Source organism: Thunnus albacares, chromosome 12 (genome assembly GCF_914725855.1).
Source record: "Thunnus albacares chromosome 12, fThuAlb1.1, whole genome shotgun sequence".
Lineage (NCBI taxonomy): Eukaryota > Metazoa > Chordata > Actinopteri > Scombriformes > Scombridae > Thunnus > Thunnus albacares.
This window is the reverse complement of record NC_058117.1, coordinates 32143648-32287826: the sequence shown is the minus strand read 5'-3', so window position 1 is coordinate 32287826 and position 144179 is coordinate 32143648. Positions and strand designations below refer to the sequence as shown.

At 35.0% G+C, this 144179-nt stretch overlaps 3 gene segments (V, D, J or C); 2 read left to right on the top strand and 1 right to left on the bottom strand.

Annotated features, from left to right (window-relative positions):
• Positions 1-26: 26 nt before the first annotated feature.
• LOC122993851 lies at positions 27-683 on the top strand (the record flags this gene model as incomplete). The annotated part of the segment is given in 2 exon segments: positions 27-69; positions 361-683. Coding segments are annotated over 2 exon segments (366 nt in total), but the record flags the coding sequence as incomplete, so codon positions are not given.
• A 36062-nt stretch (positions 684-36745) lies between these two features.
• Positions 36746-37648, top strand: LOC122994660. The segment is given in 2 exon segments: positions 36746-36882; positions 37048-37648. Coding segments are annotated over 2 exon segments (384 nt in total).
• Positions 37649-78907: 41259 nt separating this feature from the next.
• LOC122994309 lies at positions 78908-133526 on the bottom strand. The segment is given in 5 exon segments: positions 78908-79301; positions 81422-81529; positions 81626-81676; positions 81879-82076; positions 133472-133526. Coding segments are annotated over 5 exon segments (399 nt in total).
• Positions 133527-144179: the final 10653 nt, after the last annotated feature.

Genomic DNA, 144179 nt, shown 5'->3' with positions numbered 1-144179 from the left:
CTGTTGATTTAAACCTTGTTGTAGAGATGGAACATTGGCTGTGGATTATTCTCGCTGCTCTTTTCTTTGGTAAGACAGAAAGCAGAATGTGTTTCCTTTCTCAACAGTTTTTAACACAGAACTGAACTATAAGTGCTTTTAATGTCCATCATAAAGGAAATAGGTCATTTCTGCCTCCATGTATATTTTTTTAGAAAAAAAAGATGTGGTTCAGTCTGACAGTCAGCAATGATTAAAAAACAGACTATTCTAGATGTGTCAGTGTCTGCTAGGTAACTCTTTAAAGCTGCTGATTGTTCTCCTTTAATCAATCATCTTTATTGATTCATCTCTTCCTCTGCATGTTCTGTTCTTCCCCAGAGTGTAAAGGACAAGACAGCGTGACCCAGCCAACAGGAGATGTCATTGCTGCTGAAGGAGACACAGTTACACTTGCTTGTACATTTAAGACCAGTGGAAATCGCCCTTTGTTCTGGTACAAACAAGAAGTAAATGATTCTCCAAAGTTTATGCTGCGGCGTTACAAGTCTGGTGGAGGAGATAATGCTGCAGAGTTCCAGAAAGACAGATTTGATGCTACAGTTAACGGGACATCAGTTCCTCTGAAGATCCAGAAGCTGCAGCTGTCTGACTCTGCTGTGTACTACTGTGCTCTGCAGCCCACAGTGACAGGAAACACCAAAACTCTGTACAAAAACCTTTGGAGCAAAGACAACAGAATACTCCACAACATCCACTAGAGGGAGTCACACACTGTTAAACTTCAGTGGTTTCTTATCAAACAGTCTGGATTCTTTTCCCTCATGAGACACAGTTGTGATGAAGAGTTTTACAAATGAATGTCATTTGACATATGAGTCTCCTCCTACTGACTGCAGAGGTGGCTGCATGGCAGAGAGCTGTTTGATTCCAGCTGTGAACATCAGACCAAACACAACTCACAAAACCACTCTACACTTATTCAAACTCAGCATTCACTTACAGCACATTTCACTTGTGTAACCATGGAAACACTGGCTGTCATTTCACTGTTTTCAGCTCTTGTAGGTACGTATGTTTTTGTCATTGTGTGATATTTTCCGAATGATGGATATTTGACTCTGGAACAGAACTTTAATACAACATGTTTCCTTCACTAGGTAACACCTTGGAAGATGATTTCTATAGAAATCAGTCAAATGAACAGTTGATCAGTTTGTGTCCACAGAGTAACACTGTACAGTTGACATTTTCCACTGTCTTCTCCTCTCAGCCTCATGAACAATGTTAGTCTAATGGCTTCATTTTCTCTACTTTTTCCAGGACTAATAGCTGGAGACACAATCTCTCCTGAACAAGATGCATGTTCTGTTCTTCCCCAGAGTGTAAAGGACAAGACAGTGTGACCCAGCCAACAGGAGATGTCATTGCTGCTGAAGGAGACACAGTTACACTTGGCTGTACCTTTAAGACCAGTGGAAATCGCCCTTTGTTCTGGTACAAACAAGAAGTAAATGATTTCCCAAAGTTGTTACTTCAACGCTTCTCTGGAACAGCAGGTAATACTGCAGCTGAAGAACGGATTGATGCTAAAATCAATGGGACATCAGTTCCTCTGAAGATCCAGAAGCTGCAGCTGTCTGACTCTGCTGTGTACTACTGTGCTCTGCAGCCCACAGTGACAGGAAACACCAAAACTCTGTACAAAAACCTTTGGAGCAAAGACAACAGAATACTCCACAACATCCACTAGAGGGAGTCACACACTGTTAAACTTCAGTGGTTTCTTATCAAACAGTCTAGATTTCTTGTAGTGGTGATAAAAACAACAGAAAATGAAACACTACAGATAAAGCATGTATTATTTATATAAACAATACCTCATCATAATCAAATTTAACAGCAAATCATCTGATATCTAATAAAGTTCAAATTCAACTCTGTCGATCAGCTACTTTTGTGAGACACTCTTACATTTCCATAACTGCCCAAATGTGAAACAATTTTAAAAATGTGACCAATATATTTAAGTAGAATATTCAGTATATGAATAACATGGTTATCATATATATAATAGTTTCTAAATACATTAACTGGTATATTGAACTCCACTATTGACAGGTCACACACTTTAAATCTGCACCCCCACACCACCAGCCGAGCTTTTAGATCCTCCACCAAGGGCTTTCTAAGTACCTCATACACATTTTAAGACCTGGGGAGATCACGCTAAGCTTTGGAATAGTCTTCCAACAAACTGAAGGTTCTTGGATACTGTAGACTCTTTTAAAAAGCAGCTAAAAACCCATTTGTTCAGACAGGCATTTGGATAGTATGTGCTATTTTATCTTAATTTGTCTATTTTATCTGCTCTTCTCTCACTTTTGATTAATGTTTTTTTTTTTTTTTTTTTTGAACATGGCACCAATTTCCATTGTTTTTCTGATCATATGAGATTATATATTCCATTAAAATCCAGTCATTATGGCAGCTGGTTTATTACGTTAAGTGCTGGTGAGATCCTGTACTTGCCCCTCAAATCCTGTTGATCAAGTGAAATATAATCTTGCTAAACTGTCCATTGAGATTAAGCATTCTTCTCATAGTCTGGGTATAATGTTTGATTTTCATACAAAATACTTAATTTATTATTTAATACAATAAATCAAATGAAAATGTTACAGCCAAAAATATTAGTACCCTTAACTTAATGTTTTGTAGGACAGCCTTTGGAGGCGATAACTGCAGTCAAGTGCTTTCTGTAACTCTGAATAAGGTTTCTATTCTTCTCCACTGGTAGTTCAGACTCTTCTTGAGAAAACTGCTTCAGTTCTTCAGGTTTGATGGGTGTCATCTCCCAACTGCAAGTTTCATCTCTTTCCACAGATGTTCAATGGGATTCAGATCAGGACTCATTGAAGGCCACTTCAGAACAGTCCAACGTTTTCTTCTCATCCACTCTTGGGTGCTTTGATATGTATGTTTGGGGTCATTATCCTGCTCAAAGACCCATGACCTACGATTAAAAAATAGCTTTCTGACACTGGGCTGTATGTTTCGCTCCAAAATGACTTGATGGTCTTCTGTTTTCATTGTGCTGCACTGCACAATGTAAAGTCATCTCAGTGTGTGGTGGGTAATTTTGATTTTCACCTTATATGTTCCTGCGACCGACTGAAAATACTGGTTGTGCATGGGGAGTTCTGTCCTTACAAATATATCAGTATACACTGTCCCCTGCTTGGATGATGTCACAGTGATGTCATTAAGGGAGGAGGGGCTTCCTCTACAGATGGGAGAAGCCCAGCTGTCCCCATCAGAAAGTAAGCAGACTTCAGAAAGTTGACTTTGAGGATTACTGAGCTGTTTATCTTTGAACATGTTGCTTTTAGTGCCAGCTCTGCTCCTCTGTATATTCACTGGCAAGTCACATTTTAATTAATCTCTTGGAGTTAAATTAAATGAGAAGAACATTCATATCTGATAATGTAATTAAAACAGCTACATAGTTACTGAAGCACAGAACAAGAAGCCCAAGAAAATGTACATTTGTTCACTAACTTCTGTATTTAAATATTTTCATATAGGTGTCAGCTGTGAACTCACTGCAGTCAAGAATGAAGAGAACAGTTTGGAGGGCAGCACTGTTACTCTGTCTTATAATTACCCAGAACTTTACCCCAGTGATTATTTCTTCTGGTATCGACAATATCCAGGAAAACCACCAGAGATCCTCATCTCGCACTCAGATTCTGGAAAAGTAACAAATCCAAAACCTGGACTGGAGATTACAGTGGAGGGCAAACAAATCCATCTGCAGATCTCCTCTGCTGCAGTGACAGACTCTGCTCTGTACTACTGTGCTGTGAGGCCCACAGTGACAGGAAACCCACAGTCTCTGTACAAAAACCTGACAGCTCCTCAATGAACATTTACACACTTCAACTACTCTTTGTGTTGAACTTCACTGCCATCAAGTGGACAGAGAGTGCACTTACATGTGCACCAGTATCCTGGTTGTGATGGTGTTTTTAGAGATTCCCATTTAGTATTGCACAAGGAAACATCATATCCTGGTTTTAGAAACCTTGAAATGTTACCTGAAGTAAAACTAGGAAAGTGTAGCATGTAAACATCTGTTCCAGATTTGTTAATTTGTAATTATTTGTTAAATATATGTCACAGATATGTCACAATTAAAAACAAATCATTATATAATGAGGACTGGATGGTGAAAGGCATTTGGTCGGTGATTCACTTAGTTGATAGTAGTGGCTGTGTCATGTCATATGAAAACTCCTGGCTTAGATATGATTTAACTGGCAACTGTAACATATTTAAAGCTACAGCTAAAGCCATCCCCAACTCCATTATATGCTAAATTAAAGGAATTTTATCAAATTCTACTCCCATCACCCCCTGTCTCCCACAACTTCCAGTTGGAGGCTGCAACTTTAATGAAGTCAAAATTCCAAACAAAACAATTACAAATATGTTTAACAGCATCTCATACCCTATCGTATTGTATCTTACAGAAACTCAATTTTGCAAATCTATTTGCAAGGCATTATATCAACATGTTACAAACTAAATATCTAAAATTTCCCATAACTCCCAAGGCAAAAGAAATGCACTTCAAAATTTTAAATGGAGTGTATCCATCCAGTTTCTTCTGCACTCTTCTGACCACCCATCACCTTGCTCCCATTCTCCCAAGCCACAACTCAGTTCGGGTTATGTTGCAGAGTGAGAGTGTGTGAGTTTGGGCCCACAGTACATTGTTGATATACACATTAAAGATGTTGGCATTTGTGATATTAAAACCTAATTAGAGGTAACAGATGAAAATTTAAAAAAAGACCTGATGGATATTAGAGAAACTAATATTTATTTTGTCTTTATTAATATTGGGTATTATTTCTATTTGGATTCACTTTATTAGTCATCTAAAGTGGTTTTGTTTTGTGTACCTTATTGCATTCAAAGTCTACTTGTTGTGTCATAGTTCATCATAGGTAATTCATATTTTGGTATTAACTGTTAAAAAGGGTAGGAAAAATTAACACACAAGATTAAAAAACTAATAGGAGGCATATACACTTAACACCATTCCTTAATTTTATTGGAGGCACCGTCAGCTGTTTTTTAGTAAAAATTTATCATGAAAATGTGGCTTAAAACTGAATAAAAGACAGTTTCTGTTGAAACAACCACAACGCTGATGTATTATCTTGTATGTGTGTAAGTTACTCTTTGGTAGACGCCATTGTAGCGGACAAACATCACGCTGACTCATGCATCTAGTGCACTATACTCTTTCGTAGAGGGATATGAAACCATTGACAGGCAACCAAATGAAACGGTCCATTACCTTGATTAAAATTACAGATCTCTCAGTTTGAAAATATTGGAAACATTTGGGATAATGTAAGTACACAACTCAACAAAATATATAGCATAGGTCTAGTTGTTTTTAGACATTTTAATGCAGAATAGTTACATATTATAGCTTTAAATATGAAACTGTAACCTAGGTCCCGTCCATAGTACTCATAGCAGATTCACATCATACTCTATAGCCACATGGGACGGGTGTTACATTCACATTTAAGGAGCTGCAACCATCAAATATTTGGCATTTCTGCTGAAAAACTGTAGAACAGGACATCTCCTGCTGCTTCCATGACACAGAAATATAACAAACATAATCAGTAACAAGTTTTAGTTCAGGCAAGCTGTTCTCTTTCATGCACACAGAAAGACATTTTCTGACATTTTAAATAGTTGGAGCGAGTGTTTGGCCTGAGATAACTGTCAGGAGCTCCAAGTAAATATGATGAGTTTGTCAGGAGGCTGATGGATCTCAGTGTTCAACTCAAACTTAACAGAACTGAAAGCCGTGTTAAACTGTGATGAAGTTCATGATGTCATTGATGGTTCAACAACCTATGGAGGTGATTTCCTGGCCCCGCCCACTGAGGTTCAACTCAACCAATGAGATTCTTTCTGTCTGCAGAGCACAAATGTTTGAGGAAGTAAAATCCCAATCAGCTTGATGCTGAGGAGAAGGGCTGTGCAGCAGAGAGGCTGTTTAGTTTCTTCATTCTACTGCAGTGGAAGAACATTGATCATCTGCTGTCTGTTTGGTTTCAACAACTCCAAAGACATGTTGCTTTACCTCTTTATACTTTTATCTCACTTTATAGGTGAGTGTTAGAACAGAGATGAAAGTCTCATTTTACCTGATGTATTAACCAGATATCTGTTTTTCATAGCTGGATGCTTTTGTGGAAGTAAATTCACAAACAGAAAGAACATGTTGGGTTTTTAATGTATTTTAAAATGATGAAAGATGACAGTAAAAGTCAAGAACCGCTGTTGAGTCTCTTTTAAAATCTCTTGCAGACTAACTGACATGAATGACTCATTTTGCAGCCATGGGTTCCATGAACAGCATAAAGCCAGAAAATACTGAAGAACGTGTTGCAGAGGGAGGAAACATCAACCTGACCTGTAAATATGAGGGTTCTATCTACAATATCCAGTGGTACCGACAATACCGGAGATCCAGACCAGAGTTCCTGCTCTCCATCACAGAGGACGGATCGATTCATCCAACTGTTTCTGATTTCTCAGCTCACATTAACATAACAGAGAAAGAGAAACGTGTTGATCTGCAGATCTCCTCTGCTGCAGTGTCTGACTCTGCTGTGTACTACTGTGCTCTGCAGCCCACAGTGACAGGAAACACCAAAACTCTGTACAAAAACCTTTGGAGCAAAGACAACAGAATACTCCACAACATCCACTAGAGGGAGTCACACACTGTTAAACTTCAGTGGTTTCTTATCAAACAGTCTAGATTCTTTTCCCTCATGAGACACAGTTGTGATGAAGAGTTTTACAAATGAATGTCATTTGACATATGAGTCTCCTCCTACTGACTGCAGAGGTGGCTGCATGGCAGAGAGCTGTTTGATTCCAGCTGTGAACATCAGACCAAACACAACTCACAAAACCACTCAACACTTATTCAAACTCAACATTCACTTACAGCATTTCACTTGTGTAACCATGGAAACACTGGCTGTCATTTTACTGTTTTCAGCTCTTGTAGGTACGTATGTTTTTGTCATTGTGTGATATTTTCCAAATGATGGATATTTGACTCTGGAACAGAACTTTAATACAACATGTTTCCTTCACTAGGTAACACGTTGGAAGATGATATTACTGCCAGCAGTGCTGAAGTGTTTTCATCAGAGGGCAGTAGTGTTACTCTGTCCTGTAAGTATTCAGGTAATGCTTATAGTCTTCAGTGGTATCGACAAGATCCTGGATCAGCTCCTCAGTTCCTTCTCCTGATCACTGATACAACATCTCCTACTGTGGTGAATGCAAAACCTCCACACCCTCGACTGACTGTTAAACTGAATTATGAGAGAAATCAAGTTGATCTGCAGATCTCCTCTGCTGCAGTGTCAGACACAGCTCTCTACTACTGTGCTTTGAGGCCCACAGTGATAGAAAGTGTAGAAGAGGCTGTACAAAAACCTGAACACAGATATCTGACTACTCTTCAAAGAGGAGGGAAGTGGTATTCAAACCACAGCTTCATATCAGATGGATTCTGCTAATTCCTGTTTTATCAGAGTCACTGTGGTTACAGCTGCTAATGAAACACTGTGGGAGGATTCACATGAGCAGCAAATCCACATCAATGACAAACCAGCTGGATGATGCTTCAAACACAAGACACCATCAAACAAAATAAATGGACACTGAAAACACTGAAAAACAAACTCTTATTACAAATTCAAGGTGTCAGATTAGAATGACATCATATGTAACTGATTCATGGAAATAAATGTTTTGTCTACTAAACAGATTTAAATGATGTATATAAATGACACTTTAGAGGAGTTTCCATTCAACACCATGAAACCAAATCACACAGCAGAAGTCCAGCAATGAAACAAATAACAACAGATCTATTCCAAACACTGAGGGAGTGTTTGCTGTATCGTATAACACTGAGGCCTCTAGTTTCACGGTGGGAAACTGTTTAAACAGAATCTCCCCTTTGTGCTGGTCCAGCACTGCTTTTTCCACACAGTCCTCCTGAACAACAGAACGTCTCCTGCTGCTTCCATGACACAGAAATATAACAAACATAATCAGTAACAAGTTTTAGTTCGGGCAAGCTGTTCTTTTTCATGCACACAGAAAGACATTTTCTGACATTATAAACAGTTGGAGCGAGTGTTTGGCCTGAGATAACTGTCAGGAGCTCCAAGTAAATATGATGAGTTTGTCAGGAGGCTGATGGATCTCAGTGTTCAACTCAAACTTAACAGAACTGAAAGCCGTGTTAAACTGTGATGAAGTTCATGATGTCATTGATGGTTCAACAACCTACGGAGGTGATTTCCTGGTCCCACCCACTGAGTTTCAACTCAACCAATGAGATTCTTTCTGTCTGCGGAGCAGAAATGTTTGACGAAGTAAAATCCCAATCAGCTTGATGCTGAGGAGAAGGGCTGTGCAGCAGAGAGGCTGTTTAGTTTCTTCATTCTACTGCAGTGGAAGAACATTGATCATCTGCTGTCTGTTTGGTTTCAACAACTCCAAAGACATGTTGCTTTACCTCTTTATACTTTTATCTCACTTTATAGGTGAGTGTTAGAACAGAGATGAAAGTCTCATTTTACCTGATGTATTAACCAGATATCTGTTTTTCATAGCTGGATGATTTTGTGGAAGTAAATTCACAAACAGAAAGAACATGTTGGGTTTTTAATGCATTTAAAAATGATGAAAGGTGACAGTAAAAGTCAAGAACCTCTGTTGAGTCTCTTTTAAAATCTCTTGCAGACTAACTGACATGAATGACTCATTTTGCAGCCATGGGTTCCATGAACAGCATAAAGCCAGAAAATACTGAAGAACGTGTTGCAGAGGGAGGAAACATCAACCTGACCTGTAAATATGAGGGTTCTATCATCAATATCCAGTGGTACCGACAATACCAGAGATCCAGACCAGAGTTCCTGCTCTCCATCACAGAGGACGGATCGATTTATCCAACTGTTTCTGATTTCTCAGCTCACATTAACATAACAGAGAAAGAGAGACGTGTTGATCTGCAGATCTCCTCTGCTGCAGTGTCTGACTCTGCTGTGTACTACTGTGCTCTGCAGCCCACAGTGACAGGAAACACCAAAACTCTGTACAAAAACCTGACAGCTCCTCACTGAACATTTACACACTTCAACTACTCTTTGTGTTGAACTTCACTGCCATCAAGTGGACAGAGAGTGCACTTACATGTGCACCAGTATCCTGGTTGTGATGGTGTTTTTAGAGATTCCCATTTAGTATTGCACAAGTAAACATCATATCCTGGTTTTAGAAACCTGGAAATGTTACCTGAAGTAAAACTAGTGAAGTGTAGGATGTAAACATCTGTTCCAGATTTGTTAATATTCTCTGTTGGTAGAGAAATTAGGCTGGGATGTTGAGGAATTAAGACACAACTGGACACACATGATCAGAAATCAGTATCCTGTTAGAATAATGTATATAGGGATATGTATAACCAGGTTTCTAATGTTCCATGTAACCGTCATATCCTGAATATGATCAAAAGCCGGATAAGACTCAGAACTGAATACTAATGTGTGATTAGATACAGCTTCAGTTTACACAGGTGTTTCTCACTGGTGTTGTACTGTAATGAGACACTGATCCAACTACAGCCGACAACCTGGTGGAATCAGGTTATAATTGGAAAATAAATTATATCAGACATTAATTTTAAAGTTCAAGTTTTAACTCATTTAACTGACATAGTCAGCTTTCACAATGTAAAAAGATTATGCGAAAATGACAAGTCTTCTATCTAATTTCTAATTTTAAGAGACTCGTTAGCACCATTTTGGACATCTTTTTAGGACAGGTATGCCTGTTTTTGCTGATCTGTAGAAATATACTCGTTAAACTAGAACAGTGAGAGAAAGAACATGATGGCATTTGTTTGTGTGCGCATGTTCACTCCAAGCTCCTTCTGTCTGCTTCTTCAGGCCACCTGTCCACGACAGACATGAAGTTCAACTGTAATGAATGAATGAAAAGGAGAAATGCAGCGGAGGAAAATGAAACAGAAACTAAGAGCATCTATCTCCACAATAAATCATCACTTGAGTGTTATTAATCATCTGTGTTATTGTTATTTATTTGTGCTTTAAAACCACCACAAAACAATCAGAAAATAAGGTTTTATTTCTCTTATTCACTGGGGGTACAGTGCGGGGTGCGGGCCCGCCCATAAAAACTAAATACCAGTAACTTTCCTCTGCTTGTTAGCCATGAGGCTAGCTGGTGTAACGGTTTATCAGTGGTGTGGACGATAGTTAATGAGTTAACATGATTATGTACTCATTCTGCATAACTAACATAATGGTAAAAATACCTGGGCTTCACATTTCAGTACATGTTCATACAGTTACAGTGGAAACACATCTGTCACTGGAGAGATTCTACTGGTAGTTGATCTAAAACGTTTAAGGCTGAGACACAGCACCATTTCAGGGTTACTGATCCTTTTAGCTAATGATGGATCGTCACATAACAAAACAGCTGGCCAGGGCTGATAATATTAGATTATTAGGTGTAAAAACACTAGAAATAAACATGTGAACTAAACTTTGTGGCAAGTAAATGTCAGTGAAAACTACATTTTGAATCTGTTGACATGAGGTTGGAAATGCTTTTCTGTGGCTTTGTGGATAGAAATAAAGGGTACTGGCAAATGGATGAACTGGAAGATGAAAATGAAACAGTCATTAGTGATAGGCTATTGTAACTAAACACAATAACTTAATCAAAAATAAGCTTAGTCCAATACCCATTATAAGAAGAACCCTTTGCTCACTAGCCAATTATAATTAACAACAGTAATAATTATTCCACTCAAGTTTACTGTTACAGTTGCTGTTAGTTGTGTTTTTAATAATAATAAAGTGTATTTTTCCTCTGTATAATTTCACTGATCACTGTATCTTGATCAAAACTTTATAACTTTATGATACACAGGATTTGAGTTTTTGTCTAAGACATATATATATATTAACTCATATTTCTCTCCACAAGCTATTTGGACTTTTAGGGAGAGATGAACCACTAGGGCCCCTGGCACTCACCCTTCCCGTTTAGTGATGTACAGGGACAGCTGTAGGATCTATAGTCCATTCTGCTAAGGGAATTTAGCTCATCCTATTCAGTCAGTTGTTAACAGGGGGTAATGAAGTTTAATTATGTAAAATGGTGTAATTCTTGTAACTTTGTGTAACATTAATCATGTCATGTTTTTTGTAATATGTACATATTTTTATTGTCACGCCCTTTGTAAAATGTTCACTTTGAAAAAATGAAGACTGTGATAATTAGTCATGTGATTCAGACCTGTCAGTACTCAGCAGTTGTGCTGAGCGAACCTGAAGAAGCTACAGGCGAACCATGTTGTTCGCTCCTAATAAAGTCACAGTAAAGTCATCTCAGTGTGTGGTGGGTAATTTTGATTTTCACCTTATATGTTCCTGCGACCGACTGAAAATACTGGTTGTGCATGGGGAGTTCTGTCCTTACAAATATATCAGTATACACTGTCCCCTGCTGGGATCAGTGATGTCACAGTGATGTCATTAAAGGAGGAGGGGCTTCCTCTACAGATGGGAGAAGCCCAGCTGTCCCCATCAGAAAGTAAGCAGACTTCAGAAAGTTGACTTTGAGGATTACTGAGCTGTTTATCTTTGAACATGTTGCTTTTAGTGCCAGCTCTGCTCCTCTGTATATTCACTGGTAAGTTACATTTTAATTAATCTCTTGGACTTAAATTAAATGAGAAGAACATTCATATCTGATAATGTAATTAAAGCAGCTACATAGTTACTGAAGCACAGAACAAGAAGCCCAAGAAAATGTACATTTGTTCACTAACTTCTGGATTTAAATATTTTCTTATAGGTGTCAGCTGTGAACTCACTGCAGTCAAGAATGAAGAGAACAGTTTGGAGGGCAGCACTGTTACTCTGTCCTATAGATACCCAGAACTTTCATCTAGTAATTATTTCTTCTGGTATCGACAATATCCAGGAAAACCACCAGAGATCCTTATATTACACTCGGCTTCTGGAAAAGTAACAAATCCAATCTCTGGACTGGAGATTACAGTGGAAGACAAACAAATCCATCTGCAGATCTCCTCTGCTGCAGTGACAGACTCTGCTCTGTACTACTGTGCTGTGAGGCCCACAGTGACAGCAAACCCACAGTCTCTGTACAAAAACACAAGCTGACACACTGACAAGCTGCTGGAAGCCTTTTTTCCACACTGTTGTACTGAACTTTTTACCTCCACTAGAGGGCCACATTATCAAGTAGGCGGTGCACTACTTCTGCACTGTGTTCAACCATTCTGTCAATAATAACTGCTGCTGTGAAGAGAACAATTCTCAGACTGAATGTTGAACATCAGATAGTTTCTCCTGTTGATTTAAACCTTGTTGTAGAGATGGAACATTGGCTGTGGATTATTCTCGCTGCTCTTTTCTTTGGTAAGACAGAAAACAGAATGTGTTTCCTTTCTCAACAGTTTTTAAGACACAACTGAGCTATAAGTGCTTTTAATGTCCATCATAATGGAAATAGGTCATTTCTGCCTCCATGTATATTTTTTTAGAAAAAAAGATGTGGTTCAGTCTGACAGTCAGCAATGATTAAAAAACAGACTATTCTAGATGTGTCAGTGTCTGCTAGGTAACTCTTTAAAGCTGCTGATTGTTCTCCTTTAATCAATCATCTTTATTGATTCATCTCTTCCTCTGCATGTTCTTTTCTTCCCCAGAGTGTAAAGGACAAGACAGTGTGACCCAGCCAACAGGAGATGTCATTGCTGCTGAAGGAGACACAGTTACACTTGCTTGTACATTTAAGACCAGTGACACAAGTCCATACTTATTCTGGTACAAACAAGAAGTAAATCATTCCCCAAAGCATGTTTTGCGACGTTTGTCTGGAGGAGGAGATAATGCTGCAGAGTTCCAGAAAAACAGATTTGATGCTACATTGAACAAAACATCAGTTCCTCTGAATATCCAGAAGCTTCAGCTGTCTGACTCTGCTGTGTACTACTGTGCTCTGCAGCCCACAGTGACAGGAAACACCAAAACTCTGTACAAAAACCTTTGGAGCAAAGACAACTGAATACTCCACAACATCCACTAGAGGGAGTCACACACTGTTAAACTTCAGTGGTTTGATATCAAACAGTCTAGATTTCTTGTAGTGGTGATAAAAAAAACAGAAAATGAAACACTACAGATAAAGCATGTATTATTTATATAAACAATACCTCATCATAATCAAATTTAACAGCAAATCATCTGATATCTAATAAAGTTCAAATTCAACTCTGTGGATCAACTATTTCTGTGAGACACTCTTACATTTCCATAACTGCCCAAATGTGAAACAATTTTAAAAATGTGACCAATATATTTAAGTAGAATATTCAGTATATGAATAACATGGTTATCATATATATAATAGTTTCTAAATACATTAACTGGTATATTGAACTCCACTATTGACAGATCACACACTTTAAATCTGCACCCCCACACCACCAGCCGAGCTTTTAGATCCTCCACCAAGGGCTTTCTAAGTACCTCATACACATTTTAAGACCTGGGGAGATCACGCTAAGCTTTGGAATAGTCTTCCAACAAACTGAAGGTTCTTGGATACTGTAGACTCTTTTAAAAAGCAGCTAAAAACCCATTTGTTAAGACAGGCATTTGGATAGTATGTGCTATTTTATATCTTAATTTATCTATTTTATCTGCTCTCCTTGTGTATTTTATCTGGTGTCTTTTGTTTTTATTTATTCGGATTGCACTTGATTTTATTTCTTTGACTGTGAAGCACTTTGTGACTGGTGTTTGTGAAAGGTGCTATATAAATAAACTTTGCTTGCTTATTTTAAATCAAGCATCTCCATGAACCAGTTCACATCACACTCAGCTCTTTCATTCTTACCTTTATAAAAGAAGTTTATCTGTTCTCTCAGGCTGTGATTTCTTGTGGTGTACCACAAGGTTCAATCCTAGGTCCTCTCACTTTTGATTAATGTTTTTTTTTTTGTTTTTTTTTTAAACATGGCACCAATTTCCATTGTTTTTCTGATCATGTGAGATTATATATTCCATTAAAGTCCAGTCATTATGGCAGCTGGTTTATTACGTTAAGTGCTGGTGAGATCCTGTAACTTGCCCCTCAAATCCTGTTGATCAAGTGAAATATAATCTTGCTAAACTGTCCATTGAGATTAAGCATTCTTCTCATAGTCTGGGTATAATGTTTGATTTTCATACAAAATACTTAATTTATTATTTAATACAATAAATCAAGTGAAAATGTCATGGCCAAAAATATTACTACCCTTAACTTAATGTTTTGTAGGACAGCCTTTGGAGGCGATAACTGCAGTCAAGTGCTTTCTGTAACTCTGAATAAGGTTTCTATTCTTCTCCACTAGTAGTTCAGACTCTTCTTGAGAAAACTGCTTCAGTTCTTCAGGTTTGATGGGTGTCATCTCCCAACTGCAAGTTTCATCTCTTTCCACAGATGTTCAATGGGATTCAGATCAGGACTCATTGAAGGCCACTTCAGAACAGTCCAACGTTTTCTTCTCATCCACTCTTGGGTGCTTTGATATGTATGTTTGGGGTCATTATCCTGCTCGAAGACCCATGACCTACGACTAAGACATAGCTTTCTGACACTGAGCTGTATGTTTCGCTCCAAAATGCCTTGATGGTCGTCTGTTTTCATTGTGCTGCACTGCACAATGTAAAGTCATCTCAGTGTGTGGTGGGTAATTTTGATTTTCACCTTATATGTTCCTGCGACCAACTGAAAATACTGGTTGTGCATGGGATGTTCTGTCCTTACAAATATATCAGTATACACTGTCCCCTGCTGGGATCAGTGATGTCACAGTGATGTCATTAAAGGAGGAGGGGCTTCCTCTACAGATGGGAGAAGCCCAGCTGTCCCCATCAGAAAGTAAGCAGACTTCAGTAAGTTGACTTTGAGGATTACTGAGCTGTTTATCTTTGAACATGTTGCTTTTAGTGCCAGCTCTGCTCCTCTGTATATTCACTGGTAAGTCACATTTTAATTAATCTCTTGGAGTTAAATTAAATGAGAAGAACATTCATATCTGATAATGTAATTAAAACAGCTACATAGTTACTGAAGCACAGAACAAGAAGCCCAAGAAAATGTACATTTGTTCACTAACTTCTGGATTTAAATATTTTCATGTAGGTGTTAGCTGTGAACTCACTGCAGTCAAGAATGAAGAGAACAGTTTGGAGGGCAGGACTGTTACTCTGTCCTATAATTACCCAGAACTTTCATCTGGTGATTATTTCTTCTGGTATCAACAATATCCAGGAAAACCACCAGAGATCCTTATCTCACACTCAGATTCTGGAAAAGTAACAAATCCAAAACCTGGACTGGAGATTACAGTGAAAGACAAACAAATCCATCTGCAGATCTCCTCTGCTGCAGTGACAGACTCTGCTCTGTACTACTGTGCTGTGAGGCCCACAGTGACAGCAAACCCACAGTCTCTGTACAAAAACACAAGCTGACACACTGACAAGCTGCTGGAAGCCTTTTTTCCACACTGTTGTACTGAACTTTTTACCTCCACTAGAGGGCCACATTATCAAGTAGGCGGTGCACTACTTCTGCACTGTGTTCAACCATTCTGTCAATAATAACTGCTGCTGTGAAGAGAACAATTCTCAGACTGAATGTTGAACATCAGATAGTTTCTCCTGTTGATTTAATCCTTGTTGTAGAGATGGGACATTGGCTGTGGATTATTCTTGCTGCTCTTTTCTTTGGTAAGACAGAAAACAGAATGTGTTTCCTTTCTCAACAGTTTTTTAACACAGAACTGATATATAAGTGCTTTTAATGTCCTTCATAAAGGAAACAGATCATTTCTGCCTCCATGTATATTTTTTTAGAAAAAAAGATGTGGTTCAGTCTGACAGTCAGCAATGATTAAAAAACAGACTATTCTAGATGTGTCAGTGTCTGCTAGGTAACTCTTTAAAGCTGCTGATTGTTCTCCTTTAATCAATCATCTTTATTGATTCATCTCTTCCTCTGCATGTTCTGTTCTTCCCCAGAGTGTAAAGGACAAGACAGTGTGACCCAGCCATCAGGAGATGTCATTGCTACTGAAGGAGACACAGTTACACTTGGCTGTACATTTAAGACCAGTGGAAATCGCCCTTTGTTCTGGTACAAACAAGAAGTAAATGATTTCCCAAAGTTGTTACTTCAACGCTTCTCTGGAACAGCAGGTAATACTGCAGCTGAAGAACGGATTGATGCTAAAATCAACGGGACATCAGTTCCTCTGCTCATCCCCTGCTTGGATGATGTCACAGTGATGTCATTAAGGGAGGAGGGGCTTCCTCTACAGATGGGAGAAGCCCAGCTGTCCCCATCAGAAAGTAAGCAGACTTCAGTAAGTTGACTTTGAGGATTACTGAGCTGTTTATCTTTGAACATGTTGCTTTTAGTGCCAGCTCTGCTCCTCTGTATATTCACTGGTAAGTCACATTTTAATTAATCTCTTGGAGTTAAATTAAATGAGAAGAACATTCATATCTGATAATGTAATTAAAACAGCAACATAGTTACTGAAGCACAGAACAAGAAGCCCAAGAAAATGTACATTTGTTCACTAACTTCTGGATTTAAATATTTTCATGTAGGTGTCAGCTGTGAACTCACTGCAGTCAAGAATGAAGAGAACAGTTTGGAGGGCAGCACTGTTACTCTGTCCTATAGATACCCAGAACTTTACCCTGGTGATTATTTCTTCTGGTATCGACAATATCCAGGAAAACCACCAGAGATCCTTATCTCACACTCAGCTTCTGGAAAAGTAACAAATCCAAAACCTGGACTGGAGATTACAGTGAAAGACAAACAAATCCATCTGCAGATCTCCTCTGCTGCAGTGACAGACTCTGCTCTGTACTACTGTGCTGTGAGGCCCACAGTGACAGCAAACCCACAGTCTCTGTACAAAAACACAAGCTGACACACTGACAAGCTGCTGGAAGCCTTTTTTCCACACTGTTGTACTGAACTTTTTACCTCCACTAGAGGGCCACATTATCAAGTAGGCGGTGCACTACTTCTGCACTGTGTTCAACCATTCTGTCAATAATAACTGCTGCTGTGAAGAGAACAATTCTCAGACTGAATGTTGAACATCAGATAGTTTCTCCTGTTGATTTAAACCTTGTTGTAGAGATGGGACATTGGCTGTGGATTATTCTCGCTGCTCTTTTCTTTGGTAAGACAGAAAACAGAATGTGTTTCCTTTCTCAACAGTTTTTTAACACAGAACTGATATATAAGTGCTTTTAATGTCCTTCATAAAGGAAACAGATCATTTCTGCCTCCATGTATATTTTTTTAGAAAAAAAGATGTGGTTCAGTCTGACAGTCTTCAATGATTAAAAAACAGACTATTCTAGATGTGTCAGTGTCTGCTAGGTAACTCTTTAAAGCTGCTGATTGTTCTCCTTTAATCAATCATCTTTATTGATTCATCTCTTCCTCTGCATGTTCTGTTCTTCCCCAGAGTGTAAAGGACAAGACAGTGTGACCCAGCCATCAGGAGATGTCATTGCTACTGAAGGAGACACAGTTACACTTGGCTGTACATTTAAGACCAGTGGAAATCGCCCTTTGTTCTGGTACAAACAAGAAGTAAATGATTTCCCAAAGTTGTTACTTCAACGCTTCTCTGGAACAGCAGGTAATACTGCAGCTGAAGAACGGATTGATGCTAAAATCAACGGGACATCAGTTCCTCTGCTCATCCCCTGCTTGGATGATGTCACAGTGATGTCATTAAGGGAGGAGGGGCTTCCTCTACAGATGGGAGAAGCCCAGCTGTCCCCATCAGAAAGTAAGCAGACTTCAGTAAGTTGACTTTGAGGATTACTGAGCTGTTTATCTTTGAACATGTTGCTTTTAGTGCCAGCTCTGCTCCTCTGTATATTCACTGGTAAGTCACATTTTAATTAATCTCTTGGAGTTAAATTAAATGAGAAGAACATTCATATCTGATAATGTAATTAAAACAGCAACATAGTTACTGAAGCACAGAACAAGAAGCCCAAGAAAATGTACATTTGTTCACTAACTTCTGGATTTAAATATTTTCATGTAGGTGTCAGCTGTGAACTCACTGCAGTCAAGAATGAAGAGAACAGTTTGGAGGGCAGCACTGTTACTCTGTCCTATAGATACCCAGAACTTTACCCTGGTGATTATTTCTTCTGGTATCGACAATATCCAGGAAAACCACCAGAGATCCTTATCTCACACTCAGCTTCTGGAAAAGTAACAAATCCAAAACCTGGACTGGAGATTACAGTGAAAGACAAACAAATCCATCTGCAGATCTCCTCTGCTGCAGTGACAGACTCTGCTCTGTACTACTGTGCTGTGAGGCCCACAGTGACAGCAAACCCACAGTCTCTGTACAAAAACACAAGCTGACACACTGACAAGCTGCTGGAAGCCTTTTTTCCACACTGTTGTACTGAACTTTTTACCTCCACTAGAGGGCCACATTATCAAGTAGGCGGTGCACTACTTCTGCACTGTGTTCAACCATTCTGTCAATAATAACTGCTGCTGTGAAGAGAACAATTCTCAGACTGAATGTTGAACATCAGATAGTTTCTCCTGTTGATTTAAACCTTGTTGTAGAGATGGGACATTGGCTGTGGATTATTCTTGCTGCTCTTTTCTTTGGTAAGACAGAAAACAGAATGTGTTTCCTTTCTCAACAGTTTTTTAACACATAACTGATATATAAGTGCTTTTAATGTCCTTCATAAAGGAAACAGATCATTTCTGCCTCCATGTATATTTTTTTAGAAAAAAAGATGTGGTCAGTCTGACAGTCAGCAATGATTAAAAAACAGACTATTCTAGATGTCTCAGTGTCTGCTAGGTAACTCTTTAAAGCTGCTGATTGTTCTCCTTTAATCAATCATCTTTATTGATTCATCTCTTCCTCTGCATGTTCTGTTCTTCCCCAGAGTGTAAAGGACAAGACAGTGTGACCCAGCCAACAGGAGATGCCATTGCTACTGAAGGAGACACAGTTACACTTGCTTGTACATTTAAGACCAGTGGAAATCGCCCTTTGTTCTGGTACAAACAAGAAGTAAATGATTTCCCAAAGTTGTTACTTCAACGCTTCTCTGGAACAGCAGGTAATACTGCAGCTGAAGAACGGATTGATGCTAAAATCAACGGGACATCAGTTCCTCTGAATATCCAGAAGCTGCAGCTGTCTGACTCTGCTGTGTACTACTGTGCTCTGCAGCCCACAGTGACAGGAAACACCAAAACTTTGTACAAAAACCTTTGGAGCAAAGACAACAGAATACTCCACAACATCCACTAGAGGGAGTCACACACTGTTAAACTTCAGTGGTTTCTTATCAAACAGTCTAGATTCTTTTCCCTCATGAGACACAGTTGTGATGAAGAGTTTTACAAATGAATGTCATTTGACATATGAGTCTCCTCCTACTGACTGCAGAGGTGGCTGCATGGCAGAGAGCTGTTTGATTCCAGCTGTGAACATCAGACCAAACACAACTCACAAAACCACTCAACACTTATTCAAACTCAACATTCAAGTACAGCATTTCACTTGTGTAACCATGGAAACACTGGCTGTCATTTTACTGTTTTCAGCTCTTGTAGGTACGTATGTTTTTGTCATTGTGTGATATTTTCCAAATGATGGATATTTGACTCTGGAACAGAACTTTAATACAACATGTTTCCTTCACTAGGTAACACCTTGGAAGATGATATTACTGCCAGCAGTGCTGAAGTGTTTTCATCAGAGGGCCGTAGTGTTATTCTGTCCTGTAACTATTCAGTTAAAGCTTATAGTCTTCAGTGGTATCGACAAGATCCTGGATCAGCTCCTCAGTTCCTTCTCCTGATCATTGAATCAACATCTACTGTGATGAATGCAAAACCTGCAGACCCTCGACTGACTGTTAAACTGAATAATGAGAGAAATCGAGTTCATCTGCAGATCTCCTCTGCTGCAGCGTCAGACTCTGCTGTGTACTACTGTGCTCTGCAGCCCACAGTGACAGGAAACACCAAAACTCTGTACAAAAACCTTTGGAGCAAAGACAACTGAATACTCCACAACATCCACTAGAGGGAGTCACACACTGTTAAACTTCAGTGGTTTGATATCAAACAGTCTAGATTTCTTGTAGTGGTGATAAAAACAACAGAAAATGAAACACTACAGATAAAACATGTATTATTTATATAAACAATACCTCATCATAATCAAATTAAACAGCAAATCATCTGATATCTAATAAAGTTCAAATTCAACTCTGTGGATCAACTATTTTTGTGAGACACTCTTACATTTCCATAACTGCCCAAATGTGGAACAATTTTAAAAATGTGACCAATATATTTAAGTAGAATTTTCAGTATATGAATAACATGGTTATCATATATATAATAGTTTCTAAATACATTAACTGGTATATTGAATTCCACTATTGACAGATCACACACTTTAAATCCGCACCCCACATCACCAGCCGAGCTTTTAGATCCTCCACCGAGGGCTTTCTAAGTACCTCATACACATTTTAAGACCTGGGGAGATCATGCTAAGCTTTGGAATAGTCTTCCAACAAACTGAAGGTTCTTGGATACTGTAGACTCTTTTAAAAAGCAGCTAAAAACCCATTTGTTAAGACAGGCATTTGGATAGTATGTGCTATTTTATATCTTAATTTATCTATTTTATCTGCTCTCCTTGTGTATTTTATCTGGTGTCTTTTGTTTTTATTTATTCGGATTGCACTTGATTTTATTTCTTTGACTGTGAAGCACTTTGTGACTGGTGTTTGTGAAAGGTGCTATCTAAATAAACTTTTCTTGCTTATTTTAAATCAAGCATCTCCATGAACCAGTTCACATCACACTCAGCTCTTTCATTCTTACCTTTATAAAAGAAGTTTATCTGTTCTCTCAGGCTGTGATTTCTTGTGGTGTACCACAAGGTTCAATCCTAGGTCCTCTCACTTTTGATTAATGTTTTGTTTTTTGTTTTTTTTTTAAACATGGCACCAATTTCCATTGTTTTTCTGATCATATGAGATTATATATTCCATTAAAGTCCAGTCATTATGGCAGCTGGTTTATTACGTTAAGTGCTGGTGAGATCCTGTAACTTGCCCCTCAAATCCTGTTGATCAAGTGAAATATAATCTTGCTAAACTGTCCATTGAGATTAAGCATTCTTCTCATAGTCTGGGTATAATGTTTGATTTTCATACAAAATACTTAATTTATTATTTAATACAATAAATCAAGTGAAAATGTCATGGCCAAAAATATTACTACCCTTAACTTAATGTTTTGTAGGACAGCCTTTGGAGGCGATAACTGCAGTCAAGTGCTTTCTGTAACTCTGAATAAGGTTTCTATTCTTCTCCACTAGTAGTTCAGACTCTTCTTGAGAAAACCATTTCAGTTCTTCAGGTTTGATGGGTGTCATCTCCCAACTGCAAGTTTCATCTCTTTCCACAGAGGTTCAATGGGATTCAGATCAGGACTCATTGAAGGCCACTTCAGAACAGTCCAACGTTTTCTTCTCATCCACTCTTGGGTGCTTTGATATGTATGTTTGGGGTCATTATCCTGCTCGAAGACCCATGACCTACGACTAAGACATAGCTTTCTGACACTGAGCTGTATGTTTCGCTCCAAAATGACTTGATGGTCGTCTGTTTTCATTGTGCTGCACTGCACAATGTAAAGTCATCTCAGTGTGTGGTGGGTAATTTTGATTTTCACCTTATATGTTCCTGCGACCGACTGAAAATACTGGCTGTGCATGGGGAGTTCTGTCCTTACAAATATATCAGTATACACTGTCCCTTGCTTGGATGATGTCACAGTGATGTCATTAAGGGAGGAGGGCTTCCTCTACAGATGGGGGAAGCCCAGCTGTCCCCATCAGAAAGTAAGCAGACTTCAGTAAGTTGACTTTGAGGATTACTGAGCTGTTTATCTTTGAACATGTTGCTTTTAGTGCCAGCTCTGCTCCTCTGTATATTCACTGGTAAGTCACATTTTAATTAATCTCTTGGACTTAAATTAAATGAGAAGAACATTCATATCTGACAATGTAATTAAAACAGCTACATAGTTACTGAAGCACAGAACAAGAAGCCCAAGAAAATGTACATTTGTTCACTAACTTCTGGATTTAAATATTTTCATGTAGGTGTTAGCTGTGAACTCACTGCAGTCAAGAATGAAGAGAACAGTTTGGAGGACAGCACTGTTACTCTGTCCTATAAATACCCAGAACTTTACCCTGGTGATTATTTCTTCTGGTATCGACAATATCCAGGAAAACCACCAGAGATCCTCATCTGGCACTCAGATTCTGGAAAAGTAACAAATCCAAAACCTGGACTGGAGATTACAGTGGGGGACAAACAAATCCATTTGCAGATCTCCTCTGCTGCAGTGACAGACTCTGCTCTGTACTACTGTGCTGTGAGGCCCACAGTGACAGGAAACCCACAGTCTCTGTACAAAAACCTGACAGCTCCTCACTGAACATTTACACACTTCAACTACTCTTTGTGTTGAACTTCACTGCCGTCAAGTGGACAGAGAGTGCACTTACATGAGCACCAGTATCCTGGTTGTGATGGTGTTTTTAGAGATTCCCATTTAGTATTGCACAAGTAAACATCATATCTTGGTTTTAGAAACCTTGAAATGTTACCTGAAGTAAAACTAGGAAAGTGTAGCATGTAAACATCTGTTCCAGATTTGTTAATTTGTAATTATTTGTTAAATATATGTCACAGATATGTCACAATTAAAAACAAATCATTATATAATGAGGACTGGATGGTGAAAGGCATTTGGTCGGTGATTCACTTAGTTGATAGTAGTGGCTGTGTCATGTCATATGAAAACTTCTGCCTTACATATGATTTAACTGGCAACTGTAACATATCTAAAGCTACAACTAAAGCCATCCCCAACTCCATAATGTGCTAAATTAAAGGAATTTTATCAAATTCTATTCCCATCACCCCTTGTCTCCCACAACTTTCAGTTGGAGGCTGCAACTTTAATGAAGTCAAAATTCCAAACAAAACAATTACAAATATGTTTAACAGCATCTCATCGTATTGTATCTTACAGAAACTCAATTTTGCAAATCTATTTGCAAGGCATTATATCAACATGTTACAAACTAAATATCTAAAATTTCCCATAACTCCCAAGGCAAAAGAAATGCACTTCAAAATTTTAAATGGAGTGTATCCATCCAGTTTCTTCTGCACTCTTCTGACCACCCATCACCTTGCTCCCATTCTCCCAAGCCACAACTCAGTTCGGGTTATGTTGCAGAGTGAGAGTGTGAGTGAGTTTGGGCCCACAGTACATTGTTGATATACACATTAAAGATGTTGGCATTTGTGATATTAAAACCTAATTAGAGGTAACAGATGAAAATTTAAAAAAAGACCTGATGGATATTAGAGAAACTAATATTTATTTTGTCTTTATTAATATTGGGTATTATTTCTATTTGGATTCACTTTATTAGTGATCTAAAGTGGTTTTGTTTTGTGTACCTTATTGCATTTAAAGTCTACTTGTTGTGTCATAGTTCATCATAGGTAATTCATATTTTGGTATTAACTGTTAAAAAGGGTAGGAAAAATTAACACACAAGATTAAAAAACTAATAGGAGGCATATACACTTAACACCATTCCTTAATTTTATTGGAGGCACCGTCAGCTGTTTTTTAGTAAAAATTTATCATGAAAATGTGGCTTAAAACTGAATAAAAGACAGTTTCTGTTGAACAACCACAACGCTGATGTATTATCTTGTATGTGTGTAAGTTACTCTTTGGTAGACGCCATTGTAGCGGACAAACATTACGCTGACTCATGCATCTTGTGCACTATACTCTTTCGTAGAGGGATATGAAACCATTGACAGGCAACCAAATGAAACGGTCCGTTACCTTGATTAAAATTACAGATCTCTCAGTTTGAAAATATTGGAAACATTTGGGATAATGTAAGTAAACAACTCAACAAAATATATAGCATAGGTCTAGTTGTTTTTAGACATTTTAATGCAGAATAGTTACATATTATAGCTTTAAATATGAAACTATAACCTAGGTCCCGTCCATAGTAATCATAGCAGATTCACATCATACTCTATAGCCACATGGGACGGGTGTTACATTCACATTTAAGAAGCTGCAAACATCAAATATTTGGCATTTCTGCTGAAAAACTGTAGAACAGAACATCTCCTGCTGCTTCCATGACACAGAAATATAACAAACATAATCAGTAACAAGTTTTAGTTCAGGCAAGCTGTTCTTTTTCATGCACACAGAAAGACATTTTCTGACATTATAAACAGTTGGAGCGAGTGTTTGGCCTGAGATAACTGTCAGGAGCTCCAAGTAAATATGATGGGTTTGTCAGGAGGCTGATGGATCTCAGTGTTCAACTCAAACTTGACAGAACTGAAAGCCGTGTTAAACTGTGATGAAGTTCATGATGTCATTGATGGTTCAACAACCTATGGAGGTGATTTCCTGGTCCCGCCCACTGAGTTTCAACTCAACCAATGAGATTCTTTCTGTCTGCAGAGCACAAATGTTTGAGGAAGTAAAATCCCAATCAGCTTGATGCTGAGGAGAAGGGCTGTGCAGCAGAGAGGCTGTTTAGTTTCTTCATTCTACTGCAGTGGAAGAACATTGATCATCTGCTGTCTGTTTGGTTTCAACAACTCCAAAGACATGTTGCTTTACCTCTTTATACTTTTATCTCACTTTATAGGTGAGTGTTAGAACAGAAATGAAAGTCTCATTTTACCTGATGTATTAACCAGATATCTGTTTTTCATAGCTGGATGATTTTGTGGAAGTAAATTCACAAACAGAAAGAACATGTTGGGTTTTTAATGTATTTAAAAATGATGAAAGGTGACAGTAAAAGTCAAGAACCTCTGTTGAGTCTCTTTTAAAATCTCTTGCATGACTCATTTTGCAGCCATGGGTTCCATGAACAGCATAAAGCCAGAAAATACTGAAGAACGTGTTGCAGAGGGAGGAAACATCAACCTGACCTGTAAATATGAGGGTTCTATCATCAATATCCAGTGGTACCGACAATACCAGAGATCCAGACCAGAGTTCCTGCTCTACATCACTGAGGGGGGATTGATTCATCCAACTGTTTCTGAATTCTCAGCTCACATTAACAAAACAGAGAAAGAGAAACGTGTTCATCTGCAGATCTCCTCTGCTGCAGTGACAGACTCTGCTGTGTACTACTGTGCTGTGAGGCCCACAGTGACAGGAAACCCACAGTCTCTGTACAAAAACCTGACAGCTCCCCACTGAACATTTACACACTTCAACTACTCTTTGTGTTGAACTTCACTGCCATCAAGTGGACAGAGAGTGCACTTACATGTGCACCAGTATCCTGCTTGTGATGGTGTTTTTAGAGATTCCCATTTAGTATTGCACAAGTAAACATCATATCCTGGTTTTAGAAACCTGGAAATGTTACCTGAAGTAAAACTAGGGAAGTGTAGCATGTAAACATCTGTTCCAGATTTGTTAATATTCTCTGTTGGTAGAGAAATTAGGCTGGGATGTTGAGGAATTAGGACACAACTGGACACACATGATCAGAAATCAGTATCCTGTTAGAATCATGTATACAGGGATATGTATAACCAGGTTTCTAATGTTCAATGTAACCGTCATATCCCGAATATGATCAAAAGCCGGATAAGACTCAGAACTGAATACTAATGTGTGATTAGATACAGCTTCAGTTCACACAGGTGTTTCTCACTGGTGTTGTACTGTAATGAGACACTGATCCAACCACAGCCGACAACCTGGTGGAATCAGTTTATAATTGGAAAATAAATTATATCAGACTTTAATTTTAAAGTTTTAACTCATTTAACTGACATAGTCAGCTTTCACAATGTAAAAAGATTACGCGAAAATGACAAGTCTTCTATCTAATTTCTAATTTTAAGAGACTCGTTAGCACAATATACCATTTTGGACATCTTTTTTGGACAGGTATGCCTGTTTTTTGCTAATCCAGCTAATTAAAATACCCGACAAATGAAAGCATTTAATTTTAAATCATAAAAATACTATATTACCATGAAGCAGTCCTGCTCACTGCTTTGTAACATTTTCCACAACGGTTAAAAACTATGAACTAGTCTTTGCTATACACCGCTTTCAATTGTTCACTTCTGATGCCGGGTCAAACAAAACTAAAGTAGCTCAGTTATAAAGCAATATTTCAAGTAACGGCCACCCAAAACAGTTTGAGTGACAAACATATGGTCAAGCGTGGTCCTGCATCAAGTACAGGTGTGCCGCTCCTGAGCAAATCAACAGTGTCTGGCCCACTTGGCCAGTAGATCAGAGTTTTACTGGCCCTTCTATATTTTCCTTTCTATATTTTCTTTAACTCTTTTTTGAATTTGGTGAGTTATTCATTCTATACATAATTCGTACAACAGTTAACTTCCCATTAAATTTGGTTGTTTTCCTTCAGTTGTGGATACGTAATGTAGATATATTACACAAATATGCAAAATATCAAATCAGGCACATAATTGGTAGATGAATGATGTATATATGTAGATTTCTCCATGTTTAGTGTAAAGTCAGAGAGTATGGAATACATAGAGAGAAGAGAAAAGATATTCATGATAATAACAATTCAGCGAGTATTGATGACCTTGATAATAAAGATCTGCAGAAATATACTCGTTAAGATAGAACAGTGAGAGAAAGAACATGATGGCATTTGTTTGTGTGCGCATGTTCACTCCAAGCTCCTTCTGTCTGCTTCTTCAGGCCACCTGTCCACCACAGACATGAAGTTCAACTGTAATGAATGAATGAAAAGGAGAAATGCAGTGGGGGAAAATGAAACAGAAACTAAGAGCATCTATCTCCACAGTGAATCATCAATTGAGTGTTATTAATCATCTGTGTTATGGTTTTTTATTTGTGCTTTAAAACCACCACAAAACAATCAGAAAATAAGGTTTTATTTCTCTTATTCACTGGGGGTACAGTGCGGGGTGTGGGCCCGCCCATAAAAACTAAATACCAGTAACTTTCCTCTGCTTGTTAGCCATGAGGCTAGCTAATGTAACGGTTTATCAGTGGTGTGGACGATAGTTAATGAGTTAACATGATTATGTACTCATTCTGCATAACTAACATAATGGTAAAAATACCTGGGCTTCACATTTCAGTACATGTTCATACAGTTACAGTGAAAACACATCTGTCACTGGAGAGATTCTACTGGTAGTTGATCTAAAACGTTTAAGGCTGAGACACAGCACCATTTCAAGGTTACTGATCCTTTTAGCTAATGATGGATCGTCACATAACAAAACAGCTGGCCAGGACTGATAATATTAGAGAGATTATTAGGTGTAAAAACACTAGAAATAAACATGTGAACTAAACTTTTTGGCAAGTAAATGTCAGTGAAAACTACATTTTGAATCTGTTGACATGAGGTTGGAAATGCTTTTCTGTGGCTTTGTGGATAGAAATAAAGGGTACTGGCAAATGGATGAACTGGAAGATGAAAATGAAACAGTCATTAGTGATAGGCTATTGTAACTAAACACAATAACTTAATCAAAACTAAGCTTAGTCCAATACCCATTATAAGGAGAACCCTTTGCTCACTAGCCAATTATAATTAACAACAGTAATAATTATTCCACTCAAGTTTACTGTTACAGTTGCTGTTAGTTGTGTTTTTAATAATAATAAAGTGTATTTTTCCTCTGTATACTTTCACTGATCACTGTATCTTGATCAGAACTTTATAATTTTATGATACACAGGATTTGAGTTTTTGTCTGAGACATATATATATATATATATATATATATATATATATATATATATATATATATATATATATATAATATATATATATATATATATATATATATATATATATTAACTCATATTTCTCTCCACAAGCTATTTGGACAGGGACAGCTGTAGGATCTATAGTCCATTCTGCTAAGGGAATTTAGCTCATCCTATTCAGTCAGTTGTTAACAGGGGGTAATGAAGTTTAATAATGTAAAATGGTGTAATTCTTGTAACTTTGTGTAACATTAATCATGTCATGTTTTTTGTAATATGTACATATTTTTATTGTCATGCCCTTTGTAAAATGTTCAAAAAATGAAGACTGTGATAATTAGTCATGTGACTCAGTTGTAATTATTACACCTGTCAGTACTCAGCAGTTGTGCTGAGCGAACCTGAAGAAGCTACAGGCAAAACGTGTTGTTCGCTCCTAATAAAGTCACAGTAAAGTCATCTCAGTGTGTGGTGGGTAATTTTGATTTTCACCTTATATGTTCCTGCGACCGACTGAAAATACTGGTTGTGCATGGGGAGTTCTGTCCTTACAAATATATCAGTATACACTGTCCCCTGCTGGGATGATGTCACAGTGATGTCATTAAGGGAGGAGGGGCTTCCTCTACAGATGGGGGAAGCCCAGCTGTCCCCATCAGAAAGTAAGCAGACTTCAGAAAGTTGACTTTGAGGATTATTGAGCTGTTTATCTTTGAACATGTTGCTTTTAGTGCCAGCTCTGCTCCTCTGTATATTCACTGGTAAGTCACATTTTAATTAATCTCTTGGAGTTAAATTAAATGAGAAGAACATTCATATCTGACAATGTAATTAAAACAGCTACATAGTTACTGAAGCACAGAACAAGAAGCCCAAGAAAATGTACATTTGTTCACTAACTTCTGGATTTAAATATTTTCATGTAGGTGTCAGCTGTGAAGAACTCACTGCAGTCAAGAATGAACAGAACAGTTTGGAGGGCAGCGCTGTTACTCTGTCCTATGAATACCCAAAACTTTCATCTGGTGATTATTTCTTCTGGTATCGACAATATCCAGGAAAACCACCAGAGCTCCTTATCTCACACTCGGCTTCTGGGAAAGTATCAAATCCAATCTCTGGACTGGAGATTACAGTGAAAGACAAACAAATCCATCTGCAGATCTCCTCTGCTGCAGTGACAGACTCTGCTCTGTACTACTGTGCTGTGAGGCCCACAGTGACAGCAAACCCACAGTTTCTGTACAAAAACACAAGCTGACACACTGACAAGCTGCTGGAAGCCTTTTTTCCACACTGTTGTACTGAACTTTTTACCTCCACTAGAGGGCCACATTATCAAGTAGGCGGTGCACTACTTCTGCACTGTGTTCAACCATTCTGTCAATAATAACTGCTGCTGTGAAGAGAACAATTCTCAGACTGAATGTTGAGCATCAGATAGTTTCTCCTGTTGATTTAAACCTTGTTGTAGAGATGGAAAACATCACTGAGCCTCCTCCATGTTTTATGGTAGGTATAGTGTTCTTTTCCTTGAAGGCTCCATCTTTTCTTCTGTAAACATAGGGTTGGTGTGATTTACCAAAAAGCTCGAATTTTGTCTCATCTGTCCAAAGCACATTCTCCCAGAAGGACTGTGGCTTGTCAACATGCATTTTGGCAAAGTCCAGTCTGGCTTTTTTGTGTCTCCCTCTTAGAAGTGGGGTCTTCTTGTGTCTTCTACCATGGAGCCCATTTTCATTCAGACAGCGAAGGCTGGTGAGACTTGAAACTATTGTACCTTCAACTTGAAGATCAGCTTGGATCTGTATTGAAGTTTTCCTCAGTTCTTTCTCGACCATTTGGGCAATCCTTCTGTTCAATCTCGGGCCAATTTTCCTCTTGCGACCACGTCCACAGATGTTGGCTACAGCTCCATGGACCTTAAACTTCCTAATAATATTGGCAACAGTGGTCACTGGAACATCAAGCTCTTTGGAGATGGTCTTGTGACCATTACATTGACCATGCTTGGCTATTACCTTTTTCTAATGCCTTCAGACCTTCTCTAGATTTCCTTCTGTTTTCCATGTTCACTGTGATGCACCCAGTGGCACAAAACAGTAGAGTGAGTCATTTTCTCCTTTAAACTGGCTGCATGAGTGATTATAATATTGAAAACACCTTTGATTAATTAAACACAATAATCTGCTTAAAGTATCAGTACAAATCAATTATTTCTTACAACTTCTAAAGGGTACCAATCATTTTGGCCAGGCTATTTTAGAATGTCTTTGTAGAATAAACATGAATTCAATTGTTTTCACAAGTTTTTTGGTTTGTTCCACTGCAAACCAAACATAGACATGCAGTGATGATAAAATACCTTTTAATTTCAACACTGTTCTGGGCGAATGGTGCATTATTTTAATAAAATGCAAGGGTACCAATAATTTCGGCCACATCTGTTCCTTATTTTGGTTTTCTCATTACAAAACGAAAATCTGTTGGCCACACATGGACAGAAGTGAAAATACAGATCTAAGAGGAGACTGATAGATTCAGTGAGGAGTTCAATACACAAACCATAAACATTACCTTTATTCAACATGCTGTCATAACAGTATTATGTACTTACTTACCATTTCTTGTAATTCCAACAGATATGAAAGTCTCTCCATGAGAAAGTTCAATTCCACTGATTCCTTGATTCCTTTAGGTGTCAGCTGTCAAGAACTCCGTCCAGTCAACAATGAAGAGAACAGTTCAGAAGGCAGCACTGTTACTCTGTCCTACACATGCTACAGACAAGCAACTGCTGCAGATCAACACCACCACAGTTCCTCATCTCTCACACAGGAATGGGAAATCCAATATCAGATCCAGTCTCTAGACTAGTGTCTTTCAAAGTGAGTGAAGATAAAACCTCTGCCTCTTCTGAAGCAGAAACGAGGTCTAGAGGATGACAAATGATTCAAACTTGGGTCACATTCTAGGATTTTCCGATGTTTGTTTATAATCTGTTCCATTTTCATAGATGCCATACAATATTCAGACACAAACGTCACTGTGTTTTCAATGTGTTTAGGGGGAGGATTAAATAATACTTCCCTATCCACACTGTTAGCTTTTTGAACAGCTAAATCAATGAGTGTCTGGTCATATCCCCTTTGTCTAAAACATTGAGACATTTCCTTAGTTTGATAATCATCTTCTTTACTACATATTCTGTTCACTTTGTAAAAATGAAGACTGTGATAATTAGTCATGTGACTCAGTTGTATTTATCACACCTGTCAGTACTCAGCAGTTGTGCTGAGCGAACCTGAAGAAGCTACAGGCGAAACGTGTTGTTCGCTTCTAATAAAGTCACAGTAAAGTCATTTCAGTGTGTGGTGGGTAATTTTGATTTTCACCATATATGTTCCTGCGACCGACTGAAAATACTGGTTGTGCATGGGGAGTTCTGTCCTTACAAATATATCAGTATACACTGTCCCCTGCTGGGATCAGTGATGTCACAGTGATGTCATTAAAGGAGGAGGGGCTTCCTCTACAGATGGGAGAAGCCCAGCTGTCCCCATCAGAAAGTAAGCAGTAAGTTGACTTTGAGGATTACTGAGCTGTTTATCTTTGAACATGTTGCTTTTAGTGCCAGCTCTGCTCCTCTGTATATTCACTGGTAAGTCACATTTTAATTAATCTCTTGGAGTTAAATTAAATGAGAAGAACATTCATATCTGATAATGTAATTAAAGCAGCTACATAGTTACTGAAGCACAGAACAAGAAGCCCAAGAAAATGTACATTTGTTCACTAACTTCTGGATTTAAATATTTTCATGTAGGTGTCAGCTGTGAAGAACTCACTGCAGTCAAGAATGAAGAGAACAGTTTGGAGGGCAACACTGTTACTCTGTCCTATAGATACCCAGAACTTTCATCTAATGATTATTTCTTCTGGTATCGACAATATCCAGGAAAACCACCAGAGCTCCTTATCTCACACTTGGCTTCTGGAAAAGTAATAAATCCAATCTCTGGACTGGAGATTACAGTGAAAGACAAACAAATCCATCTGCAGATTTCCTCTGCTGCAGTGACAGACTCTGCTCTGTACTACTGTGCTGTGAGGCCCACAGTGACAGGAAACCCACAGTCTCTGTACAAAAACACAAGCTGACACACTGACAAGCTGCTGGAAGCCTTTTTTCCACACTGTTGTACTGAACTTTTTACCTCCACTAGAGGGCCACATTATCAAGTAGGCGGTGCACTACTTCTGCACTGTGTTCAACCATTCTGTCAATAATAACTGCTGCTGTGAAGAGAACAATTCTCAGACTGAATGTTGAACATCAGATAGTTTCTCCTGTTGATTTAAACCTTGTTGTAGAGATGGAACATTGGCTGTGGATTATTCTTGCTGCTCTTTTCTTTGGTAAGACAGAAAACAGAATGTGTTTCCTTTCTCAAGTGTTTTTAACACAGAACTGAACTATAAGTGCTTTTAATGTCCATCATAGAGGGAACAGGTCATTTCTGCTGCCATTTATAACTTTTTTAGAAAAAAAGATGTAGTTCAGTCTGACAGACAGCAGTCAGTAAAAAACAGACTATTCTAGATGTCTCAGTGTCTGCTAGGTAACTCTTTAAGGCTGCTGATTGTTCTCCTTTAATCAATCATCTTTATTGATTCATCTCTTCCTCTGCATGTTCTGTTCTTCCCCAGAGTGTAAAGGACAAGACAGCGTGACCCAGCCAACAGGAGATGTCATTGCTACTGAAGGAGACACAGTTACACTTGCTTGTACATTTAAGACCAGTGGAAGTCGCCCTTTGTTCTGGTACAAACAAGAAGTAAATGATTTCCCAAAGTTGTTACTTCAACGCTTCTCTGGAACAGCAGCTAATACTGCAGCTGAAGAACGGATTGATGCTAAAATCAACGGGACATCAGTTCCTCTGAAGATCCAGAAGCTGCAGCTGTCTGACTCTGCTGTGTACTACTGTGCTCTGCAGCCCACAGTGACAGGAAACACCAAAACTCTGTACAAAAACCTTTGGAGCAAAGACAACAGAATACTCCATAACATCCACTAGAGGGAGTCACACACTGTTAAACTTCAGTGGTTTCTTCTCAAACAGTCTAGATTTCTTGTAGTGGTGATAAAAACAACAGAAAATGAAACACTACAGATAAAGCATGTATTATTTATATAAACAATACCTCATCATAATCAAATTTAACAGCAAATCATCTGATATTTAATAAAGTTCAAATTCAACTCTGTCGATCAACTATTTTTGTGAGACACTCTTACATTTCCATAACTGCCCAAATGTGAAACAATTTTAAAAATGTGACCAATATATTTAAGTAGAATTTTCAGTATATGAATAACATGGTTATCATATATATAATAGTTTCTAAATACATTAACTGGTATATTGAATTCCACTATTGACAGATCACACACTTTAAATCTGCACCCCACATCACCAGCCGAGCTTTTAGATCCTCCACCGAGGGCTTTCTAAGTTCCTCATACACATTTTAAGACCCAGGGAGATCACGCTAAGCTTTGGAATAGTCTTCCAACAAACTGAAGGTTCTTGGATAATGTAGACTCTTTTAAAAAGCAGCTAAAAACCCATTTGTTCAGACAGGCATTTGGATAGTATGTGCTATTTTATCTTAATTTGTCTATTTTATCTGCTCTTCTCTCACTTTTGATTAATGTTTTTTTTTTTTTTTTGAACATGGCACCAATTTCCATTGTTTTTCTGATCATATGAGATTATATATTCCATTAAAGTCCAGTCATTATGGCAGCTGGTTTATTACGTTAAGTGCTGGTGAGATCCTGTAACTTGCCCCTAAAATCCTGTTGATCAAGTGAAATATAATCTTGCTAAACTGTCCATTGAGATTAAGCATTCTTCTCATAGTCTGGGTATAATGTTTGATTTTCATACAAAATACTTAATTTATTATTTAATACAATAAATCAAATGAAAATAGTATGGCCAAAAATATTACTACCCTTAACTTAATGTTTTGTAGGACAGCCTTTGGAGGCGATAACTGCAGTCAAGTGCTTTCTGTAACTCTGAATAAGGTTTCTATTCTTCTCCACTAGTAGTTCAGACTCTTCTTGAGAAAACCACTTCAGTTCTTCAGGTTTGATGGGTGTCATCTCCCAACTGCAAGTTTCATCCCTTTCCACAGATGTTCAATGGGATTCAGATCAGGACTCATTGAAGGCCACTTCAGAACAGTCCAACGTTTTCTTCTCATCCACTCTTGGGTGCTTTGATATGTATGTTTGGGGTCATTATCCTGCTCGAAGACCCATGACCTACGACTAATAAATAGCTTTCTGACACTGGGCTGTATGTTTCGCTCCAAAATGCCTTGATGGTCGTCTGTTTTCATTGTGCTGCACTGCACAGATTCAAGGCACCCAGTTCCTGATGCAGCAAAGCAACCCCAAAACATCACTGAGCCTCCTCCATGTTTTATGGTAGGTATGGTGTTCTTTTCTTTGAAGGCTTCATCTTTTCTTCTGTAAACATAGGGTTGGTGTGATTTACCAAAAAGCTTGAATTTTGTTTCATCTGTCAAAAGCACATTCTCCCAGAAGGACTGTGGCTTGTCAACATGCATTTTGGCAAAGTCCAGTCTGGCTTTTTTGTGCCTCCCTCTTAGAAGTGGGGTCTTCTTGTGTCTTCTACTATGGAGCCCATTTTCATTCAGACAGCGAAGGCTGGTGAGACTTGAAACTATTGTACCTTCAACTTGAAGATCAGCTTGGATCTGTACTGAAGTTTTCCTCAGTTCTTTCTCAACCATTTGGGCAATCCTTCTGTTCAATCTCGGGCCAATTTTCCTCTTGCGACCACGTCCAGAGATGTTGGCTACAGCTCCATGGACCTTAAACTTCCTAATAATATTGGCAACAGTGGTCACAGGAACATCAAGCTCTTTGGAGATGGTCTTGTGACCATTACATTGACCATGCTTGGCTATTACCTTTTTCTAATGCCTTCAGACCTTCTCTAGATTTCCTTCTGTTTTCCATGTTCACTGTGATGCACCCAGTGGCACAAAACAGCAGAGTGAGTCATTTTCTCCTTTAAACTGGCTGCATGAGTGATTATAAAATTTAAAACACCTTTGATACTAATTAAACACAATAATCTGCTTAAAGTATCAGTATAAATCAATTATTTCTTACAACTTCTAAAGGGTACCAATCATTTTGGCCAGGCTATTTTAGAATGTCTTTGTAGAATAAACATGAATTCAATTGTTTTCACAAGTTTTTTGTTTTGTTCCACTGAAAACCAAACATAGACATGCAGTGACGATAAAATACCTTTTAATTTCAACACTGTTCTGGGCGAATGGTGCATTATTTTAATAAAATGCAAGGGTACCAATAATTTCGGCCACATCTGTTCCTTATTTTGGTTTTCTCATTACAAAACGAAAATCTGTTGGCCGCACATGGACAGAAGTGAAAATACAGATCTAAGAGGAGACTGATAGATTCAGTGAGGAGTTCAATACACAAACCATAAACATTACCTTTATTCAACATGCTGTCATAACAGTATTATGTACTTACTTACCATTTGTAGTGATTCCAACAGATATGAAAGTCTCTCCATAAGAAAGTTCAATTCCGCTGTGTTTCTGAATGTGATTCCTTGATTGAGACTTTTATGTGTTATAACAGAGTAATTACTTCCTTTACGTGTCAGCTGTGAAGAACTCACTCCAGTCAACAATGAACAGAACAGTTCAGAAGGCAGCACTGTTACTCTGTCCTACACATGCTACAAACAAGCAACTGCTGCAGATCAACACCACCACAGTTCCTCATCTCTCACACAGGAATGGGAAATCCAATATCAGATCCAGTCTCGAGACTAGTGTCTTTCAAAGTGAGTGAAGATAAAACCTCTGCCTCTTCTGAAGCAGAAACGAGGTCTAGAGGATGACAAATGATTCAAACTTGGGTCACATTCTAGGATTTTCCGATGTTTATAATCTGTTCCATTTTCATAGATGCCACACAATATTCAGACACAAACGTTACTGTGTTTTCAATGTGTTTAGGGGGAGGATTAAATAATACTTCCCTATCCACAATGTTAGCTTTTTGAACAGCTAAATCAATGAGTGTCTGGTCATATCCCCTTTGTCTAAAATATTGAGACATTTCTTTAACCTTAGTTTGATAATCATCTTCTTTACTACATATTCTGTTCACTTTGTAAAAATGAAGACTGTGATAATTAGTCATGTGACTCAGATGTATTTATCACACCTGTCAGTACTCAGCAGTTGTGCTGAGCGAACCTGAAGAAGCTACAGGCGAAACGTGTTGTTCGCTCCTAATAAAGTCACAGTAAAGTCATCTCAGTGTGTGGTGGGTAATTTTGATTTTCACCTTATATGTTCCTGCGACCGACTGAAAATACTGGCTGTGCATGGGGAGTTCTGTCCTTACAAATATATCAGTATACACTGTCCCCTGCTGGGATGATGTCACAGTGATGTCATTAAGGGAGGAGGGGCTTCCTCTACAGATGGGAGAAGCCCAGCTGTCCCCATCAGAAAGTAAGCAGACTTCAGAAAGTTGACTTTGAGGATTACTGAGCTGTTTATCTTTGAACATGTTGCTTTTAGTGCCAGCTCTGCTCCTCTGTATATTCACTGGTAAGTCACATTTTAATTAATCTCTTGGAGTTAAATTAAATGAGAAGAACATTCATATCTGATAATGTAATTAAAGCATCTACATAGTTACTGAAGCACAGAACAAGAAGCCCAAGAAAATGTAAATTTGTTCACTAACTTCTGGATTTAAATATTTTCATGTAGGTGTCAGCTGTGAACTCACTGCAGTCAAGAATGAAGAGAACAGTTTGGAGGGCAGCACTGTTACTCTGTCCTATAAATACCCAGAACTTTTCCCTGGTGATTATTTCTTTTGGTATCGACAATATCCAGGAAAACCACCAGAGATCCTCATCTTGCACTCACATTCTGGAAAAGTAACAAATCCAAAACCTGGACTGGAGATTACAGTGGAGGACAAACAAATCCATATGCAGATCTCCTCTGCTGCAGTGACAGACTCTGCTCTGTACTACTGTGCTGTGAGGCCCACAGTGACAGGAAACCCACAGTCTCTGTACAAAAACCTGACAGCTCCTCACTGAACATTTACACACTTCAACTACTCTTTGTGTTGAACTTCACTGCCATCAAGTGGACAGAGAGTGCACTTACATGTGCACCAGTATCCTGGTTGTGATGGTGTTTTTAGAGATTCCCATTTAGTATTGCACAAGTAAACATCATATCCTGGTTTTAGAAACCTTGACATGTTACCTGAAGTAAAAGTAGGAAAGTGTAGCATGTAAACATCTGTTCCAGATTTGTTAATTTGTAATTATTTGTTAAATATATGTCACAGATATGTCACAATTAAAAACAAATCATTATATAATGAGGACTGGATGGTGAAAGGCATTTGGTCGGTGATTCACTTAGTTGATAGTAGTGGCTGTGTCATGTCATATGAAAACTTCTGACTTAGATATGATTTAACTGGCAATTGTAACATATTTAAAGCTACAACTAAAGCTATCCCCAACTCCATAATATGCTAAATTAAAGGAATTTTATCAAATTCTACTCCCATCACCCCTTGTCTCCCACAACTTTCAGTTGGAGGCTGCGACTTTAATGAAGTCAAAATTCCAAACAAAGCAATTACAAATATGTTTAACAGCATCTCATACCCTATCGTATTGTATCTTACAGAAACTCAATTTTGCAAATCTATTTGCAAGGCATTATATCAACATGTTACAATCTAAAAATCTAAAATTTCCCATAACTCCCAAGGCAAAAGAAATGCACTTCAAAATTTTAAATGGAGTGTATCCATCCAGTTTCTTCTGCACTCTTCTGACCACCCATCACCTTGCTCCCATTCTCCCAAGCCACAACTCAGTTTGGGTTATGTTGCAGAGTGAGAGTGTGTGAGTTTGGGCCCACAGTACATTGTTGATATACACATTAAAGATGTTTGCATTTGTGATATTAGAACCTAATTAGAGATAACAGATGAAAATTTTAAAAAAGACCTGATGGATATTAGAGAAACTAATATTTATTTTGTCTTTATTAATATTGGGTATTATTTCTATTTGGATTCACTTTAATAGTGATCTAAAGTGGTTTTGTTTTGTGTACCTTATTGCATTTAAAGTCTACTTGTTGTGTCATAGTTCATCATAGGTAATTCATATTTTGGTAATAACTGTTAAAAAGGGTAGGTAAAATTAACACACAAGATTAAAAAACTACTAGGAGGCATATACACTTAACACCATTCCTTAATTTTATTGGAGGCACCGTCAGCTGTTTTTTAGTAAAAATTTATCATGAAAATGTGGCTTAAAACTGAATAAAAGACAGTTTCTGTTGAACAACCACAACGCTGATGTATTATCTTGTATGTGTGTAAGTTACTCTTTGGTAGACGCCATTGTAGCGGACAAACATTACGCTGACTCATGCATCTTGTGCACTATACTCTTTCGTAGAGGGATATGAAACCATTGACAGGCAACCAAATGAAACAGTCCGTTACCTTGATTAAAAATACAGATCTCTCAGTTTGAAAATGTTGGAAACATTTGGGATAATGTAAGTACACAACTCAACAAAATATATAGCATAGGTCTAGTTGTTTTTAGACATTTTAATGCAGAATAGTTACATATTATAGCTTTAAATATGAAACTGTAACCTAGGTCCCGTCCATAGTACTCATAGCAGATTCACATCATACTCTATAGCCACATGGGACGGGTGTTACATTCACATTTAAGAAGCTGCAACCATCAAATATTTGGCATTTCTGCTGAAAAACTGTAGAATAGAACATCTCCTGCTGCTTCCATGACACAGAAATATAATAAACATAATCTGTAACAAGTTTTAGTTCAGGCAAGCTGTTCTTTTTCATGCACACAGAAAGACATTTTCTGACATTATAAATAGTTGGAGCGAGTGTTTGGCCTGAGATAACTGTCAGGAGCTCCAAGTAAATATGATGAGTTTGTCAGAAGGCTGATGGATCTCAGTGTTCAACTCAAACTTAACAGAACTGAAAGCCGTGTTAAACTGTGATGAAGTTCATAACGTCATTGATGGTTCAACAACCTATAGAGGTGATTTCCTGGCCCCGCCCACTGAGGTTCAACTCAACCAATGAGATTCTTTCTGTCTGCAGAGCAGAAATGTTTGAGGAAGTAAAATCCCAATCAGCTTGATGCTGAGGAGAAGGGCTGTGCAGCAGAGAGGCTGTTTAGTTTCTTCATTCTACTGCAGTGGAAGAACATTGATCATCTGCTGTCTGTTTGGTTTCAACAACTCCAAAGACATGTTGCTTTACCTCTTTATACTTTTATCTCACTTTATAGGTGAGTGTTGGAACAGAGATGAAAGTCTCATTTTACCTGATGTATTAACCAGATATCTGTTTTTCATAGCTGGATGATTTTGTGGAAGTAAATTCACAAACAGAAAGAACATGTTGGGTTTTTAATGTATTTAAAAATGATGAAAGGTGACAGTAAAAGTCAAGAACCTCTGTTGAGTCTCTTTTAAAATCTCTTGCAGACTAACTGACATGAATGACTCATTTTGCAGCCATGGGTTCCATGAACAGCATAAAGCCACAAAATACTGAAGAACGTGTTGCAGAGGGAGGAAACATCAACCTGACCTGTAAATATGAGGGTTCTATCTACAATATCCAGTGGTACCGACAATACCAGAGATCCAGACCAGAGTTCCTGCTCTCCATCACAGAGGACGGATCGATTTATCCAACTGTTTCTGATTTCTCAGCTCACATTAACAAAACAGAGCAACGTGTAGATCTGCAGATCTCCTCTGCTGCAGTGTCTGACTCTGCTGTGTACTACTGTGCTCTGCAGCCCACAGTGACAGGAAACACCAAAACTCTGTACAAAAACCTTTGGAACAAAGACAACAGAATACTCCACAACATCCACTAGAGGGAGTCACACACTGTTAAACTTCAGTGGTTTCTTATCAAACAGTCTAGATTCTTTTCCCTCATGAGACACAGTTGTGATGAAGAGTTTTACAAATGAATGTCATTTGACATATGAGTCTCCTCCTACTGACTGCAGAGGTGGCTGCATGGCAGAGAGCTGTTTGATTCCAGCTGTGAACATCAGACCAAACACAACTCACAAAACCACTCAACACTTATTCAAACTCAACATTCACTTACAGCATTTCACTTGTGTAACCATGGAAACACTGGCTGTCATTTTACTGTTTTCAGCTCTTGTAGGTATGTATGTTTTTGTCATTGTGTGATATTTTCCAAATGATGGATATTTGACTATGGAACAGAACTTTAATACAACATGTTTCCTTCACTAGGTAACACCTTGGAAGATGATTTCTATAGAAATCAGTCAAATGAACAGTTGATCAGTTTGTGTCCACAGAGTAACACTGTACAGTTGACATTTTCCACTGTCTTCTCCTCTCAGCCTCATGAGCAATGTTAGTCTAATGGCTTCATTTTCTCTACTTTTTCCAGGACTAATAGCTGGACAACAAATCTCTCCTGAACAAGATGAAGTCAGTAGAAGAGAAGGAGAATCTGTCACACTCAGATGTACATATAAGACAAGCTATAGCAATCTTTGGCTTTACTGGTACAAACATCATTCTGACCTTCAGGCACCTCAGTTTATACTCAGGAAAGGAGCAAAGGGAGACACAAGTGAATATATTCCTGATAAACGATATAAATCTCAAACATCAGATACATCAACTGAGCTGACCATACAGAGTCTAACCCTGGCAGACACAGCTCTCTACTACTGTGCTCTAGACACACAGTGATAGAAAGTGTAGAAGAGGCTGTACAAAAACCTGAACACAGATATCTGACTACTCTTCATAGAGGAGGGAAGTGGTATTCAAACCACAGCTTCATATCAGATGGATTCTGCTAATTCCTGTTTTATCAGAGTCACTGTGGTTACAGCTGCTAATGAAACACTGTGGGAGGATTCACATGAGCAGCAAATCCACATCAATGACAAACCAGCTGGATGATGCTTCAAACACAAGACACCATCAAACATAATAAATGGACACTGAAAACACTGAAAAACAAACTCTTATTACAAATTCAAGATGTCAGATTAGAATGACATCATATGTAACTGATTCATGGAAATAAATGTTTTGTCTACTAAACAGATTTAAATGATGTATATAAATGACACTTTAGAGGAGTTTTCCATTCAACACCATGAAACCAAATCACACAGCAGAAGTCCAGCAATGAAACAAACAACAACAGATCTATTCCAAACACTGAGGGAGTGTTTGCTGTATCGTATAACACTGAGGCCTCTAGTTTCACGGTGGGAAACTGTTTTAACAGAATCTCCCCTTTGTGCTGGTCCAGCACTGCTTTTTCCACACAGTCCTCCTGAACAACAGAACGTCTCCTGCTGCTTCCATGACACAGAAATATAACAAACATAATCAGTAACAAGTTTTAGTTCAGGCAAGCTGTTCTTTTTCATGCACACAGAAAGACATTTTCTGACATTTTAAATAGTTGGAGCGAGTGTTTGGCCTGAGATAACTGTCAGGAGCTCCAAGTAAATATGATGAGTTTGTCAGGAGGCTGATGGATCTCAGTGTTCAACTCAAACTTAACAGAACTGAAAGCCGTGTTAAACTGTGATGAAGTTCATGATGTCATTGGTGGTTCAACAACCTACAGAGGTGATTTCCTGGCCCCGCCCACTGAGGTTCAACTCAACCAATGAGATTCTTTCTGTCTGCAGAGCACAAATGTTTGAGGAAGTAAAATCCCAATCAGCTTGATGCTGAGGAGAAGGGCTGTGCAGCAGAGAGGCTGTTTAGTTTCTTCATTCTACTGCAGTGGAAGAACATTGATCATCTGCTGTCTGTTTGGTTTCAACAACTCCAAAGACATGTTGCTTTACCTCTTTATACTTTTATCTCACTTTATAGGTGAGTGTTAGAACAGAGATGAAAGTCTCATTTTACCTGATGTATTAACCAGATATCTGTTTTTCATGGCTGGATGATTTTGTGGAAGTAAATTCACAAACAGAAAGAACATGTTGGGTTTTTAATGTATTTAAAAATGATGAAAGGTGACAGTAAAAGTCAAGAACCTCTGTTGAGTCTCTTTTAAAATCTCTTGCAGACTAACTGACATGAATGACTCGTTTTGCAGCCATGGGTTCCATGAACAGCATAAAGCCACAAAATACTGAAGAACGTGTTGCAGAGGGAGGAAACATCAACCTGACCTGTAAATATGAGGGTTCTATCAGAAATATCCAGTGGTACCGACAATACCAGAGATCCAGACCAGAGTTCCTGCTCTACATCACTGAGGGGGGATTGATTCATCCAACTGTTTCTGTTTTCTCAGCTCACATTAACAAAACAGAGAAAGAGAAACGTGTTCATCTGCAGATCTCCTCTGCTGCAGTGTCTGACTCTGCTGTGTACTACTGTGCTCTGCGGCCCACAGTGACAGGAAACACCAAAACTCTGTACAAAAACCTGACAGCTCCTCACTGAACATTTACACACTTCAACTACTCTTTGTGTTGAACTTCACTGCCATCAAGTGGACAGAGAGTGCACTTACATGTGCACCAGTATCCTGGTTGTGATGATGTTTTTAGAGATTCCCATTTAGTATTGCACAAGTAAACATCATATCCTGGTTTTAGAAACCTTGAAATGTTACCTGAAGTAAAACTAGGGAAGTGTAGCATGTAAACATCTGTTCCAGATTTGTTAATATTCTCTGTTGGTAGAGAAATTAGGCTGGGATGTTGAGGAATCAGGACACAACTGGACACACATGATCAGAAATCAGTATCCTGTTAGAATCATGTATACAGGGATATGTATAACCAGGTTTCTAATGTTCCATGTAACCGTCATATCCTGAATATGATCAAAAGCCGGATAAGACTCAGAACTGAATACTAATGTGTGATTAGATACAGCTTTAGTTCACACAGGTGTTTCTCACTGGTGTTGTACTGTAATGAGACACTGATCCAACCACAGCCGACAACCTGGTGGAATCAGGTTATAATTGGAAAATAAATTATATCAGACATTAATTTTAAAGTTCAAGTTTTAACTCCTTTAACTGACATGGTCAGCTTTCACAATGTAAAAAGATTATGCGAAAATGACAAGTCTTCTATCTAATTTCTAATTTTAAGAGACTCGTTAGCACAATATACCATTTTGGACATCTTTTTTGGACAGGTATGCCTGTTTTTTGCTAATCCAGCTAATTAAAATACCCGACAAATGAAAGCATTTAATTTTAAATCATAAAAATACTATATTACCATGAAGCAGTCCTGCTCACTGCTTTGTAACAAATTCCACAACGGTTAAAAACTATGAACTAGTCTTTGCTATACACCGCTTTCAATTGTTCACTTCTGATGCCGGGTCAAACAAAACTAAAGTAACTCAGTTATAAAGCAATATTTCAAGTAACGGCCACCCAAAACAGTTTGAGTGACAAACATATGGTCAAGCATGGTCCTGCATCAAGTACAGGTGTGCCGCTCCTGAGCAAATCAACAGTGTCTGGCCCACTTGGCCAGTAGATCAGAGTTTTACTGGCCCTTCTATATTTTCCTTTCTATATTTTCTTTAACTCTTTTTTCAATTTGGTGAGTTATTAATTCTATACATAATACGTACAACAGTTAACTTCCCATTAAATTTGGTTGTTTTCCTTCAGTTGTGGATACGTAATGTAGATATATTACACAAATATGCAAAATATAAAATCAGGCACATAATTGGTAGATGAATGATGTATATATGTAGGTTTCTCCATGTTTTCGGTCAGAGAGTATGGAATACATAGAGAGAAGAGAAAAGATATTCATGATAATAACATTTCAGCGAGTATTGATGACCTTGATAATAAAGATCTGCAGAAATATACTCGTTAAGATAGAACAGTGAGAGAAAGAACATGATGGTATTTGATTGTGTGCGCATGTTCACTCCAAGCTCCTTCTGTCTGCTTCTTCAGGCCACCTGACCACCACAGACATGAAGTTCAACTGTAATGAATGAATGAAAAGGAGAAATGCAGTGGAGGAAAATGAAACAGAAACTAAGAGCATCTATCTCCACAATAAATCATCTATTGAGTGTTATTAATCATCTGTGTTATGGTTTTTTATTTGTGCTTTAAAACCACCACAAAACAATCAGAAAATAAGGTTTTATTTCTCTTATTCACTGGGGGTACAGTGCGGGGTGCGGGCCCACCCATAAAAACTAAATACCAGTAACTTTCCTCTGCTTGTTAGCCATGAGGCTAGCTAATGTAACGGTTTATCAGTGGTGTGGACGATAGTTAATGAGTTAACATGATTATGTACTCATTCTGCATAACTAACATAATGGTAAAAATACCTGGGCTTCACATTTCAGTACATGTTCATACAGTTACAGTGGAAACACATCTGTCACTGGAGAGATTCTACTGGTAGTTGATCTAAAACGTTTAAGGCTGAGACACAGCACCATTTCAGGGTTACTGATCCTTTTAGCTAATGATGGATCGTCACATAACAAAACAGCTGGCCAGGGCTGATAATATTAGAGAGATTATTAGGTGTAAAAACACTAGAAATAAACATGTGAACTAAACTTTGTGGCAAGTAAATGTCAGTGAAAACTACATTTTGAATCTGTTGACATGAGGTTGGAAATGCTTTTCTGTGGCTTTGTGGATAGAAATAAAGGGTACTGGCAAATGGATGAACTGGAAGATGAAAATGAAACAGTCATTAGTGATAGGCTATTGTAACTAAACACAATAACTTAATCAAAACTAAGCTTAGTCCAATACCCATTATAAGGAGAACCCTTTGCTCACTAGCCAATTATAATTAACAACAGTAATAATTATTCCACTCAAGTTTACTGTTACAGTTGCTGTTAGTTGTGTTTTTAATAATAATAAAGTGTATTTTTCCTCTGTATAATTTCACTGATCACTGTATCTTGATCAAAACTTTATAACTTTATGATACACAGGATTTGAGTTTTTGTCTGAGACATATATATATATTAACTCATATTTCTCTCCACAAGCTATTTGGACTCTTAGGGAGAGATGAACCACTAGGGCCCCTGGCACTCACCCTTCCCGTTTAGTGATGTACAGGGACAGCTGTAGGATCTATAGTCCATTCTGCTAAGGGAATTTAGCTCATCCTATTCAGTCAGTTGTTAACAGGGGGTAATGAAGTTTAATAATGTAAAATGGTGTAATTCTTGTAACTTTGTGTAACATTAATCATGTCATGTCTTTTGTAATATGTACATATTTTTATTGTCATGCCCTTTGTAAAATGTTCACTTTGAAAAAATGAAGACTGTGATAATTAGTCATGTGACTCAGACCTGTCAGTACTCAGCAGTTGTGCTGAGCGAACCTGAAGAAGCTACAGGCGAAACGTGTTGTTTGCTCCTAATAAAGTCACAGTAAAGTCATCTCAGTGTGTGGTGGGTAATTTTGATTTTCACCTTATATGTTCCTGCGACCGACTGAAAATACTGGCTGTGCATGGGGAGTTCTGTCCTTACAAATATATCAGTATACACTGTCCCCTGCTGGGATCAGTGATGTCACAGTGATGTCATTAAGGGAGGAGGGGCTTCCTCTACAGATGGGAGAAGCCCAGCTGTCCCCATCAGAAAGTAAGCAGACTTCAGAAAGTTGACTTTGAGGATTACTGAGCTGTTTATCTTTGAACATGTTGCTTTTAGTGCCAGCTCTGCTCCTCTGTATATTCACTGGTAAGTTACATTTTAATTAATCTCTTGGACTTAAATTAAATGAGAAGAACATTCATATCTGATAATGTAATTAAAGCAGCTACATAGTTACTGAAGCACAGAACAAGAAGCCCAAGAAAATGTACATTTGTTCACTAACTTCTGGATTTAAATATTTTCTTATAGGTGTCAGCTGTGAACTCACTGCAGTCAAGAATGAAGAGAACAGTTTGGAGGGCAGCACTGTTACTCTGTCCTATAGATACCCAGAACTTTCATCTAGTAATTATTTCTTCTGGTATCGACAATATCCAGGAAAACCACCAGAGATCCTTATATTACACTCGGCTTCTGGAAAAGTAACAAATCCAATCTCTGGACTGGAGATTACAGTGAAAGACAAACAAATCCATCTGCAGATCTCCTCTGCTGCAGTGACAGACTCTGCTCTGTACTACTGTGCTGTGAGGCCCACAGTGACAGGAAACCCACAGTCTCTGTACAAAAACACAAGCTGACACACTGACAAGCTGCTGGAAGCCTTTTTTCCACACTGTTGTACTCAACTTTTTACCTCCACTAGAGGGCCACATTATCAAGTAGGCGGTGCACTACTTCTGCACTGTGTTCAAACATTCTGTCAATAATAACTGCTGCTGTGAAGAGAACAATTCTCAGACTGAATGTTGAACATCAGATAGTTTCTCCTGTTGATTTAAACCTTGTTGTAGAGATGGAACATTGGCTGTGGATTATTCTTGCTGCTCTTTTCTTTGGTAAGACAGAAAACAGAATGTGTTTCCTTTCTCAACAGTTTTTAACACAGAACTGATATATAAGTGCTTTTAATGTCCATCATAAAGGAAATAGGTCATTTCTGCCTCCATGTATATTTTTTTATAAAAAAAGATGTGGTTCAGTCTGACAGTCAGCAATGATTAAAAAACAGACTATTCTAGATGTGTCAGTGTCTGCTAGGTAACTCTTTAAAGCTGCTGATTGTTCTCCTTTAATCAATCATCTTTATTGATTCATCTCTTCCTCTGCATGTTCTGTTCTTCCCCAGAGTGTAAAGGACAAGACAGTGTGACCCAGCCATCAGGAGATGTCATTGCTGCTGAAGGAGACACAGTTACACTTGGCTGTACATTTAAGACCAGTGGAAATCGCCCTTTGTTCTGGTACAAACAAGAAGTAAATGATTTCCCAAAGTTGTTACTTCAACGCTTCTCTGGAACAGCAGGTAATACTGCAGCTGAAGAACGGATTGATGCTAAAATCAACGGGACATCAGTTCCTCTGAATATCCAGAAGCTGCAGCTGTCTGACTCTGCTGTGTACTACTGTGCTCTGCAGCCCACAGTGACAGGAAACACCAAAACTCTGTACAAAAACCTTTGGAGCAAAGACAACAGAATACTCCACAACATCCACTAGAGGGAGTCACACACTGTTAAACTTCAGTGGTTTCTTATCAAACAGTCAAGATTCTTTTCCCTCATGAGACACAGTTGTGATGAAGAGTTTTACAAATGAATGTCATTTGACATATGAGTCTCCTCCTACTGACTGCAGAGGTGGCTGCATGGCAGAGAGCTGTTTGATTCCAGCTGTGAACATCAGACCAAACACAACTCACAAAACCACTCAACACTTATTCAAACTCAACATTCAAGTACAGCATTTCACTTGTGTAACCATGGAAACACTGGCTGTCATTTTACTGTTTTCAGCTCTTGTAGGTACGTATGTTTTTGTCATTGTGTGATATTTTCCAAATGATGGATATTTGACTCTGGAACAGAACTTTAATACAACATGTTTCCTTCACTAGGTAACACCTTGGAAGATGATATTACTGCCAGCAGTGCTGAAGTGTTTTCATCAGAGGGCAGTAGTGTTACTCTGTCCTGTAACTATTCAGGTAATGCTTATAGTCTCCTGTGGTATCGACAAGATCCTGGATCAGCTCCTCAGTTCCTTCTCCTGATCATTGAATCAACATCTACTGTGATGAATGCAAAACCTGCAGACCCTCGACTGACTGTTAAACTGAATAATGAGAGAAATCGAGTTCATCTGCAGATCTCCTCTGCTGCAGTGTCTGACTCTGCTGTGTACTACTGTGCTCTGCAGCCCACAGTGACAGGAAACACCAAAACTCTGTACAGAAACCTTTGGAGCAAAGACAACAGAATACTCCACAACATCCACTAGAGGGAGTCACACACTGTTAAACTTCAGTGGTTTCTTATCAAACAGTCTAGATTCTTTTCCCTCATGAGACACAGTTGTGATGAAGAGTTTTACAAATGAATGTCATTTGACATATGAGTCTCCTCCTACTGACTGCAGAGGTGGCTGCATGGCAGAGAGCTGTTTGATTCCAGCTGTGAACATCAGACCAAACACAACTCACAAAACCACTCAACACTTATTCAAACTCAACATTCACTTACAGCACATTTCACTTGTGTAACCATGGAAACACTGGCTGTCATTTTACTGTTTTCAGCTCTTGTAGGTACGTATGTTTGTGTCATTGTGTGATATTTTCCAAATGATGAATATTTGACTCTGGAACAGAACTTTAATACAACATGTTTCCTTCACTAGGTAACACCTTGGAAGATGATTTCTATAGAAATCAGTCAAATGAACAGTTGATCAGTTTGTGTCCACAGAGTAACACTGTACAGTTGACATTTTCCACTGTCTTCTCCTCTCAGCCTCATGAACAATGTTAGTCTAATGGCTTCATTTTCTCTACTTTTTCCAGGACTAATAGCTGGACAACAAATCTCTCCTGTAAAAGAAGAAGTCAGTAGAACAGAGGGAGAATCTGTCACATTCAGATGTACATATGAGACAACTTATGGCAATGTTGACCTTTACTGGTACAAACATCATTCTGACCTTCAGGCACCTCAGTTTATACTCAAGAAAGGAGCAAAATCTCGGAGTGGTTATGATTATATTCCTGATAATAGATATGAATCCCAAACAACAGATACATCAACTGAGCTGACCATACAGAGTCTAACCCTGGCAGACACAGCTCTCTACTACTGTGCTCTATACACACAGTGATAGAAAGTGTAGAAGAGGCTGTACAAAAACCTGAACACAGATATCTAACTACTCTTCAAAGAGGAGGGAAGTGGTTTTCAAACCACAGCTTCATATCAGATGGATTCTGCTAAAGCCTGTTTTATCAGATTCACTGTGGTTACAGATGCTGATGAAACACTGTGGGAGGATTCACATGAGCAGCAAATCCACATCAATGACAAACAAGCTGGATGATGCTTCAAACACAAGACACCATCAAACATAATAAATGGACACTGAAAACACTGAAAAACAAACTCTTATTACAAATTCAAGGTGTCAGATTAGAATGACATCATATGTAACTGATTCATGGAAATAAATGTTTTGTCTATTAAACAGATTTAAATGATGTATATAAATGACACTTTAGAGGAGTTTTCCATTCAACACCATGAAACCAAATCACACAGCAGAAGTCCAGCAACGAAACAAACAACAGATCTATTCCAAACACTGAGGGAGTGTTTGCTGTATCGTATAACACTGAGGCCTCTAGTTTCACGGTGGGAAACTGTTTTAACAGAATCTCCCCTTTGTGCTGGTCCAGCACTGCTTTTTCCACACAGTCCTCCTGAACAACAGAACGTCTCCTGCTGCTTCCATGACACAGAAATATAACAAACATAATCAGTAACAAGTTTTAGTTCAGGCAAGCTGTTCTTTTTCATGCACACAGAAAGACATTTTCTGACATTTTAAATAGTTGGAGCGAGTGTTTGGCCTGAGATAACTGTCAGGAGCTCCAAGTAAATATGATGAGTTTGTCAGGAGGCTGATGGATCTCAGTGTTCAACTCAAACTTAACAGAACTGAAAGCCGTGTTAAACTGTGATGAAGTTCATGATGTCATTGATGGTTCAACAACCTATAGAGGTGATTTCCTGGCCCCGCCCACTGAGGTTTAACTCAACCAATGAGATTCTTTCTGTCTGCAGAGCACAAATGTTTGAGGAAGTAAAATCCCAATCAGCTTGATGCTGAGGAGAAGGGCTGTGCAGCAGAGAGGCTGTTTAGTTTCTTCATTCTACTGCAGTGGAAGAACATTGATCATCTGCTGTCTGTTTGGTTTCAACAACTCCAAAGACATGTTGCTTTACCTCTTTATACTTTTATCTCACTTTATAGGTGAGTGTTAGAACAGAGATGAAAGTCTCATTTTACCTGATGTATTAACCAGATATCTGTTTTTCATAGCTGGATGATTTTGTGGAAGTAAATTCACAAACAGAAAGAACATGTTGGGTTTTTAATGTATTTAAAAATGATGAAAGGTGACAGTAAAAGTCAAGAACCTCTGTTGAGTCTCTTTTAAAATCTCTCTTGTACACTAACTGACATGAATGACTCATTTTGCAGCCATGGGTTCCATGAACAGCATAAAGCCAGAAAATACTGAAGAACGTGTTGCAGAGGGAGGAAACATCAACCTGACCTGTAAATATGAGGGTTCTATCAACAATATCCAGTGGTACCGACAATACCAGAGATCCAGACCAGAGTTCCTGCTCTACATCACAGAGGACGGATCGATTCATCCAACTGTTTCTGTTTTCTCAGCTCACATTAACAAAACAGAGACACGTGTTGATCTGCAGATCTCCTCTGCTGCAGTGACAGACTCTGCTCTGTACTACTGTGCTGTGAGGCCCACAGTGACAGGAAACCCACAGTCTCTGTACAAAAACCTGACAGCTCCTCACTGAACGTTTACACACTTCAACTACTCTTTGTGTTGAACTTCACTGCCATCAAGTGGACAGAGAGTGCACTTACATGTGCACCAGTATCCTGGTTGTGATGGTGTTTTTAGAGATTCCCATTTAGTATTGCACAAGTAAACATCGTATCCTGGTTTTAGAAACCTGGAAATGTTACCTGACGTAAAACTAGGGAAGTGTAGCATGTAAACATCTGTTCCAGATTTGTTAATATTCTCTGTTGGTAGAGAAATTAGGCTGGGATGTTGAGGAATCAGGACACAACTGGACACACATGATCAGAAATCAGTATCCTGTTAGAATCATGTATACAGGGATATGTATAACCAGGTTTCTAATGTTCCATGTAACCATCATATCCTGAATATGATCAAAAGCCGGATAAGACTCAGAACTGAATACTAATGTGTGATTAGATACAGCTTCAGTTCACACAGGTGTTTCTCACTGGTGTTGTACTGTAATGAGACACTGATCCAACCACAGCCGACAACCTGGTGGAATCAGGTTATAATTGGAAAATAAATTATATCAGACATTAATTTTAAAGTTCAAGTTTTAACTCCTTTAACTGACATAGTCAGCTTTCACAATGTAAAAAGATAATGCGAAAATGACAAGTCTTCTATCTAATTTCTAATTTTAAGAGACTCGTTAGCACAATATACCATTTTGGACATCTTTTTTGGACAGGTATGCCTGTTTTTTTGCTGATCCAGCTAATTAAAATACCCGACAAATGAAAGCATTTAATTTTAAATCATAAAAATACTATATTACCATGAAGCAGTCCTGCTCACTGCTTTGTAACATTTTCCACAACGGTTAAAAACTATGAACTAGTCTTTGCTATACACCGCTTTCAATTGTTCGCTTCTGATGCCGGGGCAAACAAAACTAAAGTAACTCAGTTATAAAGCAATATTTCAAGTAACAGCCACCCAAAACAGTTTGAGTGACAAACATCCTCAGGTCAAGCGTGGTCCTGTTAATGAGTTAACATGATTATGTACTCATTCTGCATAACTAACATAATGGTAAAAATACCTGGGCTTCACATTTCAGTACATGTTCATACAGTTACAGTGGAAACACATCTGTCACCGGAGAGATTCTACTGGTAGTTGATCTAAAACGTTTAAGGCTGAGACACAGCACCATTTCAGGGTTACTGATCCTTTTAGCTAATGATGGATCGTCACATAACAAAACAGCTGTCCAGGGCTGATAATATTAGATTATTAGGTGTAAAAACACTAGAAATAAACATGTGAAATAAACTTATCTCAAAGTTTATTTCAGTTTCAGTTTATTTCAGTTAGTAAATGTCAGTGAAAGCTGCGTTTTGAATCTTTTGACATGAGGTTGGAAATGCTTTTCTGTGGCTTCCAGAGATAGAAATAAAGGGTACTGGCAAATGGATGAACTAGAGAATGAAGATGAAACAGTCATTAATGATAGGCTATTGCAACTAAACACAGTAACTTAATCAAAACTTAGCTTAGTCCAACACGCATTATGAAGGAACCCCTTGCTCACTAGCCAATTATAATTAACAGTAATAATTATTCCACTCAAGTTGACTGTTGCAGGTGCTGTTAGTTGTGTTTTTTATGATAATAAAGTGTATTTTTCCTCTGTATAATTCTGCTGATCACTGTATTTTGGTCAGAACTTCAATAACTAAATTTAAGGGATCTTTATCAAAAAGATTTATGTTATGTTTCTGTTTAAAAAAAGAATTTTGGTTGATATATATTGACATATGGAATATTTTTTTAAGTTGAGTTTCAGCATCATTTTCCTACACATTAATTCAATGGGGACGCCACCTTACCTTAGAGTTGAAGTTAAATTGCAGAGATTGCGAGGATCCTATGACTGGCTTAGAATAAGGGAATACAATTTTTCCTTTTGATGGTAATGGCAGGAAGTCTCAGATCATAGAACAACACAATTACAAATGTGACCAAATATTCAGTGCCTGCAATACCCTTCTGCTTAGTTCTGCATCTCCAACAGTATTATCAATAATATACTCAACCAGGTGTTTTACCAGGTGTAGTGGTCACATAACTAATTTTCTCATGTATCAAAAAAACATTGCATTGTGGGACTACTTAGCAAAAAGTAGTACACATGCTATAGACATGATGTTACATATTGTGCCTCATTTTCACTTTTACACTCAAATTGCTAACAGCAGAGAAAAAGAGGTAGCAGCAGATATAGGTAACAGGTAGCAAATAGATAGTGATTCTGTTCTTTTCATGGGATTTACTGACAATAAGAAAACCAATAGCGACCTCGACCTTCATCTTCAACTTAACCAAAAAACTTGAAAAATACCAAATATTACAATATGAGGATTTCACCAGACAGTGTAAGTGAGGGATCTAGTTGGGCCAAGCAAGCAAGCCAGAGGAGATTAAATAGCTTCATCTAATCTGATCGTCATCAGACCCAGCTAACACTATATGACAGGAGGAAGGAAGGAATTATTGCAGGGCTGTTGCATTATACTGCACACATTTTATCTTGGTGTACTTCACTGGAAATTAAGTTTATTACTTATTTCTTAGCAAAAACGATTTTTAATTTCAGTTCAAGTGATCACCAGCAAAAGCACATTTTGAGACAGACCAGCAACACAACAACAGCAGTATTTTATACAAGAAATGTTTCTTATCTTACAGTTGTCTCACAGTTGCCTTTTGGTTGAGGTTGTATGTCGACATGGCTGCAAAACGTCTTTTAAAAACTCGAGGTAGACGCTTTTACAGGGGAAAGTGGTGCTGTCCAAATGTGGAAGGTAAAACCTTGTGTTTCCAGATGCAGCATCCCGCAGGTGTAACTTCCATTTTGAATATGACTGGAATTTGACTGGAAAAATGCAAAAGAAAAAAAAGGCTGTAAAATAATCAACTTTCCAAATCTTCTGACCACTTTTCAGTTAATGTCCAAAAGTGTTACTTCCTGGCAGGCGTCCTGCTTATTCACGCTCTCCGCTCCGGATCATATTTAGCTGTTTGAGCAGAGACAGTTAGCGCCAACAGTTCACATTTTGCACAGGATGTAATTGACAGAGTAGTTGGTGCCAGCTTTAACTCATCTCTGTATCTTAACTAATCATAATCTTTATCATCATCATAAGAACTACATTACAGTAACAGCTTTATTGCTACCATTACACATCACTTCTTACTGCTTCAGTGACAACTAAAAAAAAAAAACTGCAGCAACTTAAAATAAAGTGTAAAGTGCATCTTATAGAAGCCACAAGATCAGCAACACCAGTATTTTTACGATATAAAACAAGAGTAAAGAGTATTTTTCTTGCTTTAATGTTGTCCACAGGGATTAAACAGTCCAATGTTAGTTAACGGAAATTTAAGTTATAGTAACGTTAGCTATATGTGTATCATCTTGGTGGCAAAAAACCTTAAATTCTCTCCAGATGAAAATTAGTTCAAATGTTGAACATGAACAGAACATGTTTGTTGGCAGCAACACGGTCAATAGTCTTTACACTGAACAAAACAGAGCTGGAAAATGCAAAATAACAACTGTATGATGATCAACTTCAGAAATACCTCATCTTCTCACCACTTGTCAGTAAATGTTCGAAAGTATTTCTTCCTACCTGACCCCCATCTACATCATGGTCTCCTCTCTGGTTCATATTTAGCCGTTTGTGTGGCAACGGTTAGCTAACGCTAAACGCTCAGACTTTGAGCAGGTTGTGAGTGACGGCACTTGGTGACAATATTAGATTAAACCGCTTCATCTGATCTCTCTGAACTCAGCATCATCATATCAGACGCTTTTCAGTAACAGCTTTAGTTTTGATATTACGTGAAATTTCAATGCCAACAAAGTACTGTGTAGAGCTGCAATGATCGACTGATTAGTTGCCAAATATTTTTAATCGCCATCTAACCGATTCATTATTTTGAGTCATTTTTAAGACAAAAATTGCCAAATTATCTGATTCCAGCTTCTTAAATGTAAATATTTTCTGGTTTCTTTAGAGATGTTTGCAAACATTTTCCACATCAAGAACTCCTAAACTGACACAAATTAGACCACGGACCCCCATCTGATAAGAATTTTTGCTTTTAGATGTTTTATTACAGAAAGTGTATGAAACCCATGACCAAAATAGTCATTCTGTCATTGTGTTACTTATAGATGGAATTATACTGAAAATAAATTGTACAACTTTTTGCTGGGGACCCCCTGGAACCCCCTCAAGGACCCCCTGGTGGTTCCTGGACCCCACTTTGATAACCACTATTACAGCAAATTGAATATCTTTGGATTGTGGACAAAACAAGACATTTGAGGACGTCATCTTGGGCTTTGAGAAACACTGATCCACATTTTTTTCACCATTTTCTTACATTTAATAGACCAAACAATTAATCGATTAATCTAGAGAATAACTGACAGATTAATATATAATGAAAATAATCAATAGTTGTAGCCCTAGTTGTATGTAATGAGAATATTAAAAGATAGCTCTCTGTTCACCATGAAACCACAACACAAGCCACAAGAACAGTATTTACAGTATGAGTTTCTTACCTTAGTGATGAAGCAAGCCAACAAGCTAGCATCTTTTTGGCGCAGCCTGAGTTAGCATAATGTGTCTTACAGTGACGTCTGCTAACGTTAGCATTCTTGACGAAAAAAACAACCTTGACTTTTCTCCAGACAAAAACGAGCTGAAATGTAAAATGTAAAAAGCCAAATCATGATGTTTCTTGTTGTTTCTCGCAGTGAAACAGCGTATCTCCTTGACAATTCTGTTAAATTAGCAGCTTTACCAACTGAAATACCCAATTTTAAGCTATTTTTCACCACTTCTAGGCAAATTCACAAGGTAGTTCTTCCTCAGCGCCCTTGTCTTCCATAGTTTTGCTCCTTCACAATCTCCCTAACTGTTAAAACTTATTTCATCCTTAGATTTAATCTGTTAAATCCTCAAACTGAGTGCAGGTTCAGTGACCGTTTTTTTTTTTTGTTTGTTTGTTTTGTTTTTTTAAGAGAGAGAGAGAGAGAGAGAAAGAGTGAGACGCAACAATGCGTCCAGTGCATCCTGGTTGAATCAGCCAATCACATCGCGTATAGACCTCTCATAACAGTACATGTAGTGAAATTAACATCAATAGTTTTAGTAGACAGCTGTAAAAATTCACTAAAAATACATCAGTTGACAATCATATGATAATGAATCATTAAAGGTCAGAACTTATAATAGCTACCCTATGATTGTATGGCGATGAAAGGTCACCGTGTCTGATGATTACTCATTAAAGGCCATGTTGCCATTTATTTTTGATATTACAAATCCAGAAATAATTGTATCACAAAAGTCGCCTGTTGAATCATTGACAATCATTTGCAACATCTTGAAGGTCACTGATGACTAAGCATTTATGATATAATTGTGGAAAGAGCCAGGATTTTATAAAGTGAGGTGGAGCCCTAGAAATAAGATTTAAAAAAGGCTCCACAGTAGTAGAATTGGGTATATAAGAGACAGCTTGTGAATTTGTCATTCAGTGTCTGTTTCTTGGACTGTTGATTTTATTCTTCAATCTTTATGGTATACTGTTGTAGAGGACCTGACGATTTTACTGGCCCAGCTGCAGTATTGACATGTTTTAATTTATTATTTTTAATATGTATTTATTTAGATTTAATGTCATTATTTGGCCATTTTTATTTCAGACCATGTTACTCAGTTGTGTTGTAGTGAACTAAGGACACGGTCTTTCTGTATTTATTAGGATCCCCATTAGTACTGGGGTCCACCACACATACAGTCATACATGCACTTATACATAAACACTGCAACCACAGAAACACAACAAACATAACAGCTCATCTCATAGGATTCACAATCAAGCACATACAGAAGAGAAACTAAATTGTCCTCCTTTCACCATATTAACAGGACAGACAACTCCACCTCAATCTAAATGGCGTCTCTCAGTCAGCTCACAGCCACATGTGAGCTCTTTTGTGCTGAACTAATGTTGAATTAACACACAGCTGACCAACAAACATTAAGTGGCCAAGTTCATTCATTTTGAACCTTTAAACTTTGGGTACTATGTGTTAAAAAGGGCGATACCTCCCACACTTTAATCCAGTTTATTACTTCTTTTTTTAAAATTCTTAATATATTTTATATTCTGCCAATTTCTTTTATGTTTATTTTATATATGGCGACACACATGCATAATTTTGTGTTGTCATTTTTCCTGTCCTCTTTTGATGTTGTTCATTGATCTTCTACTACTACGGTTTTTGTCTGTATGACTCTTAAGAAACTCTACACAAAGTTGTGAGGGGTCAATTGATATCAGTAGGATATTTTATATTTGTTATCGAGGGCATTCCCTACTGTTAAATCAGAGAACCCCCAATCTATTTTCTTTTGTAATTTAGTTGAGTTTAACAGATTAATTTGCAGAACTTAATTCACCTAATGGGTTAAATTTTAACTGCATAAAAATTTGTGTCTGCAGGAAATGTAGATAATCCTAAATGTCTTTCCAGGATACAGTGTTTGTGAATGTGCATTTTATTCAATATTGTTTGTAGATGCACTGTCTGGCTCCGACCACCAGGTTATGCTGTTGTGTCTGAAAAAGCGAGTTGTGAAGGAGAAGAAGAAAACTTTGTTGTTGTTGTTGTTGTTGTTGTTGTTGTTGTTGTTGTCTATTGCAGTTGAGAAGAAGAAGATGCTTGGTTTTAGCAGCAGAGAACTGTGAGAGTGAGCATATTCTGCTTTGTTTTTGTTGTTAAAAGCAAAAATAAAGACATTGCTAGTTGCACGACAGTCCTGCAACAGTCCTTGGCTGCGACATCTATATGTGAAGATAATAAACATTTTGTAAATAAAAACAGTCTCTGTGTACACAACAGAAGGAAGACACAGCGTTCCTCTCTGACTCCAGTCATCCAGGCCACAGACTCTGGCAGGAGCATCCAGACCCGAACCAGCAGGTTCAGGGACAGTCGGTACCCACAAGCCATCAGGCTACTGATCTGTTGACACTATCACTTGCACACACAATACACACATACTACAGTAACACAATGGCACACACACACACACACCAATAATTGGACCCTTATTTATAACTACTGTGTACATTGTGTACATTATTTACCACCAGTTGTCACACCCTGAATGGACTTTCGGTTGTTTATTGGACTCTTTGTGTTTATGTTCTTTTGAATTTCTTGGTGGTTGGTTGGTCCATCAGATGCCCTCAGACTCTTTCTGTTTTGTGTTGAACTTTTTGAGGGACTTTCTGGCATTTGGGTTGCCTTTACTGGTCAGACTGTGCTTATTGTGTTTTTTGGTTTTCTGGTTTCCCTGTGTTTTCTCCTCCTGTGTTCATGTGCTACTCCTGCCTTGCATTGCCCTCGTTAGCCCTGCTCCCTGTGTTCACTCCCCTCTCCACCCTGAGTTCTCCACCCGTCTCCCCAGCTGCACCTCATCTCCTCGTTAGTTCAGTTACTTTTTAATTCTTGGTTTGGGAAGCAGTCTTTGTTGCATCATTTGTTCTGTTCTGCTTGTTTCTGTTTTGCTCGGTTCTGTCCTTCTGTCCTCAAGAATAAAGAAGATTTTCTGTCAACTCTGCGTTCCGGTCTCTGCATTTGGGTCCATTCCTGCTACTCCACTTGACACTTTAATTTATATCAGTATTCCACTGCATACCTGTTTTCCCACAACTATTTAAGATACCAGTGTTTAAGTTGACTACCACTATTATTATTCTTATATTTTTATTTTGCTTACTATTTACTATTTGACTTATTTCACTTATTCTGTAAAGTTGAGTTGGCTCTGAGTCAAAGTATCTCATTAGTGGTGATGATGTTGCATTGTTGTCAAGTATATGACAATAAAACTTGAAACAACATGTAGTTATTCTCAATATCCACCCACGTTCTCTGGTGTTAGCTAACTGGCCTCAGAGCAGCTGGATGACTGGCTGCAAAACACACACACACACACACACACACACACACAGAGTAAACAACAAGAAGGCAGTGTCAGACTTCATAACAGAGTATTCAACATTGCCATTGCATGAATATTAGGCTGCAGATGTGCTTAACGTTTAATGGTAATCAATATTTGAAACCTGCAACCTACAAGCTGAATAATCTATTGATTGAATTTTTCTCACACATACAGAGTTTTATATACTTTTGCCTTCTTCCTGCCCCTAAATGAAGAAAACAGGACTAACTTGATCTGTTTTAAGGAATTGTGACTTTTTTGTCTCCAAAAATGGAAATTCAAAGAGCGTTTCTACATTATGGTAAATATTGTATCTGCTTCATTCATGACTTTTTGAGTTGTGTGTAACATTTCCTGGTGTCAGCCACTAGATGGTGCTGGTGTCACATCAAAAAGTAAACAGGAAGCCTGCAGTTACCACCTGAACCTGATCTGAATGTGATGTGACAGCAGAGTAAATTTATAAAGACATCAAAAGGTATTAAGACAAAATATGAAAACAAGGCAACATAAAAAGATATATCAATTAATCTTTTTTAATATATCAATCAATATAATATATCAACCAAATCACAACAGAAGTCATCTCAGGGCTCTTCGTACACAGAGCAGGTCTGGACTGAACTCTTTACATTCCTCCATGAGCAGCAGCAAGGAAAAACTCTTTAAACAGGAAGAAACCTCAAGCAGAACCGGACTCCAGGTGGGTTGAGAGGGAGGGAGGGAGGGAGAGACACAGAGAAGCGTAATAACAACAATAATAACAATAACAACAACAATAATAATAGAGATAAGACTAGTGATACTAATAGCAGGTGTGGGCACCATGAAGCCCACCGTCCATATCAACAGGATTTCAAAATAAAATAACGAAATGAAAGTTATGGAATCAGTGGCAAGCAGAAAAGTTTTGATCCTTGATTTACAAGAACTGAGTAGACCTCGTGTTTTCTGTGATGTGGTGCATAAATACTTATCAGCTTTAGTATTGATCCTGGGGACAGTGAGCAGACTTGTCACATATCACCTGAGAGGTCTGAGGCTGAAAAACCCTGCTGATGCTGATCCACATTCATATTTGGACAAAACACATCTGTTTAAAAAGGAATTCAGCAGCTTATGCAAACAAGACTTCAGGAGTAAGTCTGTCTATTACCAGCAGTCAGGTGTCTATATGAACAGTAAAAGAGGTTTTCCTCTCTGTAATCATTCCTTCTGTTCATACTGGATATTAAAAGATCCTTCAAATGTGCTTTCAATGGAAGTGATGGAGGCCAAAATCCACAGTGTGTCCACACAGTCATTTAAAAGTCTCTGCGAAGCTTATATTGTATATTATTATTATATTATGTAATGTTGAAAGATATCTACTTGATTTGACTCATTTAGACACTGAAGCTTCATATTAGCTTCAAATAAACTTTAAATACATTTTTACACAGAAGGAGGACTGTGGATTTTGTCCTCCATCACTTCCATTGTAAGGTCATTATGAAGGGATCTTCTAATGGTCAGTATGAACAGGAGGAATGATTACAGCAAGAAAAACAGTTTTAATGTTCATTTGGGCTCCTGACTGTTGGTTTAAGACACACTTGAAAAATTGTGAACCTGTCCTTTAAAGTATCTGCTTCATTCAGGACTTGTAGATTTGAGTGTTCTGAGAAAGGCCACAAGATGGCGATGTTGTCACACCAAAAAAACAAACAGAAAGCCTGCAGTACTCCGCCTACAGGACATAAAACAGCTTCAGTCATTTCTCACAACATCAATGAGCTGCTGCTGCTGTACTGTACAGACTCTGTCAAGCTCTTAATGCAGTTGCACTATGAAGTTTGTTGTTCTCCATCATTTAACACGAGTGACATCTGATATTACTATAGAAAATAACTGACAGCACAAATTAAAAACAGTAAGAAATTACTCAGACAAGTTTTACCACCTTTTAACATCCATCTGTTTGTAACTTTACACAGAAAGATCTGGAAGAGCAGACATGGGAGGGGGGGGAGGGCTAAGTTTTGAAGGCATGCATAATGTTTAGATAGGCTGAAAAACACCAAATCTCTGCAGACATTATTTTGTATTTAACTTTTGCTTCTTCACACCTCCATCCTCTGCCTCTTTACATTCCCCCTGTTGCACATATGTATGTAAAACTTGAGTTTCAAAAGGGGGAAACTTTTGCAGATGTATATTTGCACTTCTATTGCAGATTGTTCTTTTAAAAACACTCACATTTTAGAGACCTGCCCACAGTAAGAGAACTGCTGTGATATGCACTGTCAGGTTTATCCCACCGAATCATTCAGGAAGCAGTGTGCATCTGAAACACAGCTAAATTACGCTGCTAAGTCGACCGAATGCACAGTTATCTGTTCAGTTATCTGTTCAGTTAGTTATCTGTGACTCAGCAGCTTCATGACTCTCTGTCCGCCTGCATGTCTCAGCTGAACTCAGCACCACGTGTGATAAACAGGGAGGCTGCAGTTTATGTCGCTTTTCAGCTTTTTTATAAGTGAATATTTTATGGCAAGAATTTTAAAATTATTTGAAGATAGTCTGCAGAAAATGCCCAGAGTTAGTGGAGGGTGCACAGCTGCCTGTGGTAGCAGAAACACTGACTCAAGTGATGAACTTATGTCACAATAATTGAATGTTTTTGAGTTAAAATATCATCTTTTTGCTCTTCATCAGTAGGTCTATACAGGGCTGTGAGCATGGCAAAGATGTGTGAGCTATACAATAGTGTTGATAAATAATAGCTAGTCATTATATGAAGGTAAGCAAAAATCTTTATTTGTGTAGCTCGAAGTGCTGCACAACAAAGAAAAGACCAAATGCTTCACATGAAAAAGGACAAATGTTTTATTTCATGGACATTTAAATATTCTAAAAACAGATTTCTACTAAGACACTGAAATAAACAACAGCTGAGAACCCTGCAGACCTTCAGCATTACTCTGCGCTGAGGCTGCAGAGACTCTTGCTGACCCACATAAGCATCTTCCCTCCTGACATGAGCCTCTAATGGAGCTCATAGTATTGTGAATCAAGCTGCTGGCTATCACACCTACAGTCATGGAGAGTTCGGCTGTGACACTCGGGCACCAGTTACAGTACGGTCGATCACAGCAGGCGTAGCTCATGGTGTAGTTGGTTCCTTTGAGTTGGAAGCACCCGGCTGCAGTTGTTCATCTCCGCCATGCAGCCCCAGGACGACAGGACGCTCTGTCACGATGAGCTTGAATTTCTCCTCCTTCTCCAGGACGAGGCTGAAGTAGCAGAGCAGGTTGTCACAGAGCAGCAACGGCAGGAGCCACAACACGGTGTCCACTGCAGACTTTTAACTCCACTCAAACAGGAAAAAAACTCTAATCTCACTGCTGACTCCAGATCTTCCTGCACAAATAAACACATGCACACATAACAGCCAGATGTTTTCAGAGGCAGCTCTATCCTTTCACAGCTAATCACAAGCAGCCTCGGTCAGCTGATGCCTCAGCTCCTTCCCCTCTATGCATTCAACTAGCGAATCTCATAGAGGGCAGTCTATTTAAACTGCTCTTCCTCTGCATGCAACTGTGTGTGATGTAAACTCAGCTCTGAAAGAACGGTCTGCAATACCTCTGCAAAAGTTTCACCCTTTTGAAACTCAAGTTTAAACATTTCAAAACTTTTTTTTTTTCTAAACATATGTACACCAGTTTTTAGATCACCATTTACAAGGTTTCAGACAAACACACCGAGAGAAAAGTGACTAATTAACGATTGGAATCCCACTTCCTGCATTTCTACATATATTTAGTGACTGCAGTCGGCCTAACCAATCATAATGGTCATAATCCTAACTTATATCGGAATAGTACTAAAAAGCTGTCCATGTTCACTCCTTCCTCTCATTATCAACCAATCAGAATCACAGCACATATAACGTACCTGCAGCTCAGTGCTGCGTCGCCCTCCCTGACGTCCATACACACCAGACGCCAGAGTCCAGTCAACCTGTTGAGCCTGTGTTGTGTAAGTCTAATGTTAACTAGCAGCGAGAGAGACTCTGCTTTTCATACAATGTTAACAGATACTTGCTGCGGTTTAAGGTTTAAGGTGGACTCGTTTTACATAGTTACATAGGTTAATAAATAAATCGTGCTGTTTTACAACCACTTTAAATATTTAGTTTATCAAATCAGTTTTTCCACCTTTGGAAATATGTGACAGGCTGGTGACTATTTTGCTCGATAGCCAACGTTACATAACAAGAGTGTATCAACGTATTGGTGATGTATCGGCTCAGTCAGCATTAGCTTAACATCAACAGGACTAGACGGAAAATATGATTATCGAGGGCTAAATGACTAATCAACCAACTCACATTTCCTTTCTTTCTCTTAAAAAGAAAGACATCAAAGCTGGAGTGCAGGACTTTTGTCTCCCCCTTCTGGCGGTGAGAGTAATTACAAAAACACTGTCGACACTTGCTTACATCAGAGGCCCTGCTATATAGCCTGCTCTGTCGCTACTGTCGCAGCTGTTAGATGGTTGATAAATTGTTTTGAGCGTCACACAAACCCGATGAAATGACTCGTTTCACCATCAGGATTTGATCCATTCGGTCCGATAACATTTGGAAAGTCTAGAAGAGCACAATTAAATTATTTTATCCCCATTCGAGATAGCAGAGAGCTAACGTGAAGTTAGCCGAGTTAGCGCGGGAATGTCGTCACTGTCTAAGATTTTAAAACTCTGTATACTGTGAAATAGATTTCCCTGGTGGTGATTGGCTTAATCATCATCGTCTGACCTCATTCGGCTTAACAGACGTTCATTTATACGTAAAATTGCAGGTTTAAATTTAACCGCTGCTGTCGGCGTTTCATTATTATTATGAACCGCCGCCTGCTCGTTCAGTGATCTGCATCCACACACGCCAAAATGTACCACAGACCCGCGTAAGCAGGCTGTCCGTCCGCTACTCGTCCTCTGTGGTCTTTTTTTTTTTCAGGGCTTTAAAATCAGCAGCTCAGAATCTGACAGCTGGTCAGACAGCAGCGTGTTGAGCATGATGTTCAGGTACTGAAAGTGAGGGGGACACAAATGGGATTTTGAAAAGGTTTGTCTTATAGGCCTTTCCATAAGGGCAGGTCAACATATAGACTGTATTTGTGAAGATGCAGTTTATAAATTGGCCAATAGAAAACTTTTTACCAGTTAATGGATGTTTAAAACTTGTGCAGTTGTGAGTATTATTATGTTTATTATTATGTCTGTATGTAAAGTAGTAGTAAAGAAGTAAACAGATTAGATTTGTCAGGTTTTGACCTTCTGTAAGAGAATAGAGACGCTGTTTTAACATTTATCTTATTATTTTAAGTGTTTTATATTTTCTTAGAGGAAACTCTTTCAGCTGCAGTTTTTTTTTTTTAACCACTAGTGTTGGAAATATTCTGAGGTCGTGTCGTTCTTCTTCTTCTGTCTGCTGTCGGATGTTAGTCAGACTGTGACCCGACCTCAAAGCCTCTCACGCTGCTGCTGCTGCTGCTGCTGCTGCTGCTGCCGCCGCCTCCTCGCTCCGCATCACACGTTCTGCTGCACGTCTTCCTGTCAGCGGTGAAGAAAACAACAAACAAAACCAACAAACAAACAAACGCTTTTCCATCGCTGTCAGTGTGGTTTATGTCACAGCAGGTCACAGATAAGACACACAAAAAAAAAACAAGGTCAGATCCACCTTCATCATGAGAACTGTGATGATGATGATTTTATTTACCTAAATCTTTCTGTAAACTGTCAGATAAAAACCAACAAATATAAACAGTGAATTCATACAAAAAATATGTAATATGTCATAAATACTAAATATAAACACTTTTATCAGAGAAAAGACACAAAAAGAGAAGAGATGCAAGAATGAGAGATGAGGACAATATTTACATTCACACAACAGAAAATACAATATGAAGGTAAACGTGTGAATATCATGACAGAGCTCACTGTCTCTATCACAAACCTTAATGCTGAACCTCCACTGAAAATATGCAGTTTGAAGCCTCACTGTCCTGCTCTGTTATCATTCAGCACTGTGACCTCTGACCTTTGACCCCCTAAATGGAAGCTTATACAACTGTTGACCTCCAATATTTACTCATATAATCATGCACCAAGCTACTGATAAATGTAGTTCCCGCAGTCACATGTTGCCTCACAGGTAAAAGTGCAACTAATTGAAGACGATCAAACACGTCAATATCTATCTGTCTTACATAGTTCTGTTACATGTGTTTCATTTACAGGAACAATTTTTAGTGTGATATAAATAAAGTCATGTAAAACCTGCTGATGATATTAAGGGATCGACGGTAGGAGGAAACCTGGACACACATATCAAAGAAGATTCCTGCACAGAACCAGATATTAAATATAATTTAGAGAGTAAACGAAGGTCCGAATGTGTTTAGTTAAGAGCTGAAACTTGACTCTTTGTGGTTTTTTTTGTTGTGATCTTTGTGTAGTTGACTTTCATTTTGTGTTTCATCCCTCTAGTGACCTGACGAGTTCGCTATTTGAGTAAATGTGGTTGTCGACTTTTAAACACGGACGTTTCTGTTTTTATACAGAAAAGCATAAATATATAAAGACGAAGCATCCTGCAGTTATTTTGTAACCTTTTTCATTTTGAAATACGCAGTTCTGTACATTATGATAAGTTATGTAATCGTCTTGGTTGTTGTTGTTGTTGCTGTTGCTGCTGCTGCTGTTGTCTGGTGTCTTGCAAACAAGATAAAGTAAATGGAGCAATAATTGATCTGCTAACTGCAGCTTTTAGTTACTGTGCAGCACAGAGCTGCTGCAAAGAGCTCAGAGCAGTAAAACAGCCTGAAACGTTGTGACTGTGAATAAACACAAATGGAAATATTTCAACTTTTTTTTTAATGTTTGTGCAGCTGATACACATTTTTATACATGTGGGAAGGTTTTCAGGATTAAATTGGACTCATATGTATTCATGCTGACTATTATGTTTCCTGTCTCAACAGCAGATCATCAGATATGTGTCATCATAAATGTGTAAAACCTAAAGAATAAACTCTCTCTGTTCTCTGGAAGCTTCATTAAGTATTAATAATATTATGTATGAAACATAGATTTATGGTTATTGTTGCCGCCACCTTTACGTCTGTGCTGAATACTGTCGACCGTGGAGGTTTATTACAAATGTCATCATTGCTGTTTGTTTGCTGCGGTTGGATGTTTTTGTCTTGTTCACCTGTACACTCAAACATTGGTTTATTCTTATTAATAAAAGCCATTCTTGGTCTGCTTCCTTCTTACCTGCAGATCATTATTCCGACCATCTGTCCCTAAAGACTGTACTGAACTTCAGTCTCACCGGAAGCATTTAAAGTGATTCTAATTAACATGGAGGCCGCCTTAACATCTGGATGCAGATGTTTTGAATGTTTATGAATGTTTTTTTGATGTTTTATAATTTTGTAATTTGTTCTTTGTTTTCATTTTAAATTGTTTTTTTATGTCTGCTTTGAGCGCGTTGTTTGAATGTATTTCTACAACTTATGTGAAACGCTTTTAAACGTCTATACAAATAAACGTATCTATTATCTTATTACTACCTATACATTATTTATTTCAGTCTAAAGAGGAAAATGTGCAATAACATGTATACATTTCATTCATTACTGTATATTTGAGCAGGCTGTCTATACTGAACAGTATTTATTCTGCCTGCACTCTTGTATCCTGTTTACAGTTTATACTGTATATACAGACATTGTTTGTTGTTGTTCACTTGTTGTTTTTATATTTATGTATCTATTTTTTCAGCCATTTGCTTCTTGTACATAATGGTGATATGTTTATGTTTGATGATTTCTGCTCGGCTTGTTGTCCTTGTGCGTCTTTCTGAAGATTATTGTGCGTTATTGTCACATTCCTTCAATGCAAACATACTTGGTATCCCTACTCTTCTTCTACTATAGAAAAATTATATTATTATGTACATAAACACAGAAAATGAACCTGAACACGCCTGTAATAACTGCAGCATGAGAACAATGAGACAAATAATAAATCAAGAATAAAACACAAAGCTGAATAATGCTGGAATGGAAAAGTCTATGATGTGTTTTCCTTTTTCCTGCTGGTTTTGCGGCGTGTTGGTGTCTTCAGGCGTCTGAGCAGGTGTTCGTCCGTCCACCTGCTTCTGTGACTTTACACCTGAAGATAGAAGATTAATATTTAGTTTCATGTTTATCGCAGCAGCAGATGAGCTGCTTCACTGATGGTTTATATTTAGGGGCGTCTGATCTGTTTTTTCTCACGCAGACACTAGAGGCCACACCTGATGATGCGTCTTCACCTCAGCACCGCCTGACCTCGATTTCCCCGCCCCCCCCCCTCCCCCCACCCCACTCCCCCCACACACACACACACAGACTTAAACACACATCCTGTGCCAGCAGCCTATGAGCCGGAAACCGCCGCCGCCGCCTTCATCTGTGACGCAGTCGTCTTCGTGCAGCTCCTCCACATCGAGCGACCACATCCTGTGGAAACAGTGAGGCAGAAGATTTTCCAGCAGCAGCAGCAGCAGCCGCAGCCAATCAGATCGCAGATACAAACACCCCCACAGAACGACACACAAACAAGTATATCATCATTATATACAATGTGACAAACCATAGAGATGTTTAGATAAATATTACCGTCTATTTAATTATCTGTTAATAAACACTTATTTACTTGTGTTTATTTAAGCTCATCAATTTGCTTAAATGCTCATCTTTCTTAAAGTAATCTCCACTTTCATCACTTTCAATCCTTACACAAGCTTGACGCCCCATTTGACCTTTGATCTTCCTCATATTTTGGTATGAATGTTGATTTTTATGATTTAAACACACATAAATGTCACAAAATGAGTTCAGATACAGACGATTACGTACAGAAACACACGAGTTGTCTTGTTTTAATGATCATAGTGATAATTTGACCTCAGCTGCAGGGTCACAGGGTTTACAGTCGAATTGAGAAAACTTTGACTCTTTAATTTCTGCTGCAGTGTTTGAGGAGGTTTAAATGTATATAATATATATACTGTATACATACAGTATATTTATGTAGGAAACAGGTTACATTTACTACATGTTATGCATCACATCATTTCTCTTCAGCATTTTTGAGTGACACAATAAGAGAAAAGAAATAAGCAACAAATAAGTCAATATCAATATAATAATATATCATCACCACTGCCGACATGCTTATATATGCAAATCGCTGGTAGATGAAGAGCTTCAATGTATTTTAAGTAAATAAACACATAATATCCACATTTCCAAAATCAATAAATCAGTACATTCACTCAAATACTTTACTGATCAGTTTTATGGTGCGTGTACTTTACTTTAGGTATGTTTATTTTATTGAATTACAGCTGTAGTTACTTTGCAGATTAATGCAAACGAGGGGCTTCTAAAATCTCTACATGGCCATAAGTATATAGACGGGGGTTTTGACATATATTTTGGCCACAGTAGACATCAGTGTACTTCAAGCTTTGTGGTTTTAGAGTGTCATGTTCAACTGTTCAGCAGCTTTAAACCATGTATTCATATGTTATAAGACAACACAAAAGGTTAAATGAGAATCCAGCAGCAGACGACTGATTCATTTCTTTAATCACTGATGAGACAGAGCGAGAGCTGGGCGGTCCCACGGCGCATTTTAGATGAAACTAATGATTATTATTGGTCTGAGGAGGGCGCCACAGCAGTCAAACATGGATGCCAAACACAATATCTCAGCATAATGCAGACTGATTGAACTGTATTCAGTTCATTTTTAACAAAATAGTACTCTCTGGATCTCAGAAGTTTCAGTTATTCTGATGAGGATAAAAGAAGACGTATGACACAACGCTTAAAATATGCATCATCAGTCAAAGTTAAACACAACAGTAAAACAGTTAATCACAAATCAATGTTCAAATATTAAAATTAACACACACAAACTTGGGACCCTGCCAGTGGAAAACAGGTGGAGTGGAAGTGGGCGCACACACACACACACACACACACACACACAGCTGTGAGTTTCACTCTGTGGTTTTTATCGTTTCCATTCAGTGTGCTTGTGTAACCTGGAAGTGATGACACACATTCAGTTATCAGACCAACATGTTGAGTGTTTCTGGATTTCTGCCTTCATAACTGTAAAGTTCACCGCAGTCACCAAAGACAAAACATTTACCAGTTACCGCCTCCATATCTCATAATGATCCGTATCTTATTGATGAGTAAATGTTGGAAACTAAAATGTGTGATTTCAACAGTTGGCCCCATTTGAGATGATTGAATTTTCTTTCATTTCCTTCACAGAGTTTCATCATAATAAAGTCAAGACTCAGCTACAAACTTAAACTCAAGTTCTGCTCATTGTCAATATTTGATAATAACTGTTCTCTCATCATGTGCACCGTTAATAACAAACATCTATGAGACTAATTAAAGGAGGGTTCACAGTGTTTCCCAGTGTGTTAAAGCAGCAGTCAGGTGTCTGTAATCATTCCTCCTGTTCATACTGGATATTAAAAGATCCTTCAAATGTGCTTTCAATGGAAGTGATGGAGGTTAAAATCCACAGTGTGTCCACACAGTCATTTAAAAGTCTGTGTGAAGCTTCTATTCAGCTTCATCAGTCTGAGTTAGTCATATCAAGTGGATATCTGACACATTTACAGTCTTTTTAGCATCAAATTCCCTCTTTGTGTTTCCTCGGACAGTGTTTCCCTGTTGAGCTGCAGGTGGAAGTATAGTAACAAAAAGAGGAACTTTGGCACTAAAAAGACTGTAACGTTGAAAGATATCTACTTGATTTGACTCATTTGGACGCTGAAGCTTCATATTAGCTTCAGATAAACTTTTAAATACATTTTTGCACAGAAGGAGGACTGTGGATTTTGTCCTCCATCACTTCCATTGTAAGGTCATTATGAAGGGATCTTCTAATGGTCAGTATGAACAGGAGGAACGATTACAGCAAGAAACACAGCTTTAATGTTCATTTGGGCTCCTGACTGTTGGTTTAAGACACATTTAAGAAATTATAAACTTGTCCTTTAAGAGAAGAGCAGTGACATATAGAATAGTATCATCCGCATAAAAATGTAACATCCAGTTTTATTGACGCTCCCTGTGAGGTTATTGTCCTGTCTGACTGACTATAAGCAAGCTGTTTCTTCAATAACTTTTTTTTTTAACAAAATAGTGAGCAAGAAGTCAGGGGGAAGTAACAGAGAGAAAACAGATAATATCCTGGGGCTACTGTGACTGATTAGTGAGTTAGCAGTTAGCTCACCAGCCCTGCAAGTCATCATTACGTCACCACACTTATTTTGCTTGGACAAGCAAATGTCTCTTTGTGGTGTGACCGCATCTTTAGTATTTTTTTCACTCACAGAGGAAACACAGATGCATAAATGGAAACCGCACTTACAAATACACCAGCTGGAATCATATATAATCATCCTATATTATGGGTTTATGATGTTACATGAGAGCAGCTTGTCTTCTAGATGATCAGCAAAAGTTAGATGATGTTTGCTTCATCCAAAACACTGCGAGCCCTTAACGGTCATTTAGGAGGAAATAATAGAGAGAAATTTCCAAGGTCAACATGCAAAATCCTTATATCTCTACAACACATAAAAGCTAACGAGCTAACCTAGCCTAGAATGTTCAGATGTCACACTGTGACCTTTACGTCTATTCATGGTGATGTTGAACAGTTAATGATTCATTATTATTTTAGGGATTATTAGTTAAAGGACAGTTTATTTTTCCTCGAATCTATCAGTTAGAAATTTCCCTGAAAGTAATTGGTGGTGGTTAAAAGAATACCCTACATGGCCAAAAGTATGTGGACACTACAACATGTCCAAACTCTATCAAACTAACAATGTTATACTACTATTGTCATAGTGTTGTTGTCAGATCCAGAGTCCATCCAGTGAAACCATTTTAAAATAATTTCTCTCTACAATATCTGTGCATGGAAACTATGATATGATTAAAGTTAGGATGGATTGTAGATATAGTTATAGAAATAAATTACATTAATTGCAAGACTGTGACAGGACATGAACTCTGTGAACTATATGAAGATCTGAGATGCATCACGCAGCTACTGCGACTTGAGGCTGAAGCGCCTTAAAGTGCCACTGATGGCTGCTAGATGCTCCAACAGACTCCCATTCAAAAAACTGTCCACTTCTCTTCATAAATACTGAGTCTGTCATTTTTAGAAGTAGAAAAAACGTTGTAAACAGAGCGTTCAGAGCAGGTTGGCTTTTGACTTGCAGGGAGCATTTCTAAACATGTTCACCTCATGTTTTGAGACTTTGACCATGTTTAACATCGACATCAGAACAGGATATAAAACAGAAAACCACAAAAAGCAGAATATGAACCATTTAATGTGCTTTTGGTCTGTTTCTCCTGGTTCGGGCCTTTTGGTACTAATGAAGGGAAATCCTAATAATGTAGCATGCAATGATATTTCAGACAATAATGTTCCTCCAACTTTGTGATCCCAGCTTGTTCCCCTTTGCACAAAGCAGCTCCAGACAGAAATAAATAGTTTTCTCAGTTTGGAAGAACTTGACCTCAGCTCCACACATACTGTACTGTTGGTTGTAGTTTCATTCTGAATTCATAATTTGAATTTATTATTGACATTAAAATGTTCTCACATTTAAGATCTAAAACTCAAGTTGGTCCTCACAAAGACAGAAGTGTACCATCACGCTCACACTCCTGCTGATGCATTTTTGTGCAGCAGAACAAACAGGAAACCGCAGAGAGAATCGCAGCTCATCTGATCGACTCGTTCCAGTTTGAGCAGCTCTGCTGATCACAAACACTGATAACTTCTGTTTGTTTTATTAACATTTACATTTAACACCTACAGCATGTGTTACACTGCTGCTCCAGTTTCAAGACTAAGACCACAACTAATTCAGTTCAATAAACTAAAAAACAGAAAAAAAAATACGGACATGAACCGTCCTGGGTGGAAGGTGAACTGTAAAGAGTTTAATTAAAGAGAAGTTAAGAGTGTTTTTCTCTGAGCGAGTGCATGTTCACTCCATTAAGAGCTTCTTTATGTCAGTTGTCTGTGGTGAAGATGATACATTTTTAAAGTAACTTTGCATAGTTAACTGTCTGTAAGTGATAGAAAAATCTGTACATTGTGTACCATGCATGGTTATATATATATATCAGACTACAGGGCCCCAAAGGTAACAGCAGGACAAAGTCATATGGATATCCTGTGGAAGGGAGAGCTCTGTAAAGCTTTGTCTAGGTCTGGTAGGAATCTGTAAACAGCTAAAGGTGCCTCCCAAAGCCATCAATATATATACCAGTGATTTCCTTTCTTCTTCAGAATACTCCACGGAGACTCTGCGGACTCTACGTGTCTGTAAAATGTGTGTTGTTTAAATTAAACAAACGCTTGACTTCAACCAACCTCAGTCTATTGATAATTTATCTATCAGTAAGCATGTTATATATTAAAAATACATCACAAAGTGTGAGTGAGTATGAAAACGAAGCTTCGTGTGCAGTAAAGAGACTTTATAACTCATGTTTGTGGGTGGAAGTCACAGTTTCAGAAAGTAAACTCTGATTGATTTAGCAGCTGCTGGAGGCAGACGTTACTCTGAACGTCAGATTCAACTGAAAACGAAGCAGTTTCATCAACAACAACAGAAATAAAAAAGAAATAAAATCCCGTTAGGAAAGTTTCAGCCAGAAGAGATGAATAAGAGACGATGAGCAAACAGACCAACACATTCACATAAAATGTCACTTAATAAAGAACATCAATGCTCAAAAATATAAACTTTAAAATAGAAAAACAAAACTTAGTTTTGTGGTTCATTCCGCAGATTCCTGTGTGTTGAGTGTTTAGTCGTCAGTTACGATGCTTTTGGGAAACACATCTTTAGCTTAAGAAGTTCATCATCTTCTTGGGAAACGAGGCTCAGAGCTGCTAAGTGCAGTTATTGTTCTGATAAACTGCCACCTGTCGAAGGAAATATACTTTATGTTAAGTTTTTCTATGACCCCTGCCCTCAAATTGTGTCCTCAGAGGACTCAATGAATTCCTTTAAATTAACGTTAAGACGACTGACATCGGAAGTTTGAATTCATAGCGAGAGGTTTTTTTCACAGCTGACATTAATAATACTAATACCGACTAATAATACTGAATCCTTTTTTAATATTATGAGACAGATGACACAAGAAACAGCACAACATATTTCCGTGATGTAAAGACACATCATACCACCAACAAACCAGCAGAATAAATATCTACATATTCATCTGTAAATCACACCATGTATGAAAATTACAGACAAGTTACGGCTAGAATGATTCAATCACGTTTCCTATAATCAGTAATTTGGCACACACTCTTTGCTTGACTTATGTCGCCTACTTTACGTTTGCTTTTTGATCCTATGGCTGCTTGTTTGTTTATTTTTCTGGATTACATGAATCTTGTATTTTCTCATACTTGCGTGTTAAGGTGAGATTCCTTCTATAAGCCTCTGATGTGTCTCTGTTGCTTTGTTTTACCATGCAAATAAATAAATAATATAGACAGGATTTTATTGGTATTGTGGTTACCTTTTTCTTTTTTAATGTGCAATGGTACATTATTGAAAATATATGTGAGGAAACTTGTTTATAGTGTACAGTTGCTACAACATCAAGTGTGCACACTGTGACTTGCAGAAAACATGACGCAGTGTGGACGGATGTTTTGGGCCGAAGCCTTCTACTAAAGTAGCATCATAATATGACAATGTGCAGGTTTCATTGAACTATTTTAGTTGTTTCCTGGGTCACTTCATTAGAGCAGAGCCATCAAGTCTCTACATGCTGATTTTCATCTTGGACTGAGATATGAAATTAAAGACAAATAAAGAAAAGAAATGGTGATAATAGTAAGTAGTAATAGTAATAGTAGCAATAATAATATCAGTAATGATAACATGTTATATATTTGAAGTGATTTTATTTAACAAGCAGAAACTCTTCATCCTGGTCTTTAACGTCTGATGGTTTATAGAGAGTCACATTAATGTTGTTCTGTATAAGCAGCACCTGCCGTCCTCACTGTTGTGTCCCATCCCCGCCTCTGTTTATTCTCTACACCGATGACTGTTCACAGATAATAAATGAGTCATCACATGGGCCTGTCGACTTCTGCAGGCTTCACTTTCACACTGCGACTGTGCTGAACAACACGCTGCTGTTACACTTTGACTCAAACAGAAAACACATCAACTCACCGGTCGGTCAGACAAACAGCTTTGTAGAAAAACACCATGACTGACATCAGAACTATCTGGTTTACTGATCACAAGACTAATTCTGAGGTACTGATGGTAAAACATGCTAATCTCTAAGAGTAATCTTGTTTCCACAGAGTCACATAGAGTTTCATAAAGTGGTGGAAGAAGTACTCAGTTCCTTTACTGCAGTAAAAGTACCAATAGAGTGATGTAAAAATACTAATTTACTCTTACAAGTAAAAATCCTGCATGAAAAATCCTATTTCATCATACTTGATGTAGTTAAAGTATTGCAGTAAAAGTACATAAGTATTATGAGCTTGATGTAGTTAAAGTATTGCAGTAAAAGTACATAAGTATTATGAGCTTGATGTAGTTAAAGTATTGCAGTAAAAGTAGTGGTTTGGTCCCTCTGACTGATATATTATTATATATGACATCATTAGATTATTAATAGTGAAGCATCAGTGTTAGAGCAGCATGTTACTGTTGTAGCTGCTGGAGGTGGAGCTAGTTTAACACTACTTTATATACAGTTAGCTAGTTTAGTCCAGTGGTTCCCAACCTAGGGGTCGGGCCCCTCCAAAGGGTCAGCAGATAAATCTGAGGGGTGATGAGATGATTAATGGGAGAGGAAAGAAGAAAAAACAAAGTTCTGATTCACAAATCTGTTTTCAGTTTTTTGGACTTTTTCTCTAATCTTTGATTTTTGCTGAAATATTGGATCATTTGAACATTTATTGAAATGAAAGCATGTGAGAAGTTTAGAGGGAAAAATCACTATTTGGTGGAGCTGTTAACAACTCATAGACATGTGAAATGTGACCCCGACTACACACTGCTTTTTGTAAGACGTCAAAAGCCAAAAAGGTTGGAAACCACTGGTTTCATCTTTAACAATGTGTTGTATTTTAAAAGCTTGTTATATTATCCATTGTGTCAAATCTGCATCTGAAAAGTAACTAAAGCTGTCAAATAAATGTAGTGGAGTAGAAAGTACAATATTTCCCTCTGAGATGTAGAAAGTAGCATCACATGGAAATACTCAAGTAAAGTACAAGTACCTCTAAACTGTACTTAAGTAAATGTATTCAGTTAAACCTCTGGCTTCATATTTAAAATCAGTTTTAGCTTCCTTATTGTGCACATAACAGCACAATAAGGAAGAAAATACTTTCACATCTGTCAGTATCTTAAAACACATTGCTCCTGGTTTGGAAAAACAGACACATATCTTCACAGTATCCTATAATAACTAGTCTTTAAAAATTGCAAAATTTCTGAACCACAAATCTATTTTTCATTCATAAATACCTCATCATAAATGGGTGATTAAACCTTAATGAGGCCTTCAGAGAGCAGAGAAAGATTTCTTTATGTTTTTATTTGTTTATGGAGAATTTTTGAATCAAATGCAGGTCATATTGAACCCACAAACACTCTCCATGTACAAAAATATGTATCAGCTGCACAAAATTTAAAAAAAAAAATTGAAATATTTCCATTTTTGTATATTCTAGGTCATTTGAAGATACATCTCACCACAGTAACATTTATACTTTTCAGTTGTGTTTCCCGGGGCTTTGGTAATAAGGTGATATAAAGGCAAGAAGGTATTAAGATTTGAGAGGAATTCAAAATGAAGGTTTAAAAATTTCTAAATAAAATGAATAAAGAATATAGTGTGCAAGGCTGCATTGGTAGCAGCGTTCATGAACATGGATTGTGCAAAAAGAAACTATAATACGGAAATACAGAACAGAGTTCGGTAGTGAAAACAGTGACTCAGAAAGAGCCGAAGGAGCTGAGCAGGTACAAGAGTGATGAGAAAGAGCGCTAGGCAGAAGTTTTTATGTTGTTTGTCTTTTAATTATCAACGTAAACAACAACTGGAAGTGGATTAGTGCATAAGAAATACCATAAACAACAAGAAAAATTGCAACAGTCAACAAAAAAGTGCCGCAAGGTTAAAGGGGCTCAGTCTGGTTTGGTCTGAATGAAGGTAATTCTTAATACTGGATCATATATTAGTGCAGATGAACTGTGACGCCGACAGTGAGTCAGACCTGATCATCAGCATCAGTGTTGGACCTCGTTGATGCTCTAGTGCTGCAAGTCCCTGCAGACCACCAGAGGAGTGTTGTCCACATACTTTTGGCCATATAATGTACCTCATTATAACAAGTTTTTTCCCTAAATTTTAAGACAAAAATGTCTCTTTTTATAACAAGAAAAGTAATAGAAGGTTGCTGCTGATCTGATCGGAGTTTAAAACACACCGACATTGTGTTAACAGTCACGAACAGACTCTGAAACGATGGGCCCTGGGCCACAGATGCCTGAGTGGCCCCTCATCGTATAACATAACATATGTTTGTCATGAAATCTTAAAGCTGATGTCTTTGAGAAGGACTTTTAAAATTGTCCTTTGAGTCTTCTACAAGAAGGTTTCAGTTACTTCATAGATGTATTTCTTTAGGGCCCCTGACACTTTGGGGCCCCTGGGCTTCTGCCCAGCAGGCCTGTATGATGATCCATCTGTGACAAAAGTATTTGGACACTCAGACTTCTGGTTGTGTCAATATTCTTTATGAAAATGCTTCTTCCGTCAGCTTTGCCTATTTTTTAGGGACCGAGCCCAAAAGGCAGAGGACTACTGTAAAACAGTAGGGTCCTCGCCTAAGGGTGAGGACCCTACTGTTTTTCATGCGTTTGTTTCTTTCTTTCTGTCTTTCTTTCTTTATTATTACGCCACTTAAACCCTAAATTTGACCCCCTAAACATGCTCAAAAACTCACCAAATTTGGCACATCAGGTCTGGAAAAAAATTTGATAAAATGTCAAAATTAACCCCTAAAGTGCTAAAATGTGCTCTCTAGTGCCACTTATGTAACTAAAATGGCCACCACAGCCCATAGGAATGTCATAGAGAGATCAAACCAAAACTCAATTATTCGTCTCATCAAGACCTATAAATCATGTGCTGACACCCCTGACCTAAATCCATCAGAAAGTCCATCAGAAAGTCCACAATCTCAATTTCAAAATGAGACTTTGACCCAATTTTGGACCCCGAACAAACGCTATCTCCTCCACGGACGTTAATGGTATCAGCTTCAAACTTTAATACATGACTTATGACACTGTGCTGAAACAAAGTTGTTAAAAACTTTGTAATAACTCGAACGGTTTGGATTTTATGAGCCCTGAAAGTTGCAGTGCCACATCACCCTTACAATGTAAAACAATGGGGAGGCAATCTATGGGCATGAACTTTGTGTCAAACAGAGGCTTCTGACGTCTAAACTATAAGCCAGACCACTTTGAAACCTGTATCAATGGATTCTCAATGAAATTTCCTACTAAAATATGATTTTTAATGTTAGATTTGGCCAAAGTCATGGGATTTATGAAGAGATTTTACAAGAAATCCTCCTCTCCAACTGCTCCTGGTGATGTCACTCCCTCAGTGCTGTGAAACATTCTGCAATACACACTCATTATAAAATCACAGGAGGAGCAAGAAAAGACTTTAAAACTCACACTCTAATATCTCAAAAACAATAAAAGATAGAAAACACATGTAAATTCAAGATTTGTGGGTCAAAGTCTCGTGACTCATTTAAAGTTCAAATGAAGTTGTATCTAAAATTATGTGGAAGCAGTAAATGTTCAAAAAGGTGTGGGTTCACTCACACTCTCCATTCAAATATATGAGTATTTTTCTGTGTCCAGCTGCAGTTACTTATTGTCTCTACACACCTGACAGTACACATGTCAATCAAACTTTCAAAATAAAAGCACACCACACTTGTAAGAAATATCCCTCATTTTTAAAAAGCAAAATGATCTGATCCCGACGGGCCAGAGTGTGAGGTCCCGACCAATGCTGCTTGCAGCTTTAATTTTAGATATAATTTACTTTCATTGATATTTTCTGTACTTGTGCAAATGTGCTTCTAGCAGAAACTGTAACTGATGACACATTTATTGATTAACCCTCGTCTTCTGTTTGTGGTCGTGGAGACCCTTGGACATCTTCAACATTCCAACAGTCCAACTGTTTAACTGTTGATGTTGTGCTTCTGTTATTGGAGTTTTTCCTGCCAAACATGACTAACTTCACTCTGTAGGATAACATGTACTTCTTTGTCTTTTAGCAAACAAATGGAATATATGTGTGTTCATGCACCTGCACGCCTATATAACATATAAAACATGAAATATTCCCTTATTTGGCCTAATAACAAAGCTTCATAGTTATTTATGTATTTTATCACCTTCATCAAATGGGCAACCCCAGTTTTTGGCAAAAGGAGGAGTTACTACTTCAATACTTTTTTGCATATTGGGTTTTAATAAGGTCAGACAAAAAGAAAAATGATCTTGTTGATCTTGTAATTATTATTATTATTCACATACAGCAGTGGTTTCTGTGGGACCCCAAACAATGAGAAAGTATAACCAAAGATTAAAGTAAGAATTATGAATAACTCACATTAAAGTCAGTCTCGGTCGTTTTTCAATGTTTATTGAAACATCACACAGGAAATATAACATAGAGAGGTTATTAAAAGGTTTTTTTTATACTAAAAGCAGGACAATCAGTCTGTCAGACTTTTAACTGTAACTGTGATATTTACATCAGCAGGACAAACAAGAGTAAAAATTAATTCATCAAAAGCAAAAACAACTTCTACAAAATACTAAATGTTACATGTATTACAGGACGCCCTCATGACTGTCCACAGTATTAAGACATTAACAGATGGTATGATGAACAGGTCATATGATATTATTACATGTTTATACACGATGAAGGTGAGCATTGAACGTGATGCTTCATCTGAAACTCCTTCTGTGAATCCGCCATCTTGGAGTTTTTTCTTGGTGAAGCTCTGATGAGCTCCTAAAAGACAAAACATGACAAAAACATTTAATTAATCTGACCTGAATCGTTTTTTTATTAACAAAGACATCTCTTCAGTTTATATCTCAGTGGTTTAATACTCAACATGTTAAACAGAATGTGAACTTCTGTCTGTAGGTTCCCAAAATATGATGCAAATTCTATGTGAAATTCCAAAACGTTGGCAAAAGAAAACACGAATCAGTGTCAGTTTTATCAAGATGTTCAAAGTCAAAGCAGTAAATTATTAGTTGAAGTATTCATCTTGAGTCCTGAGAAAAGTTAATTTTTCCAAAAAAGATAAAAAAAACTTCTTGAACGTAAAACAATATTGTTCATTGAAAACTTCATGAAGACTTAATTTAATTTGTTACATGAAGCATTTCAAATGTGTATTTGTATTTATATTGCTGTTTTTCAGGGATCAAGATGATACTTCACTTTACAAACTGAAATGTTAACTTTTCATTTACATTCATTTTTTCCATGTCCAGTGTAACCAAACCATCTAAGCCACTGACTGAGCTTCCAGTAGTGAGCTCTAAACAGCTATGGCAGGCGCCAAAGGTCAAAGTTAAACCAAGTAGCAATTCTATGAGGTGTAATGGACTGTTACAACACACAGCTTAGGTAATAACTTTAGCATTCACCTTGGTTTTCTCCTCCACATCAGTGGTTTAGATGACTGGGATAAACTGGACTTGTTGTTGGCTCGTGGACTGGTGTAAAAATATGTCTTCCTCTGTACTGTAAATTGTGTCCATAAGAACAATCCTATCTCCTACAAATTATGTTCTCATATCACTGACTTCCATTGGTGCATGTGTTTTGTAGGAAATATTTATATTGAACGTATCTGCAAATGGTTCCAGCAACTAAAGCATGATGATGAACGTTTTTATGCTTCTGTTCAACATCAACAACTCACAGCTTTGATTCAGATTCGGGAAAGATAGTTAAGTTGGTTAAATACTGAAATGGTCGATGCTAACTTGAAGCACAAGACAGGATGCGTTTACTTTTTAAAACATTAAATTAAAACCACCATCTTATTCTAAACTTATACTAGTATCTAAACAGGTGGGATGCAGGACATGAACCCTGATCAACGGTCAAGGTCAAAGACCTGAACTATCCACCAAGACCTCCCTAAAAATTCAGCCATTACAGTTTCATCCAAATCAATTTTGTAAGAGGGTGACATTGGATTATTCTGCAGTAGTGAGAACTATCCATTGCCAAGACTTGAGGTTCATACACTGCAATGTACAGACGGTGTGGTTGTTGGAGTGATTGATGAAGGTATAAGTGTTTGTCTCTGACCCTCACCAGAATTCAAAGGCAGAACAGTAAGAACGTAACCAAAAGGTTGTCAGTGATCCTTTAAAAACGTGCTTGTTAAACGTAATGAGAGGTTTGAGCAATCGTCCAAAATCGACACCCTCTTTGGGAACGATGGACAAACAACCATAACAAAATGCAGGTTTTTAAAACACTCAATCCTACTTTTACAGTTTTTTATCAGCGTTAAGCTACTGTAGATGTAATTATTTTAAACATTAAAAGCAAAGTAGAGGAAATTTAGGGCTGCAACTAAACATTATTTTTCATTATTAATTAATCTGGTGATTTTTTGATTAATTGTTGCCAGTCCAAGGCTCCGTCTTCAAATGTTTCATTTTGTCCGACTAAAAGTTTGGAACTCAGTCAATTTAATATAATGTTGGACAAGAAAAGCAGCAAACTTTTTGGCATTTTTAGCTTGAAAATGACTGAAATGATGAATTGATTATCAAATTCATAATTTCTAATGATGAACAAATCCATTAATTGTTTTATCATTCCAGCTGTAAAGCAATTAAAAATAATCAGTGAATGAGAACAGTGTTGTCGTTGGACTCTGTTGTTGTACTGATGGAATTATTGGAAATCAACATTACGCTGAATTTATCAAGACAACAGATAAACATGGTGGAATTGTTGAGTTTGTATCAACGGCAAATCAAAGAAAATCAGAAAAAACTGTGAGGCATGATTCTAAAATATGATCAAATATACCCATAAAAACCTACAGTATCTAAGTTTATATGAGCATCAACAGTAAGCGTGTTTGTACTCACACTGACTGATCCACAGCCGCAGAGTCATCAGGACGTTGAAGATGATGGTCTTCACAAAGATAATCCTGAGGCCCAGGATGGTCAGAGACATGATGTTTACCTTCGCACCTGCAAACAGCAATGAGATAAATTACACCAATACTCAAAGAAACAAACAGAGCTTTTACCGCCAGAATCAGCCGTTCAGTGAGATTTAATACTAACCTGGCTCCAAAGTATCTTCACATGGAACATAAGGTTCATCATCTGCTGAAACTAATCAGACACAAGAAATGATTATTGGCTTAGTTAACAGTGATAAGCACTTTGCATATGAATCACTTTAGCAGTTAGCATTACTTTTGATATTATCACAAGCATTGTCAGCGAGTGCTATGGGAGGTTTTGGCAGTCACTTTAGTCTTCTGATAAAAATGATACAATCAGTGGTCATACACAGGAAATTGTTCATACTTACTTGACTCGCACTCCTCCTTGCCATTTCCTATCCAACCCACCCGGTTGAACAGAGAGTCTCCTGATATCCGGACAGGGTTTGCGCCATTGAAAAGATTGGGTTTATCGTCTGTTGCATTATATCGGCTGAAACCAGTGGCCAGGCATAATTTCGAATTACCATCCTGTAGTTCAAAGTAGGATGGTTCATATTCACCCCCTGAAAAACACAAAAAAGGACAACTCATAAACAACAGGAATCATGTGTGAACATTGCCAACGTAACTGTATATTTAAGTGTTCTGGCAGCTCAGCCATATGTGTCTCATGTTTATAAAAAAGAAACAGAGCTGGGCTGGGGAAGTTTGGACATGTAGTGATATCCATAATAACTGAACAGATGATGAAAAAAAAGAGCACCACCTACAGAAGCTCAAACTGTATCAAACACAAATCCGAAGAAGACGTCACACAGACACACAGTGATTGAAACGCAGTCTGAAACATCCTTTTTTTTAGCTGTTGTGAAGATTTCATACTCAGCTGCTTCCCCAAAAGTGACAATCAACATTTTAGAAAGAATAATCCCGAACTGGAGCCCTGCTGGAAAAATATTTTAATGATTCTAAAACTTGTTTTTGAAAGCTCAGTTTGAAATATGAGCTGCTAGGAAGATATTAAGAGAAACGTTTACGATCAGCACATAAGTCAAGCCAGGAGTTTGTGTTATTAGTTTGTGAATTTTCTTACAAATGCGTATTATGATTATTCTCTTTTATAATAAGTTTTCATGTGGTTTGGTATTTTTCTGTTTACTAATTCAAAATACAGTTTAAGCATGGCAGTCATTTATAAAACATAACTGGGTGTATTGTATTGTTTTTGAATAAACATAATACATCCATATCTATTTATTTATACTTCATATGTATATTTTTCTCACGATAATTTCTGTAATTTGTATTATTTGTACTTTAAATACTTCAGTAAATTTAATTTAAGCATACAAGTCACAGAAGCACACATATACATACTTCATACAGCCTAATGTAAAACGATCCAATCATTTTGGGTATAAAGGTTCTATTTATAGCACACTAATGATAAAATATAGCACAGGTATGATAGTTTTTTTTAGAAAGTGTACTATTTTGGTACACAAGTAGCCAAATATACACAAAAGTATTATTTCAAAACATTTAACCATATATTAAGTGCATTGTTTAATGTCATTACGTGGTTTGAATTAAACATTATGTTAGCGTTCTACTTTGAAATACATTAGAAGTAAACTGAAGCACATTAAATACAGAAAATGTATATCTGGTGTATTTGAAATTGTGTATTTGTACTTTTTAAATTATTTCATAAAATCTTAAGCTCTTGTAGAAACATTTAAATGATAATGTAAACATCAATTGTATCGATGACTTACTCAACAGAACGATCAGTTTTGATCCAGATCCAAACAGGATTTTGTTGTTGTAATTCACATAGCAGATTGTCCAATTACAAATACAGATGATGCTACTTCAATTATATTTCAGAAAGAACAGACTTAGAAATATCACTCTGACATTAGAATATATTCAGATTCAAATATAATATTTAATAACTCACTTTTTTCAACCATAACTTTAGTGCCAGTTCCAAAAACAAATTTTCCGACTCCAAGTTGTGTCACACATTGTTGTGGTGTTTGACAAATACCGCTCTTTTCAGTTCTTAGTCTGTTTCTTTTGTCAGAATATTTGGGAAAAAGAAATGGTGTTTTTTTTAACTGTTTGAATTGTTTATGTTGAGCAGATAAAATAGTATAATAAAGTAAATGTTTGCACTGTTATGTGGGGTTTTATGTTGTGACCTTATGTTGCTTTTATTACTATTATTAGAGTTCAGTTATAACTGTGATGCAATAAACTTACTTGTCAGAATAACAAGTTTAATTCCAGATGCAAATATAGTCCTGATGTTGTCAATCACACAAAAGTTAATCTGTCAGTTCCTGCTTTTATCTGACATAGATATGAGTGACGCAACGATGTTGTTGTTATGTTATAATTAAAAGTGATTCTGCATCCAGAGTAAGTCCTCTGATTAACTCAGCTTAGCTGTAAACGAGAAACCCACCGCCACATTTTTATGAATGTCATAAATGTCTATACATTTTTTGGGATAGATTTAAAAAACGGTCAACACATGTCAAAGGCGAGTTTGCGTAGTTGTACACTTACTCGACAGTACAATCACTCTGACTCCAGATCCAAATGTGATTTTGAAGTTGTTGCCGTTCACACAGAAATTAAACCAGTTACAAAAACCAGAGCAGCGTCTCACACTCAAGTGTCTTCATTTAAATGACTGTAATTATTGATGTCAGTCTAACCTGGTCTGCATTTTTTCCTGCATTTTCATCAAAGGTTTCAGTATTTTACAAATAATTATAAGTTAGCGATTATATCAACTATAACTATAAATTGAATCATTTACTTCAGTGAAGTTAAGTCTCGCACTTACTTGTCAGAACAACAAGTTTAATTCCAGATCCAAATACGATCCTGATGTTATTCACACACTGGTTCATCTGGCAGCAAAAACACCAGCTAACTGAATACTGGGGACATATTTGTTAACTACTATTATTATTACTTTCTTTATGTTTCACTAAGAATGAAAAGTGTAAAATATATTACTATTATTTATATTAATGATAACAGAGTTTTATTTTTAGAATGTTTTTTTCACATAAGAAGTTAAAAGTATTGTTTTACTGATAATGAACATGACGTGCATCAATTTAAAAAAGTCAAAATGCAGGTCTGAAGTAAAATGACTAGTTCAGACATCAATAGGTGATGCTTAAGAAGAAATGGTAGTAAGGGACACCCCTGTCTCGTCCTTTCACTTGTAAATTGATAGTTTAAGTTCGATAACCAGAGCCTGTCATTTCACTAAATACCAAATAGAAATTACGTACAGCACTTCTACAACTTGTGTAGTTTTGTGCAAAGATATTGAATACTTAATGTGTCTTCATAGCGCATCATGAATTTTGATGTTGTCAAAGAGTGTTAACAAGTCAGACTATAGCTTCATGCTTACGCTAACTGTTAAGTTCTGCTTCTGTTTAACCTAGTACTCCAAAAAGTTATGTTTCTGATCTAATCTGATATTTTATCTAATCATTTACAAGCATCATTTTTACAATGTACATTATAAAATGCGAAATTACTGAAGGAATATATACCAAAAAAAACCTAACCTAACCTTCATGGTAATCATAACTAATTGAGTTTAGCAACCAGTTCAATATAACAATCAGTAATGTTATTTGGACTGGTTGAATATAATCAAAATGCACTTACGTGATGATACAGTAACTTTGATCCCAGATCCAAACATGAGTTTGTAGTTATTACTATTCACACAGCAAGTTACCAGCATTCAAAAACCACTGTAGCATCTAGCATGTATGACTGTACATCTCACTCAGTTTGTTTCTCAAAAAATGTACAAATCTACAAATTGTATGTATTCTGATTCATATTAAGATTAATATTTCTCATTTTTATTGCCATGTGCAACACTAACAGTCTACATTTAGTTTAGATTATAATATTCAGTGGCTTTTGAATAATTGTTGTTTATCCATTATTACATTAACAGTCCAATATTTTAAGAAAAACTACAAATAAATTGAATAAGCGTGACTTACTCAGCCACACATTTAATTTGATCCCACTGCCAAACATTATTTTCTGTCCACTTCCATCCACACAGACAAAAACACACAAGTTACCTGAATTGTTATTGGCTTTATCAGTTTTGGAAGAATTGCTTCAATATTTTGCTCTGTTACTGCAGATCATCATTATTATTATTATTATTATGATTATGATTATTATGATTATCATGAATATTGTTTAACTTATATCAGATGCAGACCTTAAAATTGCCTGGAACTAAGGATTAGTTTGATGTAAGACAGTCTTCTAACTGTTTTTTCATCAAAATAGCTAAAAGTAGCAACACTTCAAACTGTAGAAGCTAGAACTAGATAATGTTTTGCATTTGTACTCTATAAATTAATTAAACAATTAATTATAATATAACTGCCATTGGTTGATTCTCTCTGAATTAACCATCAATTATATAACAAACTGCTTGAGCGCTACAAACTTGCAGTATGATTTTTCACTGTAACTTTCTGCAGATAGATGGTGGTTTTGACCATTTATCAATAATTTACATTCTGAGTGCATGTATTGTTTTGTCACGACTCACGTGTTTGTACAATTAAATCGACTCCAGCTCCAAAGGTGATTTTAGAGCCAGCAGCATTCACACAGTAAGTGAGCACAGCACAATAAACACTGGCTGCTTAAACTCTACAGAACTACTGATTACTGAAACGTTAAGTACAGTTTTTACTGTTTATAAATATGTAGTTTGAATATAAAAACGTATATATAACGTGTATTTTTACTCATTTTCAGAGTTAAACTAAATGATGAGATACTTGTTTTGTTAGTGTAGTATATATTTCATATTTAGTCATATTAGACATATAAGAAATCACATTTTCGGATATTTCACATGTGATAAATTCACAATAAACGTGCATGGGATTTTCAACAATAACATCACGTATAAAAACAACAACATCACATGTGAAACAGCTTATATGCCCATGTGGTTTTTTTGACATTGTACATGTGAAATATGATATTTCGCAAATGAAAGCATGAATTTGACATGTTCTGTATTTATTTTAGGTTTGTAATGTTTATGTATTGTATGCAATACATAAAATACATTACAAAGAAAATCACATATTCAGTCATTATTGACTTTTTAGTTTGAATATGAAGCCCTATATCATTTACATCATCTTCATTCCTTATATTGCCTTCATGATCATGCCGGGATTACACTATTTACACATTTTATTTCCTAACAATTAATAAATGATATAATTAAGTCATGATGAGTACAGCTATATGTACATTTTAAAGCTGATAAACAACTTACTAGCCTGGACGTGTAGTTTGATCCCATTTCCAAAAGTTAACTTGTATCCAACATTCACACATGCACTGACTCCAGAACAAAAACCCCTCACACACTTTGTTTCATACTGCTAGTCCTCACAGGTTCGGTTAAATAAAATATCATTATTTTATAGCTTTAATATAGAATCTATTCACAGTGTTTCTAAACATACAGCTTTTCCATTGTATTTTAAAAAATACAGTGATTATTTCCACACATTAGTTTGAAATGATGGATTGTTTAGTGGATGAAGTAACTTACTGGTGTGAACTGTCAGCTTTGTGCCAGATCCAAAAATCATTTTGTCACCTCCATTAGTCACACAGTGTCACACTTCAGTGCAAATACAGTGAGGAACAGAATCCCCTAAGTGTTAACCTTAAATCCTCCTCAAACTGTTTTTAATGAATGAGTTGAAATATGGACAAAATAAAGTAAATATGAGAGTAAAACTACTTAATTTGACTTTTATTAGCCCAAAAAAAGCCCTAAATGTTGCTTCTCTCACTAAATCTTTCCTTACATTCATAAACGAATGGCTTAAATCCCGACAGAATAAGTGTAAGTGAGGTAAATTTAACAGCAGTTAGTCTTCTAAGATGAAATAGAGACAAATTAATCTATTAAAATCCACCCTAACTAAAATCTGTTTACTAAGTGGCCTTGTTAGTTCAGTTGCCTCTTTAAGAGTAAAGAGAAAAGACAAGCTAACTTTCTCCCTATAAATTATTTGTCGGCCATATGAGTATGATTAATATATTATAAGATAGTTTAATGGGAACATAATGGGAAAACATAATCTTTGCAGCATTACCATTTCTTTGAAAATCTATGTTGTTAATACAAAATAGCACTCTGTCTGAACATTTGGGATGTGGATGAAGATATATATTTTTAAAAAAGCCTGTGTGGTCCTGCTGTATGTCCAGAGATAATGAATAAATGTGACATGACTCTAAAAGACAGGTTTGGATTTTAATCTGCTTTACATAAAACATGCTACTCACGTGTTTGAATTTTTAGTTGAATTCCTGAACCAAAGGTGATTTTCTGGCTGTTAGTATTCACACTGTGTGTGAAAGCTCAACAATAACCTGCTGATAACCACTGCGTCAAACAACCGAAAATGTTAAATAACATGACTAGACCTAATATTTCTGTGTGTAATGCCAAACTAAAATAATTATTCAGTGCAGAAAGAAGTATTTTTTAAAGTGAAAGATTGAAAACATTTTATCAAAGCATCAAGGTGAAGGTGTATTTAGTTTAACATACAGTAAGCTATTTGTCTTATAACTACTAATATTCACTACTTAATACTACTTGTTTTTAAATTAAACATGTATCTACTAACATTTTAACTTCGCTAACTTAATTTCATTTTACTTGTGCAATAACTATAACACTAACAGTTATATTTAGGAAAACAGTAATTTTACCCAAATTACAGTACTTGATGTGTGTATATATATATATATATTTCTACAGCTACATGTTTATGAAAGACCTTTATGGTTAATTAAAAGTTATATCATAAAACTTTATTTTTTTAAATTAGGGTTTAATTTATGGTTCAAAAAACTTCCAGATGTAAAACATTTTATGCTGATGACTCTGCCGCTTTATGAAATGTTACTTATCTTAAAAAGGCATTTGTCTTTGCTAACAATTTAAACTAACTATTAAAACATTTAAATGGACAATTTCACCATTTCAACTGAGCTTAAACTCATTGATCGGCTGCTTAATTGAAACAGAACTCACTTGTTTGTACTGAGACTTGAATCCCTGATCCAAACAGAAGTTTCTGGGCTCCAGTCTGAGTCACACATCAAGGAGAGCTTTATCGAAAACTCCAACCTGATCTTCACATACTAATACTGATTCTGTTGTGCTCTACCCTTTGATCATAAAATTAAATATTGTGATGAATAATTTCTCCACATAATCGTATTATAAATAAATCCTGACATGGACATATGGGGGTTTACAGAAACATTTGGGAACTAATTTGAAAGCAACAGGAAGATTTTTCTCAAAAATATTTGACTTAATGGGATAAATATGAGGGTAACTTTTTACCATGTGATTTTTATAACTTCAGTAAATAAAATCAATCAAAATAAAGCTGTGACAATTATGACATTAATTTTTGCATGTACATTGCATTTTCATATTAGTTTTACTTCAATCAATTATTAAAATTGTCATCAGTTTTTGTCTATCAACTCAAAAATTATTTTTTTCAGCACTGATGTATTTATAATGACCTGATACTGTAGTGTAGCTGTTGTTGATTTTCACTAACATTACAGTTCAATTATCTATTACTATCTATTGATAATGTTGTAATGACATTTTGTAAATTGTTGGTTAGGGAGGTATCATTAATTGTTTCCATTATTTTCTCTTTTAATGAATGTAAAATCTTACTGTTTTGTATTTTCAGCTCAGTTCCTTGTCCAAAGATCACCTTTCGAGTGCCGTCATTCACACACTGAGATGCTTCATAACACAAAGTCACCGAGCGGCTCAATGTCAATGTTTGATTAAACAAAGTTTCACAAAACCGAATAGTAATTCTCACCTGTTTATATTTTTATAAAAATATCTATAGCTGAATGTTCCATCTGAAGAGTTATGTGACATCTGATGGGTTTCCTAAAGTCAAAGATGGTATTCTTTTAGATTTTCAAAGGGTAAATAAAACCATAACCCACACTGACAGTTCTGTATAAAGTCTTGAATTACTTCATGAGGAGTTCAAGCTAACTTTGAGGTTGAGGCTACAAACTTTGGAGCAAAATCCTGTTTTCAATAATGCAAATCAAATCTCTTTTGGAATCATCTCTTTGTAAACAGGTTTTTATATGGTTTCTGTTTATACTTAATAATATTAACCGTATTAAAACTGTATTACTTTACTTTTTTTCTAGGATTTTCCTGTTTTTATCTATTTCATGACTCCGTAAAGCACTTTGTAGCTTGCATACAAAAATATTATTAAAGTTATTCATGCAAATTGTCATTGTGATGCACAAATATATCAAAATAATGTTTTGTTTCATTCTTACTGGACTGTATGAAGAGTTTAGTTCCTTTCCCAAAGATGAGTTTGCGTGCAGCATCATTCACACTGTACATTTCTTCACATCAAAAACTGCTGAACATCTAAACTCTTAATGTTTAACTCTACACAAGATAGCATCCACCAATCGTATAAGTATAATGAACCATTAAGACAACAATTCGCTCCTAACACCAATTTCACCTTTTTTTCTTGTAATTGTTAAAGTTCAAGAGAGATACTGTATGCCTTATCCAAATGTAATTACAGTCTTCCCTTTCATGTAATTATGCCCAATGATATAACATTTTAAATATTATCATTAAAGACAGAGGGAAATGTGTATTACATGGATGGTTCTGTGTTGAATGGTCACTGCATTAATGGAAACTGAAATTATTACTTTGACAATTATGATCATTTAAAATACAGTGATTATTTCCACACATTAGTTTGAAATAATGGATTGTTCAATGGATGAACTTACTGGTGTGAACTGTCAGCTTTGTGCCAGATCCAAAAATCATTTTGTTGTTTCCATAAGTCACACAGTGTCACACTTCAGTGAAAATACCATGAGGAACAGAATCCCCCAAGTGTTAACCTTAAATCCACCTCAAACTGTTTTTAATGAACAACAAGTTGAAATATGGACAAAATAAAGTAAATATGAGAGTAAAACTACTTAATTTGACTTTTATTAGCCCAAACAAAGCCCTAAATGTTGCTCTCTCACTAAATCTTTCCTTACATTCATAAACGAATGGCTTAAATCCTGACGGAATAAGTGTAAGTGAGGTAAATTTAACAGCGGTTAGTCTTCTAAGATGAAATAAAGGCTAAATTAATTTTATGGTTCAAATAAAATTAATTAAAATCCACCCTATCAAGCACTTATACATGACTCAGTGACTCAGCGACTCAGTCACCTCTCAGTGAAGCACTTAGACAGCATGAAAATATAACAGGGAATAGCTGTTGGCTGGAAAAGTCACCATACAAATTATCACTGTATGCTGACGATAAGATTTCATTCCTTTCTTTTAGTGAACTTTTGCTCCCAGATTTAATAGAGACTATATGAAATAAATGAAGGAAATGTTAGTGTGACTGGCAGACAATTTCAGTGATTAAATAGAGGCATTAAATTCAGCTATTTAAAGGACCATCCGTTTCTATGGAGAGGTTGAGTGTGTGTAGATTAAAAGATGATTTAAGTATTTCAATATATTTTAAGGGATATTATAGTAAGAGAGCATTTCCCTTTGCTACTATTAATATATTATTTCATATCAAGTAATATTATTTATTTTATTACTATTACATTGAACTTGTTAGTTCACATTAAACTGTGGTTCTGTGAGTTTGTTCTGTTAGTTCTGTTAGATAAAACCAGCTCACCACTTTTAATATCTAAGAGAGATGTTTTAGGACTTACAGCTCAGATAGTGTTTTAATAAACAGTTTTTACTCACTGTCATGGATGATGAGTTTAATTCCAGATCCAAACTGGAGTTTTTGATAACCAGATGTAGTCACACAGTTCAGGAAGGCTGATCAATAACTCACATATCTCCTCACGTACTTTACAGGTTTCAAAGACTTCTAAACTGCAAAGTTTTTTACGTAATATTAGAACCAATGAAAACTTTGTGTTGTATCTACTCAGAAAATAAGATAATAACTTAAGAATTTATTCCTGCAATATAACATCTAGTTGTCATAAGTTATCAATGGTCAGTTAAAAGGTGCAATGCGTATATGTTGAAGTTACTGCAAGCTTCGTTATCCCCATAAATAGCTTTTACTCACGGACATGAATGATGAGTTTGATTCCAGATCCAAACTGGAGTTTTTGAGAACTGCCTCCAGTCACACAGTTCAGGAAGCTTGAACAATAACTCAGAGTGAAGGTTTCAACTTCTCAACTACAAGGTTTTCTTTATATTATCTCTTTGTATATTTTTGGTTTTGAGTTGTATGGACTATTCTTAGATAAGACTAACTATCATCTGACCAAAAACATGGAAAACATGCTCATCAGACATGAAAGGAAACTGTTTCCTCAAAATTAGTAACAACAGGTTAGCAGAGCCTAAGTAAGTAGTGACTAAACATACAAACACTACAAAAAGCCAAAGGTGTTTAAATGACAATACTATATATCAAAATTGTTATCAATTAACTTCTTATTAGTCAAGCAAATTTAACTTATTTGCAATAATATGTGTAATGCAGCTGTTATCACAAAGCTGTGAAAATCACAGAAGAGATAACTTAGTCTTTTGTAACTGTTTAGCGAGTTGTGAATGATTGGTTCAGTTATTTTGTTTTTAATAATCTTACTGTTGTGTATTTTCAGCTCGGTTCCCTGTCCAAAGATCAGCCTTCCAGTCCCGTCATTCACACACTGAGATGCTTCACAACACAAACTCACTGGGAATGTGACTGAAAAAACTAAAGTTATGAAGAATGGTATTTACACCTACTATATGTTTTTAGGATTGTAGATTTTCTGTCATTTCATATTTTAGTGGAAATATTTAGTGTTGAATCAGTTCTGGATGAGGAATTATAGATTTGTTGGTTTTGAGTTTACAGTCAGATCTCGTGTATAAAGGTCAAAGGTGATCATTTTGCCAGTTTTCCTGACTGTACAGAAGAACACTTTTGAGTCCTCACAATAAATCATGATATCTGTATTATATTTTTTAACCTTAAGGTATTAAAACCATCAGAATCACTTCCCACAACATAACATCTTGCTCTTGTGAGATCCAAAAGGAAATAATTGTGAGGAAAAAAGATTAAACAACTATGCAATTATATTAACTGCAGGTTTTTTTGTCTTTATGATTCAGTTGTAATCAAGAGTTTTTACTCACTCTCATGGACGATGAGTTTAACTCCAGATCCAAACTGTAGTTTTCGGGAATTGCTCACAGTCACACAGTGCAGGAAGGCTGATCAATAACTCAGATACTTCTTTACTAACTCTTATATATTCAGAGACTTCGTAAACTAGAACAGTCAGTCGGAAAATGGAGTGTATAAATTCAATTAAACGGATTAACATCAATGGCTTGCATGCCAGAGACTGTTCAGATACTATTGTGAAATATATTGACATATTTAATTATTACACATACAGTTTCAGTGATAAGAGATTAATGGGATTTTGTTGATTTGGTATGTGGTGTGAAATTGAGTTGAAGGGAAAGAAACTAATTTTGTCAAAAGTTAAGATTTAAAAAAAATTGATTTGACTCACTGGGTTCAATAACTAATTTGGTTCCTCTTCCAAAGTAGAGTTTTCTGAGTCCAGCGTCAGTCACACAGTGCTTAGCTACAAACCAAAAACTTGAGCTGCATTCCTTTATATTTTGTTAACGTTTGATTGGAAACATTTTTCTCTTTTCAGCAGTTACAAATGATCACATGAGAAGCATTAATTTTCTCATATGTGGAATTACAATCACATACAATAATTTCCAAACTTACAATAGAGGATTTTATATTTTTGGTTTTACATGTAAACATGCGAACTGCACAGATGAAAAGTGTGTTATCTACTGCAAACTTTGAATTTGAATTTTCACACGTGACCTTTTTATATTCAAATAATAACTCTTTCAGTTCTAGAGACAAAACATTTACTGATGAAAAGTGCGAACAAACTGTGAAGTAAATAATATGATTATTCTGTTCGGAAAATCTTAATGAAGGTCATTTTCTTACTGGTTTGTATGAACAACGTCGTTCCACTGCCAAAGAGAAGTTTTGCTCCTCCAAGAGTCACACAATGACAATAGGATGAACGAAAACTGACTTCAAGTGTTGGCTGGTTTTAATGAGAGCAACCGATAAAAACTTCAAATTTACTGCTGATAAAGAAAGCCTTTTGGAGGAATTTATCAGTTTAAACCTGTTATTAAGTCTATATTATATAATAATGGAGTGTATATTGTAGATTGTGGCATTACATCTACAAATAATACATTCCATAAACTGACCTCAAATTTACATCAATTTTTCCTTTAACAACTAAAATGTATTTGAGCAGTTATGATTGGAGGTGTAAGTAACACTCATTTGCCATTTTTCACGACAACCTTAACAGCCTCTTCAGCATTAACTGCATACTTTTAAACAGAATTTAAAAATCTGCCATTAAAAATACTTTAATCTCAAAACACCACATTTCTCAGTTTAAGCATTTATTACAAGACTTAAAGTCTTTGTCATTAAAGCAATAAAAGTTATTTGTATTGAATCCTGTTGAAGATAATCAGTAAAGGGGCATTAAATTTGTATAATTGGTCTTCTCACATTAATAATCAAATTATATGAACCACCAAAACGACCTGGTTACCACTAGAGCCTCCATGAATTGAGCTATGAATAATTTCATTTAGAGGGTAAATTAGCATGATTTTGTTCACAATGTACAAAGTCAAATCTTCCGTAAGATATCTGAGAAACTTTTTACAGAAATGTACAAACAAAATCAGACTCAGCTGCAGAGATTAGATACTAGATGGACCATCAATCTTTAGAGGATAATATGAATAAAACAAACTTACTGGACTCTACTGTTAGTTTGGTGCCAGAACCAAAGAAGATCTTATTAACTCCAGAGCTCGTCACACTGTGACAGGAGCAATTACAGAAACACTGACACTGATCTAAGCTCACAGTCACAGACAGATAATGGACTGAAATTATTTTAATAAAACTTTTTCAACACAACTAAAGAAATCAAATCAACTTTCATTTCAACATTTTTCAATCCCCCAACTTTCCTGCCGCTTTCTAATCTATTAAACCACAAACAGAAGTTCAAAACAGATTCAGTATTAATACTCACAGCACCAAGTTGCTGCTGCACTATAGAAATGACGATTATTTAAACCAATGAATTAAACTGAAATAATCAATTACTTTGTTTTACAATGAAAAAACACACAGTGGCATTTGTTATATATTATTTATGATTCTTGCCCATTAGTCACTAGTTTAGTCTGGATTGTGTAGAAGTGATATTAGAGTTGATGTATTATTTCTTTTCAGTTTGCTTGTTCTATATTCTGTTTAACCTTTACCAATCCAATGTCTAATCTTAAGAAATGCTTCATTGATGTCCATGATTTCTTAATCAATGACCTAACTTGATACTTAAGATATTGTTTTTTCTTACTTGTTTCTACATGTAGAGACGTTCCAGTGCTGAAGAGGAGCTTCACTCCAACATTCACACACTGGAAACAGACTCAACAAAAACTACCTGTGCCTCAGCAAAGGACAAATAATAAACCACAATACAAACACCCAGCCTGAGGTGTGGGGTTCATTTTTCTGTGTAGTAATGCACTAATTAGGTTGGAATTAAAAATGTGACATATTTAAAAGCTAAAAAGAGTTTCACTCATGAAATATTACAAGTATTGTGAAATAATGAATGGGCAGAGTAAGAAAAAACATTAGGAAATTATTAGTTATGAATGTTAATATTAACTATTTAGTAAATAAGAAACTATATGGATTGTACTAACCTTGGAAAAGGATAATGTGTACTTAAAAAATTTCAGTTAGTTTTTGCAAAACTCAAGTCTCTACATTACAAAATGATTCAATTATGTCTTTTAATTAATCATGAAATGACTTACTTGAACCAACTATCCGTTTTGTGCCACCACCAAAGATGAGTTTGTAAAGTCCAGAGTCAGTCACACACTCCGAAACTCAAATTCAAAAAACCCTGACAACCGCTCATGCAGCTGACTGACCAATATGAAGTCCAGTAAATTTAGGGATTTTAAAACAAGAACGAGTTATGCATTTATAAACGCAAATATAACAGTAGCATATTTTTATTATATTGTGGTCAAGCACAAGAAATATTTAAAGAATGTGGGTTGTCTATAGTAGAATTTTTGGAATCTCTGTTCTCACCACTGTACCATCTTAAAACACTCCAAATATACACTAATATATTAACAGACTAGTAGTACTTACTGTCCTCAACAGTCAGTCTGATTCCTTCTCCAAAAATTAATTTCCAGTTTCCTGTCCCACAGTGTTTCTGTCCTGAACAATAACTGCTGTAGAAAGTTTCTCACAGCCACAAATGTAATCACATCATCTGCAAAGAGTTTTATATTTTAACTTGATCTCATCTATCCAACCACTTTAAACACAAGAGTAATACTCTCTGACCTCAACAATTAATTTAATCCCTTTCCCAAAAAGTAATATCTATCAAAGAAAAGTCTCTGCTGAAGAATATGAACAAAATCAAAATTTCAAAACAATAACAGCGACAGACTAAATCATATCATCTTCAAACAATATTACACTAAGACTGGTTTTAACTGTAAGTCTCAGCAGCAATCATATGTTTACATGATCTTAATGAGATGTTTCTTAGTTTTTATCCACAATTTTTAAAAAACCTACTGTACTTGAGACAATGTTAACATTTTGATGGCAGCTAACAATCTCTCTCACATCAACAACAAACTATATCAAACTGGGTGAAAAACAGCCTGCTAACATGTGTTTTTAAATAATTTAAAGAGGTTTGAAATGGTTTTAGGAGCCTTGGATGTTGAACAATTTTATCCACCCACATTTTACTGTAAGGCATCGCTTTACAACTATGTAATGAACAATTTTATCAACATAAAATGTGTCATTAGATTTATGTTGTAGAAATAAAATGTCACTTTTTGTCATTCACATCAATATGTTATATTCTTCTAGAATATTTGAATTGCTGATACTCACTGCTCTCTACTGTAAGTTTGGTCCCTTTTCCAAAAACTGGCCTTACAATTCCTGTTGAAGCAGTCACACAGTGGTGCTGCTCTGAACATTAATGACATGAACTTTTCCTCAAGATATAAACAAAGAAAAAAATAATTATCAGAAATATAATGATTACAGGAGTCAGTGGGGTTTTAAAAGCCACTTTTTGTCTGTTTGTGAATGAAAGGTTTGTTTTTCTTTTTATGTATATGAGCTGTTGGTGTGGTACATGACAACAGTAAAAAAGCTTAATTTAGAGTGTTATATTAGATTAACCATCACTTCTTACAAATTAAGAAAATACCTCACCTGATCCAACTGTAAGTTTGGTTCCAGAACCAAAGATGAGTTTTGCACCAGAATAGCCAGTCACACAATAAGAAACACAACTACACAAACCCTAGATCGATGATATGGACTATTTCCTTATTGGGTTTCATTATTTATATATAACAAATGAGGTCCTATCTGAAATACATGCACAGAAAAAATGTAATGATTACTGGAGGGCAGTGGAGTTTTAAAAGCTTCGTTTTTGTCTGCATTAGAGTTTATCTAGTGATTTCTGTTTGTATATATGAACGGCTTGTGGTGTAAATCTGGGTGAAAATTTTGAATTCGGAGTGTTACGTGAGGTAATAAATAGGTAATAAAATAACTTACTTGATTCAATTCTCAGTTTTGTGCCAGAACCAAAGACAAGTTTTGAGTTCCCAAAGCCAGACACACAGACAGAAACCCAACTGCGTAAACCCAGAGATCCATAAACTGAACTAATGCCTCATGAAGCTGCTCTATTTATATTTAACAAAAGATATGCAAAAATTACATCCCTTGTCATTCTCATTTGGCTTAAAAGGAACATGATTTCATCACTATATGTAACTTAAAATTTAATTTTGCTACCATTAAACAATTACAAGAGTGAAAGAGATTTTCAACTACAGTTTTATCGAATGTTGTATATGTATAATATAAGTTAAAACCAGGTGGAAAAAAGCTAAATTCGGAAAGTGCATCATATCAGCCATCATTCCTTACAAATGAATAAAGTAACTTACTTGATTCAACTTTAAGTTTTGTGCCAGAACCAAAGATGAGCTTATTGCCATAGCCATTCACACAGTAAGAAAACCACTGACATAAATTCAGAGAACAACTCGGACACAGTGTTTAGAGCACTAAAACAAAAACAGGCCAACAAAGTGTCTGACTGGGTTCGTATATACAGTTATGTTGCAACTGCTATTTTGTTGTATGTGATATATAAAATGAATCACTTGAAATAAGTCATGGAGAGATACTGAGAGACAATTAGACTTTTCTACAGCAAACAACATCCACTATTTGAAAATGTTTCTTTTCTCATTTGAACGCTGTGCATTTTCAGTTAAAATTAGGAGACTGCATTGAGTTCAGTTTCAGGCCACGTGTGCCAAAAATAAAAGCCTGGCAGCCAAATATATATACAGTATTTAATTACATTTAACATGTAACATGATAAATGTGTAATGACTGAATACATTCAAATTTTTAGTTTATCTCTCCTGTCTCTTAACCGTCCACTGTGATTGATCTGATAAACCAGAGAAAGTATACAATTATATTAATTCAACTTACTTTCAATCACGATCAGTTTGATACCCTCCCCAAAAATGATTTTCCGGCTTCCCTGTCCAGTCACACACTGTTTGTTCCCTCAACGAAAACCGCAGCATCAAGAACCCGACAGTGATTAATTTAATCACATCGTCTGCAAACAGTTTTACTTTAACAGACAAACTAGTGTTAACTGTATGGATACCTGGTTCTGATTAGTTAAACATAATTAGTTAGTTCATAGCAGTTAATTCATCTTCAAAGGTGCCCTGAATCTTGTAAAACATGCTAAATTTCAAAAATATGCTGCAGACTGTTATCTTTATGTGATTTTTAGTTTGACATAATCACATCAAGAACAAACTACACCTTCTACTTTTTATCAAACATTATTTCCCTTGAAATATATCATTAGTATTTGCTGTCATATTCCTATAATAAATGGTGCCATTTTATGTAATGTCAATTATTAAATAACATGAACAAACAGACATGTAAGTCACCTTTTAAAATTGAAATATTTAATACTCACTGCTCTCTACTGTTATTTCTGTCCCTTTTCCAAAAATCAGCCTCCTGTCTCCTCCAGTAGTCACACAGTGGATCTGATCTTTACAATAACTACACAGACTATTTCGGTATCAAGTTAGACTAATTGCACCAAACAGGAGACAGGTTTAAATACTGCATTTTAACTGTAAATTATCAAGTAAAAGAAATTACATCATTTGGATGTTTGCGTTCTCGCAGAAATTTGTACAAAAACACGTATAGTTTAATAAATGTCAGACATCTTAGAATTAAAGGACTGAAATGGACTTCATAGTCCAGTCGGGTGAAAACCATGTATTTGAAAAATTACATTTTGTGGTAATTAAGTCAAATCAGCTTGTTTCAGCTTCATGTTAGTGCAATACCAGATATGAGATATTTGCTGAAATCAATTATATAGTTTATCAAGTTCTTCTCCAACTTCCACTGGAAATTGGAGGACTTATGAGGTCAAATAAGAACGTTTAAATTTACTTACTGGAGATAATTGTCAGTTTGATGCCAGAGCCAAAGATGAGTTTAGAAACTCCAGAGTATGTCACACTCTGAGAAATCTAATCACATAAACCCAGAGATGGAATATTAACGGATATGGAAATGTACTGAATGTGTTGAGTAAGTTTATCTAAATAACTTCAATGGATTTAATACATCTAATAACACAACTAATTAATTGTACTTATAAAGGACTATATTGCTAACTTTTTGATTAACAATATAACATATGTCAAAATGTGTCATTAGTTTACAGTTCTTTTAGATATATTATATTATATATCTTTCAGTTAATTTAATGTGTTGAATAGATCATTGCTGTACTCACTGGTTTCTACAGTCAGTTTGGTTCCATCTCCAAAAATAAGTTTCAAGTTTGCTCCTCCAGTAGTCACACAGTGGATCTGATCTGAACAATAACTACATGGACTATTTTATTATGAAGTTGTGCTTATCACAACTGACAAATACCAGGTTGAAAAAGACATTGTTTTTCTGAATTCAATAATTTATAGATTTAATTTTATATATAAGATGACTTTATATTAAAGTCATCTTATCATAGCTGGATGTTGGTGTATTTGTTTTATTGCTATCCAAATGGTTTAAAGGTTTTAAGGGATTGAAAATAATTTCTCATTATGCGGCCATTCAACGTATTTAAAAGTATGAAAATCACCAAAACTGGAGTGTCTTTATATAATTTATCTCATATCGTTCATATTTTCCAGTGGATATTTATATAATGTTAAATTTAAAAGGTGAACTTACTGGAGACAACTGTCACTTTAGTCCCAGAGCCAAAGATGAGTTTAGAAAAGCCAGAGCCAGTCACACTCTGAGAAATCCAACCACACAAACCCATAGATGGATTATTTAAGAGAAAAAATGAATTGAACGTGTGATAGGTTTATTTATATGAACTTAGAGTAATTTTGGAGGTTTAAAACTATTAAAATGTACCTCTGATTAGGACGCAAAAGTAAGAGTAAGAAAAATTCTAAACATGTACATTAAAACAGCAGTCTATTGCAGTTCATTATAAAGTTAAATACAACATCTTCTTTTCAAAATTGTCGGTCACATACTCTTTCTTTCCAGTACTCAAGCCAGTAATGATGCATACTTTTGTTTTTTGTTAATCATAATTTTAGGAATGTCCTATTTTCAGTCTGATACCAACAGATTACCATTACAAATATATTTTTAGTGGACTTTGTATTTTTTGGGCTGCTGTGGGCAATAGATAGTTTGAGGTTTATCAGAAGAATCTGTGCTTAAAAAGTGATTTTTAAACCTTTCACCGAGCTCCTTACTAAATCTGCACTGAGATCTTTACATTTTAATAGATCTACTCTTTCAGTTTTATAGTTTTGTCTTCTTAGAGTCTGACCTTCATTACATGCAAATATACATCTAAAAAGCAAATTAAATTATTGATACTCACTGGCCTCAATGGTTAGTTTGACTCCTTCTCCGAAAGATATTTTCCAGCCTGCTGACCCAGCACTAGTCACACAATGTTTCCTCCCAAAACAATAACTGATGTGTAAAGATGTTTACAGTGATGGATTTATGTTTATAATCTGCAAACAGTTCTGTTTTAGCTGGCTGACAATTATTATCGTTGATATTAAAATGTATAATTTAATCAGGCTGTTATGATATTTCTGGCAATAATTGTCTTTGTCTTGAGTTCTGTCAATACCAAACAATATCTTAGCATGAACACTCAACACATTTTGATTTATTTTATCTAATAATATATGAATATATGATACTCACTGGTTTCTACAGTTACTTTGGTTCCTTCTCCAAAAATAAGTTTGAAGTTTCCTCCTCCAGCAGTCACACAGTGGATCTGATCTAAACAATAACTACGTCTGTATATATCGTCTGAAATGTTACCATCCATGAATTGGTTTTATTTCATTTTTGTCAATTTCAAATATTACCTCAACCTGAAGGACCAACAAACACATTTTAATGTATTTTACCTAATAAACACAAAAATTCTTAATACTCACTGGTTTCTACAGTTAGTTTGGTTCCTTCTCCAAAAATCAGTTTATAGCTTCCTGTTCCAACAGTCACACAGTGGATCTGATCTGAACAATAACTACATGGACTGCTGCCTCAAACAACACTGATTACACCAGTTATCAACAAGTAAAGCTGTTAATTAATGATGAAGATGTAAAAACAGTACAATTATTTTAAACTTTAAATATGTTAAAGGGACGACTCTAAATTAGCTAGTTTTGACAAGTTAGTTTCACATTTGTGACACATTTTGACAATAATACACATATATATATTGTCAAAATGCTACATTAGAGTTAGCTGTTATCATATTTACAGCCATAACTGACTTCATTTCAAGTTGTCTTATACCACATTATAAATTTGACATGGGCAACTATCAAACACAAATATATGAATGTTATCTTTGAAACATATGAATTTATGATACTCACTGGTTTCTACAGTTAGTTTGGTTCCTTCTCCAAAGATCAGTTTATAGTTTCCTGCTCCAGAAGTCACACAGTGGATCTGAGCTCAACAATAACTACATGGACTTCTGTTGCTTAACTCGGCTTTAATGACATCAACTAATGCAGTTAATCCACACTAATTAATAATAAACTGTTAAAAAGGATTTGGGTGTGTATTTGACTAAAAGAGTATTTTATCAGACTTCATATTAACTGGAAGATCTGGGGTCAGAAGTAAAAAACGAGTAAATATATATATTTTTTTACTAGAACTATATAGAAAAGGTCTCATACAAATCTCCCAGCTGTTAGAAATAATGGAAACCTTTTAAACATTATTCTTGCTAGCTAAAAATAAAAATAGAAAATGCCATTAAGGAGACCTTTACTGATATTTCCAACCAATAGAGCTGCTATTTTAAGTTCTAATAAATGATGACATAAATTAAATATCAGTCATTGTGTATCTATTTTTATTTTATTTGTATTTTGGGTACTCACTGCTTTCTACAGTTAGTTTGGTTCCTTTTCCAAAAATGAGTTTCCAGCTTCCTCCAGATGAAGTCACACAATGCATCTGATCTAAACAATAACTACATGAACTGTTTCCTCATGATGATACAGAAGGTACAGTTAATAAGTCTTAGGTACTTTTTAAAAATGACTACAGATTGCATACTAAGCACAGAAAAATGACAGTTAACCTTATAAAGAAAGACTTTTGTGAAATTTTAGGGGGAAAAATATGAACATTTCGCAGTTTTTTCCCTCTTAAATACTACAAGTTTTTGAAAGATTTGTTCACAGTCAATTTCAAATATGAATAATTGAATTATTGATTGAAATTAAAAATGTATAATTTGGGCAACTGCAGTAGCAAATGTAACTGGATAAACTTTTAGTTCAAGGAACAGATGGCCATGCACTACGAATCTGAGCAAAATTAAACTAAATAAGGCAAACAGTGGATTAACATCAGGAAAAAGTGACTAGTTTATCATCATCATAAAGACATAAAATCTTGTATTATTGCAGTGCCTGCCAGCTTTGTCTCTCTACATGGTTTAAAATAAAATAGAGCACTTTTTTTTTTTAAATTGTACTCACTGGATTCAACAGTCAACTGTGTTCCTTCACCAAAAAGTACTTTTCTGTTTCCAGTTCCAGTCACACAGTATTTCTGCCCTCAACAATAACTGCAGAGCTGATGAATATAATCACATCAGTTGCTTTTTACAATTTCTAATGAAAGCAAAACATTATTGTTTCATATCTGAAATCATTGCTTTTTCCATTTAAGTGCTTAAATGAAATTTCACTGAATGGAAATATTGTAGACATTTTGTACATGAAGTAAAACGCATTTCCAAAAATTCGGCCTGATAAAATTGGTATCTTTGAAAGATCATCCCTGTTGGGTAAAAACCTTATAGATTAAATTTTGGTGATTTTTCCTGTTTTCAGATGAGATGAATGATGACATGCTCTCCATGTGTTAGGACCATTTTCAATCCATTACACCAATATTAGATAATATTAAATTTAATCTCATCCAACTAAAAGGAGACTGTTGATATGAGACTTTGTGTTGAAATAGTTAAATCAAGCAATTAGTTTTAACGGTCATTTACATTTTCAGGAAGGACTCGTGTCAAGTTACGTGATGGAAAAGGCAGATTTGGCAGAAGGAAGAAACGTAAAACCATCTAACATGATGTTATTGATACTCACTGCTCTCTACTGTCAGTTTGGTTCCTTCTCCAAATATTAGTTTGTTGTTTCCAGTCAAAGTCACATAGTAGATTTGATCTGAACAATAACTACAGAGAGCGTTTCCTCCTGAACATGCCGTAGTTTAAGTTATTAAATGTGACTTTTTAAAGTCATTTTTCACTGCAATATCTTCTGCAACTCACAGTTAGAGAGATATAATCAAATATTTACTTTCACATTTAGTTTTGTGTAACTTATCAGAGAGAAAATAATTTTTAAAACATTTTCTGAAGTGAATCTCCAAAAACAATGTTACACATTAAAAAAGACATGGAGATATCAGATCAGAATTAAAATGGATAAAGGTAGAGTATTCAAAAAGTAAAGTCAATGATTTCTACTGTCTTCTCAGAGTTTGCTTTTCATCCCATCATTTTGTGTTGTATTTGAACTTACTTGATTCAGTGATCAGTTTTATCCCTCTGCCAAATTTGAGCTTGGAATAAGTCACACAGTGTTTGTTGCCATCACAGTAACTGATCCTGCTGCATGCATGCTAACATATGTCAACAGTATGTCAATTTCTGGTCAAAACAGCCTCATTTAAGCTGGATCACACAACTGTTTAACGTAAAATGGTCTCAAACCACAGAGGAGAGTGCTGTGATTTAACTTTTTTGAAAGTGTGGCAAATCACCAGAATTGGAGATCCAAAGTTTTTACCGAACAGCAACAAGATGTTGCTGGTATGAATTTCAGGAGATTAAAATGGTCTGAATCTAAACTGCACACTCAATCTGAGCTGAAGTGTTTACATTTAAAATCAGATGTCCACCATTTTAAAGATTTGAGATCACATGAATATTTAACTTGGCGTTCATTAGTTTCAAACAGATAATCTTTGCTTTAAAAAAAAACTAAAGGTGATAGTGTAAAATATTTACAGTTTATATAATATTTACAAGAGTTTAAGGAGTATTTTTTTTTTTTTAAATAAAACAAACATGACTGGACTTACTGGCTTCAACGTTCAGCCTGATCCCCGATCCAAAGATCAGCTTGTAACTTCCAGTATTCACACAACATAAAACACCATCACATAAACTGACATGAACTGAGCTTCAGCAGCAGCTCACAGTGTCTGTATCCAGAGGAACAAATAAACATTTCTTATTTTAATACCTGATAAATACATTTGCATCAAAATGATTTGATTTTTATAAATGACTAACTTCAATGTTCCATTAGAAAAAATTAAATAATGATTATTGTTTGGTGATAATCAGAATACATGTTAACAGTTTAAACCTGCTTTTTAATGCAATAATATCTACTTAAGCCTTGTTTTTTTCATAGATGGTATGCCATATGTGTCACATTAGCAGGATTATTACTGTACCAATTTAAAGTTTATGCTACATGTTTGATGTTTTTCATTAAATTTGTAGATTTGTATCCAGTACATTTAAGCAATGTGAAATGGGATCATTGAATTTAGAAGCAAAATAATTAGTTTGTAACTGAAACTCAAAATTTGCATGATGAAAAATAGCAGTCACTTTGATTCCAGCTCCAAACGTCATTTTGCCGGCATTTGTCCCACAGTACGAACTGACAGGACAAAAACCCTCAGAGGTCTAACAAATATTTTTCAAATGGTTTCATTTATCAAATGGTAAAATATCTTGTTTAGTTGACCTTTACATTCTTTAACTCTCGACTTTACAATTAAACATCTCCTCTGAACTTAGGGGAAAATATACTGTAATCTGCCTAAATTACTGCCTGCTAGAATATTCAAAATATCAACTTTTTGGATAAAAATCTGGCTTTCAGTTTGACCAGTTCAGTTCATCCAGAGAGTTTTATGGGTTTTTAGAGGACTATTGAAGATTAAACTGCCAAACCTTTGGGTTTTGTGTTTTTTTTGGGGGGGAGGTTTTGGTCTACTTCGGTTTTGTATCATGTATTTCTGAATTGTTTAGACTTCTTGTCAGAAATATTCTATCATGGGGAAACCCAATCTGTGTACAGTGTTTAACTTTTAACTCTCTACATATAGTCAGACTTCAGCACAGTATGAAAAGAATTCAACTTACTGGCATTGACATGTAGTTTAGTGCCGCTTCCAAAGATAATCTTGTTAACAGTCACACAGTCTGAAGCCGCAGTACACAAACCTGAGTGACTAAACTTTACAGCAAACAGCTCACGCAGCTCAAACACAAGTTACAGAAATAAACAAAACCTCTGGAAACAGACAGTAAAAAGCTGACATTACACAGCACCAGTGGGAAATGTTATGATGATGTTAAGATTTTAGGGCAAAATTTGTTCAAACTGTGTCTTGTTTCTTGTGAGTGTCATTGTTCAAACTAACAGAAACACGTTTTCAGTGAAAAGTTTTAGACCCTGAAACTCTGAGTGCTATTGCTTCTCATTTACTGTTAGAGTAACACTGGACAAGTCATGAGAGTTTAAAAATCTGTTTCTTTAGTTTAATTTAGTTTTCTGAAAATGAATTCAGTGTCAGTGATTAAACTTCAAATATTATATTTCAAACTGGATTTGAAATTAAATTACCTGCATGTCAAGCTGTTTCTATTTCTTTTAGACTTACTTATCTACAAAAGTCCCCCAAAGTTTCTGCTGGTTTTGTTTGAAATTTCCTTAAACTTACGTGACTCAACATTCAGGCTGATTCCTCGGCCGAACAGCAGCTTATTCCCCGCTGTCACACAGCGTTTAACAGCCTGATAAAAACCCTTCAACTCCAGACTGACAACAAACTGCTGCAGATTCAATTCAAAAGAAAAACTGCAAACAAACCGAGAGACAATCTGGATAAAACACAACTAAATATCTAAAACTGCTAAAACTGTTATACAGATAAATAAATTCTCATCATATTTGTCTTCTCTATTATTTATTACGTTTAGTAGTTTTGTATGTGTTCCAATAAAAAACTGTAGTATTAACTTAAAAAAGGCCCCATATTAATACTGTTTATGATCTATATTAGTACTTACTGGTTTCAATGGTTAATCTGGTTCCACTCCCAAAGAAGATCTTAATCCCATTATTCACACAACATGAAGCATCATAACATAAACTCAGCAGTGACGAAACTGAACCAAACTTCATTTAAGAAAACATTATTTTTACTTTTGAGACTTTTGCCTGAATGATAACTCTAAATCAACTGTACATTTTTATATTTACTGCACAACAGAGACACTGAGCAAACTTTTTTACCAATTATACTAATGATAAACATACATTGATGCTTTGACTAATGCATGCTCATTTGATTTACTGATTATGATTATTTTTAATATGACGTAGACGATCTTTCAACCATTTAGTGCCATAAAAGCTTTAAATCTTTGGATAACAACAAACATCCAGCTGAAACTAAACATGATTTTGTAGTTTCTGAAGTTTTCCACCTGACAGCAGTGCTACACTCAACTATTTCCCACTTTGTGCTGATTTTATGAGACTGAATCATTTCCATCATTGTCATATAGATATAATAGATATTTTTATCAATTTTTCTGGTTTTGTATGTAAAATACAGGTAATGTTTGCATTTAAAGATCCATAATAGTAATAATAATAATGTTTATGATCTATATCAGTACTTACTGGCTTCAACGTTTAATCTGGTTCCACTTCCAAAGATGATCTTATATTGACTTGTAGTTGTCACACAACATGAAGCATCATAACACAAACTCAGCAGAGACGAACTGAACCAAACTACATTTAAGAAACTGACAAACTAATTTTAAACACAAACATCCAGATTTAAAGATTTAAAAGAGGAGTTCCTGTCATTTAGTCATGTTTTTACATTTTAGACTTTTGCCTGTTTGATCACATTCATGTAATTATTTTGTTCTAAATCAACTCACAATATAATTACATATAATAAATGAAATGTAAGTTATGATATTTACTTTACAGTATAAATTATATAGGGACCATGTTAGTGATGGTGCTTTTGATTAATACATTTATGATTCTTATTAGCGCGGCTACTTAACAGTTGATGTATTTATGATTTTATGATTTCTATGATTAACACAGTTAAAGATTGATATCAGTACTCACTGGGTTCAATGGTTAATCTGGTTCCACTTCCAAAGAAGAGCTTATATGCAGCTCCAGTATTCACACAACATGAAGCATCATGACATAAACTCAGTGGAGTGATTATTTAAACCAAACTCCATTTAGAAAAATGCATTTTACAATTAAATATCCATGTTTGATATAATTAATGACATTAGAGGAACATCTCATGTAATAAAACTTTTACCTGAATGATTATGTTCCACAAAAATAAATGTATGTTGTAAATATAAACTTAAATAAAAAAGTAAATTCTGAGCACTGTAAAGTTTGTTTTTAAAGACACTATATAAAAAAACATTTATAATCTATATCAGAACTTACTGGTATCAATGGTTAATCTGGTTACACTTCCAAAGATGATCTTATTTCGATTTCCAGTATTCACACAACATGAATCTCCATTACACAAACTCAGCAGTGATGAACTGAGCCAAACTACATTTAGAAAATTATGTAGTGAAGAATCACATTTACCCTAAAATAAAATCACGCAATCATCATTTCTGCATTTGAGACTTTTTACTGAATAATTAAATTTCAGTCATAAACTAAATGTAAATTTGAAATATTTGTAGATATACTGTAAAAACTAAATCAAAAACTGTTGTTTAGTTTTTGTTATCATTTGAATAAGCTGTTGATATTTTTTTACCTATTTTTGGATGGTTTTGTATGTTTAACAAAGGTAAAGTTTGCTTTTAAAGATACTAAATAATGTTTATGATCTATATCAGTACTCACTGGGTTCAATGGTTAATCTGGTTCCACTTCCAAAGATGATCTTAGTTGCAGTTCCAGTATTCACACAACATGAAGCATCATGACATAAACTCAGCAGTGATGAACTGAACCAAACTCCATTTAAGGAAACATAATTTTTAAATTTGAGACTTTTGTTAATAAATTTCAGTCATATTTCATAATAACATTTATATTTTGATATATTTAATATGCAGCAGAGATTATACAGAGATTATTTTAGTGATGATGCTGATTAATGCATTAATGATACAGATTTTGCTGTTAAAGATAAAGTTTATGATCTATATTTGTACTCACTGGGTTCAATGGTTAATCTGGTTCCACTTCCAAAGATAAGCTTATACACTCCATCATTCACACAACATGAAGCATCATGACACAAACTCAGCAGTGATGAACTGAACCAAACTACATTTAAGAAACTGACAAACTAATTTTAAACAGAAACATCCAGATTTAAAGATTTAAAAGAGGAGTTCCTGTCATTTAATCATGTTTTTTTTACTTTTTAGACTTTTGTCTGTTTGATCATTAATTCATGTCATTATTTTTGTTCTGAATCAATTCACAATATAATTATATATAATAGATCAAAATGTAAGTTATGATATTTACTTTACAGTATAAATTATATAGGGACCATGTTAGTGATGGTGCTTTTGATTAATACATTTATGATTTTTATTAGCGCGGCTACTTAACAGTTGATGTATTTCTGATTTTAAAATTCATATAATTAACAGAGGTAAAGTTTGCTTTTAAAGACGCTCCATATTAATAACATTTATGATCTAGATCTTTAGTACTCACTGGGTTCAATGTTTAATCTGGTTCCACTTCCAAAGAAGAGCTTATATCCAGTATTCACACAACATGAAGCATCATAACAAAAACTCAGCAGACGAACTGAAACAAACTACATTTAGAAAAACTACTGAGGAATTATCTTGACACTTCCAAAATCCAAAATCCAAACTAAATTTAGAAATATCTACATGAATCCATGTATTTATTATTATAATATTCATGGTTAATGAGATGAAGACAATCTTTCACTCATTTTGTTTAATAGAACCTTCTTTAAATCTTTGAATAACAACAAAACTGCAGGTTTTATGAGCCTGAAGATTTCACTTAAATTTCCATCACTGCAGGCAGGTGTTATAACTGACTACAACTATTTAATAGTTTTTAATCTACTAGTCTGGGTTTGTATGTACTTCTGTAAAACATGAATAGTTTGCTTTTGTATATGATCTGTATCATTACTTACTGGGATCAATGGTTAATCTGGTCCCACTTCCAAAGATGATCTTTCTACTTGCAGTATTCACACAACATGAAGCATCATAACACAAACTCAGCAGAGACAAACTGAACCAAACTACATTTAAAAAACTGACAAATTACTTTTAAACATAAACATCCAGATTTAAAGATGTAAAAGAAGAGCTCCTGTCATTTAATCATAATGTTTACATTTGAGACTTTTCTCTAACCCTAACCCTAACCCTGATCACATTCATGTAATTATTTTGTTCTAAATCAATTCACAATATAATTATATATGATAGATAAAATGTAAGTTATGATATTTACTTTACAGTATAAATTATATAGGGACCATTGTAGTGATGATGCTTTTGATTAAAACATTTATGATTCGTATTAGCACGGCTACTTAACAGTTAATGTATTTATGATTTTAGGATTCATGTAATTAACAGAGGTAAAGTTTGCTTTGAAACACACTCCATATTAATAACATTTATCTTTGATCTATATTAGTACTTACTGGGATCAATGGTTAATCTGGTTCCACTTCCAAAGAAGAGCTTATATCCACCTCCAGTATTCACACAACATGAAGCATCATAACACAAACTCAGCAGAGATGAACTGAACCTAACTACATTTAAAAACTGAAATACTAATTTTTAACACAAACACACAGATTTAAAGATTTAAAAGAGGAGTTCCTGTCATTTAATCATGTTTTTTACATTTTAGACTTTTGCCTGTTTGATCACATTCAAATTAATATATTGGTTCTAAATCGATTCACAATATCATTATATATAATAAATAAAATGTAAGTTATGAGTCACAGAAAACAGGTTTCTATTTTCATTAAAATATTAGCACATGATTAATTCTAAAATATGAATTGTGATTAATATTGTGTGCTACATTGTGATTAAAGTGTGTTGTTTTGTTCTTTTAGAATCCTTTTAACTTATGTAAAGCTTCTTTTAATAAATAACGAAAATGTTTTCCATTAATACATTGAAGATTTTGATGAATAATTTCTCGGTTGACTTATTTGATTATTATGATGAAGATGCTGTGTTATACTGAATTATTTTCTATTATTTTCCAGCTGACTTTGTTTTTTATCCCAATTATGTCGGTTTTATGCTTTCATGTAAAACACTGGTTGTAAAAGATACTGAATATAAATAACATTTATTATCTATATCAGTACTCACTGGGATTAATGGTTAATCTGGTTCCACTTCCAAAGATGATCTTATTATATCCATCATTCACACAACATGAAGCATCATAACATAAACTGAACCAAACTTCATACACTGCAGGCAGGTGATATCACTGACTACAACTATTTAATAGTTTTTCATCTACTATTCTGATTTTGTATGTACTTCTGTAAAACATGAATAGTCAGTTTGCTTTTGTATATGATCTATATCATTACTTACTGGGATCAATGATTAATCTGGTTCCACTTCCAAAGATGATCTTATTATATCCTCCATCATTCACACAACACGAAGCATCATAACACAAACTCAGCAGTGATGAACTGAACCAAACTACATTTAAGAAACTGACAAACTAATTTTAAACACAAACATCCAGATTTAAAGATGTAAAAGAGGAGTTCCTGTCATTTAATCATATTTTTTTACATTTGAGACTTTTGCCTGTTTGATCACATTCACGTCATTATTTTTGTTCTAAAACAATTCACAATATAATTATATATAATAAATAAAATATAAGTTTTGATATTTACTTTACTGTATAAATTATATAGGGACCATGTTAGTGATGGTGCTTTTGATTAAAACATTGATGCATCTTATTAGCGCGGATACTTAACAGTTAATGTATTTATGTTTTTATGATTTATGTGATTAACACAGGTAAAGATTGCTTTTAAAGACGCTCCATATTAATAATGATTATGATCAATATCAGTACTCACTGGGTTCAATGGTTAATCTGGTTCCACTTCCAAAGATGAGCTTATATCCACTTCCATCATTCACACAACATGAGGCATCATAACATAAACTCAGTGGAGTGATTATTTGAACCAAACTACATTTAGAAAAATGATTACTGAAAAATGTATTTTACAGTTAAATATCCATGTTTGATATAAATAATAACATTAGAGGAACATCTCATGTAATAAAACTTTTACCTGAACGAATACGTTCCAGTAAAATAGGACAAAAATAAATGTATGTTGTAAATATAAACTTCAAGAAAATGTCAATTCTGAACACTGTAAAGTTTGTTTTTAAAGATACTATATATAAATAACATTTATGATCTATATCAGAACTTACTGGGATCAATGGTTAATCTGGTTCCACTTCCAAAGATGAGCTTAACTTGATTCACACAACATGAAGCATCATAACACAAACTGAATCAAACTTCATTCAGAAAAACATCATTTTGACATGTGAGACTTTTGTCTGAAAGTTTAAATTTCAGTCACAAACAAAATGTAGATTTTGATATTTACTGTAGAATTACTGTACAAACTATTTTACCAATGATGCTATTGATTAATACATTAATGCTTTGGAATATTGATTATGATTATGTTTAATATGACTGAGGCAGTATTTTAACTATTTAGTCATAAACCTTCTTTAAATCTTTAATTAATTCCAAAACTACAGCATTTTTTCATTTGTTTGTTTGTTTGTTTGTTTCATAGCTTTTCCACCTGACAACAGTGTTATACTATATTATATATATTATATATATTATATATGGATTAGTTTCAAATGAATCATCGTCATCACTGTCAGCAGCTGTTTGCTCATCAATGAGTCCAGACTTTACATGTTTTATATTTCTTTTATCTGCTATTCTGCTTTTGTAAGTGTTCATGTTAAACAAATGATATGTAAATGTTGCTTCTGTTTATGATAAGTATCAGAACTTACTGGGTTCAATGGTTAATCTGGTTCCACTTCCAAAGAAGATCTTAAATCCTCCACCTCCAGCATTCACACAACATATAGCATCATAACACAAACTCAGCAGTGATGAACTGAACCAAACTACATTTAAAAAACTTACAAACTAATTTAAAACATAAACATCCAGATTTAAAAGAGGAGTTCCTGTCATTTAATCATAGTTTTTTACATTTGAGACTTTTCCCTGTTTGATCACATTCATGTCATTTTTTTTTTGTTCTAAATCAATTCACAATATAATTATATACAATAGATAAAATCTAAGCTATGATATTTACTTTACAGTATAAATTATATAGGGACCATGTTAGTGATGGTGCTTTCGATTAATACATTTATGATTCTTATTAGCGCGGCTACTTAACAGTTGATGTATTTATGATTTTAAGTTTCATATAATTAACAGAGGTAAAGTTTGCTTTTAAAGACGCTCCATATTAATAATGTTAATGATTGATATCAGTACTCACTGGCTTCAATGGTTAATCTGGCTCCACTTCCAAAGATGATCTTACTTGCACCTCCAGCATTCACACAACATGAAGCATCATAACACAAACTCAGCAGAGACGAACTGAACCAAACTACATTTAGAAAAACAACTACTGAGAAATTTAAAAAATATCTACATGAATTCATGTACACTTGAAATTATTTAGTTGTTTGAAATAGTAATTGTGAGTAGTCTATACTAAGAGTACGTCTAAAGTAAATGATTAAGTACTCTATACAGAGTTTTCTTTTAGTTACTTAAACTCAAGTGTAAGTATACTGAATAAGCATTAGTTAGTACAGCATACAACACCTGTTCCACTTAGTGTTTTTAAAGGCAATTGGTTTGTATGCTGTTTTTAAGTCAGGTTGACTAATTAGAATATACACTGTATTTATTATTATATTAATCATGGTTAATGAGATCAAGACAATCTTTCACTCATTTTGTTTAATAAAACCTTTAAATCTTTGAATAACAACAAAACTGCAGGTTTTATGAGCCTGAAGATTTCACTTAAATTTCCATCACTGCAGGCAGGTGTTATAACTGACTACAACTAATTAATAGCTTAATATACTCGTCTGGGTTTGTATGTACTTCTGTAAAACACGTAGAGATGCTTTTGTATATGATCTGTATCATTACTTACTGGGATCAATGGTTAATCTGGTTCCACTTCCAAAGATGATCTTTTGATTCCCAGTATACACACAACATGAAGCATCATAACACAAACTCAGCAGAGACGAACTGAACCAAACTACATTTAAAAAAAACCTGGAGAATCATTTTACTCTTACATTTAATTTAAATGATTTGTTCTTCTCATATAATCGTTGTTTTGTTTTTTTTTCATGTGAGACTTTTAACTGAATCATTACTTTCCAGTTTCAAAAATCGGGTCACAATTTACACACCAAAATATATATTATGAATAAGACATGTGATATTCACTGAACAGTAGAGATGCTTTTGTTTAATACTTGCTTGGTTGATTTATTCATATTATTATAAGTATCATTAAACCTTCGTTAAATATTTGCAAAACACCAAAACTGGAGTATCATCCTACTAAAACAACAACTGTTCTTTTACATTGTCAAAAGTTAATATTTTGGAGATACATGTTTTCCATCTGGTAACAGTTTTATGCTGGATTATTTTCTACTTTATGCCGATTTTAGGAGAATAATTGATTTCCATTACTGTTCACTCATCGATGAGTCCAGCTGACTTTATATTTATAGAGATACTCATCTATCTATTACTCTGGTTTTCTGTGCAAAATAATACTGTAAATATTTTATAGTTTTTTTCGCTTACTTACTGGTTTCAATGGTTAATCTGGTTCCACTTCCAAAGATGATCTTATTTACGCCTCCAGCATTCACACAACATGAGGCATCATAACATAAACTGAACCAAACTACATACACTGCAGGCAGGTGTTATTACTGATTACAACTATTTAATAGTTTTTCATCTACTATTCTGGTTTTGTATGTACCTCTGTAAAACATGAATGGTCAGTTTGCTTTTGTATATAATCTGTATCATTACTTACTGGGATCAATGGATAATCTGGTTCCACTTCCAAAGAACAGCTTAGTTATGCCTCCAGTATTCACACAACATGAAGCATCATAACACAAACTCAGTATAAGTGAGGTTGAGTAATTAGAATTTACATTGTATTTCATTATTATAATATTCATGGTTAATGAGATCAAGACAATCTTTCACTCATTTTGTTTAATAAAACCTTCTTTAAATCTTTGAATAACAACAAAACTGCAGGTTTTCTGAGCCTGAAGATTTCACTTAAATTTCCATCACTGCAGGCAGGTGTTATAACTGACTACAACTATTTAATAGTTTTTAATCTACTAGTCTGGGTTTGTATGTACTTCTGCAAAACATGTATTGATGCTTTTGTATATATGATCTGTATCTTTACTTACTGGGATCAATGGTTAATCTGGTTCCACTTCCAAAGAAGAGCTTTCCATTTGCATTATTCACACAACATGAAGCATCATAACACAAACTCAGCAGTGATGAACTGAACCAAACTACATTTAAAAAACCAACAAACTAATTTTAAACATAAACATTCAGATTTAAAGATTTAGAAGAGGAGTTCCTGTTATTTAATCATAATTTTTACACTTTAGACGTTTCCCTGTTTGATCACATTCATGTAATTATTTTTGTTCTGAATCAATTCACAATATAATTATATATAATAAATAAAATGTAAGTTATGATATTTACTTTATAGTATAAATTATATAGAGACCATGTTAGTGATGGTGCTTTTGATTAATACATTTATGATTCGTATTAGCGTGGCTACTTAACATTTGATGTATTTATGATTTTATGATTTATATGATTAACAGAGGTAAAGTTTGCTTTTAAAGGTGCTCCAAATTAATAATGTTAATGATTGATATCAGTACTCACTGGGTTCAATGGTTAATCTGGTTCCACTCCCAAAGAAGATCTTATCATTTCCTCCAGTATACACACAACATGAAGCATCATAACACAAACTCAGCAGTGATGAACTGAACCAAACTACATTTAAGAAACTGACAAACTAATTTTAAACAGAAACATCCAGATTTAAAGATTTAAAAGAGGAGTTCCTGTCATTTAATCATAGTTTTTACATTTGAGACTTTTCCCTGTTTGATCACATTCACGTCATTATTTTTGTTCTAGATCAATTCACTATATAATTATATATAATAAATAAATTATGATATTTAATTTACAGTATAAATTATATAGGGACCATGTTAGTGATGGTGCTTTTGATTAAAATATTTATGATTCTTATTAGAGCGACTACTTAACAGTTGACGTATTTATAATTTTATGATTTATATAATTAACAGAGGTAAGATTGCTTTTAAAGATGCTCCATATTAATAACATTTATGATTGATATCAGTACTCACTGGGTTCAATGGTTAATCTGGTTCCACTTCCAAAGAAGAGCTTATTATTTCCTCCAGTATTCACACAACATGAAGTATCATAACACAAACTCAGAACTACATTTAGAAAAACAACTACTGAGGGATTTAGAAATATCTACATGAATTCATGTACACTTGAAATGATTTAGTTTTTTGAAATGGTAATTGTGAGTAGTCTATACTAAGAGTACATCTTAAGTAAATGATTAAGTACTCTATACAGGGTTTTCTTTTAGTTTTCTTTTAGTTAGTACAGCATACAACACCTGTTCCACTTAGTGTTTTTAAAGGCAATCGGTTTGTATGCTTTTTATAAATAAGTTTGACTAATTAGAATTTACAGTGTATTTATTATTATAATATTCAAGATTAACAAGATCAAGACAATCTTTCACTCATTTTGTTTAATAAAACCTTCTTTAAATCTTTGAATAACAACAAAACTGCAAGTTTTATGAGCCTGAAGATTTCACTTAAATTTCCATCACTGCAGGCAGGTGTTATAACTGACTACAACTATTTAATAGTTTTTAATCTACTCATCTGGGTTTGTATGTACTTCTGTGAAACACGTATATATGTTTTTGTATATTATCTGTATCATTACTTACTGGGATCAATGGTTAATCTGGTTTCACTTCCAAAGGTGAGCTTTCCATATCCATCATTCACACAACATAAAGCATCATAACACAAACTCAGCAGAGACGAACTGAACCAAACTACATTTAAAAAACTGACAAACTAATTTTAAACATAAACATTCAGATTTAAAGATTTAAAAGACAAGTTCCTGTCGTTTAATCATAACATTTGAGACTTTTCCCTAACCCTAACCCTGATCTCATTCATGTAATTATTTTAATAATATTTTATATTTATATTTACTTTACAGTATAAATTATATAGGAACCATGTTAGTAATGGCGCTTTTGATTAAAACATTTATGACTGTTATTAGCGCGACTACTTAACAGTTGATGTACTTATGATTTTAAGATTCATATAATTAACAGAGGTAAAGTTTGCTTTTAAAGATGTTCCATTATAATTATGTTTATAATCAATATCAGTACTCACTGGCTTCAATGTTTAATCTGGTTCCACTTCCAAAGGTGATCTTTTGTGCACCTCCAGTATTCACACAACATGAAGCATCATAACACAAACTCAGTGGAGTGATTATTTGAACCAAACTACATTTAGAAAAATGATTACTGAAAAATGTATTTTACATTTAAATATCCATGTTTGATATAAATAATAACATTAGAGGAACATCTCATGCAATAAAACTTTTACCTGAACAATTACGTTCCAGTAAAATAGGACAAAAATAAATGTATGTTGTAAATATAAACTTAAATAAAATGTAAATTCTGAACACTGTAAAGTTTGGTTTTAAAGATACTATATATAAATAACATTTATGATCTATGTCAGTACTCACTGGGTTCAATGTTTAATCTGGTTCCACTTCCAAAGATGATCTTATTTGCAGTATTCACACAACATGAAGCATCATAACACAAACTCAGCAGAGATTAAATGAACCAAACTACATTTAGAAAAACTACTGAGAAATTAACTTGACACTTAAAAATCCAAGTTAATTTTAGAATCCATGTATTTATTATTATAATATTCATAGTTAATGAGATCAAGACAATCTTTCACTCATTTTGTTTAATAAAATCTTCTTTAAATCTTTGAATAACAACAAAACTGCAGGTTTTATGAGCCTGAAGATTTCACTTAAATTTCCATCACTGCAGACAGGTGTTATAACTGACTACAACTATTTAATAGTTTTTAATCTAATATTCTGGGTTTGTATGTACTTCTGTAAAACACATATAGATGCTTTTGTATATGATCTATATCATTACTTACTGGGTTCAATGGTTAATCTGGTTCCACTTCCAAAGGTGATCTTTTTATTCCCAGTATTCACACAACATGAAGCATCATAACACAAACTCAGCAGTGATGAATTGAACCAAACTACATTTAAAAAACTGACAAACTCATTTTAAACACAAACATCCAGATTTAAAGATTTAAAAGAGGAGTTCCTGTCATTTAATCATAATTTTTACATTTGAGACTTTTGCATGTTTGATCACATTCACGTCATTATTTTTGTTCTAAATCAACTCACGATATAATTATATATAATAGATCAAAATGTAAGTTATGATATTTACTACAGTGTAAATTATATAGGGACCATGTTAGTGATGGTGCTTTTGATTAATACATTTATGATTCTTATTAGCGTGGCTAATTAACAGTTGATGTATTTATGATTTCATGATTTATATACTCACTAGAGGTAAGTTTGCTTTTAAAGATGCTCCAAATTAATAATGTATATGATTGATATCAGTACTCACTGGGTTCAATGATTAATCTGGTTCCACTTCCAAAGATGATTTTATATCCTCCATCATTCACACAACATGAAGTATCATAACACAAACTCAGCAGAGATCAACTGAACCAAACTACATTCAGAAAAACAACTACTGAGAAATTTAGAAATATCTACATGAATTCATGTACACTTGAAATTATTTAGTTGTTTGAAATAGTAATTGTGAGTAGTCGATACTAAGAGTACGTCTAAAGTAAATGATTAAGTACTCTATACAGGGTTTTCTTTTAGTTACTTAAACTCAAGTGTAAGTATACTGAATAAGCATTAGTTAGTACAGCATACAACACCTGTTCCACTTAGTGTTTTTAAGGGAATCGGTTTATATGCTGTCTTTAAGTCAGGTTGACTAATTAGAACTTACAGTGTGTGTATTTTATTATTATAATATTCAAGATTAACATGATCAATACAATCTTTCACTCATTTTGTTCAATAAAACCTTCTTTAAATCTTTGACTAACAACAAAACTGCAGGTTTTATGAGCCTGAAGATTTCACTTAAATTTCCATCACTGCAGGCAGGTGTTATAACTGACTACAACTATTTAATAGTTTTTAATCGACTAGTCTGGGTTTGAATGTACTTCTGTAAAACATGAATAGTTTGCTTTTGTATATGATCTGTATCATTACTTACTGGGATCAATGGTTAATCTGGTTCCACTTCCAAAGATAAGCTTTCCATATCCTCCAGTATTCACACAACATAAAGCATCATAACACAAACTCAGCAGAGATGAACTGAACCAAACGACATTTAGAAAAACTGACAAACTAATTTTAAACATAAACATCCAGATTTAAAGATTTAAAAGAGGAGTTCCTGTCATTTAATCATAGTTTTTTACATTTTAGACTTTTGCCCGTTTGATCACATTCACGTCATTATTTTTGTTCTAAAACAATTCACAATATAATTATGTATAATAAATAAAATCTAAGTTATGATATTTACTTTACAGTATAAATTATATAGGGACCATCTTAGTGATGGTGCTTTTGATTAATATGTTTATGATTTTTACTAGCACGGCTACTTAACAGTTGATGTATTTATGTTTTTATGATTTATGTGATTAACACAGGTAAAGATTGCTTTTAAAGGTGGTCCATATTAATAATGATTATGATCAATATCAGCACTCACTGGATTCAATGGTTAATCTGGTTCCACTTCCAAAGATGAGCTTATTATATCCACTTCCATCATTCACACAACATGAAGCATCATAACATAAACTCAGTGGAGTGATTATTTGAATCAAACTACATTTAGAAAAATGATTACTGAAAAATGTATTTTACAATTAAATATCTAAGTTTGATATAATTAATAACATTAGAGGAACATCTCATGTAATAAAACTTTTACCTGAACAATTACATTCCAGTAAAATAGGACAAAAATAAATGTATGTTGTAAATATAAACTTAAATAAAAGGTAAATTCTGAACACTGTAAAGTTTGGTTTTAAAGATACTATATATAAATAACATTTATGATCTATATCAGAACTTACTGGGTTCAATGGTTAATCTGGTTCCACTTCCAAAGATGATTTTAAATCCACTTCCAGCATTCACACAACATGAAGCAGCATAACACAAACTGAACCAAACTACATTTAAAAACACATTTTTATATTTGAGACTTTTGCCTCAACATTTAAATTTCAGTCACAAACAAAATGTAGATTTTGATATTTACTGTAGAATTACTGGACAAACTATTTTACCAATGATGCTATTGATTAATACGTTAATGCTTTGGCATATTGATTATGATCATGTTTAATATGACTGAGACAGTATTTTTACTATTTAGTTATAACCTTCTTCAAATCTTTAATTAATTCCAAAACTACAGATTTTTTTTGTTTGTTTCATAGCTTTTCCACCTGACAACAGTGTTATACTATATTATATATATAATATACTGGATTAGTTTCAAATGAATCAGCAGCTGTTTGCTTATCAATGAGTTCAGATGTCTACATGTTTTATATTTTTTTTATCTGCTATTCTGCTTTTGTAAGTGTTCATGTTAAACAAATGAAATATAAATGTTGCTTTTGTGTATGATAAATATCAGAACTTACTGGGTTCAATGGTTAATCTGGTTCCACTTCCAAAGATGATCTTATATTGATTCCCAGTATTCACACAACATGAAGCATCATAACACAAACTCAGCAGTGATGAACTGAACCAAACTACATTTAAAAAACTGACAAACTAATTTTAAACATAAACATTCAGATTTAAAGATTTAAAAGAGGAGTTCCTGTCATTTAATCATAATTTTTACATTTTAGGCTTTTCCCTGTTTGATCACATTCATGTCATTATTTTTGTTCTAAATCAACTCACAATATAATTATATATAATAGATCAAAATGTAAGTTATGATATTTACTTTACAGTATAAATTATATAGGGACCATGTTAGTGATGGTGCTTTCGATTAAAACATTTATGATTCTTATTAGCACGGCTACTTAACAGTTGATGTATTTATGATTTTAGGATTCATATAATTGCTTTTAAAGATGCTCCAAATTAATAATGTTAATGATCTATTTTAGTACTCACTGGCTTCAATGGTTAATCTGGTTCCACTTCCAAAGATGATCTTACGTGCACCTCCATCATTCACACAACATGAAGCATCATAACACAAACTCAGCAGAGACGAACTGAGCCAAACTACATTTAAGAAAACATAATTTTTTAATTTTGAGACTATTATTATAAAATTTCAGTTATATTTAACAATAACATTTATATTTTGATATTTACTTTGCAGCAGAGATTATATGCAGATTATTTTATTCATGATGCTGATCAATGCATTAATGATTCAGATTTTGCTGTTAAAGATAAAGTTTATGATCTATATCAGTACTCACTGGGTTCAATGGTTAATCTGGTTCCACTTCCAAAGAAGATCTTAAATCCTCCAGCATTCACACAACATGAAGCATCATAACACAAACTCAGCTCAACTACATTTAAAGCAACTACTGAGAAATTTAGAAATATCTACATGAATTCATGTACGCTTGAAATGATTTAGTTGTTTGAGATAGTAATTGTGAGTAGTCTATACTAAGAGTACGTCTAAAGTAAATGATTAAGTACTCTATACAGGTTTTTCTTTTAGTTACTTAAACTCAAGTGTAAGTATACTGGATAAGCATTAGTTAGTACAGCATACAACACCTGTTCCACTCAGTTTGCATGCTTTTTATAAATAAGGTTGACTAATTAGAATTTACAGTGTATTTCATTATTATAATATTCATGGTTAATGAGATGAAGACAATCTTTCACTCATTTAGTTTAATAAAACCTTCTTTAAATCTTTGAATAACAACAAAACTGCAGGTTTTCTGAGCCTGAAGATTTCACTTAAATTTCCATCACTGCAGGCAGGTGTTATAACTGACTACAATTGACTATTTAATAGTTTTTAATCTTCTAGTCTGGGTTTGTATGTACTTCTGTAAAAACGTATATATGCTTTTGTATATGATCTATATCATTACTTACTGGGATCAATGGTTAATCTGGTTCCACTTCCAAAGATGAGCTTAACTTGATTCCCAGTATACACACAACATGGATCTCCATTACACAAACTCAGCAGTGTCAATCTGAACCAAATTCTATTTAGAAAAACACGTAGTGAAGAATCACATTTACCCTTAAATATAATCACGCAATCATCATTTCTGCATTTGAGACTTTTTACTGAATAATTACATTTCAGTCATAAACTAAATGCTGAACCATAGAGATACTGAACAAACTAAACTTAAAACTGTTAGTCTGAATCATTTCTATCATCAGCAGATGACAGTACTTTCAACTATTTTTATGGTTTTGTATGTAAAACACAGGTAAAGTTTCATTTTAAAGATACTAAATAATATTTATGATCTATATCAGTACTTACTGGGTTCAATGTTTAATCTGGTTCCACTTCCAAAGAAGATCTTATATTGACTCCCAGAAGTCACACAACACGAAGCATCATAACACAAACTGAACCAAACTCCGTTCAGAAAAACGAGTCATTAATGTTTTACATTTTAGACTTTGGTTTCTATTTTCATTTAAAACACTGGCACATAATAAATCATATATCAAAAATAATATGTCAATTCTAATATCTACTGTTTTGTGTTTAACACAAGTGTTGCTCAATTATTTTCCACTCTGAGTTGATTTTATAAGTCCGCAACTAAATACATCACGACTACAACAACTTTCTTTTATATTAACTGTTCTGGTTTTTATGTATAACGCAGGTAAAGTTTGCTTTTAAAGATACTCCATATTAATAATGTTTATGATCTATATCAGTACTTACTGGGATCAATGGTTAATCTGGTTCCACTTCCAAAGATTAACTTAAATCCATCATTCACACAACATGAAGCATCATAACACAAACTCAGCAGAGACGAACTGAACCAAACTTTCAAAAGACACAAAATAATTCTCTATTTGATTTAAAGATAAATGTACATTATCAACATGAATTATATGTAAATGTAAATTTTGACAATTGCTGCACAGTACTAACTAAATAAACTGTTTTAGTTAAATACATTGATCGTTCTGATTAGTTGGATACTTTTTCTTGATGTATTTAATATGATCAGGTTAGTCTTTCAACTATTTACACTCATAAAAAAACTTGAACTCTTTGCTTTAGCTGGATGGTGCTGCATTCCTGGTTTTATACAAACGTTGTTGTTGTTGTTGTGTCATACTTTATTATTTTCTACTTTGTGTTGATTTTTATGAACCTGAAGAGTTGAATGAATGTTGAATCTTTTCTAGTCTGGTTTTATATGTATAACAGAGGTAAAGTTTGCTTTTAAAGTTGTTCCATAATAATAATAATAATGTTAATGATCTATATTAGTACTTACTGGGTTCAATGGTTAATCTGGTTCCACTTCCAAAGATGAGCTTATCTACAGCTCCAGTATTCACACAACATGAATCATCATAACAAAAACTCAGCAGAGACGAACTGAACCAAACTACATTTAGAAAAACTGTAGTAGTGAAATATTAACCTTCCAATTAAGTATCCAGATTTAATTTAAAAGATTAGTTCCTTTCATAATAATTCAAGATTTCTACACGAACGATTACATTCCAGTCACAAAAATAAGCAGCTGTTCCATTATAGAAATACTGTGTATTATAATTAAAGTCTAAATGTTGATATTTACAGTACAATAGAGATACTGAACAAACTATTTCAGTGATTATTATTATTATTATGGTTTTGTAAAATACCATAAAGTTTGCTTTTAAAGATGCTCCGTATAAATAATGTTTACGATCTGTTTCAGTATTCTGGTTTTATATGTTTAACAAAGATATAGTTTGCTCTTAAAGATACTAAATAATATTTATGATCTATATCATTACTTACTGGGTTCAATGATTAATCTCGTTCCACTTCCAAAGGTGAACTTACTCCCAGTATTCACACAACATGAAGCATCATAACACAAACTGTTTACACTCCAGGTTCATAAATAACTGATTTGATGAAAAATAAATGTACATTATAATTACACTGATATTTACTGTACAAAATGGACTCTGAATAAACAGTTTTAGGGTTGATTATTAAATTTATGAATGTGAAATAAAATGTAATTATTATAATCATGACAATCTTTCAGCAATTTATCATAAAAAAATCTTTTATATCTTTGTTTTAGCTGGATTCTGATTCTGATTCTTCAGTTTTCCTCGTTACCGATAATCACAACAAGTGTTATATTGAATTATTTTCTATTTTGTGTTTATTTTATGAGCCTAAAGAATCTAATGAGCTGCTGTTCACTTATCTATCAGTCCAGCTAACTACAGTTTTCTATATATTTTTACATATTTTTTTAAGTATATATATGTATTCTAATTTTGCATATATTTATGTCAAACACTGTACTGTTGTTTTTTACATTATATATATCAGCACTTACTGGCATCAATGGTTAACCTGGTTCCACTTCCAAAGATGATCTTAGATGAACTTCCAGTATTCACACAACATGAAGCATCGTAACAAAAACTGAACCAAACTTCATTTATAAAAACATCATTTTTACATTTGAGACTTTTGCCTGAATGATTATATTTATATTCGTATTTACAGTGGAGATACTGAACAAACTGTTTTAGCAATGATGTGATTGATTATTGTATTTGATGCTTTTACTGATACATGCTAAGTCAACGTACTGATTATGATTATTTTCAATATAACTGAGACAAGCTTTTAACCATTTAGTGCCATAAAACCTTTAAATAATCTTTAAATAATCCCAAAACCGCAGCAACATCCAACTAAAGCAAACACTTTTCTTTTGCCTGAATAATTTTCGTCGAACTGAACCAAACTACATTTAAGAAAACATCATTTTTTAATTTGAGACTATTGTTATAAAATTTCAGTCATATTTAACAATAACATTTATATTTTGATATATTTAATTTGCAGCACAGATTATATGCAGATTATTTTATTGCTTTAGATGCTGATTAATGCATTAATGATTCAGATTATTGCTGTGAAATATAAAGTTTATGATCTATATTTGTACTCACTGGTTTCAATGTTTAATCTGGTTCCACTTCCAAAGAAGATCTTATTTCCTCCACCTCCAGTATTCACACAACATGAAGTATCATAACACAAACTCAGCAGAGACAAACTGAACCAAACTACATTTAGAAAAACTTACAAATTAATTTTAATAACAAACATTCAGATTTAAAGATTTAAAAGACGAGTTCCTGTCATTTAACCATAATTTTTTACATTTTAGACTTTTCCCTGTTTGATCACATTCACGTCATTATTTTTGTTCTAAATCAATTCACAATATAATTATATATAATAAATAAAAAGTTATATTTACTTTACAGTATAAATTATATAGGGACCATTTTAGTGATGGTGCTTTTGATTAATACATTTATGATTCTTATTAGCGCGGCTACTTAACAGTTGATGTATTTATGATTTTATGATTTATATGATTAACACAGGTACAGTTTGCTTTTATAGATGTTCCATAATAATAATAATAATGTTAATGATCTATATCAGTACTCACTGGGTTCAATGGTTAATCTGGTTCCACTTCCAAAGAAGATCTTATTTCCTCCAATATTCACACAACATGAATCATCATAACACAAACTCAGCAGAGACGAACTGAACCAAACTACATTTAGAAAAACTATAGTAGTGAAATATTAACCTTCCAATTAAGTATCCAGATTTACATTACATTACGATTACATTCCAGTCACAAAAATAAGCAGCTGTTACATTATAGAAATACTGTGTATTATAATTAAAGTGTAAATGTTGATATTTACACTACAATAGAGATACTGAACAAACTATTTCAGTGATTATTATTATTATTATTATTATGGTTTTGTAAAATACCATAAAGTTTGATTTTAAAGATGCTCCGTATAAATAATGTTTATGATCTGTTTCAGTATTCTGGTTTTATATGTTTAACAAAGATATAGTTTGCTCTTGATTATTATATTTGATGCTTTTACTGATACATGCTAAGTCAACGTACTGATTATGATTATTTTCAATATAACTGAGACAAGCTTTTAACCATTTAGTGCCATAAAACCTTTAAATAATCTTTAAATAATCCCAAAACTGCAGCAACTAAAGCAAAAACTTTTCTTTTTGTCTGAATAATTTTCATCAGCAGCAGCTGTTAATGTTTTTTATCTATTTTCCTGTTTTTTATGTATAACACAAGTAAAGTTTGCTTTTAAAGATGCTCCATATTAATAATGTTTATGATCTTTATCAGGACTTACTGGGTTCAATGGTTAATCTGGTTCCACTTCCAAAAATGAGTTTAGTTGCAGCTCCAGTATTCACACAACATGAAGCATCATTACACAAACTCAGCAGAGACAAACTGAACCAAACTACATTTAAGAAAAACTTCTTTTCTACATTTGAGACTTTTGTTATTAAATTTCAGTCATATTTAATATCAACATTTATGTTTTGATATATTTACTTTGCAGCAGAGATTATATGCAGATTATTTTAGTGAAGATGCTGATTAATGTATTAATGATTCAGATTATTGCTGTTAAATATAAAGTTTATGATCTATATCAGTACTCACTGGTTTCAATGGTTAATCTGGTTCCACTTCCAAAGAGGATCTTATATCCTCCACTTCCAGTATTCACACAACATGAAGCATCATAACACAAACTCAGCAGAGATGAATTGAACCAAACTACATTTAGAAAACTGACAAACTAATTTTAAACATAAACATCCAGATTTAAAGATTTAAAAGAGGAGTTCCTGTCATTTAATCACAGTTTTTTTACATTTTAGACTTTTGCCTGTTTGATCACATTCACGTCATTATTTTTGTTCTAAATCAACTCACAATATAATTATATATAATAAATAAAATTTAAGTTATGATATTTACTTTGCAGTATAAATTATATAGGGACCATGTTAGTGATTAAAACATTGATGATTCGTATTAGCGCGGCTACTTAACAGTTGACGTATTTATGATTTTATGATTTATATGATTAACACAGTTAAAGATTGATATCAGTACTCACTGCGTTCAATGGTTACCGTGGTTCCACTTCCAAAGAAGAGCTTATTACTTGCACCTTCCAGTATTCACACAACATGAAGCATCATAACACAAACTCAGCAGAGACGAACTGAACCAAACTACATTTAAGAAAAACTTCTTTTCTACATTTGAGACTTTTGTTATTAAATTTCAGTCATATTAAACAATAATGTTTATATATTTATATATTTAATTTGCAGCAGAGATTATATGCAGATTATTTTAGTGCTTTAGATGCTGATTAATGTATTAATGATTCAGATTATTGCTGTTCAATATGAAGTTTATCATCTATATTTGTACTCACTGGTTTCAATGGTTAATCTGGTTCCACTTCCAAAGACGAGCTTAGTTCCACCTCCAGTATTCACACAACATGAAGCATCATAACACAAACTGAACCAAACTACATTTAGAAAAACTTTAGAATAAGCTGCAATTTTAATCAAAATAAACATTAGTTTTAAAGGAAGGTTTTAAGTAATGATGCTTTTTATAATTAGTCTTAATTGATGCATTTATTCTTGTGATTATGATTATGTTCTGGCTTTTTGTAGCTGTTGAACAGTTGAATGATCTGATGTTTTCTTCTGTAAATGAAGCTTTAATTCAGTCCATCTGTCTGTCTGCTGCTTAAAGTTAAACAGTTTCACCACAGAATGAAATTAGTTCGACTTACTGGCAGTAACGAGCAGTTTGGTGCCACTTCCAAAGATAATTTTGTTTACACCAGTGCCGTATGTCACACAGCCTGAAGCCTCAGCACACAAACCTCACTGACTCTACTGAAAACTGCAGCAGCTAAAGCAAAAACTTTTCTTTTTGTCTGAATAATTTTCATCAGCAGCAGCTGTTAATATTTTTATCTATTTTCCTGTTTTTTATGTATAACACAAGTAAAGTTTGCTTTTAAAGATGCTCCATATTAATAATGTTTATGATCTTTATCAGGACTTACTGGGTTCAATGGTTAATCTGGTTCCACTTCCAAAGATGATCTTATTATATGCACCTCCAGTATTCACACAACATGAAGCATCATTACACAAACTCAGCAGAGACAAACTGAACCAAACTACATTTAAGAAAAACTTCTTTTCTACATTTGAGACTTTTGTTATTAAATTTCAGTCATATTTAACATTAACATTTATGTTTTGATATGAAAGTACTCACTGGTTTCAATGGTTAATCTGGTTCCACTTGCAAAGAAGATCTTATATCCTCCACTTCCATCATTCACACAACATGAAGCATCATAACACAAACTCAGCAGAGATGAATTGAACCAAACTACATTTAGAAAACTGACAAACTAATTTTAAACATAAACATCCAGATTTAAAGATTTAAAAGAGGAGTTTCTGTCATTTAATCACAGTTTTTTTACATTTTAGACTTTTGCCTGTTTGATCACATTCACATCATTATTTTTGTTCTAAATCAACTCACAATATAATTACATATAATAAATAAAATTTAAGTTATGATATTTACTTTACAGTATAAATTATATAGGGACCATGTTAGTGATTAAAACATTGATGATTCTTATTAGCGCGGCTACTTAACAGTTGACGTATTTATGATTTTATGATTTATATGATTAACACAGTTAAAGATTGATATCAGTACTCACTGGGTTCAATGGTTAATCTGGTTCCACTTCCAAAGTAGAGCTTATTACTTGCACCTCCAGTATTCACACAACATGAAGCATCATAACACAAACTCAGCAGAGATGAACTGAACCAAACTACATTTAAGAAAAACTTCTTTTCTACATTTGAGACTTTTGTTATTAAATTTCAGTCATATTAAACAATAATGTTTATATATTTATATATTTAATTTGCAGCAGAGATTATATGCAGATTATTTTAGTGCTTTAGATGCTGATTAATGTATTAATGATTCAGATTATTGCTGTTCAATATGAAGTTTATCATCTATATTTGTACTCACTGGTTTCAATGGTTAATCTGGTTCCACTTCCAAAGACAAGCTTAATTCCACCTCCAGTATTCACACAACATGAAGCATCATAACACAAACTGAACCAAACTACATTTAGAAAAACTTTAGAATAAGCTGCAATTTTAATCAAAATAAACGTTAGTTTTAAAGGAAGGTTTTGAGTAATGATGCTTTTTATAATTAGTCTTAATTGATGCATTTATTTTTGTGATTATGATTATGTTCTGGCTTTTTGTAGCTGTTGAACAGTTGAATGATCTGATGTTTTCTTCTGTAAATGAAGCTTTAATTCAGTCCGTCTGTCTGCTGCTTAAAGTTAAACAGTTTCACCACAGAATGAAATTAGTTCGACTTACTGGCAGTAACGAGCAGTTTGGTGCCACTTCCAAAGATAATCTTGTTTGCACCAGAGCTGTATGTCACACAGCCTGAAGCCTCAGCACACAAACCTCACTGACTCTACTGAAAACTGCAGCAGCTAAAACTAAATGTTCTACTTATTTTCTGACTTTAAGAGTCTGAAGAGTCAAATGAATCATTTTCATCACTGTCAACAGCATTCACTCGTCAGTTAATACTCTCACTGACAACTTTTTACATCAGAAAAGATAAAATAGAAGATGAGACTTACTGGACTGAACCACTAACAGAGAACCAGAACCAAAGATGAGTTTCTCTCGTCCACCAACATTCACACAACACGAGAGCACCCAACAAAAACACTCAGCTTCACTCAGGCGTCAAACTACAGGACAACAAACTCAACCGCTGCAAGCCAAACATGAAAAATGACCAAAAGTCAGAAGGTCAAAGGTCAGAGGTGACCGTAAGATGGAAGAAATATTACTGAGATGATCAAAGGTTGGAGAAATCAGAGGAAAAGATATAAAGAGACTCAAAAAAATGTATCTGGCTTTGCTCAGTTTGATTAAAATAGGATTAAATAAACCTGATTAATTAATCTGTCTGACTAAAGGTTTTTTACAATTTTACATTTGATAAACCTGAAATTCAGCATTTCACATGTGAAATATTCACACAGACGCATGTTAATTTCAGATACTTCACATGTTATTAATACACACATGTACATATCTGATTTCTAGACATTTCAGGCGTGTTTTTTGTAAACTTGTCTGATGTTTGAGGCTCGTTAATATATATATATAACATGAAATATTACAATAAGTATATTTTATTACATGAGCTCCTATATCAGCAGCCTCACAGTTTGTTTTAAAACTATATTTGGTGTCCAGCTGCTTTGTTAATATGATCAAAACTCACAGTGATGCTGTAAAATAATTCATCAGTTACTCACTGCTGCTAATAATCAGTTTGGTTCCTTCTCCAAAGAAAATCTTCCATCCGCCAGATGAAGTCACACGGTGTTTCTGTCCTCACACAGAATCATCAGCTCATCCACACTGAGCTCAAAAATCTGCTCAAATTAAGTTTTTATTTCATTTTAACACGTTTTCTCTCAGCTTCCACATGTTTCTGTTACTGTTTCTGATCCACTGACCTGCTTTTCAATCGTTGCTCTTTGTAAAGTTTTCTTAACTTTCTGTCACAACTGTTGGATTTCTGTTTTCATATTTGTTGTAATAATGTATTAACTGCTGGTATTTTATCAGTTTTATATCATCTTATAAAACAGATCATCTGTTTTATTCCTGTTCTTAAAACTTTCTTCATATTTGATGTGTTTTATTTTGAATTAATTAATTTACAAGATCATTTTAATCTGGCTGAAACTTTCTTGGTTCAATAAAAGTTGTGTTTACAATATTCTGTATTATTTCAACATATTACTGAAGCAGTGGACTGATTGTACAGATATTTAAAGATCCTGTGTGATCTTAACAACCTATAACAAACTTACTGATCAAAAGTCAGTTTTTCTACTTTGAACAATCTATCCGGATCAATAATCACTCTGAAGACTGAAGACAATGTGTTTCAAAATAAGTCAAACAGTTTTTTATGGTTTTGAACTTACTGGACTCGACGGTCAGTTTGCTTCCGGAGCCAAACAGGATTTTTTCGTAGCCTCCAGTTTTCACACAGTGTCGAGTCTCATCACATAAACCTCAAACTGCTCAAACTACAACAGCAGCCTCAACATCTCAACCAACTGCAGCGGGGTTTTAGTCAAAAACAAGAAGCCAGAAACTTAAAATCACCAACAATCTGACAAGAAAGTCGACTATAAATCATATTATTACAGTAATATTTTCTGACCCAAAGAAGAGAAACATGTCGGAGGGTTTAATCAGCTGGATTAAATCTTTTCTGTTCGTTTATGTCTTTAGATAAAAGTTCACAGAAAAGATGGAAACTGTCAATCTACAACCAAAAACTTTCTTCACAATGATTTGGATGAGCCGGCACCCTCAGTATCATTGATCAGCTGTTTATTTATGTCTGAATTATTGATCAGTAGCCACAAAAATGAACCATTTGACTGAAAAGAGACAGAAAAGGCTTCTGAATGAGTCAACCAATCAGAACAATAAAACACAGTTATGTAGATTTAGAGTTGATTTTAACGTGAGACAAAGACAACTGGAGCTTTTGTGTTTCGGTAAAAAAACACATTTGTGAAGCTCTGAGTGTTTTTAATTTGATTGATAGGATGATAAAAGAGGATAAGCAGACTTACGGGAGTCCACAGTCAGTTTAGTTCCAGCTCCAAACAGGATTTTATCGACACCAGATCCCTTCACACAGCAACACGACACGTGACAAAAACACAGAAACTCAACTGCAACACAACTCAGTCATTCACCCGTCAGACTGAAGTCATCAAATCATTAAAGAAACAATTAAAACACTAACGAGCAGCTCGATCCGACTAGTTAAACACGACTAACTTCTGTTCCTGAACATCACCAAGAAACCAAAGATCAGAATCCAATAATTCTTCTTTCTGGAGGCCTGAAACTGATCATTACTGACTTTAACGTCCTCTGCTACACATCTTGTCAATTAATCAATCAATCTCTTAGACTCTATAGACACCAATAATCTTGTACAAATGTATTTTTTGTTTTTTTCTGGAGGAATCAGACAGAAATCTCTTACTTGACTCGACAGTCAGTTGAGTTCCTTGACCAAACACCATCTTCTGTCCTGTTCCAGTTTTCACACAGCAGCAAACGCTTCAACAAAAACCCTCAAACTCCAAACTGCCACAAATACCAAAGATACAATAAAACTACAGAAACTGTCTTTACTAAAAACAGTTAAAACGTCTTCCTTTGATTGGGAGTTTGTCTCTTATTTAAAAACTTTTAAGTGTGAATAATGTGCACAACAAAAGGGACATTCAGGGTTTGATGTGTAAAAGTTAAACTTATGTGATTCACATGTTTTAAATATTTAACGAGAACAAAACCTATGGAAGAAATGACTGATGATAAAATGAACTAAAATGATTAGATACAGAATTAATGAAACTATTTCTTTATTTTGAAGCCATGTGACCGGATCATTTTTGTGCATTAATTTCAGTTTGTAGGATAGTTTTACTGTGATGAAGCTTTTATTTATTTATTGTTATTTCTATTTTTTTTTCCTGGCAGAAATCAACTTCCATACAATCGTATGGTATCTTTACATGATTTCAGTCAACAGTCACCACCAATAACTTTGTCCCAAACTGTAACCTTTGACCTTTTTTCTGTTCACAGTGTGACACAAAACCTGCTGAGATTAGATTTAAACACATTTCAGACCATAAAAACTCTCAATTCTCCACCTTAAGTCTCTTCATAGAAATTATATAATATTTCCACTGAGTGAAATATAGAAATATTTGACATGACTGCTACATCTGCATTTGGTCTCTTTAGAAACTTTCTCCACTAGAGTCACCAGCAGCTGATTTCTGTAGTTTAATCCATAAAAACTACTTTTAAATTTTCATGTAACAAACAGTAAATGGAGAACTTTACGTTTTTTTTTCCCCCTGAACTGTAAAAATATGAGTTTGACTGTTTGTTTCAAACATAAGATAAACTTTCATGGTTTAAAAACGTAGTCCCTATTCAATAATAATATATATTTTTATGTTTCTCACCTGAGTCGACTATCAGCCGAGTTCCTCTCCCAAATATCATCTTCGCAACACCGCTCTGTGTCACACTGTGACTGACAGCTGACTGAAAACCTCCAGTCAAAGAGCTTCTGACTTCTAACTACAAACACTTTGAAATAAGTCGATTATTGTTATTATTAAATTGAACAGATTGAAATATTCTCGCTGTGCTGGAGGATTATTTCACTTGTTAAAGGCTCAATTATAGACAAACGTTATTTGATAAAGCAGATATTTTTTGCAGTGTTGGTTATTGTTAAACTTTTCTCCTTCTTCAAAAAAGTATTAAAAAGCTTTTCCTTCATACCTGAGTCGACTATCAGCCGAGTTCCTCTCCCAAATATCATCTTCCCAACACCGCCCTGCTTCACACTGTGACTGACAGCTGGCTGAAAACCTCCAGGCAGCTTTATTCAACTTTAAACTCATCAGTTTAAATCAAGACTGAACAAACTAAACTTTAAGTCATTTAATCTGATTTGACTTTCTGTACAAAGTCAGTTGCAGCTATGTTGCTCCACATGTTTAAACTGCAAGATGTTGATTTGTTTCAGCACAAACAGAGAAAACGAGTCTCAGCTCCGTCGAGTTTTTATGGTAATTTAGAGTTTTTAGGTCTTTTGATGTCAGTGAAACTCAAATAATTTAACTGTTAAACTTGCTGCAGTAACTTTTAAAGCTGCATCAAATTAGATCAGTTTAGACAAAAATAACAGACTGAAGATGTTTCAGTTTTTCCCTGAATTGATCAGCTTCTGTTTCCTGAATAAAAACAGTTTCATCAGGACGACTTTAAGATCATTTAGACAAAATAAGTTGAGATGTTTTATTTGTTTTACTGTTGAGTGTAAAAGCTTCTGCTGCCAGTTACACTTAAGTTAATGAAGCCTGATCGTTTAAATCTTTCTGTTTTTCTGCTGACAGTTTTTATTCGCTCAGTTTTCAGAAACATGAGACGAATATTAGATGAAAATCAGATGAGTTTTAATGGTTTTTGAGCTCTAAGAGAAGATTTGAGGTGACAGATTAATGGTCAGACGGCTGCAGTTTAAATAAAGTGATTAAAGTCGATGAAGAGTTTTAGATTTTTTAGAGAAAACTTACGGCTTTGGACAATCAGCCTGCTGCCGGATCCAAACACCAGTTTACCGTAACCACTGCTCCCAGTATTCACACCGTGAGACACGACGTGACTAAAACTGCAGCTGCTTCCACATCTGCTGCTCAAACAGCTAAAAACTGCTTCTTATTTAAGCTCAGATTCAGGTTTTTCATGCAGCACAATTTAAAATTTGTACTAAAGCTGTTTTAAGTTTTTCACAATCTGCTTTTTATGTCACGTAAAAGTTTTCTTTGACTACAAAAATCAGCATTTTATAAGTTATTTTTGTCCATTATTGAGTCATATGTCTTTTTTTTTCTTTTTAAAATAAATAAACAAATGAATGTTTCCAATATAAATCAACTCTATCTGTATTATAATGAAATGGTCTGATATTCAAAGATACTGACACTCAGTATTCAGTTGATTTCTGTTGGAAACAGGTTGAAATATGTAAACTGCAGTAAGAAGAAGACATTTAATCTCTTTAACAAGTAAAAAAATCACTTTTACTAAGATACAAACAAGCCAGTGAAGATATTACTGCATCAGTGTTGGAGACAGTTTTAGACAGTTGTTTATGCATGTTGTGAATTACTCATAAAAAATACAAGAATCATTTGTCATGTTGAGAAGAGAGTTCGTCTCATACATATAAAGTGATTTCAGTGTTAAACTTACGGCTCTGGACGATCAGCCTGCTGCCTGATCCAAACACCAGTTTACCCAGTCCGCTCCCAGTATTCACACCATGAGACACAACGTGACTAAAACTGCAGTTCAGCTGCTTCCACACAGCACAGTTTAAAATCTCTACCAGAACTGTTTTATGTTTGTTTGTTTTCTCTCCACTTTTGATTATTTTTCATAAATCTGCTTTTTTATGTCACATATCTAAAGTCAAGTTATTTCTGTACATTATTCAGTTCTAATAGAAACAGGTTGAAATATGTAAACTGCAGTAAAAACAAGACATTCAGCGTCTTTGAACGTAAAAAACTTAAGATACAAACAAACCAGTGAAGATATTTCTTCTTAGTTTTTTTTTAAGCTTTAACATCACGTTGAGTTATTCATAATGTATTTGCAGTGACTCTATGAGAAAAGAGTTCGTCTCATACATATAAAATGATTTCAGTGTTAAACTTACGGCTCTGGACGATCAGCCTGCTGCCTGATCCAAACACCAGTTTACCAGTATTCCCAGTATTCACACCATGAGACGCAACGTGACAAAAACTGCAGTTCAGCTGCTTCCACATCTGCTGCTCAAACAACTAAAAACTGCTTTTTATCTCCCACACAGCACAATTTAAAATCTCTACTAAAACTGTTTTATGTTTGTTTGTTTTTTCTCCACTTTTGATTTTTTGGGAATTTGATTTTTAAAAATCAAGTTATTTCTGTACATTATTAAGTCCTATAAGTTTTTTTTTTTTTAAAAACTAATCAGTCTTTAACATATTTCCAAGATAATTAATCTTAGATTAAAGTGTCATTTATCTGACACTCATTTCTAGAAACATTATTCAGTTGATTTCTAATAGAAACAGGTTGAAATATGTAAACTGCAGTAAAAACAAGACATTCAGGCTCTTTGAACGTAAAAAACTTAAGATACAAACAAACCTGTGAAGATATTTCTTCTAATTTTTTTTTTAGATTTCGACATCACATTGAGTTTTTCATGATGCTTTGTGACTCTAAGAGAAGAGAGTTTATCTCATACAGACTCCTGACACGTCAGATTAAAGAAATTTAGTGTTAAACTTACGGCTCTGGACAATCAGCCTGCTGCCTGATCCAAACACCAGTTTACCAGCCATCCCAGTATTCACACCATGAGACACAACGTGACTAAAACTGCAGTTCAGCTGCTTCCACATCTGCTGCTCAAACAACTAAAAACTGCTTTCTATCTTCCACACAGCACAATTTAAAATCTCTACTAAAACTGTTTTATGTTTGTTTGTTTTCTCTCCACTTTTGATTATTTTTCAGAAATCTGCTTTTTTATATCACATATCTAAAGTCAAGTTATTTCTGTACATTATTCATTTGATTTCTAATAGAAACAGGTTGAAATATGTAAACTGCAGTAAAAACATTTAAGGCTCTTTAAACATGAAAAACTTAAGATACAAACAAACTTGAGTTATTCTTGATGTTTTTGCAGTGACTCTATGAGAAGAGAGTTCATCTCATACATATAAAATGATTTCAGTGTTAAACTTACGGCTCTGGACGATCAGCCTGCTGCCTGATCTAAACACCAGTTTACCAGCAGTATTCCCAGTATTCACACCATGAGACACAACGTGACAAAAACTGCAGTTCAGCTGCTTCCACATCTGCTGCTCAAACAACTAAAAACTGCTTTTTTATCTCAACTTCATCTTTCCAGCACAACTTCTCACTAAACCTGATGAAAGTTTGCATGAAGTAAATATTAAATATTTTTATGTCACAAGAAAAATTATAAAGTCAAGTGTTTTGAACTGAATCACATCATTTAACTGGTTTCTGTGTTAAACTTACAGCTCTGGACGATCAACCTGCTGCCGGATCCAAACACCAGTTTACCGTAAGATCCAGTATTCACACCGTGAGACACAACATGACAAAAACCTCCTGACATCAACACTATCTGACCACCACGATGCTTTTTGCCGATGAAGTTGTTCTAAATGCTGGTTTTGTCATCTTCAGAGCATCTTTCTTCTTCTCCATGAAGCTTCAGAAACTCAACTTAACTAGAATATAAATTACACAGAAAGCTGCAGCCGACATTAAAATAAGAAAACAGACTTCACTGTCTCTACTTTTCAAAAACAATTAAGTATCTTTAAAGGCAGTTTGAGGAGAGAATCTATAAACTACTGTACAGCTTCTAACTGTAATAATATTCACCACAAAGAAACATCTTAATTCTAATTTTACTTTTTGACATAAATGTCTTTTTTAAAATGTGTTCAGCTATAAATTTCTTCTATTATTGAGTGGACAAAAAGTCCCTAGGAGATTGTTTTTGCATTGTTGGTTTAAAAATGTTGTTTAACATGATTTCCACTTAAAACATTTTAAAATCTTTTCTATCTTACCTGAATCAACAATCAGCTGAGTCCCTCTTCCAAAAATCAATTTCTCTGTGCTTCCTCTCACACTGTGACGGACAGCTGACTAAAAACCTCAGAGAGTCTTAAACTGACAAACTTTATTGGTATATTATCTCCCTTTAATGAGTGTTTTTATATTATTATTATTATTATTATTATTATTATTTCAAAGCAGTAATAAAATCTCCCAGTATAACTTAATATAAACCAAACTGCTTCAAGTAATTTCTAGAATCAATCATCATTTTCTGTTTTTACAAAACTGTTGAAAGTTTCTTCCTTCTTCTACAAAATGTATATTTTAAAAATCTTACCTGCGTCAACAATCAGCTGAGTTCCTCTCCCAAAAATCAGTTTATCTGAGTTTGTTCTCACACTGTGACACACAGCTGAATAAAAACCTCCAACAGCCTCAAACTGAGTTTCTTATCCAGTGTTTCACAAACCAGGATTCACTTTAAAACTAGATTAACTCGTCATAAATCACAGTTTCATTCTGCTGCACTAAAGTTTAAAACTTAAAGCGTCTTTTCGATCTTTTACTCGTCGGTTTATTTTTCAGAAAAGGCTGAATTTCATAAAATGAGACCAGTTTTATGGCTTCATTGTGATTCTTAAAACATTTAAACCTGGATCAAATGTTCCTTCTCCAAACCCCAATAATAAAACTTCACTAATTTCATTCTAACTCGACCTGCACACTTTAAATCATGTCTCTCATTTCAACATTAATCTTAGATAAAACACATAATCCTCGATTTGTTCATCACAGAGCTGAAGATACTTTAAGATCAACAGAGATTTTGATTCTGTTAACATTAAACCTGATGTTGCGTCGACTAAATATCTGATATTCTGCTCTTAATCAAAGTTTATATACATAAAAACTGAGTTTAAACTGGACTTACTGGTTTGTACAGTCAGTTTAGTTCCACTTCCAAACAAAGTCCTGTAGCCGCTCTGACCAGTCACACTGAGATACACAGCTCAACAAAAACCAGCAACCATACTGGGAGCAATTTAACTAAAAACACTGAGTGAAATATCTCATATTAAAGCTTTATCTTTACTTGTTTGTTAATGTCACAAAGCAGCAAACTGAACGTTAGATTCACAATAAAAAACAGGAGACAGAAATGATCCTGTTTGTTGTCACATCAGCTCAGTTTACAGGTTTTAAAATATAATCTGCTTTTAACATTTACAGTTTATTTATTCACCGACCTGTAGACACTATGAGCTTCGTGCCGTCACCGAAGATCAGTTTGTTTGCAGCTCCATACGCACCTCAACACACACTCATACACAAACCTCAGATCAGTTACATGCATAATGTCAATAACAAGTTAAAAGTGTTCCCTTTTGCAGATGATGCTGTGTTGTGTCCATTTATGTCAGGACAATTAATTCATTAATTAAATGTTAGGAAAGACAAAAGTTATGACTTTTTAATGAAAAACTTGTAGCATTCTCAAAATTATGAGCATTACAGTCAAAAATGAGACACTAAATTTAAATTATGACTAAGAATATCACATTTTTTACTTAAGATTTATATTTAAAATAAAATTTGACTTTGCATGAGGGTTTTGACTCATCTTGTCAACAACATTTTGATGTTTAATATCTTCTGGTTTATTATGTGCATCTTTATTTACATCATTCCTAACATGTCACAGTTTTTTGTCTTTTCTTGGCGTTAATGGCGCTTCCATACATTTTCTATGATCGTTTTAATCTTTCTGTGGCCTATTTTGCTATTCTTAATTTGGATTTTGTTCCTTTCATTTCTTTTAACTTTTTATTCTGTCACTGTATTTATGTTAACGTTGGCATTTGAGATTTTTCAGCTCATGTTTCACGGATGTTTGTGAGTTTTGCAGTTTCACACTAACTTCTCTCTCTGCTGCTGTTGGTTTTGAAACAGTTTAAAGCAGTTTGATCCTTTTGTCTTTTAGTTTTTGACTTCTACATTAATCTTTACTCATCTGGGTTTTTAGAGATGAATTCATAAATACAAAATAACTGCTGTTCAGTCTGCATGAATCAAAATCTACAAAACTGTAATAAACTCAAATAAAATGACTAATGTAGGAAGTCTATTAAGACATCATGAATAATAATAATCTTACCAGTTTCAACAGTCAGTTTGGTTCCACTGCCGAAATAAAGTTTGGTTCCTGCCTGATTCTTCACACAGTAACTCACACTGTGACAAATACTGCTGCTCTCGTTTTTATCTCTTTTTCATTCATTTTTAATTTCACAGGTGTCTCTAAATTTATACTTTATCCACTTTTATGTTGTTTATCGATCTGTTTCTGTACACAACAGACAGTTTAGATGTCAGATGTCAAATTATATATAAAAGTCATACTGTGTTCTCTCTGATACTCTTGTTTTTTTTACAGTTTAAACCAGTTTGATCCTGTTTACTGTTTGTTTTTAGCTTTTAAATTCATCATTACTCATCAACATTTTATCACATTTTTTCCTGTTCGGTCTGCGTGTGTCCATGTCAGTATTTCATCAATCGAATGCTACAAAAATGGATTAAACTCAAATAAAATGACCGATAAAAGAAACCATTTTAAAGTGTGAAATCATGAAAAATAATAATCTTACCAGATTCAACAGTCAGTTTGGTTCCACTGCCGAAATAAAGTTTGTATCCTGTCTGAGTATTCACACAGTAACTCACACTGTGACAAATACTGCTGTATGTCATGTTGTCTCTCTGTTTATATTTTATCCACTTTTATGTTGTGTTTGTTCATTAATCTGTATATTAATAGAAATGTTTATGGTAATATTTGACACTCAGTTGTGTATTTGTGCAGTTGATGTTTTATAAATGTTTCAGAGTTTCTCACTGGTTTCTCTTTGCTGCTTTTTGTTTTTTTACAGTGTAAACCAGTTTGATCCTGTTTTCTGTTTGTTTTTAACTTTTAAATTCATCATTACTCATCAACATTTTTATTCTATTTTATGTTTTTCCTGCTCAGTCTGCAGTCTGCATGTGTCAAGATCAGTTTGCATCAATCAGACTCTATAAAAATGGATTAAACTCAAATAAAAATGACAAATAAAAGAAGCTCTATTAAGACATTTTAAAGCGTGAAACCATGAAAAATAATAATCTTACCAGATTCAACAGTCAGTTTGGTTCCACTGCCGAAATACATTCTGGCTACTCCCTGATTATTCACACTGTAACTCACACTGTGACAAATACTGCTGCTCTCACTCTGATTATCTTTTTTGTTCTTTTTTATCTCAGCTGACTTTTCTAAGGTTTATTGTTGCAGTGATGTTGTGTCTCAATTTATATTTTGATCCATATTAATGTTGTGTTTATTTGTCTGTATTTTTGCACATAGACTAACAGTATTTAGTTTAGATGTCATACTGTGTTCTCTCTGATACTGTTTTTACAGTTTAAACCAGTTTCATCCTGTTCCTTGTTTGTTTTTAACTTTCAAATTCATCATTACTCATCAACATTTTTATTCTATTTTATGTTTTTCCTGCTCAGTCTGCAGTCTGCATGTGTCAAGAACAGTTTGCATCAATCAGACTCTATAAAAATGGATTAAACTCAGAAAAAAATGACAAATAAAAGAAGCTCTATTAAGACATTTTAAAGCGTGAAACCATGAAAAATAATAATCTTACCAGTTTCAACAGTCAGTTTGGTTCCACTGCCGAAATACATTCTTCCTGCCTGATTAGTCACACTGTAACTCACACTGTGACAAATACTGCTGCTCTCACTCCGATGCAAGAAATCCTGCTTATGTCTTTGCTGTGACTCTTTACATTTATTTTTATGTTCGTCTTCTCTCAACATTTTTCTTTTGCATCTTTATTTGAATTTAAAAATTCACGTAACACACTGTGAGATTTTTCTGATAAACTCATAAATACAGATTAACTGCTGTTCAGTCTGCATGCGTCCAGGTCAGTTTGTATCATTCAAACTCTATAAATAATGAAGTTTTATATCAACACATTTCAAATATGAAATTATAAAAAATAATAATCTTACCAGTTTCAACAGTCAGTTTGGTTCCACTGCCAAAATATATTCTCCCTGTCTGAGTATTCACACTGTAGCTCACACTGTGACAAATACTGCTGTAATTCATGTTGTCTCTCTGTTTATATTTGATCCACTTTTATGTTGTGTTTGTTCATTAATCTATATTTTAATAGAAATGTTTGTGGTAATATTTGACATTAAGCTGTGTATTTGTGCAGCTGATGTTTTATATATATATATATTTTTTTTTTTTTTTTTATAAGAGTTTTTCACTGGTTTCTCTTTGCTGCTTTTTGTTTTTTTACAGTTTAAACCAGTTTCATCCTGTTCCTTGTTTGTTTTTAACTTTCAAATTCATCATTACTCATCAACATTTTTATTCTATTTTATGTTTTTCCTGCTCAGTCTGCAGTCTGCATGTGTCAATATCAGTTTGCATCAATCAGACTCTATAAAAATGGATTAAACTCAAATAAAAATGACAAATAAAAGAAGCTCTATTAAGACATTTTAAAGCGTGAAACCATGAAAAATAATAATCTTACCAGTTTCAACAGTCAGTTTGGTTCCACTGCCGAAATACATTTTTGTTCCCTGATTATTCACACAGTAACTCACACTGTGACAAATACTGCTGCTCTCACTCTGATGATCATTTTTAATGTCAAATATCAGTTTTTATATTTATTTTTACTGTAATGCCTTAATTAATATGTTTATACACTTTTATTCATGTATTAATTAACCTGTCTTTTATTATAGACTGATTTAATACACATGTTTCCAGGTTAAATTCTCTCTGCTTTTAGCCTGCATGTGTCCGGGTCAGTTTAGTATCATTCAAACTCTAAAAAATGTAATAAACTGATATTAAATTATGAATGCAACAAGTTCTACTGACACATTTTAAAGTATAAAACCATGAAAAATAATAATCTTACCAGATTCAACAGTCAGTTTGGTTCCACTGCCGAAATACATTTTTCCTCCCTGATTATTCACACTGTAACTCACACTGTGACAAATACTGCTGCTCTCACTCTGATGATCATTTTTATCTCTGCTGTAACTTTATATATTTATTTTACAGTCATGTTGTCTAGATTTATATTTTTATTCTCTGTTATATTGTTTATTCACAGATCTGCATTTTAATATAAAGGTGTTGATTGTGTATTTGTGCAGCTGTGTACAGATGTTTCTGAATTTGATCTTCTTTCTGCAGCTGTTGGTTTTTATATATTTTAATCCAGTTTGATCCTGTTTACATTCATTTTTACTTTGAGGATTTGTATGTTTTTCCTGCTCAGTCTGCAGTCTGCATGTTTTCAGATCAGTTTGCATCAATCAAACTCTATAAAAATGGATTAAACTCAAATAAAATGGCCAATAAAACAACTCTATCGACACACTTTAAAGTATAAAACCATGAAAAATAATAATCTTACCAGATTCAACAGTCAGTTTGGTTCCACTGCCAAAATACATTTTGTTCAGTCCCTGATTATTCACACTGTAACTCACACTGTGACAAATACTGCTGCTCTCACTCTGATGATCATTTTTATTCTTTTTTATCTCAGTTGTGACTTTTCTAACGTTTATTATTACAGTAATGTTGTTTCTCAATTTATATTTTGATCCATATTAATGTTGTGTTTATTCGTCTGTATTTTTGCACATAGAAAACAGTATTTAGTTTAGATGTCATACTGTGTTCTCTCTGATACTGTTTTTACAGTTTAAACCAGTTTGATCCTGGTCCTTGTTTGTTTTTAACTTTTAAATTCATCATTACTCATCAACATTTTCATTCTATTTTTCGTTTTTCCTGCTCAGTCTCCAGTCTGCATGTGTCAAGATCAGTTTGCATCAATCAAACTCAATAAATATGGATTAAACTCAAATAAAAATGACTAATAAAAGAAGCTCTATTAAGACATTTTAAAGCGTGCAACCATGAAAAATAATAATCTTACCAGTTTCAACAGTCAGTTTGGTTCCACTGCCGAAATACATTTTTTCTCCCTGATTATTCACACAGTAACTCACACTGTGACAAATACTGCTGCTCTCACTCTGATGATCTTTTTTAATGTCAGATATCAGTTTTTATATTTATTTTTACTGTAATGCCTTAATTAATATGTTTTTACACTTTTATTCATGTATTAATTAACCTGTCTTTTATTATAGACTGATTTAATACACATGTTTCCAGGTTAAATTCTCTCTGCTTTTAGCCTGCATGTGTCCGGGTCAGTTTAGTATCATTCAAACTCTAAAAAATGTAATAAACTGATATTAAATTATGAATGCAACAAGTTCTATTGACACATTTTAAAGTATAAAACCATGAAAAATAATAATCTTACCAGATTCAACAGTCAGTTTGGTTCCACTGCCGAAATACATTCTGGTTCCTCCCTG